The sequence below is a fragment of the Hetaerina americana genome, unplaced genomic scaffold (genome assembly GCF_022747635.1).
Source record: "Hetaerina americana unplaced genomic scaffold, ioHetAmer1.1.p SCAF_10, whole genome shotgun sequence".
Classification (NCBI taxonomy): domain Eukaryota; kingdom Metazoa; phylum Arthropoda; class Insecta; order Odonata; family Calopterygidae; genus Hetaerina; species Hetaerina americana.
In genome coordinates this window covers 69,595,042-69,739,220 of record NW_027286070.1, presented here as the reverse complement: position 1 = coordinate 69,739,220, position 144,179 = coordinate 69,595,042, and the positions used below count along the sequence as shown (strand labels likewise).

The following is a 144,179-nucleotide window of genomic DNA, read 5'->3' as shown; positions in this document are numbered from 1 at the left end:
CTCTCAGCTCTGAGCAGAGACACCTTTGCGCGGGAGATCAAAATGAAACGCGAAAATTCTTTTCCCAATACCGAGTTACATCGGATGCCTTCAACCTTGAGGCATTATATATGAAGCATTATTAAGTTTCGTAATAATAATTCCAAAAAACTTTAACCATCGTTTATTTAATTCAGTACGTAACATTATTAACTGCATGAAAATATTGTTTCAATAAGCATGCATTTTTTAATTCAAAATTATTTTTTGTATCTCAGCATTTTTATCCTTAATCCAGTATTTAAAAGATATTATCATAAAAGGTTAGTTTTATTCCGTAAAATTATACTGACACTGTTGAATATATTTTAATATGCGAGGGGAGGATTAAGATACCAAATCTATTTGAACATTTTGTGCATTTCCGAAAACAGGATGAGCATTAGCACTTATATCAGGGGGTATTTTCAATACCAACGAGAGTAATAGCAAAGGTTGGCGTAAAAGTAGTAAACACAAATAATATTCACAGATTCTCGAGTATTTTTCATTCATTACATTCCAGTGTAGCTATTAAGTAATCATGTATGTCCGGGAGTACTGATTGGATAAAAAAGAATGACAATGTTCAGGACGATAACACATATTATGAAAGGCCAATCTTTTAAAGCAAAAGCATTTCCCCTCATTTTAATGTGCAGACACAAAATTGTGGATGTTTCATTCCACATTCGAACTGTTTATCCTCCTGACGTATCGTTTTACCACCGCTGTTTCTTTTTTTATAGTTTCCTAGGCCTTTTCTATCTCTAAACGAATCTGTAAAAGCAATGCTCCATCCCCCTCCAACCAATGAATGCCCTTGTACTATGGAACGTCAATTTTTTTTGTCTCTCCATTTGTTCCTTTCACCTTGGTCCTTCCTTCAGCCCTTCCCTTTGTTGCCCAATCGTAGCCCCTCATCTCCTGTCCGTTTTTCTCAATCTCTTACAATCTCCTTTCCATTCCGTTCCGACTCTCCGTCTTTATCACATGGTCTGACTTATGTTCAGGTATCCAGTCGTGGGGAGAGGAGATTGATGGAGATGGGAATCGAAGGGCCCATACCTTCTTCGGAGCATCCCCAACCTCTCCCTTGTCTCTCTCCGGGACACAGCGGAGGAATGCGTCAATGGGACTCAGTTTCATGTTGGACGTGGCCGACCGTAGGTGAACCTTTGTGTGGGTTAGTTATCATGGACTTTGCGCGCATAACGCAATACGCAAATGAGTGTTATTGCGAAATTATTAGAGGAAATAAATGCACTGAATAGTGTCTTCGGGAACGACTTTATATAACCTTGTGTCTGCGTCTTTTGCGAGTTGAGAATCGGCTTGGCAATCGGCCAAAATAGAAACGGATTATAATAGTATACACGTTACTGAAATTGTCGTGAATTACAACGCTTTTTACCAGATTTTTAAAACTACCATTACTGGTTTATTTAACGCTTACTGTTTAAAAAATATGACTCAGCAGTGATATGGCGTGATTTCCGCTTTAATCTTCATTTTTTGTTGTAATTTAACTTTCCATGTTTTAGGATATAAAATCAACCTTCGCAGCCAATGAAAGTTGAATTTCATCTACACTTTCTCTGTAAATTGGCTTTATATTACCCTGTGAATATACCCGTATATCTCATTTTACGCTAACGCTATCGAATTTTGGCACAAGTTTCCGTTTCATTATTGTACTTTCGTTAATATCTGTCCTAAAGGTATCGCAAACCGTTGCCTGTTGTACGCAAGAAATAACAAAAACATTTCGATTTTCCACAGGATAGAATTTATTCCTATCAAATAGTTTCGCTACTTTGTAGCATCATCTGGACTATGGCAACAGTAGTTGACAGCAATAAGTTCAATCCTGTGGAAAATCGAAGTTTTTGGACTCTTCTTTGGGCACTTCTATGGAATTCCACTTAGTATCAGCCTCAACTATCCTTCAAAACATTGTCTGCAGATTTAAACCATAAACAAAAATGAAGTACTTAATTGACTAAAAACAAATTTTTCTCATCGATAAACTGTAACAAAATTACATGTATATATATATATATATATATATATATATATATATATATATATGTGGGTCACGGTTGTCCAGGGGGTAGAGCGTTGGACTACTGACCGGAGGGTCCGGGGTTCGATTCCCGAGCAAGTCTCTCTGGGCATCTGCAGCTCCACCCAAGCTGTGATTTTTCGGGAACCAGATCATCCTGGGAAACTCTAACCGGCACAGGGGAAGGAACTGGACCCCCTACCCTGTAGTGTTAATCTCACACACTGTATAGGGCTTAGTACTGGGTGAACTCTATCATCACATATCAAACCGAACTTCGGATTGATTACTGTGTTTATGGTTTCTTTATATACATACATATAAACATATAATTTATGTGCATAACGTGTAATATATTATATATATATATATATATATATATATATATATATATATATATAACATTTCCGATGTTATGTATTTGTTTATATAACATCGAAAACTTCAACACCACCCTCTCACACTTTTGTCAAATCTTAGCTTTACTTTTCTTAATGTTAATAGTTAATGAGGTAGAATGCTTTTTCAGAATTTTTTAAACATTTATCCAATCACTCGAGGGAAAAAGGAGTTCAATCGTTGAAAGGAAGAGCTTCTTTTTGAGAAAAAAATATGAGTTGGGACGGATAAACATTCTTCCTCGTGGCCACGTGTTATTCACGTAACTTTCCACGGGAACTATTCCCCCGAGGTACTCCATTTCAAGTTGACGTACGCACACTCGCCTTCCTGTTTCCTCTCCCCTTCGACACTTCTTTCTTTCCCACGATGTGCGTGGAATAGGGTTCAATTTTTCTAGGAACTGAGGGGCTCATAAATTCGATTTGAAGCACCATATCAGTTATGCATTTTCATCACGTCCGTCTCCCGCTTCCCGCCCCGCGGCCACCTCAAGCGCTCCTTGCCCCGCTGATTGATCGTATCGAGTTGAATAAAGGTGTTCGGGTCGTCGGTAGAGCCTCGCCGCCTCCCCTCGGACATCCACGATGAACAGGGTCTTCTTGGTCAGGGGTTCTCCGATGAAGTCGCATGCAGATCAAAGGCAACACTCGTCGCCAGTAACAACAAGTAATCACGCGTGATTGAGACTCGGCACGGCGAGGTGTTTACTACCAGGTTCAAACACATAATCAACAAAGGCCAGAATATCAAAGTAGAATGTTGAATATGAAAATGTTTCTGAGCTGCGTCAAGGAATTTAAGGTCATTACCTAGTCCGTTTAACTCCGCGAGGTTTTAATAACGAGAAACTATTCATTTTTCTGCCTGAATATGACTGCTACGTACATTAAAATGATATGACATTAATATGGAAGGGACAATGACTGTTGAATCAAAATTCGAAATCTCTATTGATTAAAGGGAAATAGTAGATCGTCATCGCGCAAAACACACACTGTTTCTGAAGAACTTCCTGCCATTTGATTTCTCACTGCAATATGTTAAGAGGTAATATTTTTTACCGGATTGGCAGTGGTTTGGACTATGGCTGCAATTCACTCATTGTATTCCACCCATTTAAAGATAGGCTTTGGGCAATCCCTAACGGTTTCGTACTTCTAAGCATTGTGAGAACTTTCCCTTTTTTTGTCCAGCATCATTTTTTTATTAATTTCTTCGTAAATAATGAGTTCTTTCACGCTCTCTAGGATCCCCACTCTCTTTCTTCCTCTAACCCGCTTATCCGGCCTTCTAAAACTCACTGCCTTTTCATAATTCCTCCATCCATTTTGTCTGCCTCTTCCGGATTTCCTTAGGTGCATTGGTCTCTTCGTCCACCCTAACTAAAACTGCGGCGTTTGTCTTCCTCTCTTTCCAACTTTGCCCCTCCAATCTCCGAAACACACGTAGCTTGAAAGCCTGCGCCCATCCTCTTTCATCAAAGGCCAAGTCTCAAATACAAAGAGGGCTACGCTCCATATATAAGTATTTATGGCTACGATAGTTGGAAAAACTTTTGCATAGATATTATCAATCGTATTTAATGGAAAATGCTGAGAATTAAAGACATATGAGTACAACAATTTACATTTTTGAGAGCCTTTAATACCAATCGTATGACATGCTCTCCACTGATGACTGATGGCTTGAGGGTCAGTTACTGTGAGAAGCATTGATCTAGATTTTGGTACATTACTAAAAATGAGTGGAGGTATTAAGAATGGGAGTAGAAATAGAATATGCTCAGAAAGGGAGAAAGAAGAGGTGATGATGTCAACTTAAACCTCCTCTGAACCAATTGTACCGGAGGACCCAAATTTTTCTCCTATCCGACGGGCGGTGCGATGTATGTGGAGCAGTCAAATGAAACTCGAACACCCGCCATAACACCCAGTCCGCGCGAAAGGTGGAAAACCTGTTGTTACGTATCGATACTGCCATCACTGTGGTAGGAGAACTGCATAGTGACAACTCGCAGGCACTTAGTTGTTGGGATACGTCCTTGTTGGTGCGCGGACTGGTGTCTGGTGTGTTGGTGTAGTAATGGATGAAAGCAAAGAAGAGCAGAGGGGTGTGGTTCGTTTTCTGGTGGCTGAGGGGGCTGAAGCAAGCGAAATTCATCGTCGCATGTCTGTACTATGTCTGTATGGTGAACACCGCATGTCCCTGACGAGTGTGCACGAGTGACATAGGAGATTCCGAGAAGGGCGCACATCACCGCGAGACGATGCGCGCCCAGGACAGGCCCGTCCTCCGGGCGGATGGATGGCGTAATCCGGGAACACTTCAACATCCTTCGTACAGCCAGGATCTTCCACCTCGTGATTTTCACACCTTTGGCGACCTAAAGAAAGACATTCGAGGACGACGGTCTCATTCGGACGAGGAAGTGAGAGAGTTGGTTTTGGTTGTGGATCCTACCAGCGACCAACCTCTTTCTACAAAACTGGCATCGATCGTCTCGTCTCCCAGTGGGATAAATGCTTCATTGCTTTCAGTCATTACATTTGGATAAAACCAATTACACAGTCACGTTGTTACTCGTGTTCGGTTTTCCTTTGACTGACCTTCATAACAAGGTGGGATCCGGGTAGTTTCCCTATGCAAACTTTAAATTGGAAATGAAAATTGATTTAGACATAAATTGAATATTAATCTATTCCGTAACACCGCATAAATGCTTGAGTTGATAATGAGAGATTAGATACGTACTAAATAAATATTATCTTTTGGATGTCTCACTGATGGCTTGTAGACACATCTTGCCAGGGTAGTGAAGGCAGGTACGGTAATAAAATCATGAAAGGTGGAAAAGAGGGTAAATTTATGTCCTCTTGTAGGGAATATATATATTTATGTGTGTGTGTGTGTGTATATATATATATATATACACACACACACACACACATATATATATATATATTATATATATATTTTATATATGTATATATATATATATTATATATATATTTTATATATGTATATATATATATTATATATATATATATATATATATATTATATATATATTTATATTATATATTATATATATATATATATATATATATATATATATATATATATATATATATTCAGAGTTGCGCATACGAGATGGCGATTCAGTAAGGCAGTGGTCCCCTACGGTTTCGCCGGCAGTTTAAGGGGGGGGGGGCTCGGTCGGAAGCTGGTGAGAGGGATTAGTCGGGAAACGGAAGCAGGCAGCATGCAAACTTCCGCCATCGCTTCCAGACTCCTCCGCATCTGACACATGGCGTTGTGGGTTGGGGGCGGAGGCGCCATAGGGTCCGCAAGGGAAGCGAGGGGTCAGTCGGTCTGGCCCTTGCGAACGCCCGCGCACCTCTCCCCCCGTCCCCGTGCTCTTGGAGATGGTCTGCAGACGGGGATGAGGGCAATTTCTCATAGATATCCACCCACACATCTGTCTCGTAAGTCTTCATCCTTCCCTCTTCATATTCCCTTCCCTTTTTCCGTACATCCTGACGGTCACCACGTTCCCACTACGCTTGCCTCCTAAGTTAACACTCGAAATCTTCAAGGCCACATTTCGATGACTTCTAATTAGGTGGTCTCCATCATTTAAACATGACAGTTTCTCAGGGACGTATAAAAAGACTTTATCAGTTCTTACATTTATACATTAACTTTTCCACTTTACGGTGCCAATCTCTCGGCCATAATATTCGCAGTCATTTGGATTTTTTTTCACGGCTACGTTCGTGATACGATAAATGTTCTTATGGGTAGTATATATTACCGACTGCGTGATCGCTCTTCATTGGACAGGTTAATTTTTACTGATAATGAATTATCAAGAAATGATTTTGTTTAAATGGTTAAATTTTATTTATGTAATTAATTACATTTTTACTTATAAGTCTAGTTATGGGGTAGTAATTACTTGGCGACGAATTCATTTGCTGCCTTTCCGGTGTGGCTTTGTATAAGTTGTTGCAGAAAGGTTGTCTTGACTATTTGCATGGCTTCGAGATTTCCCATTAAATCTTTTGTTTTGGAGATTTTTACCTTGGTATCGTTTGCTTCGAGGATGGTTACTTTTCATCCGAGTCGGGCGACACCTTTCACTTAAGTTTGTTTTTTCAGTATTCTGAAATCATTAGATTCTTTATTTTTTTTTGGTCCGCGATGGAAAAAATCTTTCCTACTGTTACGAGAATTGCGTTATGTCACTGCAGTGAAAGTCCAGTGTCGTAACGAATTGGCAGCGCTTCTCATGCGTCAAAGGGCTTACGTCGCGAGCGAGACGCACTTAAGGTGGAAACTCACTGGGTCGTGGCAATCAAGGAAAATCCATAATTGTATTCGTATATATTCCTCGTGATTGCAAAATCCCATTGCAAAGACATGCGTGGTCACCGGAGCGCATTTCCCATGCAGATTTAGAGGCATCTGTGACTGGCAGGGGGAGGGGTGAGAAGGGGATGAGGGAAGCTTCCACTTCGAAGGCATCGGGAGTACCGACGAAAGGTGGCAGGCATCGTCCGAAGAAGTTCTTCAACTTCTCACCACACAACTCCCCCGTCCATCCTTTTCCCGCGGGGTACCTCACCAAACTCCTCCCTCTCCCACCCTCCCTCTCCCACCCTCCCTCCTCCTCTGCCGACCCTCACCCACCACCGTCAACATCCACACCCACCCTCCATCCTCGTCCCCGTAACCACCCTTTTCTCGGTCCATCTCCTTCCCTTTATACATCTTCAGAAGGCCGCCTCGCCCAAAAAGCCCGTGGCGGCCGCAGCCGCCACCACCTCACTGGCACTTTCCTCCGTCCCTCCCCTCGCCCCATCCCCTGCCCGCCTTCGGACCATCCCGTCCGGGCAGCTGTGGAAAAGAAGGAAGGCCTCTGGTTGGTTGAAGGCACGCGTCTTGGTCTTCTCCTCCTTCGCCGTCGTCCTCCGTGCGCTAGCCTTCTCTCTCTCCCCTCCCTCGACTTCCCACCGGCTTTTCCCATCTCCCCCCCCCAAACCCTCTCGTACACCCTCCTAGGGCGACCTCCTCCCACTCTCTCCCTTGGTGGGACCCTCTGCTCCTCAGAATGCCCGTGCGAGGAAGAAGCCGCTCAGGATGGAGACCGATGGGATTTTCTCAGGCCCCCTCTTCCCGCTCTCATCCCTTCTCTCCTCTCCCCTACCCGCCCCCTCCTTCCCCTGTGGGTGAGGGCAGGCATCTGTTGTGGGAGGAGGAGAAGGGGGCTTCTCTTCTCCCCACCTCAAGTTCATGATCCTTCCTTTCCCATCCCTTGGTCGTCGAAAGATCCTGGGGAGAAAATCGTAAACACGGTGGAAGGAGATAAGTCCTTTCAGTTCCACTCCCTACGTCTCTCCTTTACTCCTTACCTCAGTATCTTTTGCCCGAGCTGGCAGTGTTTCTACCTCACAGTCTGCTCCTGCAGTCGACGGTAGCCTTTCCTTTTTTACTTGTCAACAACTTCTTTTCCCTCTTCCACTTCCTTCTCTCGGCTCTAAGAGAGGTCAGAGCATCTGGCTCGACGGAAGTCTTCCTCGGTCGCTGTCATGTTGTTTTGATCGGTCTCTGGAGGAACCGGTGATAGCTCTCTTGGTCTTATTTGCCAGTCTTTGTCACATGACAAAGAATTCTCAAAAATCTACAATTTTCATTACTCCTGGGTTGATTTTGAACAGAAAATCTATTAAACGCGATCATACCTGACACCATTTTCTAGTTAACGCAGTTATTTAGTGATTTTTAGAAGTGCCCCAAGAGGTGACCAATATTTTATTGCAGAATGTTTTTAGTTTTTCTAACAATTGACAGGTCAATAAGCTATTTCATGCCATTGATTAAATTGAGAGAATAATGAAAGCAATTATATTTTCCGCAGAATAGATGGACTATTCGGCGTCCTTTGAGGATATATGAAAGAGTTTTGGCCAGTTAAAGTTTAGAAAAATTATTGCCAAACAAGTTTAAAAACTAAATATCGGAAAATTTATGGACAATCACAGACGGACAAAAAATTTCACTAGAAACCTTATTTGGTAGAATTATTTCCTGCTTACTTTTGGAGGCTCCTGATTAGTTTAATTGGCCGAGTGTGAATAATTATTTGGAAGTATTTCAAGCACAATACTCGTAATAGGCTTAACTCAATGGCTATTCTCAATGACGACGAAAACATTAACTCCGAAAATAGTTGTTCCTAAGTCCATATTCCCGCGAGACCGAGAAAGAAGCAGCTTTTTTTATTTATTTCTAGACAATCAATCAAAGATTAAAAATAAATACAGGGCGTGTCTGTGCCTTATTTGCAGATCCAACTGAGTGAAAGAGACATGTGCATTCGTATAGTTAGTCGAGTGAGAAAAAATTCATGCTTTCGGTTATGGCGTGCTTCGTGATAATTCGCTGGGAATAAAAATGCAAAAGCTCGACCGACGTAAAGGCAGATAGGCTCGCCCTTGTGTGTAATATTAATCTTGGATCTGCCAGCGCCAACCTGTGGAAGGCCCTCGTGCGCTTTCGAGGCAAGTGTATCAGCGTGGCACCCCGCCCAAGCCTCCTGCCGTGCGACACCAATGACCGGGGTGCACGAAAAACTTGCCGCGTGCGTCTCTGCCCACGCCACTTTTCATCAAATGTGTAGAATTACTTTTGCGAAATAATACCAGATAAGGGGTGGGGGGCGAGAGGGAGGGGAAGGGTTGGGGAGAGGGTGGAAGTGGCTGATTCCCGAAACTGCCACGAGCATCGCTGCAGGCGAGCGGGGTCATTCGGCTGGCTCGCGCCACCCGCTTCCCGCCACGCACCGCCGGCCTTCCTTCCGCCCGAGGGAGAAAAGAGGAAAGTTTATAGAAGGGGAAGGAGGGAAATGAGCCGAGGGGGGGTGGAGGTAAGCGAGGAGAAAGAGAGGGGGAGGGAATTGGTGCGAGGAAGACACATTCAATTGGCGCAGGGGAGAGTTTGAGTGGCCTAGGAGAAGAAATCTCAGAAAATCCGCTGTCCTCCTCGACCTCCGAAGGATCGATCCTCTATGTGCTCACCTTCCCCCCCTCTCCTTCAATGTCTACCCCATCCAGGTAGTCATTCTTATACCATTTAGTCGTTAAGTTATGTTCCTTGCTCAAAGAGCTTCTAGACGGCGGTTTACTCGCTCTTCGCAATTCTTTACAGGGGGTTGCCTTTTTTCTATTTTCCTCCTCCGAGTAGTTTTTCCTTGATTTTAATTTACGTCGAAAAATATTTAATTTATCTCTCCAGTCATGCACATTAAACAACGAAAAGGCATAGCATATCTATCTTACATGAAGTTCATGGAAACGTGTGAGCGTAACGTGTTTTGTAGGAAAATTTACATTTCCGTTGTCATGTATATTCGGTATCTGTATTTGTTCCAACTTATAAATTGGCATCCTTTGACTTTACCCACCCCTGGCATTATCATTTCTGTTATCAATGGCCATTATCCACACCCATTATGTGGCTTTTATTATATTTATATATAAATATATTTTATATATTATATATAAAAAAGCCATAAACACAGTAATCAACCCGAAGGTCGGTTTAGTAGGCAGGCCCTGTGCGGCGTGTGAAATTCACAAATGAGGGTAGGGGCCCCTTTCCCTGTGCCGGTTATGGTTTCCCTGGAAGATCTGGTACCCGAAAAATCACATAGCTTGGGTGAAGCTGCAGGTGCCCAGAGTGCCTTGCCCGGGAATCGAACCCGGGACCTTCCGGTCAGTAGTCCAACCCTCTGCCCCCTGGTCTACCGCGTATTTATACATATACATTATATATATATATATATATATATATATATATATATATATATATATATAAATAATGCGTATACGTACAAACATATCTCGTTGTAATTAGGCAACTGTTCTGATTTTACTTGCACACACAAGAAGAATAGAATTGAGACAAAATGCTCTTGCATACAACGACACTTGAAGATTACCAACCACACCTTTACATTAAATTAAACTTAAATTAAATTAAATAAATTAACTTAAATTAAATACAGCGCCTTCCATACTTACTAAGAATCGAGGTAATTTACGCACTTAATGAGAGTAAACATTTTCTGCCAAAGGATTGCGTTACTGCACTATGTTTTCCGCAATGTTGGTCCTATTTGGTTGAAATCATTTCATCTCATCGTGGCCAAAAGCGTGTCCGGTGAACATTTTTGAAATGCGTTCATCAGGGCCCTCCTTCCCATTCATGAGCAACCTCCTGTGCTTCTGAGAGCCATTCATTATCGTGTATTTTCGAGTGATGGCAAAAACGCGCAGCATCCGGACTCGGGGTTTCGCGCTGCTGGTGCGCGCCGTTCCCGTCTCGGGGAGTCGCCGGGAAAAATGCCGCATCCCCCCGCAGTTTCCCCCCCTCTCCCTCCACCCGCCACTCCCCACAGGCACCCCCCCCTCCCCTGTCAGAACACGAATCCTTCCCCGCGGGAAGACGGCACGAGCCGATCCACAATAAGAAATGTCTCTAAAATACCAACATATATGTGTACACGGAGGTACATATACATACGCCGTGGTCACCTCACCGTGACGATCCAGGGTTCGCCCCTTGGGCCCCTTCTCTCCGCGGCGGGGGTGGCAGGACGGGGGCAGGGGGAGCGGAGAGGGAAAGGGGTTGGGGGGGGGCAGAGCACGCGCGCTGCGGGCCGTCCTTCCACTCTTCCTCGCCGGCCACCCCCCTCCCACCTTCGCCCGCAGTTCCGGTGATGTATCCGGTTCGCTCTTTCCTTCTTCGGACGGAAAAAGAGAGAAAGGTGGATTTTTTCCCGCACGTCTCTCCACATGCACGCGTCGAGATGAGACATTCCTGTCGCTCATATTTGCCACGGGGCTGTTGCCATTAAGCTCGCGATCAGCTCACAGGTTTGATTTTCGCCTCAGTGAGTTGCACAGCGCTGAGGCCAATGAGGACTTCACTTTGAACTACATTCTTCCACTTTCCGGAGATTTCGGTTGACGGAATCAGTCCGCCCACCGAAAGGAGACTTATCAGATTGTACCTGGACTGATGGCAAATATTTTACCGAACTCTAATTCCACTTTTCAGTGCCGGCTAAGGGTAGCGATTTATAAGTTTTCTGGTGTTCTCGTCTCATTTGTATTTCATTATCGCATTGGAATTCATGCCCCACAACAATGTAGAACTCTTCGTTGAAACAGTTCGAGCGGATGAACTATATCTGGGTGTTAAGTATTAAAAAAAGTATATCAATTCATATATAAATAATCGAAAGGCTCTTGTTTCTGATAAAATAATCAGAATTTTTTTTGTGAATGTTTCATCACAGACGACCGTGTTAGTTGTATATTTCATCTCAAAATGGATCCAATCGTTTGCAACTGCGCCTTCTATTCTCTCTTCCCGAGACATAAATGACCGAATTGAAGCGAGTTCTTCTTAGCTATCGGAACGGAGAGGAATGGATCCAATGGAAAAGTGCAAACTTATCTGTCGCATCCGTTACGTCAGATCGAACACAATGACGAATATATGTTAGCAACGTTTTTGAACCTTATCGAACCACACGCGGATGTGTATAAAGCTTTCTTTTCATCTACGCATCTAGTATAAATTTAAACAACCTGTCGTCCATCCTTCACGCTACACAGAAACGATTGCGCAAGTTAATTTGCGCGTTTAACCTTGATGTTTATAGGCAATATAGATTCCGGCAATGTTAGCACATATAAATTAATTAATGGAATGAAAATCAGAATATTCTTGCATCTTAAATAATGGTAATGAAATATCTTACCAATTAAAGCCCGTACGACGATTCATGGATGAGCGTCGCGTTTATTCTAATTGCTTTAAAAATAACTCCAATAATAAATGATTTTCTGTAAACCAGTCCGCTATGCATCGTCAAGGTGTTTTGGTGTAAGTGCGCTCAGGTTGGTAGCGTGACGAGCAATTATCGGTCTGGCTTCAAGGTTAATATGTCCGCGAATGCGGAAAATTTTAGGGGTGTGATTTTTTGTTTACGACTCGATGGATTCAACGGAGATTGAATCCCGGCGCATGCGCACCAGCAGGAAAAGAAAAGTAAGCCAGCCTCGTGAAAACTGTTAGATGAAAACGGAAAGATGATTTCCATCGCCAATGCTAGAATACGTATCTGCCGCTAAATCTTCCAATATTTCGAAAATTTGAATTCTAAAAGTGGAGGTGAGTCTGTGATTTCATCAAATGGCTTTCCTAAATGTAGTACCTGTTTATCTATTAAATATAATTCAATAAGAAATGGGGCCTCGAAGAGAAACAATCGCCTCCTAAAACTGGATGTTAGCGAGGAAAAACTACGTATGAAATGATGTAAGCTAACCGAAGATACCGCGACTCTGTTTCAGATCGGCAGAGGAAATTGGATGATTGATTTTAAACTCTGCACTGGATTGCTATTACAAATTATTAGTTTTTGCAAAAGAAAGATTTCGATTGAATCCTCATACGTTCAACACCAAATTATTATTCTGCAGAGGTTATTAGTAGACTGGAAGGATATGAGACTTCTTCGGAAATGTTATCTGTTTCAGACTCCACAGGTCCGGAGGTAACTGCACAGGTAGTGAAGAGAGAAAGGGAATGGGCAGTGCTAGGGAAGAGAGCAAGGTGGGAATTTCCATTATCACCCGGTCTTTTCGGTATACCTTCGGAGGAAAATTTGGGAATGGTTGGGGGCTAGAGTTGAAGTAGAATGTAAACTCTTTAAATCTGTTAGGTTTGCTGATGATCAAGCTTTACTCAGCCAGTAAACCAATGGGCTGCAATGTTTGCTTAGCGTATTTGTAGAATCAGTTTTGTAGGTATGGAATGAGAATCAATCATTAGAAATGTAAAATTAATTTAAGATTCTCAAGAAATGGGGGAGCTAAGCAAATTTGCGGCAGTTCTTGAATGGATTTCATGCTGTTTAATTTAGGTCTAGGCAATCAGGAAATCCCTATTTAGATTATTTCAGGTAAATTATTCTCTTCCACTAATTTTCCCCGACTTGCGAATCTCTCGGTTAGTACGTGTACATTTACTTTGTGACTTTCTCGGTTATTATTCCTTCCACTCGAATTCATTTACTCCTCTCTTGCTTATCCTTATGGTTATAACTTTTATGCATTGGCATAGATATTAGAAGTTTTTACGATTATTTTTCAAGCATTCTTTGCGAAACCGGATTTTATAACATCTAATATTTGCCAAAGGGTAGTTTTCGGCTGCCGAATTCGGAGAATGGTCACTATCGTAAACGCTGAATGGTAAATATAATGTAGTTAATGGTCAAATTATGATAAAATCATTTCAAAAAGTTGCTTCCTTTTCATTTGATTCTATCTTACGTATCTCTATTTCCCAATTAATGCTATCCTTTCTACTCAAAAATAGGAAATGAGTTTCGAAGAAATTCTAATTTGTAATGACCTTTACCGTACGTGAATTCTCGCGCGCTCGTAAACGTCGCGTTCCCTTGAGGTGCCTTATCAACACATTCGTCCGAAGCCGCAAGAGACAAATATCTTTGCTGAATGCTGAAAAGTCCTTCTGTTGAAATATTTACTATTATGCGGGGATTTCGAAGCGACATTCAGTCGATTCCAATCTCAGATGGGGATCAAGTTATCCTTCTTTCGCATACAGTGTTCACTTCGTAGTATATCTCAATTTTTGTGTTTATTGTAAAGAATTTTGAACGAGGTTCCGATGACTGTACCTGATAGACGGGAGGAGGAGGGGGAAAAGAGGAGGAGACATCTCGGTGTGAGAAAAAGACATTGCTAACATCAGCCTCAAATGGATAAAACAGGGAAGACAGTTAAGAAAATGGAATTTAGAAGTATAAACCGAGTCGGAAAGGATGGAATACCAAGGGGAAGTGGAAAAATTGACAATTGAAGTCAGGGAGACGGGCACAGCAGGAGAAAGATGGCAATATATAAGAATATTATTTCGTAAGCCGCGAACGAAAGTGTAGTCACAGTCAATCGGAAAAGAACAAGAAAACCGTGAATTATAAGCAAGATGATTAAAAAGATGAAAGGAAGAAGGGAACGGAACTATTTACGAAATTGTGTAGAAGAAAGCTCAAAGAGTAGAATAACTAATTCATAGTGCGAAATAATAATTAACTCAGAGGGCGAAACAAGCTCTTTGGAGGACGCAGTGGGAGAACTTTCGAGATTTTTCAAAAGAAGGTTAAAATGGATGCCCTGTACAGGAAGGTGACAGCACTATCAGGAAGTACAAAGGGAAAATCCGTGCACAGAATCTGTGCATGTTTCCGATGCGTGTGGCTGATGGAGTGTGGAAATGGGCAGCGCTAGAGCAGGCGGAGCAATTGAGCTATAGTATATTGAGAGTGTTTTGGACCAAGATGGTCAAAATGGCAAAGGCATCAGAAGAAGAACTGGGTTAGGCTCTGGCAAGGAGGAAGGGGATTATAGCAGGGGGGGGTACTACTTATGTTAAGAAATGATAGCTGGAATCATTGATATGGGGGGCCCTTTTGTACGGTAAGAAAACGGGGAATCTAGAGAACATACAAAGACATCCTGAATGTCCTATATGTTTCTCTTATTGGTGATCTCATTACTGCCATGGCATCACGTGTACCTCGCTCTTTCCTGAAACCAAATTGATCATCTCCCAAGCAATTATTTGCCTTCCCCCAAATCCTTTTTATTGATGATGCTCAGTATCACTTTTTCTACTTGTGATACGCGGTAATTAATTTAAAAATTCCAATGGTCCCATTTCAAATGTTTGGTCGAATAGGAGAGAATGCCAAACGAAGAAACTGTCTCAACCTGTTCATCAAATTACGTGCCAATCCATTATTCGTCAAATCACACCGGTATTTTATTTTTATTTAAATGATAAGTTTTCTTTAAAGAACGATGTGAAGGTTACTCTGAAACTTAACGCAGTCATTTAAGTGCAATAAGTCATACATTTGTTAATGTTGCCTCTCTCAAAGTTTATCTATCCTGGAGAAAAGTGGACCTGAGGAAGAGGGAGCTTTGAAGTACTTGGGGCTTCCATGTCCCGTCCTTGTACTAGATCGTAAACAATCATGAAAGAGGGAGAGAGAGAGCGCGAAGTGGACCCTAGGGAGTACTCTGACTGGTAAGAAAGGGGCGAGCGGGAAGGAGAGAGAGAGGGGAAGGGAGGGGGAGGGAAGGAGGTAGTCGCCGTGGATGCGTTAGTGAGCGGGCAGGTGTTGAGAGCGCCCATCCCCTGGGCCACCCCTCCCCCTCCTCGGCCACAATCTTCTTCCTTGGCCAGGGTTTCCGCTTGGTTTGGAAGAGGAGGAGGGAGGAAAGGGACGGAGGAATGGGTAGAGGCGAGGGACGAAAGGCGCCCCTTCCACCGTCCCCTTCCCTCACCTCCTCCCCCTCACACTCAAACAACCCTGCCTCGAAGACTCGGGACGAAAGAGTGAGCCGGCGAAAAGAACGAAAGTAACCGAAAAAAGGGGTGGATTTATTTTTTGAGTGTGAACTCTCTTTTTTGAGTGAGCGAGGGGTGAGTGCGAGGGGTGGGGTGCGAGGTGGGGTGCGCGAAAGGTGGACGGTGGGAGAGGAGCGCAGCGGACGCTTCGGCGGAAGGTCGAGGTGGTGCGGGAGGGAGGTCCACCGGGGTGGGGTGAGCTAACCTACAGAAGATAGGGTGTATGCCACACATATCCACGCACACCCGACCCCTCCTTCCTCCACCCCCCCTTCCTCATCCCCACGCAGATAGAGGGGCTGAGATAAAGGACCTCGTGGGAGCGGGTGGAAGACGCTTGTACGAAGGGAAGGATAAGGCTGTGCACTGTGGGAGCTCACTTGGGGGGTGGAGGTGGGAGGAGAAAAAACCTTAGAACTTTTTAAGGTTTCGGGGCAGGGGTCTTGTTGATGCGTCCTACTTTGCAGCCGCCCTTGCCTCATGGGGCTTTGTTAAGTTCAAGAGCTGAATTCGATGGAAGATTAAGATAGTCATTTTGGCGATAGTATTTTAATCGGCCGCCTCTCTTCCTTCACGAGGGATTCCATTCGACCTTTGGGCGTCCGATATGGTGTAGTGCCACCGCCGTCCTTTTCTGCTATTTTTTTCCCGGCTGAGGTACGATTTTAATGGAAGCACAAAGGCAGGAAGTACTAAAAAAACAGCCAAAGCACGCACAGCAAAAGTTTCAAGAAATTGCCGTTAGATTTCTTCTGGAATCGATAGCATTGCTACAGGCAATCAGTTAGTTTCCGTAGCCTCATGAAATACGCAGCCATGGTGTGATCTGCGTGCATATGTGTGTGAAATTCATATGGCTTTCCCTAATGGCATTTGTATACGCGGCCTTAACATTTTAGCCGTCTTCAAGAACAACCCTTGAGTTCTCAACAGTGACAGCGACAACCAGTGGTAGAGGAAAAAAATGGGGACTGGTCTTACAGATAAATACAGATTTGTAGTGGAAAAACAACCTGGTATATTTCACGCGTTTATCGTAATGGAATGCGAAACATGAAATCGCAGAAGGAAGCATACAAAAATTGTGATAACTTCCCTAGATATAGAGAAGAGGTAAATTAGTAGCTGATCTTTGAGCAAATCTTCGGCTTTTAAACCTTGAAATACTTTTGATAAGGATAATTGTTTTTGAAAATATTTTATATCGGTGTAATCTCATTGTTTATATTTACCCATGTAAATTTATTTCTTACTTTAAGCTGTGTCTCCTTGAGAAATTATGGTTACTTGTTGTTTTAATCAAAGATCTTTATTTTCTTCAAGCGTGGTTATTAGGGAATGCGAAACTAACTAACTAAAATGAAAATAGCAGCTATTTAGAAGTTTAAACAGTTCATCCAAATGTGCGTTTGAAAGCTGCCATGGTGATTTCTGATGTGACATATTCAAGACGATGAATGGGAAATGGCGAACACACATCGCTCTCTCGAAAGGACATGCCCGAGTGTGCTTCGGATCAATCCTCCGCTCTCGGACTTCCCATTCCTATGGTCTTCTCTCCAATCCGCCGTCATCTCCCACGCGTGTGTCACTATTTGTATTGAAAACTAATGTGGTGGTCACCTGCGAAGCGTTCGTGAGTGCTTGCAATTTTAATCAAGATTGCGAATCATTAAATTAAGACTGAGAGAGAAAAAAACCTTACGACCATTCTTCTTCGTGAATAAACATGTCAACCTTAACCCAAAATATTCTCTAAGAAACGAAATCCTTCAGTGGCGGACCGCAAGTTATTTATATTTATTGTTTTCCTCCGTTTCTTCGAAGGTTTAATCTTAAGGGTTGGGAACAACAAATCTAAGGCCTTCAGGGCGAGGTCTCCTGCTATTTTTCTGACCCACTACTTAATACTTGAGAACGAGTGATTGATAATGTGTCTCATTGCTTCCTGCCCATTTTGCCGGTTCTCTTTACGACCATCGAGAATGACTATTGGTCGTAAATAGATTCCCTAAAAATAAACCGTCCTTTCATGGATCCGAACCCGTTGAGTCACCAACAGCAAACCACTGCTGAAACGGATGGCCTCTTGCTGGCGACGGTGATTGGATGAGTTCATTTACCACGTGTGATGATCGTGGCGCGAGGGACCGGAGAGGATTCTGTTCAGGAACGCTTCAGCATCGCGGATAATTATGACTTCCCCTCAATTACACAAGCAAATGGTTGAGTTCCCTGTTTCTCATTGCTTTTGTAGATTGTTAGCAATGCTCATCGGCCTTACGTTAGGTTTTTCCATGTTTCATGATAATATACACTACCGCACTCATTAATCCAAACGAACATGACAACAAATGCCCTTAAAGTCCATGTTGCTTATCAAATTGACTGGTTATTTCACTTTCTACGTATTCAGCCTCCCCTAACCCCATCCAATATGCCTATTATTTCCCTTCCTCCACCACACTCTCTATTCTATATCTCCTATTCTCCCTCTATTCTACATCTACACCTAATGAATACACCGCAAGCCACGGCAAGGACGTGTGGCGGGGGGTGTTATATCATCAACCATACTACATCCAATCCAATTCTACAGCAAACACACGATACCGAGTCATCCACTTTAAGATTGAGTGGAAGGGGCTGACCGGTCATTCATTCTGCATTTGGTACATACATTAAGAATATTATCATGTTTGCAGCCACTCCACGGACTATACTAAGAACATAAATAACGAATTTCCTTAAAAAGGGCGGGTTAGAATGCGACGCAGCCACCAACTATCAGGTAGCATTCCCATTATGCGGGGCGGACCATTCATAAATTAAATAGCTCCGCGAATTTATTTATTAACACGAAACACCACCGGCCGACCCGGGGGCGCGTCGCGGGGGCCGGTGGGACGCCAGCCATTATGTGAATTGAGGGGGACTTAAACTTGAACCCCCCCCCCCCCCCGCCACACACTTTTTTGGTGGATCGAGTGGTATTTATGGAGATAAAGATGAATTATTTTCACCAGTGGCCCCCTTTTAATGTTTCCCCCTTGAGTTACTGTCGCGAATCGTGCGAGGTAAAAACCAATGCTGGAATCCGTGACCGTTCGGCCATTACCGCCTACAGCATACCATTGCGTCTCAGTAAAACATGTAACCACTTGCGATTGGTGTTCTTGAAAGCTATAGGCATATATAGTCATAACTTCTAAATGGCCGATATGTTACGTACACGTGTGGAGTACACTCGAAGAGCCGCTATTATCGAAAGTATTCGCGCTGGTCGTTCGTCCAGTGAAACAGTTTGATTCTTCCGATAGTACCCCAGATCAACTGCGTACGATATTGTGGCTAATTAAAATGCTTTGGAGAAGTCTGGGGAAGGTTTTGCTAACCCGGCGAGGAAACCTCATTCGAGGACACGCGTGTCACGAACTGCGCTGATTTCACAGGACTTGGGGCGATTGCTGAGGAAATTAGCGTCATAATTTAATGTTAGCAAGCGACCAATGAATCGGATGGCAGTGGAGGAGCTACAAGACAAGTCGTTCACAATAAAGATGCAATGCATGCTGTCTGAGGTTGCCAGAACAAAGCGGATTGCTCGCTGCAACCTGCTATTTGTGTTCTCTAAAAAATGAAGCAGCGGGGCGAATCAGATTATTTTCTGATGAAAACATTTTCATTGTTGACGTGAAGATCAACCGGAGAAATGATCGCTGGCTCGCCCACGACCCCGAGGACGTCCCGATTGTTGCTCGAACAAAATTTTCGGCCAATGTTCACGTCCTAGGTGTTATGTCCAGTGAGGGTGATATCATGCCGCTATATTTCTTTGAAAAGGGACAAACTATCACAAAAGAAGTCTGTCTGCAAATTTTGAAGAATGTCGTGAAACCGTGGATGTGTGAAACTGTGGTCTCGGGGAGACAATACGTCTTTCAACAGGGCGGTGAACCAACTCATACGAGTCATTTAGTCCAAAACTGGCTCTCTGAAAACATTGGAATGTTCTGGTCAAAAGAGTTCTGGCCCCAGCATTGCCCGGACGTGAACCCCATCGACTATTATGTTTGCAGCGTAGCCGAAAGAGTTCCCAATAAGATGAAGTACCCGAATGTCGCATCTCTACGCATCGATATCGTAGCAGAATTCGCGAATATGGACAGCACTGTTTTAAAGAGTGCATGCGATCGATTCAGGATAACAAGATTGGAGGCGGTCAACGTAGCTAAATGGGGTAATTACATTGAGTAATCTTACAATGGAGCGAGAGCGAGTGCAAACTGACAAACAAATAGGGCGAATGGTGCATCATATTCACATTGTACTTCTCTGTAAACGTTTCTCACCATAAAATACCTTCCTCTCCTTCTCTTGGTCAGCAGAGGATTGAAGAACTGCAACCTGACAATAGATTTGCATCTTTATAATAAGGTGCAGAAGGGGCACTTGGATATTGGATGGGTATTCAAGAGGTCAACAGATAGGACGTACACTAATTGGGTACCTAAGGTGGGCAATGCGGACGTCACGAACCAAGATTCCACTGCGTGCCACGCTCGTCACTGATGTGTGTCGACTTACAGTTTTGAAGACCGACCTCGTCTGGTTTTTATGATTCTTACTGAGATCGTTTATCAATATTTGATCCAAGTCTGATTCTCATTTGCCGTGAGCAAGACGAATGCTTAGTACAATCGGCGAGGTTAGAGCCTTAACTTTAGAATTGAGAAATTCACACTTTCAGAGTAGGAAACCCAATTCCTTACGCGGTGCCAACCAGTCGCTCAACGGCATATAGTAGATCGAGTGCATGATCGAGCTGATAGACGGATAGCGGCGCACAGATTGTGATTTCCCATACATGACTGGTGACCTACAACCTCCCGCCATATACGCCTACTGCTGCTTGCGGGGCATTATGTGCATCTACATCTACTTAATACCCCGCAAGCCGACGCGAGGGTGTGTGGCGGGGGGTGTTACGGCACGACCCGTAATTTAGAAAAAAATATCGCCCGCAAAAGCCAAAAATTTATACAATCCACAAACAAAATATGGAATGCGTTCACCCAAAAGCCGTAATAACTCACATGCATGCAAGCACTCATACTACACTCTAATATACATTTGCATCTACAAATATATCTAATATCTTTGCAAAGTTTAATTTTGTTTCGACTTGTAAATTAAATGTTATTAACGCTTCTCAAATGATTTCGGTTTCTTACTATAATGGTTCCTGATTGTCCGGGGAAAGAATGAGTGTTTGTATCTATCTGTACTGGAATCTATCTCCCTTATTTTATCTTTGTGCTCTGATCTACCTAAGTAGTGTGGGGCCATTATAATTCCTTTAGTGTCATCGTTAAACTCCTTTAGTCTGGACCTTTCTAAAAGTCTAAGTCCCGCTTCTTCTACGTGTGTCTCAAGTGGCTCCCAGCCTAAATCCCTTAAGAGACCTGTCACATTTGAGTTCTTATTATGAAACATTTTGACAAATCTGGCGGATTTTCTCTGGTCTATCTAATTCTTCTTGTCAAATTTTCTCCCAAGGATTCCAAATGCTTGCGAGATATTCCAAATGAGGTCTAACTAGAGCAAAATAACACCTCTCTTCAACATTCTCATTACATTTCCCCACCAACCGTTTAATGAAGCCAAGTTTCTTTAAAGCGGATCCGCATATTGTTCTGATATGTAGATGTAGATGAGCCTGCCTGCCCTATCAGTCGCGAAAATAGTTTATTATAAACTATCGTACCTAATATCCCGGAAGCCGCCGCAATGGTGGGCAATCATTTATGCATAAAATGCAATATCACATAAACATGAACAGGTATTTTGATTCATGTGTCAATATGTATTCAATCCTGAATTACGAAAAAAATGACGGTCTAAAGCGTCTTGGATAAAAAAGTGTGGCGGTGCTTGACTACGTTCCCGGGTGTGGGCAAGGGAAGGGCGAGTGTCGGAGTTCTTGGGGTCTGTCTCTCATATTCCATGTATCCTATTGGTCCAATCTGCAAACGTAACGCGGGTCCATTACATTACATTTCCTCGGATTCTCAAAGAAATACGAGTGTTCTGTGACTTTTCAAAGTGTATCAGTCTTCCGTGCTCTCCTCGTGTTTCAAGAGACTCCCATCCTGCCTCCTCTAGTATTCGCAACACGCTTACTCTGGCTGCGACAAGGAAAACAGCTACCTCGACAGGACGTCACTCACACCATATCCGCCGATCGTGCTTGGATGCCGTGATTTTCGTCCGTGGGATTGCGGCGGTTCGTCGCGGGGACTCCGTGCAGGGAGCGCAAAGCGAACCCGGGCCACTCGAGTGCGAGGAGGGGTCGGATCGAGGAGTGTGTATGTGTGTGCCCACAGGGTTCGGCAGAATCGAATGGCGTGGATGCCCTGGGTCGAGGGTAGCTCTCTCGTCGGAGGGCCCGCGGCGACGAAGGACACTCGGGAGGTAGGGAGCAGCTCGAACGGAGCGGCATCGGGAGCAAGCGTTGGGGAGGGTGGCGTAGGCAGGGAGGTAGTTTTTCGGCTCCGGAGGGTTTGGGGGGAGGGGGAATGAGGATTTGTAGGGGATTTGGGAGAGGGGGTTGGCTGAGGTCGAGTGGGGAGAGGGGGGGAGGTGTGGGCATGGGGGGTAGCCGGCTGGGCCCTTCGGGATGGCCGAGAGAGAGGGAGGCAGCTGTCTCCCCGATGGGGGAGGAGGAAATCGGTGGGAGGGTGTCATGGGGACCAGCGGCGATGGAAAAGCTGTGGGGGACTCCTTTAAGTGCGATGGTTGTGCTTGCGCTGGTGGCGGTGATTAGTGCCAGGGCACGGCACGGCGCTGAAGGAGAGAAGTGCACGGTGGGTACGAAATGGCGCGGTGGGTGCGTTGTTTCATTTCCGCCTCGCGGTGCGTTCCTAGTGGAATATCGCAAAAACGTCGGCATATTAACATGGAGATTTCAATAATATATCAGGGCGTCCCTTAAACTATATGGCCACGCTAATCGACGCCATTTTATCAGAAGGCATGTGATTTGCAATCCACCCATAAGGGAATCGGGTGCGAATGAATTCGATATTGTTCGACTTGGTCCCTCTTCATCCTCATTGTCTTTGTATTGAAATTCGATAATCGGGGTAGGGTATCGGGCCGCTCATATTCATATTGCTGGATTGATTATGGCAGGTTGTATTGCCATCGTATTGTAAGAAAGGTGACCCTTTTCAGCCAATATATCGGAAGTATCACCTGAAATAACAGTGACTCTCTGTCCTCAGTTTTTGGTCGAAGTTAATTCTAATCTCTGATAGTGAAGCTACAGCTCGTTTCGGTTTGGCACAAAAATTTCTTCTTCTTGTGATCGAGGTGATGTTAGGTAGGGAATCGCCCCGAATCCAAAGAGTCCCACCGCGATTCAACGACAACCAATATAGCTCCATATTTTGCTTTTCAATTTTTCAAACTCCATACCTCTGCTCGTAAAAGAGCGAAGTTACTCCACCGCATTTATTTCCTTGTCCAGACGTACTGAAAGGTGAGCATGTTATTATGGTGATAACTGTCGGGAGGTAAGAGTTTGAAAATCTATTAATTCTAGATCGCATGGTCGAAGATATAAGATCTGACCACCAACTCTCCAGGGTAATATTATTATCCCATCATCCTCATGACACGAACTTAATATTTACGTGAACTAAGGGAATTCAGATAATGCCTATGCGTAGAAAATTTTACTTAACGTGACGTGAATATTTACAAAATCTATGATTCTTCTATCATTAGGTTGAAGTGGGATTATTGTTCTGATAATGGAAAATGTTTTAATCACAATTATTGATTTACAATTTCAGTTCTATTCATCACTGCTACTTACTGACATCGTATCATGTAATACGACAAGAGGCCTCAATTACAGAAAAAATAGAACAAAAAGCAACATTTACAAGCATGATGACCATACTAAAATCAATATTTATTTACGGCCATGGTTTCACCACAGTGCGGTATCATCAGATGATGCCACACAGTATCAAAACCATGGTCTCAATAATTGTGGAATTGCTGTGTTTCTATTATCTATGCAATGGAAAAATTGCACCGGTGACGGCTGAAACAGTGCCAAATGTGATGGCATTTACTGTGTTACGTAAATTTATATCAGCGCTCTTTATTTGTGCTGTAAGACTTTTAGCTCGATGGAAAGGTCTTAATGCATCCCATAGATAACATTATTACAATCATCTACACATCTACTGAGATGGAAATTTTTGGCAAGTACTCTTAAATATGGGCGCTATAATTGTTGAATGCATATCTTTTAAATACTTTCACATTAAATAATTAATAGACGGCCTTGTTCCACTAAGTTTTCACCACTTATAAAAATGTTTCCGTGCAAGCTTACTTTCAAAATGATTTCATGTAGTTGACAGATCAATATATACCTCTCGACATGTTGAAAAAAGATTTTTAAAACTTCGTTTGGAGCTACCCCTATGTTATTTTTTGGAACTGCAAAGCGTTGCGCTAAATTTCCTGGGACATTCTCTCATGGGGGGAGTTGGCAATAGAAAGCAGCGGTAAATATCGTATATTTTATGCTTCATGGCATATCGTCCCAGGTTGCGCGGCATAGTTTGACGGCGTAAAAAGCAAAGCTCACTGAAAAAAAAACTGAAGGTAAAATATAAATTAGGTTGACTCAGTTAAATGAATAGCTTACATAATATCCCTCCCACTTGTTGCCTTCGGTGAACAATATCTTCTCCCCTTTGTTAATTTGGAAAAATGAGTATACGTGTTATATAATATGTTTTTGTGCCCAGTGTACCAATTAACCTTCCATATTTTGTCTACCCTATGAATGTAGTACATTGTGCAATTTCAAAGTGCAATTGTGTTTTGCAGGAAAAGTTCGTATACGAATTCGTCTATTTCAAATATTCTACTGACAAATACTTTCAAAATTTAGTAAATGGCATTTCAGTTCATCTTACAAGTAGAACTGTGGGTGACCTATGGAAGACCTGATATTTTCCGATTGAATCATATTTTAACAACTCTTTCTCAAATGCGGTCACCAGTGAATGATTCAATGCAAATATCAAAATATGCCAAGAACCTGATACTGAGAAATATTTCATATCATACGAAATAAAGCTTCAGCAAATTTTAATTGAAAATTGGCACTATTTTCCACAAAATAACATTTATTAATATAAATATTGAATTTCATTTTGTGGGAAGTATTAAAAAAAATAATGCCAATTTTTAATTTTTAAGTAACTATGATATTCCCCCATATTACGCCCGAGACATCTCTTTTTATGCACTAAGTGTGTCAAATCGAAGTTACAAAAGTGGATATTACGTTTGACAAATCATATCCGTTTTAGTGTGAGCGCAATAATAAATGCGTCCAATCATTAGCGTTAATTTTCACATTTTAAGATAAGCCAAATTTATATGATAGATTAACGATAGTTCGAAGTTACAATTTATAGCAATGGAAACATTTTCCATTTTCAAATTCCCCCGCCATTGAAAATCAAAGTTAAATAAATGTAATGGTTTTCCGAGAGACCGTAGTGCAATTTGGACACACCTAGAAAATCAATACAACACGAACCAACCAATCACCTATTGCCGCTCCGCTTATCCGAGTCGGTCGGCGACGCGGGTGGATGCGATCGTAAAAAAAGCGCGCATTCCACGGCGCCCGACTTCCGATTCTTCCCCCTCCCCGCTGCCGCTTCCTCCCTTCTCGCCCCCGTGTCCACAACCCCGGGCCCCGGGAACCCGGTGCCTGCATTGGGGGGGTGGGGGGCGAGGCTGGGATGCAAGTCCCTCGCTGCCACTCCGATGGTGCTGATGGACGCGACGCCCCTCCCCTCGCGCATTCAACCTCGAGATGCAACCCTATGGGAGAGACATTTCGAGAAGGGCTCTATAGTTGAAGCCTTTGAGGATCGACTCGTATATGGGTTGGAAATTCTTCCGAGGCGAAGAAAAGTAGATCGGTAAAAACGGCAAGGTTATACTTTTCTTGTCCATCCTCTATTTCGCAGGTTCTAGCATCATAACGAAAAATAAGAGAACTATGATCAATTTAAGACATTGAGAGTTTAAATGAAAGAAATACTGCACTGGTGTGGTAACGTAACAATGAACAATGAAAATTGCTGTGAAATTTCCGATGAACAATGCAAGCAAAGATAATTATCTTGTTAAAATCTGGAATAAATGCGGTTTTTGTGAATAGCAAGTTTGCAAGTAAAAATAAGACATGAAGTGGTATCATGAATATAAATTTGCTGCTGCGTATTTTTAAATTGAATGTATTTTTACTTCGGTTCAATTATCCAAGGAACAAGAAGCAGAAGAAACGTGATCGACCACAAGCTCTCCAGTCAATTCTGAACAGCCACCAATGACTTCGAAAAATGACCAATGAGACATAGAAGTTATTTTAATATACAGCAAAATTTCATTTGCAATAGCGTTGCAAAAATTCCTTCATGAGATGTGGGCTAGAAAATCATGTTGGGAAGAATTCCATGTTCGTCGTGCGTTTTTCAGCCTTCGTTAAATGCGCTGAAGCATGTGGTCAGTAAACAATGGAATCGATAGGACATCCAAATAGAGCGACTTCGTCTCTTACTGGCATTGATGACCGTAAAGCAAAGACTCGACGGAGTCGCGTCTCAAGATAAGAAATACTGCATATGCAGGGTACGGCACTTTAATCCGGACAAGCACGCGTTTCCTCGATCCATTTAGTCTCTCTAAAACATAAATATCAGAAAACATTTAATCACAAAATTTGCATTAATGAAATAGGAAGAATGGAAACCATTTGAATGAAAGAACAAATCAGGGGAGACAAAGAGGACAAATAACAAATATTTGTGCCCCATGTGAGCATAGTCCATAAATTAAAGATATTATTTTTACCGCATCATTAGAGCGGCGTATGAAGTCAGATCACTATGATGGTGTAGCGAGTAGAACATTCGAAAGGTTGCGGGCTCGCAAAATCTGTCTGGGCGTTGACTGAGCAACTCCAACTGAAATCAAAGAGGTTCTCTTTTTCTCTGCATATCACGATGGATCTGGATAGCTACGGGTTACCTTGTTGCCACTCAAACTTCACACACTTTGTACGAGACAACCTTTTTACAGTCACCTATCAAAACCTACCCACAGAATGAATGTCGTATCATTGCTTGTGTTTCCGTATTACATTCGGAAATCCACCGAGAAGATTTTACCCAACCGGTAATCTGCATGGCAGGTAATTCGAATGGCGCACTCACCTGCTGCCAGGCAATGGTACTCTTCATATTCAAGTCATTATCCACTTAATCATCTCATCATTCGAGGATTTGATGCAGTATTTGTGGTCTTTGGCACCCTGAGACACGGAGCGTTGCCATAAACGCCGTCGAGGGTGGACCATCCGGCATGGGCAACCAGCAACCACTTCGGCCAGGCGGACCGGCGCAAAGCAACCCGAGAATCCCGAATAAGGCGTCAGGAGGAGGGCATGAACAAGGGAGAAACACGAAGCAGCAGGCATCGAATCTTTGACTCCTTGGAGACGCGAGCGTCTTGTACGGGTTCATCTTGCGGCGTTCGCCTCGATACTCAGCGTGGTGTTAATGATCGAGGGGGGGGGAAGGGGGTCGTGTGTGGAGGGGGGTGGGAGGACGCGAAGGATCGTTGCCACCGATCAGGTGGCGTCGGCATGTGATGATGCGGCGCCAGCGAGGCACCGTCCCAGGACGCGTGCTGCCCCCCCCCCTCCAACCCCCCCATCCGCCCATCCCACTCCCCTCACGGGATTGATTCACTCCGGCGGTAAAAGCGTCAGGTGTAAGCAGAGGGAATCCCAGGTGTTGCCTTATAAACCATCTTGTGTGTCCTCCCGAGGAGATGGTCCCCCCCACCCATCTATCCTCACCCTCCCCGCAGGAGTAGTCATCTCTCCCCTCAGCCTTCAGTGAGTTAGTTTAAGATCCCGCGAGGCGTCGCAGGGGAAAGATGGTGGAAAAAACCAAGCGAAGGGACCGTGCCTCTGAATCGTGGCATTCGTAATTCCCTCTTCTTCCATCTTTCCTACCCGATTGATCAAACAAGAGAGAGATTTAGGTTGTCGGGGAGGAAAGGTGTTCGTGTTTGGCCTGTGAGCGGATTCAATCAAACTTAGGCTTTGGCACAGGTGCTGAGCGACTTGATAGGTTCGGAATAAAATATGGGTTTTTTTTAGTTTACCAGTCGAATTGTTTTTTTCTCCTTATTTTGTGGGCTATATTTTTTGCCTTAAGTGTGCAAGCTGCATCTTAAATGTTTTTGGACGGGAAAAAAACTCGGCTGAAATCGATTGAACCGTCAGAATTGAGGTGAGGCGGCGTTAATTGCACTTTCGGAAACCCGAGAAGTATAAGTAAGATACCGCATCGGTGGATTTTATTGAGTTATATTATAGCTTAAAAAATAACGCCGTTCCCAATTGTGTCACTAATGGGATATCCTTTTGGGTGACATGTCTTTGTTTTTGCCTCCCTTTCTAGGACTTAGGACGCTTGCCCTCGCAAGCTGAGCGCATTCTGTCCGTGTTGACGCTGCTCCTCAAACTCGTTCGCATTGGTGAAAGTGAACGATTTCTTCACTCTGCGGAGAAAAACGCACTGCCCACAGACTTCGTGTCTCTCCTCACCCTTCACAGGACTGGTTATTTAAATAATCAAGACTATGCTCTGATGTTAAAGAATAAAAACAATGATTTTTCCTGTCCAAAGCCCGTCATATTCACGCATAAATTTCTTTAAACTTCTTAAAGTTTATGTAATTTGAAGTGCGAAATTTTACATGTACTCGATATAAATATTAGAATTAGTACCCAAAACTGGAATAAAATTTGCTCCCGCATAAGTAGAGGGCAGGTCCTAAACGGCTAATTATTTTGAAACACCAAGTAAACTTCCTATTCATTTCTTTCAGCGGATATTCTAATTCATAGCTCCAGGTACTTTCCTAATCGTACCAGAATTAATAAAAGTTAATTAATGTGTGTGAAGAGTTAGTCAGTAGTAAACGATAAAGTTTTAGCTTCTCTAAGCAACAAGAATTCCTAACTTGGTTTGCCTGTATATAACAAATATATCTGTTCCAAATGATCTTACCACACATGTTAATGTGGTTGAATGTTAACGTGTTTTCGCTGTAGATATGTCGCCACCAAAAAAGGACTACTGGAGCGCATTTTAATTTTTTTAAATTCCACATTCCGCGACGCAAGCTATACACATGCCCGAGAAACCGTGGAAATTACTTATGCGAAAGTGGACGAACAGTATGGGGAATTCCGGACATTTGCCTCTGGCCCGGAAAAAGAAAGGCGAGACTTCATTGCGTTTATCCGACCACGAGAGGAAGATTTCTCCGCCACTCTCGTAATGCGAAGGCACGGGACGGCGGGCGGGCGGGGGAGAGGGGTGGGGGTTGGACGAAACATATCGGGTGCCATATGCCCGGATGAGAACAGCGCCAACGATATTCATTAGGACGATGATTTCCCAAGGAATTATCCACGCTTTGGGATTTCCGAGCGATCCCAGAGAACGTACGTTCTTCGCCGCAATGGCCTCCGAGCGGACGGGAAAAAAAAGAGCGGGGAGAAAGACGTCGCCGTGCCGCGAACGGCCTTTTCATTTCCACCCCCGGTACAAAACACAACTCCCCCCTGGAGTGACGTCACGGCGGATTGGGGGGCGTTTATATACGTAGGTATAACATCTGCTGACGTACCCATGGAGATCAGGGGGGAGGGGCTTCCCTCCTCCGCCCCAAAACCACCCCCCTCCCTCACGTCCACACACACACACCCCACCCCTCTCATTCGGCGAAGACCCGACAGTCGATTCCCCCGTCATCGGAAATCACCCCAGCTCAGTTATAACTCCAACGCCCCCCCAAAGTAACACAAAAACACCCCTTCCCCCAAGCGGCGGTCTCCCCCACCCCCTTTCCAACCTACACTCCGGCTGCGTTTTCATCCGCCGGCGGCCCGCGTAGGGGCGGGTCGTACATCGGGGACGACGTCACCGCCGTGGACCGTTTAAATGGCCACAATCGGCCATTGGGAGGGAGGGGGGGTTGGAGGTCGGAGAGAATGGTGGGCGGGTGTACCAGGGGGTAGATCCGATGAAGAATAAACGGTTTGCACTCTTCGTTGGGGAGGAGGACGCCGAGAGCACCACTGGTCCACTGGTAGTGGCTCATTCGCTGTGGGCGTCGCGAGGGCGGACGGATGGATTGCCGTCGTGGATAGGATGGCGAGCATATTGTCGTCTCGATAACTGTCACCCCCTCCGATATCGAAGGGCGAGGAGGGATTATTTTCCCTTCGTTAGGTGGACTTCGCTGTGAGTGCTCCGACGGAAAAGAGGACAAGTAATTCCCCGTAGACGCATAATGCACTGTATTTCAGTTTTTCACCTTATTAAAAAGTATTCATTCTTCTCTATGTAGGTCCTCGTGATGGGATATTATTTGTTCGAGCGTAAGGATAATGAAAATTCAACGGTGAAATTTGGCATGTTCGATTTCCTCTTAGATTTCTGTTTTTCATGGAATTTCCTTCCCTTATCCTTCCCTAGGTTAGAGGAAAGTAGAATACGCAGTACATATTCTGCCTCCCTCGAACAAATGAAATATAAATTTATATTACACATTTTTCGCATAAGCAATTTCGCATGAGTTGCATATTTCCAGGATAATGCGTTTCCCCTCATTGAAATGCCAAGTTGCAAGTTTCGGCGATGATGATTTGATATTTTATTCCAAACAAATTCTATTTTCAAAAATATCAACTAAGACGCAAATCCATCTAGTGGGTACCTCCATAGTGAACCCATATGTTATTTTGAACAAAATTTTACTTTGCAAATTCTAATGAGATATAGTTGAGGTGTGTTGACTGGGCTATCACCTTATAGAATTTATACTGTTGGGGCCCATTACTTTTCAAGCTCTTCAGTTGACTACAAGATTTGTATTTTTTAGAAACAAGATGTATAGAATTCAATTTTAATTATGAGCCCAAAATGTTTAAGTGAAGAATTTCATTTTATATCTATATATTAGTACATATTTTATCCACATGTATATTGACTGTAGAGTTTCGATTAATTAATTATATATGCGGAATAATAAACTTTCTTCTATTGCTTAGATGAAAGATTCCTTTACTTTTAGATATCAATTACAGAACAATTTCGCTTAAGGCTCCTGAATTACATCAAAAAATTCCACGATTTGTTTTTCAAATGTTTTCGCTCTCTTGATAACTAAATAAACCAGATCCGCGGATACACACTGTAATCTTTTCACATACTTATCAATGTCTATGTATTTGTTATATACCTCCGCATAGCATATTCATTATACCGGTTAAAGTACGTTTTTGGATGGACACAACTACCTAATAATTATCTGCACAATATATGCTACATCAAGGTAGAAAATGAATGTACGGCTGGAGTCGAGAAGGTGTGCATTTGCACCTCGCTAAAAGTACGAGTATGTATTTTCAGGGTTCTTCGAAGTTCTTAGAGTGAAGTTGCGACCGACTTCAATGCATGGTTTTACGATAAACCAAAGACAGTGTATCTTGCTGGAACAAATCGAATGTCCACTTGCTATTGATGGACGCGAAGCGAGATACGCTCTTCAAAGTCGCGGGAGAGATAAACGCCCCTGAAAAAGGCATCCGTGAATCAGTCGAGGACTCCGCTCCAGGAGGGTGGACCATTCATCACCCTCTCCCGCGCCCCAACAACGAAAGCACCCCATCTCTCCCCCGCCAAGCCCCAACTCACGTTGAGTCCGTCCGTCCCCAGTCGCCCCTTTAAATCCCCCACCCTCCCCCGCCTCCGATCCCAAGCCTCCCGCCCGGCCTTCCAACTCGACTCCCACCTCGCCCACCGCCCGGGGTGCAACTGCCATGCGTCCACTGCCCTGCGTTTCGCCACTGCTCGGCGGGCCGCTTTGGGAAAGCGATGCATCTCGCTGTAGAGCACACGAACAAATCCAAAGCAGCCTCTCCATTAAGCGATGCTCCATTTGGAATTCGTCCCATATCAGGGTAGAGGTCGGATGCAATCGTTAATATCACATGTCGATACGTACTACCCCTATTGACATTTCTGACGTTTTCGTCCTCTGAGCGTGGAAAAGTATTATATGTTCGAGGGAAATGTCCATCGGTTTCCATTCCATTCCGAACAAGGACGAGACGAGCTAAATATTGTCAGGTCGCCAGGTGACCTCTCCGGCATTGTCGTAAACTTAGCTCCAACATTACGTTGGAGTTGCAAAGATCGAAAGAAATTTGCGAAATACAATTTCCGATGCTCGGATGTTCCCAGGGGGAGGAGGGGGGGGATGAGGCGTCAGCCGTGGGAACTGGGCGGGTTCGTTTGTGGTGTGTGTAGGAATGGATGAGGCTCGCAAAAGGTGTTCGTGGTGCACTGCCCATGCGGATGGTGGATGGAGGGTGGCGTGGGAGGGGGAATGGGACCCTTCTCTCTCTCTCGGCCACCGCGTGCATCTGCCCCCGCCTCCCCCTTCCCCCCCTTGTCCCTTCCCTCTCCCAAAAACATCTTCCGGAATATAAAACCACGCAGGAGGCCTCACTCTGCCGCAAGGTGTCTCCCGAGAGAGTTCGAGGGGATAGGCGAGTGAGTGATTCCGCGTGCTCTCCTTGAGCGAGTGCGTGAATGTGCGTGACTCCGGCTTCGCCCCTCGACGCGATCTCCGATCGGAAGGCGCGGAGGCTCCCTCTCTCGTGTGTGTGTGTGTGTGTGTGTGTGTATGTGTGTGCGCCCGCGTGATTCCGGGAGCGGATGTTGACGTTACGTGCTCCCCGAGATTTGCCCCGACTCCTGCGGTGAGGGTGCTCCGGTTCCGTGGGCCGTCGCCGCCGCCTAGCGAAACCAATTCGGAGCGAGCGACCATATGGGATACCGAAGCGATTCATCTGGCGTCGAACCTCGGATAGCAGTTGGATTATAATCGTCGGGCGGAGGTTTTCAACGTGAGTAGTTGTGAAAGGAGGAGGAGGCATCGTTCACACTAGGATGACACCTATACGACTTCTTGTTGCTATGATGTCTGTTTAATTTGCGACGATTCGGTCGGGGAATGCCATTCGTGCTGGATATTTGCCCCAGAGGGCCCGGGTTCAAATCCCGGCGGTGTCGAATATTTTTCAGAGGTATCTCAATTCCTACTTGAGGTGCTTTGTGGAGGGCACTTTGAGTGAGTACGCCGTCCGTCGGATGGGACGTTAAACTGCGGACCCCTTGGCGCCTTTCGTAAAGATTAGGCTAATGCCGACGCCGGGTTTCTCTCCACCCTTCATCCTTTCCTATCCATCCCCTATGGCGCAAATGACCTTAGCTGTCGGTCGCCTCCCCTCAAAAACTATTACTCAATTGCATGCTAAGTACACACCATATAAGGAAATCATGTCTTAATTGTTATCTTGTTGCCGACCTTACGACATTGTTTGAGCCCTTGGCTTCAACAACCCGCACTCCAACCACATGGAGACCTCTCAACGGTACTCCGGTTGTTTACAAGAGAACCCATGCTTGTATGGGCGCAGTGAAAGATGTTAGTACGTAAGAATGAGGAGACAAAAGACTAGTCACGCTATAGGTCAATAAAGGATTAATGTTATTATTAGTAATTCTTAGATAATTTTTTTAATATTTCACTTATTATTATTATGATATGCGATCTCATTACAATCCTTTCACAAATGTTTCAAGTTATTAGCGAATGCGTAGTGGATTAATGTCCTGAGTACAACATAAATCTGCAGAAGTAAGAGTAACGGTTTCCATAATAAGTGGACATGGACACATGTAAAACTTCCTAAGCTTTTACCCACCAATGAAATAAATATTAGAAGTTTGATGTGGTGTATGTTTTCTGTACAAATTGATGACCACGAGTATATTGACTTTAACAAGACATTCATGTTCACGACATTGATATCCGCGGATTCTATGCGAATGAAATAGACCCAGCCTTTCATTTTTCCCGTTATCGCAAAGCTTGCTTACACATAATTATTACATTTAATCACTTCACATGAGTATTTTCCCTGGGTCTTTTTTCATATGCCGCTGGATTGAACCATGAAAACGGTAAAAATTGAATTTTGGATGTATGCTAACGGAGAAAATGAGTAAGGGGAATATGGATAAGCTTCTCGTGCGAAAATGCAGAGAGGACACGAATCTGTTCAGTGCCTTTTGATTGTCTACTTGTCCACATGGGTGATAATGGGTAAAGGTGCAAATGAACTTTTTCATTTTTATGGGAGGAAAACGTTGAGAACGCAGACGCACTCGCGCATTTGAAAATCGCGGCTAATTTCAATGGAGGGTTCAGGATGCAAGACCTGACGACAGTGCACAGAACATTTTTCTAATTTAATTTTTTCTTAAGAATTTATCCAAGAAGTTGATGACAACCCTTTCTCTCTCTCTCTCTCTCGTTGTCCCCCCGGCAGGAGGGAACGGAAGAGGAGGAGGAGGAGGAGGGGGAAGGCAGCCGACGACCCACCCGCCAGCATGCGAAGCACTCTCGTCTGCCAGTGACATCTGTCGGCGCAGCCAGGAGCCAGCCGTGGTAGTACGCGCGGACGCCGCCCAGGCGTCTCTTTGCTCGCGTGTTTTGTATGTGTGCCCCGGGTGAAGGGTGGTGTGGTGGGGTGCGCGCTGCGGGCGGGGGAGGGGGCGGAGAGGCATCTGCGAGGGTTGGCGGGGAGGGGCCGTCGGAGGGGAGGGAAGTAGGGGCGGCAGCCGGAGTGGAGTGGGGGGGGAGGGGAGAGTGGGCACAAGCTTTCGCTGCTCCTTCATTCAGTCGGTGGCCGGCAAACTGGACGCACACGAAATTTCGTGCCGCGTTCCATGAGAGAGAGAGAGAGAGAGATTGAGCCGATTGTCAAAAACCAACGTCTCTTCCCAACCAACATTTTTTTAGCCCGCATCTCTTTGGTGTCTCGCAACCTCGATGGACTTACAACTAGTGTGCTGTGCTCAAGTGATTTTATCCAGTGCTTCTCCCAACACCGGCGGTTGATCATCATCGTTACCTCTCTTTTTTTTATTCGGAACCTGATAAGTACGCTGGGATATTTTGTTCGACGACCCACGGGAATGCGTCTCTTTTGTTTATGCGGCTTTTTCCGCCAATGAGCGCGTGTGTATTTCGCATTTTTTCTCGGGAAGATTAGTTCGCGCGGACCTGGGGATACGTGCAAGCATTTTTTTTTTAGCGCGGAGTGTTTTTCGTTGTTTTAGTCGCCGTGAGTAAGTTTTTTTTCCGCGTCTTTTTCCCAAACTTTTTTTCCGCTCGCATTCCTTCGAGGACTGGCCAAAAAGGGAGGAAGAAGATCCGCCCGCGTGTTTTATCGTTTCCTGGATAAATATTCGCCCCCGTGTCCTCGCCGGGAGAGAGGATCCCTCCGGGGGTGGATGATCGCCGAGGGAGGAGGATAGCACCCGTTCTCCGTGAAACCTCGCCTCTCCGTGTTACCTGTTTTCGCGAGTGCGTCGTCACATTGTGTCGAGTGGTCTCATCGCTTCCCGAGCAGCCGCCTTCCTTCGGTGACCCGAGGGGCAGCTATCCCACTTTGACCCCAAACCAAATCATCGGAAGCAACCCTCTATAACATCCCCCCTTCATCGGGCGGACGCCGTAAAGGTGACCCCGGCCGAGAAAATTTTATCCAGAACACTTCCGTGGACTTCGTCGGCCCTCTTATACCGTGCCGTGTGTTTTTGGTGGAGTTAACCCTGTTACCTGGATTATATCATAGTTCCCCCGTTCCCCTCGTGCCTCGAAGCCGACCCCACCGCCGCCGCTCTTGAGGACGAGAGTACTTTGCTTCCACCTCTTTACTGCCCCCCCCCCCATACGAAGACTTCAAGGACTATTTTCCGTTGCTCTTCTGACTTTTCTGTGTGGCGTGACGGGAGTCGGTGAGCACGCAATGTTGGGCGATGGGCTGCGAGGAGCGGGTTCGGCCGACCTGCAGTTGCTTTGGTGACGGATGAAAATAAAGAGAGGGGAGGGCAAGTAAGTTCGACTCAGAGCCGATCGCTCGCCTACTCGTGTGTGTGTGTGTGTTTTCGATGGACATAGTTGGCGTCGGAGGAGACCGTGGGAACTGAATCCTTGTCATCTTCGACGGAGTATGCCTGTGTCATCAAGTGTCAAAGGTCCAGAGGTTCGACCCCCGTCGACACCCCTAAGTGAGCAAGGAGGCGGCCCAATGGGATACTTAAGTGTCTTCAAGGAGGAAAGTCCGAGGAGCCGAAAGATCTACAAATGATATAAGACCGTGAATTATTTTGGACGAGCTCTCCGACGGCGACATCATATGCATACTCAAAAAATATTGGAACGAAGCCTCCGCTTAACCGGCTACGGGATGAATATCTAAGTGTCTTTATTTTATACGGATGTGTTAGTTCATCGCAGCTTTATTTTTTTCCGTCAAAAAAAGTTTTCGTTTTGTTTCTACGCCACACCTCTTCAATTTTTCTACTCTCGACGGCTTGTTGACGTGAAAAAAGAGGGAATCAAGCAAGAATTCGTTTGTCTGCTACTGATAATCGCAGCCCTGCTTAGAAGGAAACGACGACCAACTTTTTTTTTAACTCTCGTGTTTTCGATTCAACAACCATAAGTGATGATGGGAATATCAAATATCGTGGCCGCGGTAGCCTCCTTCGTCACCTTTGGATTATTCCTACAGGTAAGTGCTTCTTAAGCATACTTTAATCATAAGTTTCGCTTGCATATATATACACATATACATATCCTTTGGTGATCGCGTGCGTGGAATATATTCGGTAAAATTTTTGGATTAATGTAGCATTAGTAATCAAATGAACTGCTCGCATTTTCCCCCATTTAATGCCCCGAAAAGGAGACTCTTAGTGGATTTGAATCAGAATGAGGCTAATTAATAATTGGGTGAATGGAGTGATTAGAGGGACTACGCCAGCCTCGGCTGTGGGAGAGGGTTTGAAAAAACTAACGTTCGCAGTTGGCCCAGTCTTTTTTTTTCTAAGCTTTAACCAGCGAATCTCCTTCGTTGAAATTCATTACACGAACAGCCAGGTCTTCATCGCGTGGTGTTGGCTTCGTATTGAGCGTTTAGGTTCCCGATTGGGAGCGACCGAATCTGTTTCGCGGCCCGGCTTCGGAAATCATCTTTTCCTCGGTGCCAGTTGGGTGCCTCTGGTTTCCCATCGGTCTCGCGGCACGGTCGAACCCGGCCTCTTCGGATCTCGGCCCTCCCTCGACCGGAAGTCCTGAATTAGAGTAGGTGCACGCTCCAGCGTTCGGGGGATCACGTAAATCTGGTGGCTCCGTCGGGGGACTTCCACGAAATCTCGACGGACGATCGGTTGTTCCTCTCTTCGCCTCGCGATCGCGTCCGACCTTCTTTCTTTCTCTCTCTCCTCAGGTAGCGTTGCGGAGGGAGAGATTGTTTATACCGTCCGAGCAAACACTTCTTTTCCGGCCGCGTAAAAGGAGGAAAGGGAAGTGGGGGGGGACCCTAAGTTGGGGACTCGCGGGCAGGAGTGAATGTGTATCGTTTTGTGTCCGAGAATACTTCGGAGAGCGGAGGGAGGGAGAAGAGAGGGTAGCGAGGGAATCGAGTGCAGGCAACGTAGGGACCGCGGCGGCGAAGTTTGTGGCCAAATCAAAGAGGACGCCACCGGCTTCTCTCCACCTCCGCGTACTCTCGAAGGGGTTTTTAACCTGGCGTTCGCACTTGGTTCGACGTCTGCCGAATATCTCTCCCTCTTTCTCTCTGCGCTCCGCTACGCAGAGATGCCTCGCGTACACCTGCCCCTGGATGTGGCCGTGATTATACCGCGAGCAAAATAATTGCCACCGTGAGGATATATCTTCCTGCCCGCCGTCTTTTTAGGCCTCGGCTTATGCTGCGTGAATGCATTGAATCTCTCTCCATTCGTTTCCGAAAGCCTACGACGTGTTACGATAGCAAAGTGATCGTGGACTCGGCCAAATATTTGCCTTACCGCATATCTTAACGTTTCCCCACGTAACAGCGGCCTGTTGGTAATGAGTAAGTTCTCAGCTTGGAAGCGTAGGAATTTTGAGCTTCATTTTAGGCGGAATGTCGAACTCCTGATTGCTTTTGCGTCCCTTGTTGCATATACCCTCGCATATTTCGCAATCATCTCTCTCCTCTTAGTCCGGGGGCCCCTCGGGTCGGTGCCGTGCCGGCGGGCATGTCGCTTTTTGAACCCACGGGGGAGAGATGGATAGGCGTCGAGTAACGGAATCAAATGAGTCCCTGTACTTTCGTGATTTTCCCCTCGGCTATATGGTCTTCCCACCTTGACCACCCTTTTCAAGTATCCCTCACTGGTCTAAACCACTGGGATAAGACCCCGCGAGTTTGGCATTTTCATCGACGAAACGGGGAGGAAATTGATAGCCGTCAGACACCCACCCACACTCAAACGTCCCTCCCTCTCATGTAATTTCTTTTTTCCGGGAATCCCTACTTCCGCGCTCGCGAATCTGCCCATGGGATGAGACGGCTACCCCCCCCCCCCCGGCCGCTATCAGTGGTGTGCGGGGGGCTGCTAGCTTGTGGAGAGCTTGTTTTTTATCATCTATCGCGCGGCCGTTGGAGTGTCCTTGTCGGCAAAAGCGCGTATTTATATCCCGTGGGGGGCCCACTGTGCCCTGGAGTTCACATGAGAGCAAAATCATTTTTTTAAGGTGGGAGGGTTTTTCCCGGCTCTCCCACCAAAGGTGATAGTCGTTGGTTGCTCTTGAATATGTGGCGTTCCAGAATATGCCAAAAAAGTTCCCTAGTTTTCGAATATGTTCGCAATACCTCCCAAGTTTGCACTCCAGGGATTTCTGATCCGATCCAAGAAAATGTCCTGCAAAAGCCACGCGTCCAGGTGCACTTTTCGGATTTACCAGCGGATTTTGGGGGTTCGTCGACTTCCTGCTCTTCGTGAAAGGTTTTGTCGGTGTGGTCAATTGAATCCTTCTTTCCCCTCTCTTGTAACTCACGATTCTCCCAAAGTTCTTTCCCCCTCCCCCGCAAACGACCAACCCTGCGTCTCCTCGCTCGCTCCCTCGGAGTCTAATCTTTTCCTATTGCCCCCCCCCACTCACTCCCCCCCCCCCCCCGGCGGAGAACGGGAGAAGCCCTCCTGTCATTTCCGGCCGCTCTATGCAGCCACGCTAATGGGGTTCTTTTCATGAGAGTCGCGAAAGAGGCTCGCTCATTCATCATCAATTTATCCGCTCACATTCCCGTTCCGCCGTCCTATTTTAAAATGCAGTTTCCGCCGTACGTGTCGGCGAGAGTAAATGCTTCGTAATTTCGCCGTCCTCAGTCAACTGAAAATTCGGCAATCACCCCCGTGAGCGATTTCCGGCCCCTTTCATCCGCGACGTAACCTGGTTCGGCTGCGGACGCCTCCGGTGACTGCTCTCCTCCTCCACAGCCATCACCCCCGAACCGCTCCGCCCCCGGACCCGCGGAGAGCGTTTAATTTTCCATTCCCCAGACGGAGGGGAATGATCGCGGGGACGAACGATGGACGTTGTCCTGCCGGGATAAGAGGAGGAGACGACGACGTAGGACCCAAGGCGCACGCCTTCCTCGCTGGCCAAATTGACTAATTTGGTTCGCATCAGGCGAGAAATACCGCCTGTGCTTCAGCATGAAAATAACCATCCGAATTTCCATGACCTCCCGGCCCCTTCCGCCTTTCCTATTCGTTCGACGTTCAATTATAACATATACCAAAGCGGCTACCGGTTTAAATTAATTTCCCGACACGTAGGCGGGCAGTGAAGGAAGGAAACATCACCTGTGGCTGAATATGTATTCAATACTCACTGGAGCAAATGCTGCTATTCTTTGGCTGCCGGAGGAAGCTAAATGAAAATGGCGTTATCTTACCCTCATGCAATCCCAAGGATCCAACTAAGATGAAAGAACACAATGTTAAAAGCTAGGCTGATGCTCTAATAATAATAATAATTATCATAATAGAGCGTGCTTGTAGTATGTTGCAGCCGTAGTTTAGGCACAAATGCTCACTTTCAAGAAATGGTTTTTTCGGGTAATAAATGTAAGAACGTTGGGATCGCGAATATTTCAGTGATGTCTTATGCTATACGGTATAAATCTTGTATTGCAGTGTAAGTGGTGTAAGATACTAGTAAGATAGAAGATGTTATGACGGAAGGGAATGCATCGTCGGGCGTGCGGGAAGAGGGGGAGTGGTGAGTGAGTACTCTTCGGAACGTGAGGTGGTATATACGAGTATCTCGCAGTATGTCGTGTAGAGTGTCGCTCGTGTTGGCTGCATGGAGACGAGGGAGGAAAGTCGAGATGGTGTTATATGGGTTGCTGGAGGTGGGAAGTTTCATGCGCTGAGGAAAGGCGAGAGAAAGACTTGGGCGTGTATATGTATGCATGTGTGTACCGGTGTGTATATATATATATATATTTATATATATATATATATATATATATATATATATATATATACATATATATATATATGTATGTATATATATACATATATATGTATTTTTATATATATATACATATATATATATATATATATATATATATATATATATATATATATATATATATATATATATATATATGTGTGTGTGTATACACACACACACATGCATAGTATATGTAATGTGTAGGTCGCGGTAGCGCAGGGGAAGAGCGTTGGCCCGGGGTCGATTCCCGGGCAAGCCTCCCTGGGCACTTAAGCTCCACCCGAGCTATGTGATTTTTCGGGTACCAGATCTTCCTGGGAAAACTCAACCGGCACAGGGAAAGGAACTGGCCCCCCATTCCACGATGTGTAAACTTCACCCGCCGTCGGGCTTAGGACTGGGTGAACTCTACCATCACCTACCAAACTGACTTTCGGATTGATTACTGTGTTTATGGTTAATATATATGTAACGTATGTTTAATACGGGGAGTACAGTAATCATGTGTGTAGAGAGTGCGTTTTTTTATTGTGCCCCGAGAAAGGAGAACGGAAAGGTTTTGATGACTCTGATCGTCTTGGGAGGAGGCGTAAAACTGTCGATTCCCCAGCCCCGGGGACATTCAATGCCCCCTTTGGAGGGCGCAGCATCCGGGGGCTGCGGCCCCGTTAGCGGTAGGAATCGTTAATTATTCAGTCAATATATGACGCATTTTGTATCATGCTCTTAATTCGATGCTCGAAGCGTGGGAGCTCGGAAATCCAAGTGCGTACTGCGAATGACCTCGTAATGCCTTCACTACTAGTCCCTCATACGATATGCTGCGCTCATCTTTGCTCTTTTCTGCCACCGTGAGGCAATGCGATAGAATTTCGGTCCTGAGCTCTCGGGTTTGGCTAATGCCTTGGTTTGAGACTCCCCTCGAGGTATTAGCCAAACCCGAGGAAGGTGTTTCACTCGAAGGGCAACGATGGATATTGCCAACTATTCATAAAAAAATATGAGAAAATCGTAGTTTGAAGGAAGCAATGTAGATGATCTAGTTCTCCTTGAGGCAATAGGAAAATGAAATAAATGTTTAATTAATGCGAAATTTCCTCGTTACTTTTTACCAGCGTATCTTTTGTGCTATTGGTGGTCAGAATTAGGCATTTATTCATTTGAAAAATCATTGTGATGCTCAAGATTGGGAATTAAGGGTTTGCATACTCCTTACTTTAATTGTCCACTCAGATGTGACGCTTTTTATTTCCCTTCATGGGCCTTACGTGAAGGTGTTTAAGAATAATGAATGAACTCTTCTTTGATATGTGTGCCACTTCCGCTTGCTTTTAATTGTTTTGCGCGTAGCAAATGTATGTACCGTTGCAACTTAAATGGAAATATTATTCCGTGAATGCAATGTGTTCAACTGTTTCCTGCTGCCGGGGCAATCACGTGTGGGAGGGGGCGCTGGCTTCCTTCCCCGGCACCCATCACCACGAGGGTCCTCCTAGTGATCTGGGCCATCCCCTTGGGGTGCAGTACCCTTCCCCTCGCGCTCGTGGGTGGGCGTTTGGAAGGTGCCTCTCCCCTCCCGTCCACTCCCTCTCTTCGGAGCACGCCGGGTCGCGCGCGCGTCTGTGCATGGGGGAGAGATATCGGCGAGTGGTGGCCCATGGGGGGAGGGAGGGCAACATGTTTGCTCCCTCCCCCGTCGAGGATCGGGTGCGAGGGCGTCTGAGACGGGGGAAGCGCCGCTCGCAAGGGGTGGTGGAGTGGGTGGAGGAGTGATTCTCGGGCGTCTGCTTTGCACCACTGCCCTCGCCCCGTGTGTGTGCGACCTCTTGGGAGAGAGAAAGGGAGAGAACGTATAAGAGCCATGTTTTATGCGGTCGGACTTCTTGGTTGGCGGCATGGAGAAGGGGACGCGGGGGGGCGGGGGGGGAAGCACGTCTCGGGCGCACGGGGGGAGTGCGCGCGCGTGGGATCATTGGACGACGAGGGAACAACGTGGGTTCACTCCCCTTCTCCCGACTCGAATCGACGCTCTCTTTCGTGGGACAGGGTGGCTGTGGATCCTGGGGCGCTGTGGCGTCTCGCGAGAGGATCAATCGAATGGGCGGATATGAATGAGAGTGAGGAGGAAACGTTTGAGATGCTTAAAACTGGAAAAAGAATTCGAAATTTGATCCAAAATGACAGCGCAAAGGGTGGGGCTTTTCATGTATCCCTCTCGCAAATGGTCAATACGAAAGATAAGTTTTGACCTAACATTTGGAGGATGAGGTGAAGGACACTTGTATTCAAGTACGGAGTAGTCGTTCGTATTGGCGAAATTGCAGGGTTGATATCAATGGGATGACCCGTTGCATATAATGAATTCAGATGTTGACATTTCCACTTTTCGAGAACATTTCAATATGGAGCGCGGTAAAGCACTCGACCGGATATTGAGGGATCTGGGTTCGAGTCCCAGTCAAGGCGAATGATTTTTACACTCTGAAATTGTTGCGCGGAAAATCATATTCTATGATTGAAATATTTGTCACTATACGGAAGATTCAAACCAGTGCGATGTTTTTTTTTTGCATCTCGAACGATTTGAAAACAAACTCGTCCTCATTTGTGCGCGAGATTATTGACATTTCTTTATTGATATGCCAAAGGTCGCGATAGTTTGTCATGTTTGCGATGAATTTGGAAAGTCGAGAGAGCAAGAGAACGTGGGTAACCATTCAAAAAAGTCCCATTATGGGCGAGAAAGAAGAAGAGTGAATGTTCGAATGGGTGAGGAAAGATGATGGAAGAACGGGGGCGAGAACAGGAGGGAGGAGATGGAGAGGAAGGAAAGGGGTCCCGCGGCGGGGGGGGGGTGAGGTGTGGGCGGCGGTTCTCTAACCCCTTATGTAGGTGCAGGTCGGGTTAAGGGAGGCCGCCTGGCCAACTTCCCCCCTCGCCGCCGGGATCGTGTGTGTGTGTTGTGGGTGGCGGGTGTTCAGCGGGCGGGTCGGGAGATTAGGTTACAAGAACTCGCCAAAGTGGCACTGGCGTACGTATGTGTGTGTGTGTGAGGGGTTGGTTGTTGGAGAGTGGGAAGGGGAAAGGGCTGCTGCTGTCCTGCTCTGTTGGTGGTGGTGGCGTGGCTGACGGTTTAGCGCGGGACGGGGAGGGGGCGAGAGGAAGCGAAGAGGGTGGGGCAGGAAGGAGGCGAGGGAAGGAGGGTGGTTTGTTGAGCGGGCAGAGTCCGCCCCTCCGCCAGCCACTTAAAGGGAGATATCAATTACCTTCCAGGCGCCGCTTTATTTTTCTTTCGTCAAAAAAAAGCTTTTTTTATTAGCTCGGTGAAATGATGGATATTTTTTTTAAATGGAAAGATGAGCGAAAGAGGTGGGAAGTAGCGCAGTTCGAAATGACTGCGATTCCGACTGCATGTGTATGTTTCCCTGCGTGCCATAAATTGGGTTTAATTCAATATGTTTGCTATATGAATATCATGTAGGTTGAGGAAATATTCGTTTCCAAAGTTTAGGAACTTTACGTATGGAGTAGTATGTACTTGTTTAGCAGGCGTTTGATGAATATAGGGGTAAATGGCAATGTTTCTTGGTGAAGAAGGGCCCGTAAATTCCTCTGGAATTCATAAATGGGCTGGTGGTCCCTGTGCCTCCTCCTCGTCTCCGCCGGAGGCCTCCTCTCACCCCGAATCCGAGCAGACTTCTCCAAGTGTCCCCCTCCACCTTCCTTCCTGCCTCCTCCACACGAACTCTCTCTCTTCGTGAAGGTCCGTTTTCCCATCGGATGGCGTCCCCTTCATGTTCCCTGACCTCAGTCATCCGACAGTGAGTGACGGTGGGTACATGCAAGGGCATCCGAAGCACCCAGCATCGTCTCCCTCTCTCAGCCTGTTTCCTGTCAAACTCATCTCTTCCACGCCGAGGTTCTCCCACCCTCGTCGTCCTACCCGTCCTTCGGAGTGAGTGGACTCTCCCCGGGGGCGAGCCGGGGCAAGGGGGCGGGAGGGGGGCGACCCTTTCGCCGACGAGATGATCTGGTGACGCCGTGCTCACGAGGGCGAGCATATTGCGGAGATACGGGATCGGTTTGGCCGCTATCTCTCCAGGCCCAGGGAGGTGTCAATCCCTTATCATTTCGTTGATCCCACCGGGATCGATTGGATAAATTGTTTTAAAAGGATGGCTAGCATAATCCGCAAAAGAGTCGTCGTACTATAATCGTTGCGTGGCTCTTATAATAGTCTTATCGTTGTGAAATATCTTGTTGCATACTTCGCTTATTTTTGCGTCGTTCAATTTCTCATTTATTACATATTTTTCCAAAATCGTGTGCCATTCCGTAATTGAGACTCGTGTGAAAGTAATGAGTGAGCATTTCATCGAATGCTGCTCCTTTCTTAGATGCTGAAGGAGTTATATCTCCGTGGTTAAATCTACTTTTTGCGTCGTCTCGGTGACCTTGTGGAACACCAAGCATTATTCTTATGGAATGTGGCGTTCTTCCTCGTGTCGTTACGCACAGAATTGTTTCGTCGGAGTTTGTCGCCTCGGGGGACAATCAGGGCACGGCGCGTAGATCCGTGGTTTGTCGGGGAGCCTTCGCCCCACGTTCCACCCCCGAAATGGACTTCCCCGCCCGTGCGCGCTACGTTCGAGCACTACGCCACGGCCTACTTACACCCCATCTCCTATTTGCCTCGCCCGAGCACTTACATTTGCCTTATTTCTTGAAACATTTCGCCTCTTCCCCGTGCACCTCATCCCGTCCCCTTCCACACCCGCACGGTGGTCCGTTCCCTCCCCGAAGGCATTGCCGCGCGCTCCGACCGCCCGTACGTTACTTCCCCATCGGGCCAAAGTGAGAGGGACCTTCTCCGTCCTACTCCTCCTCCCCCCTAATCCGCCCTCTCCCTCCTCAAACGCTCCGGAGGCTCCCGACTATCTGCCCTTCGGCAATGGACCCGCCTAATACTCCTATTCCCAGCAACCCAGCCGCTCACTCCCGGTCGCTCGATACTGTCGGTGCAGCAAAAGCTGCGATGCCATGTAGTGTGTCCGTTATATGTGGTGTCCTTCCTATCTCTTCTCTCCTCTCCCCCACTCCTTCTCACCATCTTCCACACACTCCCTTCCTCCGCCACCCCCACCACCACACCAACCCATCCTTCCACCCTTCGGAATATCCTCCCTCCTCGCTCCGTCTTCCCGGTCGTATCTTCCTCCCTAAAGCTCCTTTCCCCCTTTCCCCACGGCAATATCTGCTCTCCCATCTCCCTCCCTTTCTCACTCCCTTTCAAGAATCGGGAGTTTCATGGGAGGATTAAGAAAAATTTATTCTTTTATTTTCTTTGTCTTTCCCTTTGCATGAGTTCTTTTGTTTCCTTGTGTCACCCTCTCGCTGTTTTTTTTTATTCCCTCCGACTCCCTTGATGATGAATATTTTCATTATTTGTGTCGTCGCCATAGTCGTGAGCGCTCGTTGCTTTTCTTCGGGTAAATGTCTAGGAGGTCTACTGAAAAAATATAATATCCAAGGGGAAAAAATAGGCAAAAGTCTCTCTCATTTGCCTCGGAGATAGCGGATATTTCGACAATAGGCCAGGGAGCATATGTCTACGGAAAATTTTGGTTTTGTCCGCCGGTGTTTCTCACGCTCTCGCGTCCCTGAATCAGTCTTTAACATGGAGTAGCTAGATTGAAACGTAATTCTTTTATTGCTAAATTAGGCACCAGGTAGTCCAACGGGTTCGATTATCTTTATTCGTGGCTGGAAGAGGGATTCGCTTCGTTCTGTCGTGAAATTACTTATCTCATTTTGTGCATCCATTTGATTTCGCAAAGCCTGACTCAATTTTGGGAAACGTGACGGAGATGCGGTAAAGGCGAATTAATAAATGGCACTCCTGACCTTCTCGGCTTGCCGCGGAGTCTCGTGCTCGTCACATTTTTCGTAGGCGAATATATTTCCCACCGAGGGAATCGGAGGGAGGTTGAGACCACCAGGCGAGGGTGGGGGCAGCGACGGGGTCGGGGGATTTGAATTTTCTATCCCCACATTCGAGGCCCGTGGGAGTGCTGTCATAATCCGTCTGAAGGATTTTTTCCCGAGGATAAAACCTTAAGTCTTTTCGATTAAAGTGAGAGTATTCGATTAAAGTGAGAGTATATAGTGAGAGTCGAAACAGTAAAAAGACCGCCCCACTGAAAGGGGTTTGGGGGGGAGACATCTTTTTCGCGGCACGCGTGGGGGGGGGTTCAGAAATAAAAGCGGGTGAGCTCGCTGGGCCATTTTTATTTTATTTTCGTTATCTTTTTCGAATTTGGGTTTTTTTATTTGCTGAAAAGTCATCCTTGTCCCCGGAGGGTAAGGGGAGGAATTTTGATGCAGATTTGTCGTTGGACGAGGCCCGCGGATCCATCTCGGTTTGGTGGGAGGGAGGGCAGCGAAGATTGAAAGGCAATGAAAGAAATCTCTGCGAGAGAGGAGCTCGGGTGGGAGGGAGGTAGAAATTTCGCCAGGATAATAAACTCGTTGAGACCGGGCGGCATCCTTCTGGGGGGCGGGTGTGGAGGAGGGAGGGCTGTGGAGGGAAAAGAAGGTTTGATGATGGTCATGAGAACGAGGTGGAAGAGGAGTCAAGTAGAAGCGGGAGAGGAGGGGGGTAGACCTTCGGGGCAGTTACGGATGACTTTCCCTTTCGCACCACTCATCCTAATAAAACCTCCCCTTGCCCCCCCCCCGGAGCCCTCCCCTCTCCCCCCCGCCTCACTCTCCTTCCTGCCGTAAGATCGACCCAATTGCCGAAGAGATAAGAGGGGAGGAATGGAGCGGCGGGAGGGGGGGGCGTGCAGGATCGTGCGAGAGCGGTGGTGGGGGAAGCTCTGACCGTGGTCCACGAGTGAAGGAAGAGGCCTTGGAGGGTGGGGAGGGAGGAGGAGGATGGGATTAAAGAAGCCTACGGGAGATCATTGCGAAATGTTAAGCTTCCATCTCGATTCTCCCGTCTCTCCCTCTCGACCCCGATCAACCCCTCCACCCGTCCCTCGCAGCCGAGGAAAATCCTCGGGCTCACCCACGCGGACGGAGGTGCAGGCAGGGTCGGGGTCGGGTGGAGACGGGGTGGCCCGCTCTATCTCTCCGGCGCGCGCGCGCGCCTCTCGGAGATGGGCAGAATGAAGAGGAGGGTGTCGTCATCTCCAAATGAATGCCTTTAAGTCGATTACTTCTCGAGATTTCCGTTTTCATTAGCCTTCCATCTATCCCCACCCCACTCCCTCCCTCTCTCCCCCCTCCGTTAAAGGGAATCCTGCGTCTCACCCCTCACAATCGTGCCCCCCCCCCTTTCCGTCGAGACGGGGAGGGGGGTCTTGATCCCCCACCTCCCTCGTGGTGTTACCCCTTCGACGAACGGACCCGGGCGAGTGCAAGTTGTGAGGTCTCGCGGGGGAGTTTTATGTAATATCCTCATCCTCACCCCGATGCGCCCCCTTCCATTTCACCCTTTCCGCCCCTCCGCCTTGCGGGGAAGGTGTGGAGGGGGCGCCGGGGGGGCGGGGGGTCGATGATTAATGCAAGGACACGCGTCGTTTATGGGAAAGCAGCGACTTCGCCGAGCGGGGAAGCTCCGCGGAAAGAGACACCCTTTCCTTCATTTAATTATACTTGGGGAAATAATAAAATCTGCACCGCTTTTGTCCCCTGTGGTGATTTAATTTCTTGAGCAAATTTTTTCCCCATACGTTGAGCGGGTTATCTCTATCCTTCTTTAATGGACAATTTCAGACATTTTCCTTCCTTTCTGAAATGGTCAAAGAACTTACAAATGTTTGTGTACTTAAAATAATGTTATTATTTCCTGAATATATTCCATGCACAAGTCTCTGATAACTTTTGTTAATATCGTTATTATTATTGTTATTAAAACTGGATCAGTCCTAAGAATGAAAAGTGGCCTTTCTTCTCCCATATCCAAATAAATTTCAGATTCCTTGAGAGGTAAAAATTTGCATGTTTTAATAAGGCACTTCTCCTTATCGTCTGATTACATTGTCTGTGAAACGCGTGCAAAAATTCGAGCCTCATTGTATGCTTGTACCTACTATTTGAATGAGTTCCTAAGTGTATGCCACTTCAAATTTAATTGTAATAAAATTCATTTTATAATATAATGTGTGTGCATATTTGTTCAGTAGTTGAACTTACCTTAATTCGCGTTCTAATTGTGTGCATCTCTTTTCATCAGGCATCCGCGTCCGGAGTATTTGAGCTCCAGCTTTCTTCCTTCTCAGCCGACAGCATGAGGTGCTGCAAATCTGTTCCAACGGCTCCGGAGTGTGATTGCACGGCGAGGTTCCGCGTCTGCCTCAAGCATTACCAAGCGAGGATAGACAATTCTTCTCCGTGCATCTTCGGCTCCTTCCTCACGCCGCCGGTCGACCTCTCCGCTGCGAACATTAACGGCGACGGGGGGATCCTTGAGGAGCCTATCATGTTCCGCTTCGAATTTGCGTGGCCGGTAAGTACCCGCTCATTTTTATTCATTCACGATTGATGAAGTGTGCCATGGAGGATTCTTGAGGAAATTCCAATAGCGAGCGATATTTATTTCAATATTGTACCAGAGTGTCGTTTTGAGAAAATATCCCATTCTGAATGCTTGCCTCAGTGAAAGTATGCCCTACTTATCTTTGCTCTTTAATTAATCCCTAGAGTAATATTATATTAATCTCATTCTTAAAAGACCCGAAAAACTATGAAAGGTTAATATAATTTTCCTTTGATGGTTCGCAAATCATGTTCTGAAATCATTTCATCAGAGAAACACGATATGCCTTATGCGTGACGACGTGTTGTGTCTAGTTCCCGAAGCCAATAGCTCGGGTACGGCTTCCCTTTCCCTCTTCCTTCTATCCTTGCTCGGGAAGAGGCGGAGTTCGGCATATCATAGCGTTGGAAAAGTCGACGCAATTAGGCCATGAGAGGACTTGCGAGGACATTCATTGATATGAAAGAAGATTATGCTGTGGTGTACCGCTCTCATTTTACTCATGTGCTGTGGCGTGGGAAAGTGGATGTGAAGTGCTGGTGGAATACCATAGCTGTGGGGTATAGAACACGGTACGAAGACACGCACGTACTGTCCGTCCCATGAGGGCGACACGCGTCCCTGGCGGGCGCGTGCTATACCCCTGCCCCGGAGTGTGCCTCTCGTTTTCAAGTAGATGTTTGGACAAGGCATGCAACACTGGCTGGTGGTTCCCGTGGGAGTTTTACTCTATCGACTGGTTAGTCTTTGATGACGACATCGTATATTCTCTAAGCGTAGTAGTCCTCAGTTCACCGTCTCTTCATCAAGTTGGGTTACTCCCCGAATGACATGGAGACGAGAGAGAGTTAAATGATCCACTTGGTAGTTATGATGTTCGATCCAATCCAAGTATAGGCTTCGATTAATTGCCACAATGATTCCATTTCTCACTCTTACGTTGACGCTAGTGGTTATGAAATCTGTTAAATTTGAGCAATTCTCAAAATGCTCACACCACAATCATAGTGCTTTTGCAACTTTTAGAAAATTTCATACGTTTTTGCAAATAATCCGAATGCTTAAGAGTGTATAGGGCTGGCTGGCCAAGATAGACAATTCCATATCTAACCGGTATCTAACCACGTATTTTAAGCTATTATTTTGGTCTACGTTCGCGCTTATACCAAGTATAAAGCCCTATCATAAAGTTATAAACTTTTGCTTGATTCAGTTGGCATTAATGGATGATAAAATGTGAGGATAGTTGTCACAGGACTCGAAATAGACAAGGGGGATAACCATTCACTTCGGAAGGAGGAATCGCAGTGATAATTCGTCATGAATTTTGCATGCTTGAATTTTTGCATCGGTAATCATTCGTTGGAGGGCACCAATGGTGATCGAATCATCTGTGGCGAGCCCTTTAAACGGCTTGGTCGCGCAGGACCATCTGGGAGACCTACCAAGCTCTCTCATTGTTACTAACCGGTGGATAAAAAGAAAACGCTCCCAATTTTTTCCACTTGGGGTGTCGTTTGGGAGGAAGGTGGTGGAGGGGACATATCTCGCATTGTGAAGCTTTACCTTCGCCCGAGGCGACGGTAGGAAGTTGCGGAGGGGGAGCGGGAGAAGAGCGCAACTCCGCTCTGTGCTCGAGAGCCTTCCGAGTCGCCGTGCTCAAAAGCAAGGGTTGTTTCGTCGGTTTTTAGCTGTGGGATGTGAACGGCACAATGGCTGAAGACCCCAGAAGAGGGAAATGGCCTTTATCTCTCTCTCTCTCTCCTCCTCCTCCTTCCTTCCCACCCCACTCTTCCCTGCTCCCCCTTTTCTCTATAGATCGGCTTCAAAGACTGCATTTCCCGCCCTCGAGAGGTTTTTCAAGGGGCGTAGGGTAGGGGGGAGGAGGAGGAATGGCGGAGGGGGAGGAGACGGCAGGGGCCGGACCATCTGTCCCGGATGTAGACGGTGGTGCGCGTGCATTGAAGAACTTGTCGTGCAAATGGAGTTCGCGAATGCGTTGTAATCGGCGGCGGTGGTGCCAACCTTTGGGCGGTCGCCTCTGGGAGCCGTTCCCCGTGGCGGCCAGAGGAAGAGGAGACGCTGGTCGTCTAGTGCGTGACGTCCGTGGGCACGCTTTTTTGTTTCCGGGATCGAGTCCTCGACTTCTCCTCTCGAATTGCCGAAGTGAATGCTTTCCTCCCCATTTTGCGTACTCGGGCTTTGAGGGGATGGCAATTCATGGGGAAAGGGTGACTTGTATCGCTGTCATATATCTTCCATTTCGTGCTTGCGATTTGAACGCAACGCTCCTCATGCCCAAACGACCTTTACTCGACCGGATTACTGGGAGCTTGCCTCCAACTGGTATATTTTCGTTCATTACGCTTCTTTCGTAACACCGTCCGAACCCTATTTATATCGAGTATGGCGTATGACGCTCTGACACCAAGAGTCATATTCTTCGGAGACCTTAACGCCTGCAAAATGCGGAGATATGTCATGGTGGCGTTGGTATCTTTGTATTCTTCCGACTCGCCTTAGTAGTCGCCTTGGGGCAGCCAACTTGATAACAATGAGTGGAAAAACCGTTAAAAAACGAGGCTGGGGCGTGTGGGGGGGAGAGGGAATAGAGTGGATGGAGGGAGGATTTAAAAATGAGGGTGCACATGGCCCCGTGAAGGGGGGGGGCGAGTTTAGGCGAGGGAAGGGGAGTAGGGGATTTAAATCACGTGACCGCCCATGGAAGGTTATTGAGGAAAGGTATGAATTGCTCGTAATAGTTATGGATGCTCGTATTGCATTTGCTCAGCGCTGGCGATACTTAGCGACGGCCATTTAATTCCTGCATGAAGGCCTATAACTCCCACTTGATCGGCAACGATCTTCCAGTCTCCCTTGTTGGAGGAAGACCGTTATGGATTTACCATTGGGAACTTTCGGTTGGTGTAACCTTGCTTTACCAGACAGACTGCTACAAGTTTTGTAGTGTAGCATATGCGCCGCGTCTATTTTGACGGTTGTTTGTGGAAATAAATTTGAACTAGATTTGTTTGCACAGGTTGTTAACGTGTTCGTTTCCATTCCGTTTCCATTCCGTTTCCCTCAGTTTTCCAACGCATTCTCTGCATTTTGCGTGCGAAGCCTCAAGGCGTCGTTACCGTCTGCGGCACAAAATTCATCGCTCGCCACGTGCGTTTTCCCCGGCCGCCGAAGGACATTTTCCTCTCGCACGGGGATGCTTTTATCATATTTAGGCATTTAAAAGTCGGGAAGATCCTTGGGCCGGTGAGAATAATGGGTATTCAGGCGAGGGGGGAGAAATGCATTCCCGAGCGTAATGAATTCGTTGGCCCAGCTACTCCATTTTTAAAGGAGACGCCGGGCGAGCCTCGACGCGTGACGTAGACGTCCGAATGTGTCTGAGCGATATTTGAATTTGAATCGCGTTCCCTTCCTCTCAACCCCCTCCATTCCCTTTGCCGCCCTCCCCCCTCCAGGGAGACTTCCCGACGAACGCCCGTTGCTCAACTAACTCACCCCCTCTCGCTTCCCCCACCACCAGGGCCCACCTCTCATCCCCTTCCTGCATTTCCTTGAATTCACTCTCTCCCTCCACCCTCTCCCATTCACCCCCCCCCCCAACAACGTCTATTCCCCCACCCCCACCTGATATACATTACCCCTCCCCCTTCGTATCCACACCCACCGATTGCCTCTTCCAACCCCCCCCCCTGGCTTCCTTTCGCTTCACGAAAAAGAAACTTTTTTCGCGCTGGGTCCTTTTACCGCTCGACGAGTCCCAATGTGAATATGGTGAATACGGGTTCCAGTCGAGGCTTCTTTCGTAGGTGGCGAGAAATGGGGTGGATGAGAGCAGGGTTTGTTGCGGGAGGATTTGGATGAGCGAGGGGAGAGAGGTCATCCGGACACCCTATTTGGGTGCGGGTGTTTGGTAATCGGATGGTTTGGTGGGGGGAGTTGCGGGTTGTATTCCCGGTGACTCTTCTACATGGAATAAGGCGACCGTGTGTTTGTGCATTTCTGTCTCAACGAGTTGAACCCACGCACGTTTAATAAAGTCTATTCTATGTTTTGATCCCATATCTCGATATTTTCCTCACATAGTCTTATTTAGGGGCAGAGAGTTGAGCTTGATAGGAACAGGCTACATTATGCTTTCACTGCTCAACTCTGTCTTTCTTTTGTCCTCGCTTCACGAGGTAGCTGAACGAATTTATCGTTCTCCATCTGGGAGAATGGTTCTTGCTTACCTAGTCGGGTGTGTTCTGTTTCTGGAAGTTATCATATTCGAAATTAAACTGAAAAATATTTTGGAGACCCGGTGCTTCCGTTTGCGTATTCACCTTCATTCATATAGAATTGAACAATGTCATCCAAGGACGCATTACCAAAGATTGATCGCTGGTACTCAGCTAGTCTTTCACAGCTATATCTTCGGTTCTTGGGTTTTCACAGAAATATGAACAGCATTGGTTTTTATTTAGCCTTTCGCCCTATGCGTGGCGTGACATTTTTAAGATTCTCGTTTATTGTAAACGCGGCAGCGGTTTGGTTCTCGTCATTTTGAGGAGAAAGCGGTTATGTTTCTACTTGATCATTTCCTGAAGAGTGGTGGCTCAAGCGTCATGTTTGGATATCTCCGTCTGACAAAAGCTCTTCTCATTAGGGTCGGGAATAACCCTTGGGTCGCCGTTGCCTTTCCAACGGTGGAGCGCAGCGATCCGGTTTAGATTCTAAAACGCCGAGTGGAGCGTTCACCTTGGCGGAACCCGACCTTATTGGTCGGCGGCTGCAGAAGGGCGAGCCAGTCAGTCATGTATGCATGCATCCGTTATGCAATGATTCCTCTACCGGTCGACCGAACTCGATATCATACCGCCCAGAGTTTACCCTTTGTGTCACGAAAAAGACGTTACGGAATAAATGCCTCTCGCGCTTTGTGGTAGTTAGGCTGAGTTCCTAGATACGAGCGCTGGGATACCAAAACCTTTTCATCATTCACTAAAGTAATCGTTGAACAGTTAAAGTGAACTTTAACAAGTTGGTGGATGTATTGATGTTGTGTGAAGTAAATTAATTTCCTCAAACGCATTTGCTCGGGATAGTGTCCTGATCACTCGGAACGACACTGGCGATGATAAGTATGTTGAATCACAAGAGAGACTGTTTAATTTTTCTGTGTGTTAAATAATGCTTTCATTGATCTTTCACATCCTAAGATTTGTGTGGCAAATTATTGTGCACACGTTCACTTCTTGACAGCATGCCCTTTGGCCATTTCTCCTCGTTCGAGCAGAATGAGCGAGGCACCCATTCGCGCTTCCTTTATCCATCTCCATTCTCTCTCCCCCTCCCTCTCACATCTTCTCCTCGCCACCCCCCACCCCCCCGGAGTCGCCCCTTACTCGGCCATTTCCTCCCCATGGAATATGTAATTCACAGCTTCCGGCCAACCAAGGCGTTAGGCGGCTCCATTCCGTAAATGCCCGCAAGGGATTGTGGGACGGGTGTATTGTTGGATGAGGAAGGTCGCCGCGAAGATGGGAGTGAGGTGGTAGGGGAGGTGATGAGGGCGCCCACACTGGATGCTGTGGAGGAGTCGGCGGAGGGGAGGGTGGGAGTCTTCCAACTGCAACCCCTTCGCTGGACGTGACTGGGCGATTGGGGTGGGAATCGGCGGCGAAGTAAAATGTCTAGACCACGCGGCCTTTGTCCTATAGCGTGAAAGTCGTTATCTAGCGTGGATTTAGCACGGATTCTGTTCCTGAAAATCCAAGGCGTGGGAACGGGAGTGACTCTTACGTGTACCGTGCTGTTGCTTTCACGCGGTGAATGGTAATCCCCATTACAAACTCGGCCGACCAATGCGATAATTGAATATCACATGTGCCGTTTGGTGTTCCTCCGTGTCCACATAAAAATATAATTTGAGTGTTATGATAGTTCTATTGGCAAATTCATATTCACAATCTCTCTTTCTTTCTCCGATGAAGAATCAAGTTCAAGGTTGACAGTTTTCCATTGACTGTGAATGGCAGATGGAAAATTATACCGACGGTTTAATGTTTTAGATATCCATTCGACTCCATTAATTGTGGCTTATTCCTTCACTTCCGAGAGCCACGGATCTATGCATATACATGATGTCGTATTTCATATGTCTGGGTTCAATGTATGAGACGGTATGCCGCCGTTGTGTACTCCTACGCAAAGTAATGAAGTGTAATGGGCACAGAAGTACACATAAGCGAATACTTTCTCTTTAATAGCGGCAGTTCATATTGTACAGTCCGTGATTGTCGGATAAAATGTACCTTTCTTCCTTTCACTGCTGCCAGACCAAAAAGATCTTCGCTCATGTATAGAAACTCCTTCCTACCTCTTTTGAACTGTTTCGTCAAACCACACTCGAGCAGTTATAGGATAAACGCTGTTTAAAAAGTGGGCAGAGAGAGAGAGGGACGGAAAAATTGGTCATCCACTCCAACCCCAGCATATTAGTGCCTAATTCAGCAGGATGCCCACCCCCTAGAGCCTGGTTGGTATTTACACAAAATGTCATCCTGACAACCCGAAGGTCTGTCCTTCGAATCTGGCCTCTTACTGGAGTTTTATTTGTGGCCCTAGATGGATATAGCCAAGAAGATCTGGGAGAAGTGTGAACTTAAGGTGAAATGTCAATTAGAAAAGTACTTTAAGCTGAATCATGTCGCTACTCGAGAACGATTGCAGTTCGATCATATCGTGCGTACCAGACATGACACGACGATGTCTGCCAGCCCTCCAAGGTAACTGTTCTCCGTTTTCGTCATGCTGATGACTCACGGCGTGCTCGGATTAAACATATTCACTGCCCGTGCGACATACACTGATTGTGACGGCACAAGGGATCCTCACTCTTTGTCGTAGACTTTTAATGACTTGTTTCATTCGGTGTCTCTCTCTCTCTCTCCTCGCACCTTCAGAATTCTAAGAGCAGGAAAAGTAACTGAAAGAAATTTCGTCCTCGAGGCCTTTTCTCGATCTCGCCCCCGTTTAAATGTCATCCACGAATGCCATCTCGGGAGTCTTTGATGTCACTCGCGATTCAAAATCGGTGCGCACATAGTTGTCTAATTTTTCTAGATGAGCCATATCGTTCTTCGGGTGACGACGGCGGACGGAGCGAAAGTCGTCTTCACTCATGCAACTCGAAGGAGGGAGGAAAAAAAGAAACCGCCACCCACCCACCCTCCCTCTAAACCTCTCCATTTCATCGGGCATTCACCATTCTCCCCCCTCCGCCATTCCTTCGCACTCCCTTGCAGTTTTCGGAGAGCACCGCGAGAGGGCTCGCTGCTTCCCGTTAAAAGAGGCTAGACGTTCCCACGTTCGGGTGGCGGCCGAACGCCACCGCCTTCTTTTTTAAAAGGCCGTCTCGTTCCGATTGGATCCGCCTCGCCCCGAGTGTGGTGCGGAGGCGGAGATGGCGGGGTGGCGGACGGGGGAGGAGGTGGGTGTGGGAAAAATAAGCGAGCGCCCCTTTCGGTTCGATTCCTGGAGAGAGATATTACGTTTTCCTGAGTCGACGCCCGTTGCCGGCTCTCCCTCCCTCCCTTTCTCCCTCGCCACCCACCCTCACCCCGATACACGTATTCTAGTCAATATTCGTTGTTTTGGCACGGCGAGGCAGCGAGAGTGCCTCAGGAGGGAAAAGTCGTATTAGGCCTCTTCATCGCGGTTTTTTTACTCTCGTGGAGAGGTAGCATATGTATGCGAGGTCATTCAACCTCTCTCATATTTGCCATTCCTACTATTAAGGACGATGCAGTCATGTTTCCCAGTGTCGGCTTCGCATTTTCGTTCTTCATATCCCAAGTTTTAGCCGATCCCCCCCCCCCCATTGTTTTCCATCGTTGGCATGTTGTTTGGGATATGATAATCTCCGATATCTCCTCTAATTTAAAAAAAATGTGGTTACAGTAAGATTCGTTGGCGGAATTTGATTTTGGGGTTTTGGTGATGCTTTAGCCGAAGTAACTTACGCCCTGTAGCGGTCCAAAGGTGAAGTATTTTTTTAGTCCCTTGCAAGTCTTGCATATGTTCGCGTGGTTAAACGTGATCTTAATATGTTTTATTAATTTTTAGACCTGCGCTCTTTGATTGATATCATCCCGTATTAGTTTCTGAATGAACCCGAACTATTGACCATTGGCATAGGTATGATTTCCTCCGATCAAATGTGTATAGTGTCCAACTCAACTTAACCAAATTATAATTTTCTTGCAAGAATTTTGCAATCGGCTCCAGTGTCTGATAAAGTAAAGTAGCGTATTGCATTTTTTCCCAACGTGCCGTTAACGTTTTGAGTAATTGATTTGCGGGGTATAGCCAAAACTTTCACTACGCCGTCTCACCGGACGAAGTTCAGGCAGTGAGAGGAGGGAGGGGGGGCCGGCGGGAAGTGGTTTAGGATAGGGCGAGGAAAGTATGCAATGGGAAAGGAAGAGGACGTCGTCGTGCTTGGTACAAATTCAGTCAACCCCCATCAATCACCCCTAACCCTCTCCCACCCCACGCACTCTCTCTCCCCCATCCCTCCCTCCGCCGACTGCCACCGTCCACTCCACTCATCCCTCGCACCCCGTGAGGCTTTTTTTTCTATGCTTTGAATAAGCCTATGGCTCTTCCCCAGATTCTCTTTTGCCTCTTTGTCATTTTACACTAAAAAAAGGCGCTAAATTATGTCCCCTGTTCTCATTAATACTACGGAAGCAACGTGCAAAATACAATTAATTTCCCGGTTTCGCGATTGGGTTTCCGCGAGTCAACGTTGACGTCATTTCATCGCCAAATGGTGTGATGACGTCCCTCCAATGTCATTTTCCGACTTCATTTATAATCCTTTTATATTTTGGAACATGGCAGTATTATGATGATCATATTTCACTTTCCCCGATTATTTCAAGGCAAATCGCAGTATAGATAATGTTTTTGTCTCTATTTTTGTCTTATTGTACAGTACTGTGCCTGGCACATATCTTACGCCCGTTATATGAATCGAGAATTCCCACGGAAAGCTAATCGATTCGGTGCAAAACTTTTGAAGGATTCGTCGTGGGAGTAAGTAATTCACTGAGCCTTACGAGAATGCATATTTGATTTTCGCATTCCGAAAATCAATCACACCCGTCAAAGTTGCTGCGTTCGACCGAGAGCTCTCCTGCCCAACCCCCTTCCCCTCGCTTTCATCCCCGTGGTCATTGTTCCTCTTCGCCCGCGAGAGTGGGTGTGAGGGAAGGAAGGAGAGGGCCCAAGGCTATGTACGACTCGGAGGAGTCCTTAAAAAGCTGTTGCTACGGGCGACCCGACCGTTCCTCGGGACCTCACCCCTGCACTCTCAGGCGCACGCATACTCACCTTTGAGGGCGCGGGCGGACCTCGTGTTTAAAGAGCAGAGGAGCGACCGCGGCGTGGAACCCTCCAACTTCCTCTGCATCATCGCATCGCCATCATCTTCGCCCCTTCCGTCCCCCTTTACGTCTGGCCGGCTCCCCTCCTCCCCCCCCCCATCCGTTAGCCCGTCCCGGGCCCCCTCCCCCCCTCACACCGCTCTTTCTGTCCCACCCCTCCCTTCCCCGCGGCCTCCCAATCCACCCTTCCCCCATTCCGACTGCTCCCCTCCGTGGACCGGATGGAACCACTTTCGTTTTTGTTTCTTCTTCGATCTTCTTTTGTCCGCGAAACCATATATATACACACACACATTAGTATATATATATATATATATATATATGTATATATATAAATCATTTTCGCTGCAGGACTACAGTATCCTTGCGTTGTAACTGCCTCTAACCTATTCGAGCAATGCGATCCTCTCCCGTGTTCTCCCCTAAGCCTGCTCTCTTCTTTTCGCTCCCGCCGTCGTATTTGCGATACTATTAGGTGATGATCATGTATTTTAGTCGCTGTCCAATCTCGCTGTTTCCCATCGAAACTCACTCTCCAAGGCCTGGAGGCAAAATGCATAGAAAGTGTCCTACAATTCGTTTAATATGGGCGCAACTCTAGCTTTGAAATCTATTAAAACGAATACTTCTCTGCCACTCTGCCTGTAACTGGGGAGCAGCGGTGTGATTCACGCAGTGAATTACTGAGTTTACTTCCGTGCTTTGCGAGAAATGGAAATGAGAACGTGGTACGGGCACAAAGCCCTGGTGCGGTGGTGATGGTGTTTGGGGAGAATCCTCCTCCTTCCCTGTATGCTCAATGGTTGTCCAACCATCGTGTATATAAAAAAAATGAGAATTCAATGGAAAAATCGTCAACTATTGAGGACGGAACGATGTAATTTCAAATGTGACCGTAGAACTTTCCGGTCACCATAGATACGTGAAGGTCGACAGCCCACTGGCATTCGTCCCCACTTGATTGGATTGACTAAGAAGTTTACTTGAGATTAAAACGTACGATTCTCGGTTCGTGAATAGAGTGGGCGCAGTCTCATTGCCCAGTTTCCTTCGCTTCCTCGTCCCGACTCTTATGCCTCCAAATGTTACCGAAGAACCGAACGTAATTGCCGGCGAGTGAGAAGTGCGTTCATTGGCGCGCATGGTTATCGGGAATCTCTCTCCCCATAACCGTCGTCGCGGAATAAAAGAAAGAGAAGATGGCCGTGGGGGTTGGAAGTAGTAAAATGGGGCGCAACTCCAGTGTACGAGCGGTCGAATGCGTCGAGTGCTTTTGCGAACGGACGCGCCGCCGCCACTGCCATCGCTTAAGAGGAAGAGGAAGGAAGGGGGGGGGGGAGGGAGAGAGAGAGAAAAATGAGAGATCTCGAGAAAATAAAAAAGATTAAGACGTGTCTTAAACTTCTCTCTCGAGTCATTTCCCATGCGTCCTTCTCCCTCACACTCGCCAAGCCACTCTCTTCATCGCTTGCCACCCTCTCTCGTCATTCCTCCTTTTATTGCTTCCCTCCCTCCTAGGTGAAGGAAACCTTTCGTTCCCCACTCCCCTCCTACGCACTAGTGGGCGTTCTCCCTTCCTTCGACTCTCTCCCAAGTTTTATTAGGCGACGGGGGGGTATCGCGAGTGCTTAAGTAAAATTTCCATCTAATCATTGTGTTTGTCTTGCTTTCGGGACGTCTATGATTGGCAAATCGTCGTATTGTGTTCAAAATTTTTCAAGTCTGCTAAACCATCCAACGTTTCACACGTCCGCTATGCCCCTGGTGGGACTCAAACCAGCGGCCTTAATTATAGCTAATGAGCGCATTGCTCGTCAAATTTTACCCGTCAATAATTAATTATGCGTTGCAAACGCCGACGAAAGATGTTAGTTTTTGTGTGCATCATGCTTCCAGAGATGTACGAATATATGCTGCTGAATCTTTTGAACGAATATTACTTTTAAACATTTAGCTCAACATACTTTGCCGTCTGACCGAGGAGCCAATAATTCATCTCATCCTCTACTGCAATCTGATTTTGTAGGATAACATTCGTTAGCGATACTCTTTGTTTTATTTTCGCGATCAGCGTAGCGTGTCAATGCGGAGAGAACTTCTCTATCGTGTATTATAAATTAGGTCCATTTTCCGAATCATTCGTTCCCATCGTACCTCTGTCGTTTTTGCTTGCATCACTCCCTCGTCTCATCTCGTTCTTCCTAATGCACTCACCCTCATACTCCCTTCTTGCAGTCCCTCCACGAGAGCGAAACGTTTTGTGATATCATCGTTTTGATAGCATCGGCAGTTTAATGTTAGGTCATGATCAAATTTATGCCCTATAAATCACAGGCGTCCATGGAAAGGTCGTTGTGGGGAAGTTTCGTCACCGTGGATGCTTTTTAATCGATCTGCAGGGTCGTATGAAATGGTCGATATCACCGCCAAATTAGTGGTATAAAGGTAGAGTGGCAGTGACTTAAAAGACTGAGAAATATTCGAAATGGTCTCTTCAGTGTTCAGTGTTCTCTAAAGCCATATACCTTTTCTCCATTTTATTCAGTAATCTTACAGTCACTGGCCTCTCTGTCCGATTTCTTGGTGGCAATGATTCAATGTGGATAAATATCGGAATATTTTCAAATACCATAGTCTATATAGCCAATTCCATGTCCTATAATATTCCCTTCGAAGTTCCGATCGAAAATTCGACTTGATTTAAGCTGGGTTCGTAAAATTGGAAGTATTTCAATCGTGGTAATTGTCCAATATTATCACCAATCAGTGGTCGAGTCTGTATTCAGGCCAGATGATAATTTTATTTCATTCATGAGAGGTGTGCAGTTTTATGAGATTAAGTCAGTTGACTTTAAATAAGTCCAAGTTTTAGTTTAAAAGAAGTCCTGGGCAGCATTCGTGCGGCAATTGGAAAGGTTCGTTGTTCCCGGGAGAGGTGAGCATTTTGTTACTTCATATGTGCGTTTAATTGGGCACATTTTATGAATTTTTTGTAGGATACCACTTTCGCATTCGGGTTGTATTAGACTATTTAATTAATTATGTAAGTCGGCATCGTTGAGCTATATGTCAATAGTGTACGCGCAGAGTTAGCATTGAATTATGAATCTGGAGAGATATTTAACGCAGCGGAAGGGGCTACGTACGTAATTCGTGGGCCTTCCCATAACCGCCCTTTTCATCATCCCATCCTTCTCCTCTTCGCCCTGCATCATTCGTCTCGTCTCCTCCATGTTCGATATTTAAAGGGAGGCTGGATGACATTGGTGGCCAGATAGTGAGGGAGGGAGGGGGGAGGGTTAAGAGCGGACGGGTGGGGGGAGGCTGACAGTCGTGAGAGAGACTCGTAAACAGGCTTCCAAAGGGACAGCGATGAGAAAGAGGGAGAGAGGGAGTTTGCTTAGCGGCCGTGGTGGTGGCAGAGGATGGAAAGGGAGGGGGGATGAGATGGGGTGATTAGGGAGGGGGCGTATGGGAGAGGGAGAAGAGAGGTAGGGAAATAGTTAAGGAACGGGAGGGGAGAGAGAGAGAGAGGGATAGAGAATCGAGAGAGAGAGAAGGCATAAAAATTGTCGAGACCGAATGCTGCACGTAAAGGAATTTCACTCGAAGGACGAGAGATATATAGACTCGTTAAGACTTCGGATGTGGAATGGGTGGGTGGGGTGGGGAGGTGGAAGAAAAGACCGAGAGAAAAGTAAAAAGGACATGCCGTACATGATCGGTGCTTAAAAAGGTAGGGAACACGTTATCAAGGCGTTCGGTTGTATCCTGCGAGTTCGGTGAAAATTTTTCGAACCTAATGTTTTAGAGGCATTCTCTCTTTCGTCCCGTTTGAAGTTGTTTTTTTTTGTGTATCTCTGCTCCCATCTGTCTTTTATCTCTTCCTCCGTGCTTGACGGCGTCAATAAATTACGTCTCTTGTTTGGAGGGATGCAGGCAGAATTTTTATGCATTCCTCTTCTGAAGGTGCTCAGTGAAAACTATCGGGACCTACTTATGCCTTGGGAGCGGACACTGCTATATCTACTGTCAAAAAATAGGTGCGCTTTCTTGCCGCGTGGTCTCCATTTCAAACTGATTACATCATCGAATAAGACGATAATTGATGAATAATTTGGAAGCATGGAATGTCTCATGCTGCAATGTCTCCTCGTTATTTCATACTGCTTATGGGATAATTTGATACGTCTATTACAAGAACATTTATAGGCAATAAAAATAACGCTCTCGGCAATTCCGGTTTGTACCGTTAGGAGAACTACTGGACGTATTAAAATATGCATCTGACCAGTGTCTGAATGTTAATGCCCGTGTGTGTTTGTATTTGTATGTATGTATGTATGTCTGTCTGTATACATGGTGCGGCAGCATAATTAACTGATTTGAATTGGTCCGGCCCCTCAAATCAGCAACTTATCCTGCCGCACCCTGCATTACTTACGCAGAGAGGTGGGGAAGCACTTTCATCCCACAAATGTAGCGATTCGCGGGATGAGCTATTGAATTACATTTTACGCTCCATTTGACAAATTTTTCTGATCGTCCTTTTGAAATGAAAGAAGTGTTTGTCGCCGCTCCTCCCTCGGTTAAGACGGACAGACGTCTGCCGATTCGATCCATCCGATTTGGTAAAAAAACGGATGCTGCTCGAGTGTGGGCGGCGGCATGGTGATCGCCTCCGCCAAAACTGCCCATCTTCTCGCGGAATACTTGCACCCCCGTCGCGAGCGAGGCCCTGCACGCCCTCCTTCCACCCGTTGGACGGCCATTTCACTCTCTCCCGACTTGTTTAGTGGCTGAGGGGATTTCAAATGGAATCCGAGGCGAGGGTTGAGTGTGTTTGATGTATAGCCTTGATGCATCCCTCTCCGTCCTTCTCCCTTAAGTTGTGCACCTTTAAATCTGGGCCAGGGCCAATGTCTTCCTTCTGCTCCGGTATCAGAGGCTCATCTCCTCCCCGTCCCTTCGTGGGCGCTACGGGAGGGGGAGCACGAGTGGGGGTGGGCGTCCTGAGGGGCCTCCCGAGGACAATGGCTGCTTATTCTTCATAAAGAGGAGAGATGCCTATTGTCATGGTAATGAAGCGGACAACATCCCCTATAGATTTTCTGCAACTTAGGAATTTCGTCTGGATCCTCTCTCTCTCTCTCGAGGGTCGTCGGGCTATCTTTCTCATGGCTGTCCTATCTCTTCTCTCGGACGATTATCATCATTTCGTCGAGGGGTGTGAAATTCACGGGAGGCAAATTAGCATATCTTGCAAAGGCTTAACGGGTGTGTTTACGCTGGAGTATATTCGGAAAAGAGCATTACAGGGACGAGCAAGAAAGTACAAGGAAAGTCTTTTCGTACGATTTCCTCGTGCTTATGACATAACCGAGTCGATTTTCTTTCTTTCGACCCACGGCCACCTATGATATATTAGTGGCGAATTGACGTGTACCTGCGTGGCCAAAATAAAATCCAAATTGAATCTACGTTGTTTATATAGATAAGCACAGAAGCACTCGCATATAAAGGTGTGGGCAACGCACTTTCCGATTCTATTTCGTGTGTGCCACGTAAAGTGGTGGGCGTTCTGTATTGCGTTCAGCCATCTGATGTACTTTGCTTGGAGCGTGATTTTCGTCATACATGATATTCGAATCCTTTCTCGACTCCGTCCTCGTTCGACTCCGAGGTCCGGAGTCGCATGTGCGGCAGCCCATCCAGTCCGAGAGAGGTATCCCATTGATTCATACCCCTCAGGGATCGCAGCCACGTCCTGAGCGGTAGCTCGGCCAGATTCCGAACGCCCGACTACCTACCCTCGGTACCCTTCTCACCCTTCCGATTAACGTGCTCTCGCATCCCCCAAACTTCCCTCCCCCCGGTGAAACACCCCCTCCCATCGCCTACACCCTCGAACCGTCGCATTTCTTTCCCTCCTTCCCCGTCCGTCTGTCACTCTTCAACCCCAATCCCCCCGCCCCCCCGTGCTTCCCGCCGCCCTCTCTCCCTTTGGACCTCTCATGGACCGCCATCCGTCCACCCCTCAACTACCCACCGATCGTCCCCGTATAACAAGAGACATCCCTCCTACCACCACATCCGACGTTGCCAGATCTCCCCATCTCTTTAAAAATCTCATATTCCCTCGCGCACGCACGCCAGCGAACGCGGAGCGAATGATCTCTTTGGCCACTCAACCCTTAAAAATTTCACCTTTCACCCTTTGCCTACCTTCCGTGTGAATGTGGCGAGACTTGTTTTCATGAATGAATCTTCCGTTTCCTTTTGTCGAATCCATTGATTGGTTTCGCCGCGCTCTCGTTATCAATTCATTCTCTTGTTGACTAGGGATTGATTGGAAGAACTTCCATTATTCACGCCTTGATATCTTGCTAAAAGTTACTCTCCATGATGATTGATGGGAAGAATTTTATTTTATTCCGTCACCATTGGTTTCCAAAATAATTATGTGTGCCGGCAGATATTAACGAAATTTTGGTGAGTGACGGGTTAAGCGAAATATTCTCCGATCTTTAGCAATCGATGTAGATTCATTGAGCGATCTCATTGTGACCGAGAAGCTCATCTTGAGACGGAATATGTGTGGAAGACACAATTATTAACTGTATAATAGTAGGAATCAAATATTGCTAATAATCTCCGGCAGTTGTACGTTCAGCATTTATCTTTGCGCCTGCATATAAATCGACTCTTTGTAGATTTTCCGCTCGGCGAAACGCATACACTAGACCTACGTCGGGCATATAGCATCGGCTTTAAAAAGATTTCGCAATATTTTTCGTGCAGTTAGAAGCGTGGGAGTATCCTGTCCGGTTGTGCCGCAGGCCTATTGCTCAACTCACGGAAAATTCAGGAGCGGTCAATTTCCTCTGGCGCTCTTCAAAATAAAACAGCGTGAGCAGCAATGGACGCGTTTAATTGATGAGAAGGCGGTGTTTGCGGTTGGTCAATCCCCTCCGCTCTACGTGGGTGCTAAAGCGTGTTTTTAACTACTGGTAAATCACGTGTTTTGGTTGGAAACGTTTAAGTCAAACCCGCCTTGGGCCATTTTTCAATTGTAATTGTATCAAAATGTCGAATCCGGGTCCACTTATAAATTTAATACTCCTCTTTCGCGATTCTTTTTCATATGACGTTGAAAATTTTAGTGATTACACGTGAAAATTTTTGAATTAAACAAACAAGTGTTGGCGAACAGTTCTGCTCAAAATTTTTCGCACATTATTCCTTTGTCAGTTCTCGTATTTCGTCATTGTGTTGTGTTTATTGTCAGTTGCTATTTCGGAGTAAACAATGGCCATCGTTGGCTCCTTTGCATATGTTATCTCAGAGTTCAGTAACGAAAGCGGGCTAGCACAGGATGCGGATATTGTGATTTCCACTGACAAGCCATTTCGATCCTCGCCGCGTTAACTTGGGCCCTCCCGCGGCATTCTGTTTATTGCAGCCTTGTCACAGCGGACAGACCGCTTGGCCAGGCACTGGACACTGCCAGGGAAGGGCATAAAGGACAGGGAGAGCTGCCGAGGGGTGTGTTAGTCTTGGAAACACCTCTCGGGGGAAATGGTTAGGTTATGCCTCCCGTGTCGTCCACTCGCAGCAGCGTCCGCTCCCGGACGATTTGTCTCGGCCATCGGCTCGCGGGCGGGAAGGTTGTAAAAGGCCCTCCGAAAGAATGGGTGCCGAGGGAGAGAAGAAAGCCAGGAGGAATTTCGGGGAGAGTCGAATGTCCTTCGATACGGTGAGCGCAGAAGAAGCTCTCGGGTGTCACCTATTTATTTCACCGGAGGGAATACTAGGTGTTTCCCGGAATTTTGGGAGAACTGTTTTTGGGAGAGTTGTTCTTCTCTTTCCGGTTCGCAGTCATCTGGAAAGATTTTGCGTGGGAATCTCCGCGTTCGAGAGCGTCCTGTGCCACCAACAATACGTGTCGTCTCACCGGAGGAGGACGAAAAGTCAACCTTTTGATTGTAAAACCTTTTTTTTTTAATGTCGTGGAGGCCGAGAAGTTTGGAATGTTAGCTGGGTAACTTCTAATTGTGGGACTATGGTTTTGGGAAGGGGGAGGAGGCCGAATGAAGAGGTGCTCTATCAGTCGAGCTGGGTTACTTAATAATCGGTGGAGGTCGTTGGCGGTAAAGGGCGTGCGAGAGGGGGGAAAGGCTCTAGAAGGACTTCTGTGTCTCCTCCGCTATTTTGCCTACCTCCGAAGCAAGGCAGGGAAATGAGACCTGTTATTTTGCCTCATCCGACTTCATCAATGCACGGGGATAGTGCAAATGTGACGGTTTCGGTGACTTTCAACCGTTGGGGCATGATAATGGTAACTTTCCAACGGTTGAAAGTCACCGTCGTCAACCCCTCCCTAATTCGTGCATCAGGGTTCTTGGAATCCTGCCTGCTCTGCACAATTGAGCGCACCCTAGGAATAATTAAAGGGAGGTATTGTGGTGTCGGAGAGAGAGTGCGGGGGTGGGGTCAGCGTCACGTGCGGTAGCCGAGGGACCCCACCCTATATTGCACCCGACATACGCCCACCGTTTCGCTTTTGTCAACCCCTTGACTGGGCCTCTGCCGGACGGCCCTCCCAGTTAGCCCCGAGCTCATTGAGTGGGAATTGAAAGTTTCTCTGCTTGTCTCTTTAATTTGGGTTTACGACCGTGAAAATTCCTCCCATAATTCACATGACACGAGGCAAGCTAGCTCTTGACTTGACTGCACCCGCACATTGTGTGGGATGGTGGAAAAGTTTTAGTAGCCGAGTATGTTGAACTTCCTCTCCGGTGCAATAAAAGTTTTTAAAGTGAGTTAAATGGAGAGGAAATTATGTCGGACGTTGAACTCGGGATTTTCTTTCCTGCGAGGGTCGTAAAAAGTATTTTCACCGTAAGATTTTGAGCGAGAATATAGGTGGGAGGTTGCTTCATGCGCTCTCAACTTTGGACGCGTTTTAGTTTTTTAGTTGTCGACTGTGTCACAAAATGAAACTTTGGTCCCTTTCGATGAAATGGGGTCACCGACGCAGTATCAGTCAGCATCACGCTATGCTGCCATCACTCACTGCTTACCTTTTACCAGCTCGTGCGTGGGATGTTAATTTGAAGAACTCATAAAAAAAGCATCGGAACTGTCGTTTCCCCGCTATTGACAACATATTATCTCGACATCTCGGCACCTTTTTAACCTGAATGATGCATGAGAGGGTTTAGTCTATTTTTGCATGCGGGATGGTCGTAAAATACTGTTCTAGGTGAGGCGGTCGATGGCCATTCGCGAAGTGGTGAGATTGGGTCGTAGTTGAGCAAAAGCCGTGATCTTTTAATGCGTGTTCATCCCAACTCTTTTTACGACTGCCGTTGCTTTATGCACCGACTCCGTTCGAACGCGACCGGAAGCTCATGAAAATCGTTCCTCAATGGGGGAAAAGTGGGAAAAATCTTGAATGCCGGGGATCAAGCTTTGGTTCAGATAGTGAATGCCCTCTCCCATCCTGCCTCTCCACTTAAATTTAAAAAAAAAACCACTCCCCGACTCCAACAGCCACCGCCCCGACCACCTTCCCCTCCCGCGCGTGATAAAGACTGTTGGAGTTGAGGCGGGCGGGTGTGGGTAGCAGTAGGTGGGCAGGGAGGGGAGGAGCACCCCGTGGTGTCGATGGGAGTTCGCTCGATCGTCTTCCACGCTTCATCGCGGACATCATCCTCTCATCATCATCATCCTCCGCTTCCCTCCCGCCTTACTCGCCCATCCCCCGACGCCACACAACCCTTCTTTGCATTTAATCCGTGACCTTTTCCGCGTCCGTTTGTGTTCTCAGCTTCGGAGTCGCGGGCGCAAGGGTAGTTCCCCGCGGGACGGCGAGGCTTTGCGTTCTCGGGCTCCCTCTCGCCTCTGAAAGGGCAAAAGGGGGAACCGGGCGTCTGGTCCAGTGTGTCATTCTCGCTCCAGCAGACACTTCCCATCCTCTTCCTTTAGATTTCCACCTTTGACGCTGTCGTAGGAATTTTCCCGGTTTTTGTCTCGTTTGAATGAGACGTTTATTAAGAACAGGGATTAATTTCCGTTTTCTAAAAATATGAATTCCCTGTTATGATGTATGCTAGAGACTTCAGGATTTTGGTCCGCATATTTAGATAGCCCAGAGAATTCCCTTTGTGGCCTTGTGACTATTTCCCTTTGTGGTTGCTGCTTACGTTTAGTCGTCATGCACTAAGGGGAGATCGTAGGTAACACGGGCATACGGCGTTCTTTTGTCCTGTTGGAGGTTGTGCGTGATTTGGCCTCGACTTGGTTATTATCACATCATCTTAAGAGATATCATTGCAGGAGAGGTTATGGGTCTCAAATCATCGATTATAAGCTATTACTCTGAACTAGTCAATGGCCGTCCACATTTGTTTGTTTTTAAAATATCTCGTGTTGTAGTTTCTCTCAGTGTGTAAATCTTGTTAGGGCTTCATCCTGGTTCGGTAGAGGGACAATGTTGCCCGGAGGTGTTGGTACCGGCGCGCCACCGATGGGGGGGATTCATCCGCCTCCGTGTTCCCAAATCCCCGCGGCCTCTTCCCCGCCCCTCCACCACTCCGCCCGCCTGTCAACTTACTTTCCTTCTCCCGCCTCTCACATTTCCTCTCGCCCCTCCCACTAGAAATCACCCCTCTTTGAGTTTTTCATTTCCTCCTCTGAAAGAATCCGCTGCTATTTTCATCTCCCAAGCCTTCCACCCCTACACGCTTCCGAACAACGTTAACTCGGAACCTGTTAGAATGTTTTCCACATCGTGCCTCCGTAACCTCAACCTTTCCCGTATCTAATCTTACCGTTTGTTACTTTTAATTTTTTACCTCTCTCCGTTTGTTTGCTGGTGCCAACACAATCCTCTTACTTTCGGTCCGTCCATTGCATTTTCACATCCCTAAACTCTTTTAGGACTCGCTTTGTCCGCAGGGATTAAAAGGAGTAAAAACCTCGGAACCTTGAACTTGAGACCTGACGTGATTTTTCCTCACCAATCGGCCTTGACCCTTATTCACTTTGTTTCGCAACGTTCGGCTTTAGATCGACGAATAATTTTGTTACGTTGTCAATTAGTAATCTTTTAATTCCGTGCATAAGAAATGCAGTAATTACTTGCTTACACTCCCTATCAACCCCCGTCCATCATGCGATCAATCCTCTCATCTCCTGTACCCCGAGGAGAATTGTGAATAAAACAGCGTCGGCGATTATGACTTACATGAAGTTCAGAGCCAGAGTTTCAGCGCACTCACTTTGATGCCATTTCCTTAATCCAATTCATATTCCAGTGATTAAAGGACGAAGTTAACGATTCTCGTTAAGAAGAACTCGCGATTCAAAGTTAACCCAGCCTCCCACGACTTTTAATCCCCGGGCTTTTTTTATGACTGGTGTGGGATCAGCACTGGGTGATAATCCGGGGCAACCTTTTACGTAATTGACCCGTCCTTATGATAATAACAATAATCACAACCTCCTCATCCTCCTTATCTCTCTCTCGTTCCCTTCGACCGAAATTTTCCATCGTCACAGGACGTCTTTTCCCCTCCTCCACTTGGCTCCTCCTTAAAGGTCTTATATTATGTGCCTTTGGCCCCGAGGGAAAGCCCGCTTCTTAGCGTGTGTGTACGGAAGCTTGGACCGGTTTCCTACCTCCATCCCACGTCGCACTCCCCTTCCTCCGGGCGAGCCTCCTCCCACACCACACCCCCACCCCCTTCCGCCCTCCCCTCACGGCTGCCGCGGGGAGGGGCGGATAGAAGGTCGCTTCTTTTAATTTTTTCTCCCTCTTTCCACCCTCTCCGTCCGACCCTCCTCCCCCTCTTCTCCCCACCGCGCCCTCCTTCCATCATACTTCCAAGCGCCCCTCCCCCCACACCTACCCTCTCTCTCTCTCTCTTCCTAAACCCTAAAACTCCTCCCGAAACTCCCGTCTCAACCTCAACTCCCACAATCTCTCCCTTTCCTCCCCCTTCCCTCACCTTTACTCCTTCCCTCCTCTTTCCTCCTCCTCTTCCTCCTCCTCCGCCACCGCCGCTTCGTTTTTGTTTTTGGGTCCGACGTTTTCCTTTTCCTCCTGCCTCCCCCTCCACTCCCCTCCCCCTCGCTACCCCCAACCTTCGAGTCTTCGGAGCGAGCTGCCTGGCGTGGGAAAGTCGGAAAGGTGTGTAAAACAGGAGAAAAAAATAGTCGGGGGGCGAGCTTATCGTTAATTGGCTTCATGGTAGGGGGTGGAAGGGACGGGGGTGGTTGGACTTGAGGGGTGGGGACGGATAGGGGGGAGTGAGGGTAGGTTTGCTTTTTTTTCCCTCGTGGATCGGAGGAGAGGCGTGTACGTGGAGTGTGTGTGCGTGAGTGTGAGATGAGGCCGTGCGCTCTGTGTATGTGAGGGGGGAGTAGCTCGGTCGGTTGGTTGCTTGGTTACCGGCCGGATGGACCGACTTGGAAGGGCCCGTAAGAAATTAGTGCGTCGCTGGAGATTTTGGACACGTAGAGCAGGGGAGGATTGTGGGTAGCCGAGTGCTCTGTTGCCCTCTCCCCCGTCAACGGATGGGATCGGTGTGGGAGGGAGGGGAGAGTGGGTACGGTCAGATTTTCGAGGTTGATGCTTTATTTTTCATTTATTTCCCCGTATTTTTTCTGTTCCCCGGGATAGAAGGAGTCGAGGGGAAGGTGATGGGGTTTGGGAGGTCCGCTCGGATGAAATATATGTCGGGGCAGGGGGAAGGGGTTTTTGTGCCCCCAACGGTTGATTTTGGATATTTATCGCGGGGGCGGCGGGGGCGGATGGCCGTGGTGGCGGCGCTGCGGAGGCGGGCTCGGGACGAGGTGCGGGAGAGGGGTGTGTGCGTGGGTTGCTATGGTCGTTTTCATCTTCCCTTACGGTGAAATAAATTTTTGCTCCCTTCCCGGAGATAGGGCGACGGCGAGATATCTCCGGCACGAGACGCGCGGGGAGACCCCGTGCCATTCGCCGAGGGCATTTGTTCTTTGTTGCGGAAGATTGGGTCGTCGCGATGCAAAGACATTGATTTTTGCATCGCCCCGAGCTTCGATATCGACTATTTCTCCCGCTGGGGGATCTTCAGAAAGGCAGGGAAATTGGGTTGGCGGCACGTGGGGTTGATGTGAGTCCGGTATTTTTATTATTTCGACGGTCGACGGATGTGTTAGTTAATCTTGCCGCTCGCGAGACGTGGGCTTAATTTTCATTTCAAGCGTGTAAACGACGGACACTTATTTCCACCGAAGCTTCTCTCGGTTTGGACCAGCGTCAAACCCGACGGGGTTATTGTTTGAGAAATGTCTTTCTCACTAACGATAGCCACTCCTCCGCTCACCTCGGCTCGCTGCCTCTAATTTGTATCCCAACCTTTCTCTCATTTCCGGAATGCGTTTATTCGTCTTAGTCCACTCCTTTTCTCTGTCATGCTTTTAATAATCCCGACAGTGTGGCGGCGACAGGTTTCGGAAACAGGTGAACAATGGAAAGCGCCGACGCACGTCGATCTAGTCTCCCTCCCATTCCCCTCCCTTTTTCCCCCGGTCCGGGACACAAACGACATGATTGCCGAGTGAGATGATGATGTGACTAGACGGAGACGAAAAGAAAGAGCTGTATGGACGAAAAGAGTGCGTGAAGATATATATATATATATTGATTTATTTATTTATAATATACATTGTATGTTTATTCTCTATATGTATTATGTATATGTATAATGTATATTATTTATATGTATATATATGTATTATATATATATATATATATATATATATATATATATATATATATAATATTTGTGTTTGTGTGTGTGCGTTTACATATTTGAATCAGTGCGTACACGTATTGGCATAGGATGTGTGTGTGGACGTCGCTGGAGCATGCGTGATAATAAAACCAAATGGATGGCATTCGCGTCCTGTGGATGCGTGCGGGTAAGAGAGGAACGCGCGCACTCACACGGGCATGATTGTGAGGTTGGGGGGAGTGGGGAATGGTGCAGTGGACGGATGTGATTCCCGGGGGGGGGGTGACGGGGAGGAAGAGGTGAAGAGAGGAGGAGAGAAGATGGATGTTGAAAGAAGCTTCAGAGCGTGGAACGGAGTGAAAGGAAGGCACTAGTTAAAGCTGGCTGCCACCGCGCCACCCCCCCGCCCCCCCACTTACTTTCCCGACCTCCCTCCTCCTCCCTCTCCACCCTTCCTCCGCCGATTGTCCCTCCTTTTTTCTCCCCCCCCCTTCCCCTCTCCGTCCGTCCCATCTTCTCCCACTTACCCCCCTTTCCCTTCCTTTATTGCTCCATTTCTCAGTAACTTCGCCAGTTCTCCCTTCCTGTCTTCTTTCAGTGTGCTGATTTCTTGTCTTCTCTTCTCTCCTTCGTCGAAAAAAAATCAGGCGTGGAGTAAACAACTCTTGTCCATCGGCTCTTCATGGCTACGAGTCCCCAGCAATTGTCGAATCGTCGCACTAAACACTAAAACTGCTCTTCCGCCAAGGCGATAGGATTAGCCGAGTTTATTTTTCCCCTCTCCACTTTCATTTTAGATATTATTTTACGTCTGTTTGCTCGTTTATTTTCGAATATTGATTTTCTTTTCGGTTCTCTCTCGTCACTCTGTCGATTAACTATGCGAGTCATGAATTAGTGTTTACATATTTATTGAGGGATTACTCTTAACTATCCATTATCATCAAACATATCTTCCCGCATTCCCTCTTCGCCATGGCGATCGTCTTAATTTGATTCATAAATGTTTCCATGATTTCTCTCATTCCGGCCTGCGGTTGGTACTCGTCACTCTCGCGCCCTCTTTGGGGTCCCTCGAACCAACTCTCCCCCCCCGCCTCCCGCGTCAAATGCCAGCCGCATCATTCACCAAGGCCGCACTCCTGTCCTTATCAATGTCACGGCTTGACTAAAGTGTCGACCGCGATCCGACGGTCCATCACGGGTGTGCTCAATAGGAAATGCTTCCCTCGTTGTCGAACCCGCGAGATGTCAATTGAGGAATTTTGTAGCCCGAAAGCTCGCTCGATGGTATGCTGCTGTTAGAATTTTCCTGTGCAAGATTCATTTCTTCAGTTCCAACCCTTGATAAATCATATGCAATAAGTATTGAGAAATTTTGAACGCAGTTTTCTCTCCGGTTCATCTCATCTTTGTATTCCACTCTTCAATCTATTATTTTTCCATTCTTAGCACGGCTCCAGCTTAATTTTCCTAAACATGTATAAATTTGAATATATTTTTTGTTTTGCTTATTTAATTCTGTGGTGAGACGAAGAGAAATATTAACATGGAAATTAATGGTAGTAAATTTAATAAATAACGCAAAATATTATCCCTTGGTTTCGATATTCCACCATTTGCACGCTGTTTATAGGTTTAATTTTGCAATCAATTCACCGTCGTGATATTCATCTCAATAGGAATGTGTTCGAAGCACCGCCTGGAATCGTAATTCTTTGGTAGAAATTATCTTTTGAAATGTATGCCTTCCTCTCTCGCATGACATCTGCAGCCCCAACCATTTTTGCCCCTTCTCATGCAACAACCATCGTCCATTCTTTTCGCTTTCCTTGCTCACTCTCTCAAATCCCCTCTTTAAATTTTCCCTTAAAAAACTGCTGGCAGGGTTGTTCTATTCCGCGCGCGCGGACAAACCCCTCCCCCCCACCCGTCCATTCAATTAACCAGTCCTCGCAACCCCCTCCTCCATCGTGTCAACCCTTCCTTCCTCTATAGGTCCTCCTTTCGCTTCTTCCCCGGAAGTGCCGCTGTCTAAACCGGTTGCTAAGCAACTGAACCCCGAGGACTCCCAGCCTACGGTGGGCTTTCGGTGCGGGTGTCGGTTATTTTCCGTGGCTAGGCTCCGTGGAGGGTTAGCATAGCAAAAGATATGCCGCTCCATTTCATCGACTTTCTTCTGATGATCACTATCGCGTTTTTTCGGCTTACTCGGATATCATCTCTAATGGTCAAAGTAAACCCTCCTCCCCTTACCTCCTCGAAAATCTATACTTGAAGAATAAACATCGCAACACTTTCTTAGGTATTGAGTGAAATAGGTTGGATGGTTTTCCGTGTAAATTATTCTTCTGTGGCATCTTTCTCCATTAGCGTTTTCCGCGGCGTCTACGCCTGCCCCGATGCGGCATTGGAGCACCCCCGATGCACCCCTGCGCGCTTTCCCTCTTGATGAAGCCATCCCGCACCGTGTGCAGTCGGCGAGGACAGTGTCCGCGTGGGTGGATATATTTTGCGTTGGCCAAGACCGAGGGGGGGGGGTCGTCTCCAGGACTTCCCCTCCCCATCCCCGGCATCGTTTCCTTCTCGGCTCCCCCTTCCCGTGGTGCTCTCGGCCCCTTCCTCCGGGTCACTCGTGTGAATTCAAAAGGCCCGTGATGTTAATACTGGTAGGCAAATGAAACCTTCCCCACCCCACCCCCCCAATTTACCCTCCCGGGCCCGAATACTTGTTCTGCTCGAGGGAATGCCAGATTTTGGGAAACCATGGGGGAACCAGTCTCCAGCAGTTTGTTTTATTTTATTACGCAAGCGTGGTTGTTTGACCTTCCGGCATTTCTAATTGCCTTTGGAGTGACATCGACCTGCGTAAGGTGGGATCAATGCCGTCTTACCGTGATCTACGTCCCGCTAAGACATCGTTATCAGTGCGTCTGGCTTCCGAAATCAAGAGCACACGAGGCATGTCTTTGCTGCCCCAGTTTATAGTCGGCACTTGTTATTTGGTCGCGCTATTGGTTTCTTAAGCAAAGAACATTGAATGATGGAGTTACCTCATTGACCGCTAGTCATTTCCCTCTAGGCATTTCATCAACTTATGTTTAGCACTTAGCCTAAGGGCATTTAGTCCCCATCTCACCCGTTGTCGTGGAACTAGGAAGTGTTGTCGGAGGCATACGGTGCGCTCCCGGACAGTGAGAGGTGGTTAGGGAACATCAAGATCGAGGCCTGTTGGGAACCTGCCACAGGGAAGAGTGGCAGCGAGATAAATGGATGGGAGATTCCCTTTAAAAGAGGCGGCCAATGAGAACTCCCCGGCGAGCAGCCGTGCATGTGTGCGTGCGTGTGGCCTTTTATTTTCCCCGCGTGGGATATTTCGTCGGGGATCGGAGGAATTGCCCGTTTCCTTCCTCGTCTCGAGACCCGCTCCTTCTCTTCTTCTCTCTCTCTATCTCCCTTCCTCTCTCTCTCTCTCTCTCCATCTCTCCAGCACTTCCAGAGCGAAGGAGAGGCCGTGAGTGTGGCGCGTGCGTGTGAGCGAGTGCGTGCCTAACAGTTGCGTCGATACGATTTGTTGGTTCCGAATCACGACTTTGCACTCCCAGAAAAAACGTCCAATCGACGTGCTCTCAGCAATGCATAGCTATTTGTTTTGGTAAAAGCATCTTGTGATTGCTTTGTTGAGGATTGGAAGTCTTCTTCGCCAATTTAGTGAGTTAAAATTAGATGACCTAATATTGTGTACTCTCATATTGGCGTGTGTGTGTATGTGTATATATATATGTATGTGTGTGTGTGTGTGTACTGGTCTCGAGTGTACCCCTGTACTAATCCTTTTTTCCTCTCTCTCTCTTTACAGGGAACATACTCGCTCATCGTGGAGGCTCTCAATGGGTCGGCGTCTGACAATAGTGAGTACATACATTTTCGCTAATTTTTCCTGGCGTAATAATGAACTAACGTGCATTAAAAAAGCAATGTGCTTCCTGTTTCGTTCACTTGCACCGATATGAATCGCGTCGATGGAGCGCGGAAGTTATTTTGTTAGGTGTGCGCTCACGGCGCCTTTTCATTTTATTTTTTCTTCAACCCGTGTGAGGCGTGTGGTAACGATTATGACAGCGATTCCTTAATTATCGTATCCCGTTCCTTTCCGCCCCCGTCTCATCGTTCTTCCGATCTGCCACCACGGAACCGAGGAGCCAGTGAAGAATCCGTACGCGTATACGCGTGGAACCGTATACGCGTACGCCTGTCGCCCTTCATTTTTTTCCCCTCACCCCCCCTCCCCTGTCTCTTCTCCCCATTCCGCACCTTCCAGCACACGAACCGTCTCCCGCCACTTCCCTCCCCACCCACCCACTGCCCATGCCGGTCCCCTCCACACCTCTTGGCGTCTCTTTTGAACGCGCCCGACTTCCACCCACCCGGCGGGCCGAGCTGCGGGCCATCGCACTTGGAGGAGGGAGTGTCGGAAGACCCTCCCCTTATGGACTACACGCACCTTCCGCAAATACTCCACCGTCCCCTGCCTGCCTAGCCGTTTCTTCGGTTATTTGTGCCTCGGCGATGATCCTCCACTTTTGTCGCCTACGAAGCTTTTGACCAACCCTTTTTAAGGCTGCCCGTCATAAAAAAAGGCTTTCTTCTTTTTCCCCATAAATCCCCTGGAACATTTCCTGTGTTTGCAGGTATGCTTTGAGGAATTGCCTCTCTCGTTCACGAGCATTATCCTTGTACTCAGCTCTCCTGGATCGTTGACCATTAACTTAGTCTCTTTCTTGTTTTCGAAGTGATAATTATTAACATGAGTTCTTAAGTGGGTTTTGTGTATGGTGGAACTTCGAATTTTAAGAGTTCCATCATCCAACTGATTCCATTCCTCGATTTGTTTATCGGCTTACCCACTGTTCTACCAGTACTTTCGAGGTGGGTAATGAGCAAAATATCGGCACCAGTGTCCCTCAGCAGTCCCTCTGGTATTGCATTTCAATCCCTCCAGGTTTCTCTCGTCCTAACTTCCTATTTCTTCGGGGGGCACTTCCAGGCGTCACCTCTCCGCCTGTCTTCCCATCCCAAGCCCTCAACCCACCCACTAGGTCGCCCTTGCATTCGCCATGTGCTAAACAGCTGGCCCGAGTGGGGAAGGAGACCTGAGATCGCATGGCCTACCTCTGTAACTTCCTCCTTCCCACCGTTATACTAATCTTGGTCCCTTCTGCCACACGCCTCCTTGCCTTTTACGATCATGTCTCCACACATTGCCATGTCATCTCCCTCTTCCTCCACCTAGCACTCCCGTGCTTTCTAGTTTGTTTGCTAGCTGTGGAGACTCACGAACCCTTACGTTGAGGGGTTTTCAATTTTTTTGACGAGAGTAAGATCTTTGTTCTGCACGATGTAATCGTGACGACTCTTGGCGGTTTTGTTGGCTGACAATCCTGAATTCAACACTTCACGATTGCAAATGTAGCAATATAGGTGCCTTACGCCTGAACGGAAGACATATTTATCATTCATTACCGCTCAAAGTTCGTCACAACTTATTTTTGCGATATAAAATGTTTCCGTCGCAAAGCCGAAAAATGTCCGATGATTATTTTTATCTGTGCATTAATGATAGTGGATTATTTTATCTAGAATGATTAAGGATAGGTTCATGCTCTCAAGTACAGTGGTGGATTATTGTACTTGCACGCATGCATTGAGAGAGAGAGAGAGATAGGCATGAATGAACTAGCCATGTTTCCCCCCTATACGCATGAGAAATTTTTTCTTAATCGTCTCCAGTGGGCTGCACCGTGGCGCCTGTTCGAAAAAAAAGCGCTTCCTCTCCATGAAAACATAACCCACCTCCATCTCCATTTCCATCCACTTCCCTCTTCTTCTCTCACACTCTCGTCTTTCACTTCCTGCAACGAAAATCCGAAAGATGCAACACTTTCTTTCCCCTTTTACGAGACCAAGACACGCAGCCCCCGACTTAAAGTTTACACTTGATATATTATACCCCTTAAAACGCGAGGGGTCTCTCGCTCTCCCCTTTGAAAGCTGTCGTAACTCTTGGCGTTATTTTCCAAGCCATACTCCTTTCCGCAACCCCTCGCCGCTGCTTTCGGGTGATCAAGGGTCTCACATTTTCGGTCCTTTGGACTCGAATGACCCTTGCTTCTTATATGGAGCGATCGATGGGAGTATATAAGTGAGACGGGAACTTTTTTTTTCTTTCTTCTCCATTCTATTGTTTTTCCTCGATAGGAAAAAATGCCGGTCGTAATGCACATGCTCCCATCGCTGCGAATTCAACTAAAAGAAAACGCTTTCTTGGGTATATTTTAATGGCTTACCCCGATATTTATTGCCCATTCCCCTTTGAAGACTGAAGTGATACGAGAGACAAACCTGATTTCACTCTTTCGTCATCATTGAATCAAGAAACTGACAGCATATTCGGAAGGGTCAAAATTACGAATTCTTCTGAGTAATGTGATTGCGTTATGAAATTTTCTTTGAAAACTCTTTACAAATTTAAGGCTTGAATTGTTATTTCACGCACAGTCATTCGTTAGTTATTACTTTCCATTGCCAACTTTTGATATCGAGAGGAGCGGAATTGATAAAATGAGGACAGCGATGCCCATTTCCTGATTGCTCCTACAGGAGTGAAGAAATTTTGAAAATTCCCTCATGAGAAACAACAGGACTTGCTGTAGCCTCCTCTCTGGCTGCCGATTCTCTATACTCCCCTGTGCATTTCCTCGCTACTTGCAAACAGGCCCGACGCTATCTCGCTCGCTCTCTATCCTCTCGGCCACCCTATTTGGATGGGGGGAGGAAATCTCGTGGGTCGGCATTTAGGAAGTCTTCGTCTCCTCTTCCGTGTTGTCGGTCAGGGGATGCATTTTTTTGACCCCGGAGAGGTGGTGGAAGAGGCAGTGGTGTTCGAATTTATCCTCACCCCACCTAGGGTTGGTGGCTGGCGGAAGAAAAGGAGCGGAAGGATGCGGCGAGAGACAATGAGGACCCTTCCCCTTCGTCCGACTGCCTCTTCGGGAAGTCCCAGCTTCCTTCGGCGTGGACCGGTGTCTCGTATCGCGGAGTGAGGCGCTCCCTTGAGGGACGGATGGGAACTGAGGGGGGGGGGAGCCTTCTTCTCTAGTGGGTGGCGTTTATTTTTTCTTCGGTCTTTTTTTTTCGGTTGTTTTTGACGGAGCGGGGTCGGTGGTGGTTGGGGAGGTTTTTTCGGGGAGGGAGTGAGAGGGTTTAAGTTAAAGGGAGAATGATGGAGGGAGGGGGTAGAAGGAGCCAAGTTTCTGGAGACGTCGAGAGGTGAGACGGGTGGTTTGGTCGTTGTTATGGGGTTCGGGAGGGATGGATATTCGATTGGGTTCTGGTTTAATGGAGGGGAAGGCTTTGAGGGAAAGTTTCTCGCGACCCGAATGGTGGTAGCAGTTGAAGCATCCTTACGGTTGGTTGCCTCTGTGATGTTTATCGTTTTCCTATGACTCTCCTGATGATTCTCCAGAATATCTCACGGAGTTTCGCTGGCTTCTTTAGTTTTATACGCATCTGCCCCTTTCCGCTTCCTCAGACTCCGTAGAGTCCCTTTGGATGGCTTTGGCTGCAGTCATGACGACGTATACATTAATGGTGAAACTGCCTCTAACACATTTAATCAAGGAAGTGAAGGAGTTTTGTATTTTGATTTCGGTTGCCAGGATTTACTATAAATTCCTCAGCATTGGTCTTTTTAGGTTTTAATAAATAGTTTTAGTTCAGCAGACGTCCCACGCTCTTTTTTTATTGAGAGGAATCTTTAATGGTTCCGGAAAAAAGTGTCATTTATGAATTGTCCTGCATATATTATCATGCGAATTCAATGTTGAAGCGTTCGATGTAACGGATTTCAAAATGATGGGATTAAGGAAATTCATTTAAAGTTTTTGCCCCGATGGGGTCAGTGGTGCGTTACTGCTTAATGTTTCATGTTATCCGCTACCATAGCTGAAAAAAAACAATCGCCATTTAATGTACCGTGCTTTTCCGGTTTGAATCTTCTAGTCTGCATTAATGGTGGTAAACAGCAATGATTTCCTCACGGGTGGTCGGAATATAAATTGCCCGCCCATAAAAAAAAGAAAATACGGGCTATCGAGTACTATTTGATATGCTAAGGTGTGTCGTCCCTCAGTACTGCATTTAAACTCGATTTTCTACCTTTGCCTCTGCGAAAGCAATGCTTGCATGCGTTTCCTTTTTGTTCATCCTGAAATGCTTAACCCTTTAGTCACCTTCCCTCGAACGTTATCAGCTCCAGAAGTACTGAGCGTTGTATTTGCAAAAAATTTACCTCATGAAATTTCAAGTTTTGTCAAAACGTCCATGCAATACGGCCGAAGTCATAACATTTTGAACGGGAATGTGGAAGGCAAATTGTAACAGACTTGAAGAGCGAATTGGATAACAGATGGAATGAGGAGGGTAGTAACGGCATGGTGGGATTTTATTTCGTGTGGCTGTTCCCTTGTGATGGAAAGAATATATAGTCTGGTGCTTTTCTTTCCGTCGGCCACTTCCCTGGGAAAGGAACTACTGCAGCCCCGTGGTGTTTTTTTTGGGGGAGTCCGGAGTGAAGAAGCCACCTCGGGAACGTCTCCAGCCACCCACGCCTTATCCTTCCGCCCGATCTACCGGCATTTCTTCCACCCCATCTCGTCCCCCCGCCCCCCCCCCCCCTCATCCCGCCCTTCTTTTTGTCTTCTTCTTCTTAACGCTTCTCTTCATCGCTCCCTTGGCCCCCGTTCCGCCGAAATGCTCTCTTATGGCCCCAATTTCGGCCTCCCCCTCTAGCCACCTCCCCCTGCCGAAGAAGTCCGACGTACGCGCACCGCCCTCCACCCCAGTCCACCGCCCTTCCCTTCCTCGCCCCGCCATCTTCCCATTCTCGAAAATCATCCCTTCATCTTTCGCCCTCCCCTTACACACCCATCCCTCCCTCCTATCTTTCTTACCCATTTTACGGATTTTTTCCTTCCCGTTTTCGGGGAATTCTCCCATTTTTTTCCTCTCCCCGTCCGTTCCCCACAGCCGCGCATGGGTTTACCGTTTCCATCTCCACGTGCACACCCGCTGGAATATGGCCGACTCTCGGGTACCACCACAGTGCACGGATGTGCGAATGCGAAATTTAAAAATCAAATTTGGTTAGCCTTTCGGAACTCGCTGTATGTACTTTCACGGGTTGTAACACACACACACACAGTTATCAGTTTGGCTCCTTCGTGATGAGGGTAAAGAAAGAAACTTCACACTCTTATGAAGATTTAATATTTCACGACCATGGTTTCGATGATGCGCAGCATCGAAACCATGGTCGTGTGAAGCATTAAATCTTTGCGTGGAAGTTTAAAGTTGCTTTCTTTACCCTCATCGTTAAGGAATATCGCGAAGTTACACCTGAAACTATTATGTTTATAGTTTCTTCGTAACTTAAGTGATAATTATTATGCTTAGCATCCCCTTGACGGAAGAGTGTCTAAATCATAATGAATAACGTGAATCGCAGACACAAAGTATAGTCGAAGTCGATTGGAATTGTACTAGATCTAGTGTTTTTTTTAATGACGCAGGTTTTTTCCCCGAACATAATACTTATTTCGGAGTCCTCTTCAGAGCCTTTTAAATACTGCACCTAAAATTTAAGGTTAAATACATACTGGCTAAAACCTAAAACATGGAAACGCATTGAGCAATTAGCGGCCATACAGAATTATCGACGGAGCTGGCAATTTTATGTTGGGTTGAATTTGTAATCAATGCCTGTCGGGTAGAAATTCCTCTTTGAAGGATTTTGCCAAGAACAAAAGCGCACCGAAAATGCCAATATCCCACCGTGAAAATTACAGGGGAAATTGTAACACCTCCGGAGTCTCCGTTGGAAATAAGTGTGGGTTTGGACTATTGGCCATTCTTCTTGCATCTCCGTGGAAGGAATCGCCTGAGGTCCCCGCTAAGGTTTGCTCCGACGTTGTGTCCGCGGAGTGATAATTAGCGACTTGGGGCTAACCCACCTCCTCCCGGTGCGCGGAATCCGGCCTGGGGAAAACAGCGCTTTGCTCTCGTTTTAATTGTGGGGGTTTGCGGGTTAAAAGAGGCCGTTTCGAAAGCGTTTAACAAGTTCTGCCCCGTGGACGGTCTCATTGTTATTATCACCGTCATCCTGGGTTCTCTCCCGCGGCATGCGGCTGGTCGCCATCCGTCTTATTCGACTCGTGTGCCAGCGCGCGTCCCCGCCTTCGTGCCCCCAAAGACGGCCGCCTCCCACCCGCCAACACGCCGGCAGAAGGCGGGCTAGGTCGCTGCGTTTGTTCTGGGAGAAAGAATTTTTAAAATTGCTCCTCTTTTCTGGGTCTACTCTAAACGAAATAATAGTGGAAACAATCGGCATACAAAGAGGAAAGAGGTGCTCCTTTGTTAATACGTGGCAAAGGCAATAAAGAGAATGATAAATTACTCCTGAATATTCAGGAAATGGCGTTTAATTTACATTGTGATCAAATATTCGTAAATTCACCATATGCTGATCAAGCCTATGTTATCGTTATTCCGACAAAATTTTCTTTTACCAATTGCGCCGAAATAGGTGTGTCATTCAGAGGGTTCGAAAATAGCGTTTAGTGTTGCGGTCACTATGTAACGACTTCCCCTTTTGAAGTGCACCTATTCTGTAAAAGAAAGGAGATGATATTATTGCACTGTGCTGAGCGTAGGAGTCGAGAGAGACGACTTCAAAGGGCTCATTGGGGTGTATTGGGTAGGAGGGAATGGTTAGCAGAGGGTGAGGGGGGGGAGGGGTTAAAGCTTTCCATTTTTGAGGGCCGGAGAAAATTATGTAATGATATGGTGCTTTGTGGCGAATGGGTCATCGCTTTCGCCAAGCGCCACTTTTCTCCCCACGAACCCTCCTCCCTTGTCCCTTGCCAGCGTGTGGATGACAGAGGGTGTCGTGAGAAAGCCATAATTAAGAGTCACCCGTTTTCAAAAGAAATCAAAGCGATCTCTTTTCTTCTCGTCCCAAAAGGAGTGGTCGCCATTCTGGGAGGTCAGTGTGTTGTTGGACGCGAGAATTTCCTGAAATTATTGCTACGAATTCATTTTGGGAGCAAACCAGGATTAAGTTATTATAAATTAATATTCATGCTTCCACTTCACAAACATCAAATGTTGCTAAGGTTATGCAGGTCGCAATGTATGAAGTCACGAGCAGCGCGCGCATGCGCCAATGGGATGTGACATGCCTGCGTTAGGCAAGGGTGATTTGCGAGTCTTGGAGCTAGGGAATCACAAATGTCAAGGTCTCCTGTCTGTCATTAAAGTGCTTCCACTGCAAATCTCTTGTAATGCGCAAAAGTTCACATTTCGATGGAAGTTTGTGGAAAATATTGGTCCGAATGCGAGCGTGAGCAAAGTAAAGCGCACTATTTCGAGACCACCATTGAGGAGGAACACTCACAACAAATACGTTTTGCAAGCGCAGGGAAGAGAAGTGAAACATGAAGAATTAACTGTATGACTAATCAAAATCGACCATTCCCTAAGTATTTTATTTTTGGGTGGCGTTTCACTTCGTGTCAAAATTTGATGCCTTGACACGTTAAATTTCCTCCTGGTGTAATTGTAATGCTAGTATCTTCTTGAGTGCCTATCCAATACCTTCTAAGGATGAGTTCTTATCAGAAATGACACTCTTGAGTACGAAGTATCTCTTCCCATGTCTTTCTTTGCTTTCTTCTCCGTCGTCTCTCTCTTTTAATTTTCTTGTTCCGCTGTGACTTTAGAGAGGGTTGGTCGGTTGGTTTCTGAGGTCGGGAGTTGGGAGGGAAAGATTGAGGGAGACTGTAATTGGGTTGCGAAGAACCGAGGGGGTGGGTGGGCGATTTTATTCCCCTCGCCTTTGAGGTGGGTGAATACTCGTCGTAAAGGGTGGGATGCGGCTCAAAAAACCTGGGAACATTAAATTACGACCGCTAACGTTTATTATTGCTCCCACGTCGTCCTCCCGGTCCTCCTCCCATCTACTGCACTTTTTCGACCGACTGCGTCTCTCTCCCTTCCTCCTCGTCCCCTCCCCCTCCCTCACCCAGTCCTCCTCGCCCCCCTCCTCACACCCTCAATTAACGTACTTGCGCTCAAGTTTGCTATTCTCTTGGGGGGTTTGTTGGGCAAGTGACTTCCCGCGTTCGCTTTTCCTTCGGTTACCTCGAGTGATTTTCGCTTTTTTCGTTGCTTTGTTTCCATTTGTGGGATTCCACTTTCCATCTCCTTTCGCCGACTCGCTCTTACCCCGCCCTTACTTTGTTTTTATGTCTTAACTCCACCGTCCATGATTTTTACCTCATCTTTTTACTTTTTGCCGTCGCTAGTGAAAGAATTTCTTTTTTTTTCCGTGGTTCTCGCTCCCCTCAAAGGCGCCTCATAACAGCCGGCCTTTGGCTTGGTCGAGAATACCGTATTCTTTCACTGCTAGAGGTGCGATCCTAAACATTTAAAAAATCGTGCAATTCTTTCAATTTTAATTATGTATTTAGATATGCGCTTGTATTTTCTTCATACAGTGGAACCATGACGTTTTCATTTGTAATGTCGTATGATGCTATTTCTAGGAAATCACGTAATCTTCCTCTAACGAAGGCTATTTGAAATAATGGGGATGATATACCTACGGAGATATAATGAAAACTCTTCGAGACCTATGATGGGAACTGATGGGTTAAATGCCTTCTATTGTTTTCAGTTTTCTCCATAACTAATCTTCTTGTGCTCTGAAAAAATGCACTCGTGTCCTCGCCGTTATTATCCTCTCTCAAGGTTTCTATCCGTCCTCATTTAATTCTCACTAGTTTCCCCACTTTCCAAATAACACTTCATGAAACCCTCTTACTGGGTCCTGCTATATTTCAGGGAACCCCTCCATTCGCCGCAATACTCTTCGTAATGATCAGTTTAGTATAGTCTTTTCATATCCATCAATCTATTCTCCTTCCCACACCACCCATCCTCCAGTGCCACAACAATTTCGACCGGGAGTTTTTATTATCTTCTTTTACCTTTTTCTATTCTCCTCTGAAGGAGGAAGGAGGTCCCTTCACCAAGACCCTACCTCTCATCCTACCGCAATCCCCTTACCTGACCTCTAATATCCCCCTCAGCAATTATGAGTGACCCTCGGCCTCTTCAGAGGTCTTTCCTCCTACCAATCGGGTGTAGTCCGGACGAGGGTTGGAATTAAAGCGGTCTCGACGGTTCCAATGGCTTGGTCGTTTGGTGTGAGGGCGGCGAGACGTGTAATGGCCGAGGTCGAAGGGCGGGCGGGCGGGTGGGGGGAGTGGCTGGCTGTGGGAGAGCGTGGGTGACCACCCATGGGGGCGGGGGAACGGGAGACGGATATTCTTTGCGTTCCTCACGAAGTACCATCCATCGTCTCGCAGCACCCGCGTCTCCCGGCACCTCTCCGGGGACTTCCCACTCTGGAGGGATGGGGAGGGAGTGTGGATGATGTTTCTCTTCCCTGGGAGGGAACGTACGTGACGGGAGAGCGAGGTGCGGGCGGCCGGGGTGGGTCGGCGCGAAGGGGTTTGGCATGTGACGGGACATCAGTAAAATTCACGGGAGAGAAGGATCGGTCCCCTCGTCACTTTTTACATATATTGTCCGTCGTTTTCCCTTCCCGATGGGCTGCTCTCTCTTCGCTAAATGTCCTCGTCAAAAGATATGGCGGTCCCAAGTGATACGCGTGTTACGCTCTGCCTTTGTCCGCTTCCGCTCAGAATGCCGCTTTTCCTCGAGGCTTAGTGATTGTTCGTGAGTGGGGCAATTAGGTTTGGGCGACTTTTTCCCCGGAGGTTTCTGAGCCGATCATGCCTTTTACGACAAACAATTCCCCACCGGGGCGGGAGGGAGGAATGGTGTGGATATTACTCGTCGCCCTCGGCGGGAGGTCAGTGCCTCCTGCCGCGCGGTATTTTGCCTGTACGCGCTCTCGTCTGTTGAAAACGGAATGTGTTTATGTCTCTTCCTGAAAAAGCGTCGTGTGTTCAACCGCCACCCGTTACTTCTTTCCTTTTCATAGCTCCCCTGCGCGTAGTTTAACGTCTCCTGTGGACTACTTCTTACTACTTACTACGCCTTTTTCTGCCAAAATAGTTTGCTATTATTCCTCGCTAAATTATTTGTGACCGCGCATTGACGCCACTGGCTTGGGTGGTAGTATTTGAGAACTTTTTATTCATTTTGATGTCCAGTGGCGTTGTATGTTTTAAATTAGTTTAAGCAAAAGAATATAAAGAAGCGTATTCGACGGGAAACTTAGCAATTTTCAAAAACTCAACTTCCGTATAATTAGTGGTGTGCATGCACATTACTAAGAGCATATGGAAGGCCCCGCATAATGCAATCATTGCAAACGTTGCGGCTTTAGAATTAAAACATATGCTTTGGGAGGAATTAAGCAATTTACTTGGTGAGCCAAGTGTAAAGAATAAGTACTACCTGCGCAATCTATAATGCGTGGATCGACGTTTCCTTTTGTCCTCCCTTAGCAATCATCCCTACTCGGTGGAGTCGTTCCGCCGCATTCAGAGCCCCGTTTTAAGTTTGTTCTCAGAATTATGCCGTTTCACTGACTTTCCAGGAGCTCCTCCAAATGGCGTGAGGTTATATATATTGAGCGGTTTTGTCTCCCGAAGAATGGAAAAAAAGAGAAAAGGGAGGGGGGTGAGACAAAGCATAGACGTGGAGGCAAAATTTTTCGGTAGCCCCAAAAAAGGTTTTCAAATGTTTTAATGGGAAGACGTCTCCAGAGACTCCTCGAAGCGTTTCGTCGCCAGTCATTTGTCAATTTGTTTCTTCCCACTCCAGTGGCTCCCCAGAGAGTGCGTGCATATGGGGGGGGGGGGAGGTTTACTAGAAAGGTTTTGCCACCCTCGTGTCCGCGACGGGGGTGCGGCTTATGTGTGGTGGCGGAGGATAGAAGGACACGGGGAGTTAGAGGCAATGGCCGTCACTTCCTTGAATTCCGGGGGCGTGGAAAAGTATATATTTTTTTGTAAATCCTCGGGAGTTACGGGGCTACCTTAACGAGGGGTTGATGGACAGCTCGTAAGGCAGGCGAATGGGGACAGCGGGTGTAAAACCCCCTCACTCCCCGGGACGATCTCTTCTTGACTTTTGACGGCACTTAGTAAATGACTCTCTTTCACCCCTCACCCGCTTTCGTTCTCCACTTCCCACCACGGGGGTACCAGTGATCTATCCGACCTTAAAGTATATGGATGATGTAGTGCAGTTTTTTTTTCGAAATGATTTGTCCGTGCCACGATTATCACTCCACCGATGGTTGACACGCCCTAGAAGAATGTGGGAAAATGCCTCCTCTTCACGGTACGTTCGTCATCCCCTCTCCTTTCTTCACCTCATCCTCACAGACCTTGACCTAATCAATGACTGATTATTTACGACTTACGTCGTGCCTTTTCAAGTTCCAATGGATGTAGGTGGTTGCCCTAAATTCTTCCCTCCCATAACTTTTTAGCTTAAATTTTTCCCAGCGATCGTTATTTGCGACATTATTTGCTATTGCTTATTTGTTACACTCAGGTGAGTCAGGTTTAAGTACGGTATTACAGCGAGTAGATTTTATTCTATTGACTTCGAAGTTTAGTGAAAGTACGTGGAGTATTACGCAAAACCTACCGTCCGTCCCGTTGGCTATGATACAATAGGGTTGATGGGAAATGGCTTGTTGACTTTGAGTCACCTGTGTAATCATTACTTAGACAAAATTTCCCTGCCTACGTCAATTAGTCTACCTTATGTAAAAGTAAAATCGAAATTCCGATACTTGTTCATGGAAAAGCAATAATCAGTAGCTCCATGAGTAGCAACGTTTTCTTTTCCGTCAGTAACCAGTCTACCTTCAGTCAATACTGTCTGTTTGTTAAACCTGACTGAAAATATCTATTCTAAATTTCGACTGATATATTCATGCATGAACCGCTGATTACGCGAAATATGTGAACATTATTCGGATGAAAGTTTCTATGGTGCTCTAAAATATTGTAACGGGAGTGAACTGTTAAAATTTGACGTATAGATATTATTTTGTTAGTTTTTATATCTGAGTACGTCAACAAACTGTGAGATATCGCTCTCTAGGGTCTCGATGCCCTAAAGAGTTGGCCGTGCATGCTTGAATATATCCTCGACCGTGAGCCTTCAACCTCCTCCGTCTCTCCTGGGAAGGAGAGGAGGGTTGACTAATGAGCTCAATTAAAGAGCAAGCTTGGGAATGGAGAGGCGGAGGAGGGAGAAGTATTGCAATGCGAGGGTGGAGTGGGAGGGGAGAAGGCTGAGGGCGAGGGGCATGGGTTACAAGACTTGCCGCGCTTTATGTAGGATTGGTGGGCGTTTTGTGAGGCGGAATAAACGTGGCGGTGGGCGTGAAAAAGATAAAAAGACAGAGGCCCAAGAACAAGTACTTGTGGTACCGGCGCCGTTTGGGGAACAGCACAAGAGGGGAAAGGGAGGGAAAGATTAATGTAAAAAAAAGTTTGAGCGCAGCGAGGGAAAAAAGGAAGGTCAAGAGGAGGAGGCATGTACGAGTGCGTGCGTGCGCATGCGTGTGTGTGTGCGGGCATGTATGGGAGCGCCATGTAGAATTCGTAAGTCCTTAGCTCACGACCACCCTCTCCTCTTATGCCCCTACTTACCCAATCCAAATTTTTACATTTTTTTCTCTCTTCTTTTACCTTTGCCCCGGACTCTTCCTCCTCCTTGTCCCCCAACTCGAGGGAGTGTGGTGGAAGTGGGTGTGGGAGGAGGCGAAGAGGAGTCTTGGTGAGAGAGATTTGGTGGAAGGAACTTTGCCTCCGAGTAAGAAAATGGCCGCAGGTTGAAGAACTGGATTGGGCTCCCTCTTCTTCCTCCCACTCCCTCTCTCTCCCTCCTCCTCCACCTCCGCTCCTTCCTAACTTACGGGCTCTCGACCTGAGAGCGAAGGAGAGGAAGAAGGAGGCCCTCGGGCCTTGCTCTTCACCTCTCTTTGGAGATCTTAAAAATCCCTTCTGGGAAGGCTAATGGCGGTCTCTGCCCCGAAGCGCCTTTGCCCAAGGGTAGAAAGAAATTTACCTCGAGGCGGGCCTAATCGGTCCACTTGGTGGATTGCAAGGTAGGGAAGAAGAAAAAGACAAGGATAAGTGAGAAGAGTTTTGTTCATAAGGGCTTTTGATCCAGTGAAGGTCGTCTGCCTACATGTGACGGCCAATATGTCTTGGACCAAGTTGTACTCCCTACATGTGTGTGCTTTTCATGTTGCCTTTGTCTCGTTGAGTCATCGTCTGGTCACGATTTTTACCCACGCACCTTATGCAATTTCTTTCTGCGAGAGTATTAAAAAATTACTGGAGAGTTGCTTATCATGACTCTTCAAAACATTTTCCTTTGTCTCATATTAACTGCAGGGCTTCACAAACACGCCCTTTAGATATCTGACTGTAAATTATTTAACCTATCTGTCTCTCTCTTTTTTATTTTGGTCCGTTTAAGCGTATTTCATTTGCTCGATGGGATGGTCTTTATCCGACTGATAATGTGCATATTTCTTTATTCCGCTAGTCATATTGCCTCGGTTGAATTAGATTCTACTCAACTAACATTTATATTAAACTTAGCGTATCAGGTGGATTTATTGAATTTGCAACTTTTAATCTTATTTCTCGACCTCGACACGTTTTTTTCTGAAGAAAACGGGAAGAATTTGGAGAATTATCTAAATTGGAGACGTATAGTTTTTGCGGCTGGCCTGAACCTCTTTTCAGGAACATCGACCGCTTCTCTTGAGAACCTTTCCAGCTCGCCATGGACAACATTTAGTAAAAAGAAACGAAAAAGTCAGACTTTGGAGATAAAAACTCTCCTTTTTGTTCCAAAAGCCATTATAATTGCTTTTCTGTCTGCTTGGAAACTACTGGGATCACAAAAAACTATGGAATTGGGAAATTGCTAACCTTTTGCTGCTGCTGTGGACGGAAGAGGTATTAAAAATTTCCGTGAGGGAACTATGGTCACTTGAGGTCGCACAAAAACACTAAAACCGAAAATTCGAACGTTGGCGCGATAAAAGTAAACCGAAATGTTTTTCGGGAGCGGCCTCTGTTGTAGCACACTTATTATTATTGTAATTACGTTCCTCCAGTAAATACGTCCCTGCTTGTTACTCTACTGTTCAGATCAAGTTTCTTTAAGTCTTCCGCAGAAGGACCTGTCCGGTGTTGGATAATTGCATTCCCACGGGTCCATTTCTTTCCCACTTGCCCTCCTTTCCCGTTTTTTCCGGTTTTTTGCCTTCATCTTCTTCACCTCAAATACGCTTCGTTATCCTATTATCACGTTGTACGACCCCTCGTTACGGTATTATTCTTATCTAATAATCCAGTCTCTTCCTATTTCTATTTCTTTCTCAGGGGCAGCTAAGGGCATTCCTCAACTATGACGTTGGATCGCTAAGTATTTTAATTAAATGTACAGGGAACGTAGTTTGTCACTTTTCGTCGCAGGAAGAATATTGTCTGGCTAGACGACTTCTTCACCTTTGCTTTTATTTCTATTTGATCCTGTTAGCGAGATGTGATTGATTGATTGATGTGGTTAATGTAATTGCTTTCGGTTTCATTTGTACTTTAACGCCTTTTCCCCTTTATGCGTCCCCACTTTTCATTTCCCCGAGCTGATTTGAACTGGCAAATTTAATTTCGTGAGTAGGTACTATTTACGGCCGGAAGTGTTCACTTAATATTGGAGACTTCAACGCCCGTGCAAATTTTGTCTGGTAAATTGAATTTCTGCTTCGGCGAGTTTCCTGTGCTACGACTTTTCGAAGGCCAAGTGTATTCATTGTCACTGTTTCTTCCCCATTACAGATACCAACCAGACGCCCCTGGCGAGACTGACGACCCAGGGCCACCTTGAGGTGGGAGCGGCGTGGTCTCGTGTCGACGCCAGATCCAACGGCGAGGGAACGCTTCCTTCTGGCGATATCCTTCCGGGGGGTAAAGCTAGTCTTCGCTTCGGAGCCCGTGTGACATGCAACGCTCATTACTACGGCCCGGGGTGTGCCAATTTGTGTCGTCCACGCGACGACAATTTCGGTCACTACACCTGCTCCGCGGCTGGGGACCGAGTGTGCCTTCCCGGGTGGGAAGGAGACTACTGCAGCACTCGTAAGTATTTGTGTCTCTATTATGCCTGTCATGAAGAAATCGTAAAAAGTGCCCCTCTTGTTCCATTGTCTTTGAGCGCATATTATTTTTAAGTGTCAGTGAAAGTGCGCTCCTTCAACTCCTTCAAGGAAAACGAGTCTCGCGGTGGAGAGGGACTAGTGGGGGCGTGCATCTCCATGCAAGTAGTTGCCAACTGTTAAAGTCAACAAGGATGTTTTTCTCTTTTTTGTTCCTCGGAAGTAGCCGTTGCAAAACTTTTAAAAACGAATGTTATTGAAATTTTGTCCTCGTGGCAGCACTCCCGCTTTTAATATCTCTATCTTGAAATGAGAGAATTACATATTTCCTGCGCGACCCTCCCCTTGCCTCTCATAGTCCATGTACTGGACTCTACAGCCGCTTAGTAGGCCACACAGAACAAGCGACGCACGAGTGGCGTTGATGGAAGTGTTGCGATGCCTCGTTTCCTCAGAAGAGACTTTGTTGCCGACTAGGAAACAATTTTTCTTCCTGCCTACTTTGCCCCCGACCCTCCTCACCCATCCAGAATCAAAGGATTGAATACTGATGACTCATTCGTGCCTTTTCGGAACCGACTAGGATCCTTACCCAAGCAAGTCACAGACGCATACCCACTGTGCCTGCCATCGACCACTTCACCTCCTCCACTTATCCTTCTTTTCTCCCCATTTCATTTTCTCATTCCAGCACGTCGTTCCACTTTTCCACCCGTCTCCCTCTCTCTCCTTTCGTACCAACACACATCCCTTCCCTTTCCCGGACTGAGACCTGGAAATTCTCTCTTACGTGTCCCAACGTGTCGTTTCTCTTCCCCTCCTTTCCTTTCGTTTTCACTCTTTTCTCCCTGATCCCCTTTCTCAATCCGCCGCATTCCCCTCCCACACTCTCCACTCTCCCACTCCGGCTTCGCATTTTTTTCCTCTGGCCTCACCCAAACTGCCCCGCCACTATTTCACTGTCTCCACAGTTCAAGGTTGGGAGACCCGGCTTCGTGACACCGAATTCTAACCGATCCGTGACATGGTTTAACAAGTTTTTTTGAATATGTTTCCAACATTGCTCACAATATTCCGCTGAATGCTGCTCCTCTCCACTTTAAGATTGAGAGACCAGAGACCTGCCGTGTTCTTTGTTAAGGATTTCCTTTTGATTCTTTTTAATGGGAGTGAACAGTTTTGTTTTCACATTTCTCAAGTAGATTCCTGCAAGGGACTGGTCGAAGAAATTGTGGGCGAATCCGGATTGGAATTTTTATCTCTTTCCTACGTAATCCTTTTTGCCTCTTCTGGCTGCCCAGATTCACTTGGGCATCCTCAGAGAATCAGTCGAACACGCCTTTTCACGCCACGTTAGCTTCATTCACCCCATTATTCACATTTCCTCTCGAAAGGGGAATAAGATAAGAGCCTTCTCGTGATATCCCAAAGCCTCCACCTCACGAAATTCGATCCACTTGAATGTTTTTCTGCAAACATTCTCTCGTCCCCCCTCTCTCCTTCCCCCCTCCTCCCCATCTCTCCTTCCCTCTTCCCCCCTCCTCCCCCCTCTCTCCTTCCCTCTTCACCCCTCTTCCTTGAAAGAAACTATTAAGACCTATGATATTTTAAATCTTTTGTTTCACATTGCATTCCAATGAATCATGCTTAGCCTCCTTGGTACTATAGTCCGCAAGAGATGAGTGTTTTCAACCCTTGGAAAGCGAAAAAATATTCAAATGAGCGAGTGATCATTCTCCTTGCCATCCAAAAAGTATTATTTAGTTTCAAAGTTGAGCTAATATATAACTCTTCAAGCAATCGGGGGTTGATTTTTTATTCCTCTTGTAATTACTACTACGGTGTTCTTTTATCTGTTTTCACATAAACACGTTCCGGCACAATATATTCTATTCTTTTCCACAGTGCGTGCCATCTCGAAATTTTCTTTTCCTTTCCTCACAGTAAAGAACCCTTTCCCGTCTCTTCCCTATCCTCCTTCCACCGCCTCCTCGAGTCTCAATCCCATCATCTTCCCCCCATCCAATGCCCCTTCCCGCCTCTACCCCTCAATTTCCCCTCCGGGTTCCCATGCCCCTGGGATACCTTCTTGCCTCGAGGGTCGAAGAATGAGAGGCTTTTTATTATGGTCTGGATGCAGCCGCTAAGGTAGCAGGTATAAAAGGTGGAAAGGGACGGTGGGTGGGAGTGAGGGGGACGAAACCTCTGCAGCACCATCTTCAAGCTCCGAGAGATAGCCGCCCCCTTCCCCAACCCTCTCTTTTTGCCCCGCCTACCCCACGAAGCGCTCTCAGCCCATCCCACACCACCCTCCCTCTCCCCCCGCTCTCCTCCCCTCGCCGATCATCATCATCCTCAGTCGTCTTCCCGCTCCCCCCTCCCGCCCCGCTGCCTCACTTTATCATCATCCCGTTCTTCCCCTTGATCCCGTCTCCCACCGATACCTCTCGACCATTCATCCCCCGCCCCCGTCTCGAACGAAAAGGTGCTTCTCCAGCGCTTCCATTTCCTCGCCGCAACTCTCCTCCACCATCTTCTCCTCCTGGTTTACAATTCCTCTTCAAGCCCCCCATTGCACCGTCCTGGCCCTCCTCTTGCGTCCTCCGTAAAGAAAGAAGCTTAAGTTTTTAAAGTTTAAAAAAATGTTTTTGATTTCACCACTATCCTTGCATTTTGAAGGGCGACTCTCGCTCTCGTTTCACTTTCGCTCTCTCACTTCCTTTCTTTTTTGGTGGACGGGTTTTGAATATGCAATTCCCACGTTCATCATCAAGTTTTATTGGTTGCGCCGCCATTATCGAACGCAATATAATGTTTCATGATGCAATTTTGATATCCTCCGCAATATATTTTTTCCCTTTAATTACATTTCCGGTCAGTTGCGTTGTTTAGTGGGGCTTAAGAGTGCCAATATGAGATGAAAGCAATCAGCAGTGTGTTTTGTGACTGGCACTTTACAGGCGCTATACTTATCGAGTGTTTTTCATTCATAATCCGTCGTTATTTTTGGAATCACCTTTCAATTACGTGCCAGAACGGTTTTCATCCCTTACCTATCAAGGAGTCAAAGAACGTTAGGGATGTAAAGCTAGGCATATTTTTGTTAAAAACCGAATGTAAATATTGATCGGACGGTGTCTTAGTACGCACCGGTGAGTCTTAGTTTGTGCGATTACGATAAGCTAGGCGACCACCTTGATACCTGCCGTGGAGATGAGGAACGGGAACGGCGCACGCTTTTGGTTAACGCGTGGCTTTGTTGATCAATGTTGGCATTTTATGTTATCCCTACCTTTTTTGTCCCATCGTGTTGCAGTGCCGTCCGAGTCGAAAAGGGGTTCGCCTTTTTATTCGTGGTCAGAAGAAAAAGAGACGTACAAGGATTGTAAAGGGGCGAGAGGGAAGAATTTTCCCTCCCATTCCATAAAAAAATCGCGTCGTGATACTTGCACAAGACGGCGTGACCAGGATCTGAACCTGTGACCTTAAACCATCGGAGGCCTATCCTATTCTCTTCCTCTGGAATGTTCCCTGATTGGCCTGGCCATTGCGCGTGTTTTTTTTCGTCTGGCGTAAGGAATAAAAAAAAGTTCGTCCCAGGTAGAGCAATCTTTAGACTTAATGTGAAAGTGCGCCTTCCTTCGATCGGACGGTCGGTCTATTTTCAAATACCTATGGACACGCGTGACTGAAAGCTTTTTCATTTAATGCTATTTATTTGCACTTTAATTCATTGTAAATATACCTAGAAATGTGCTGGTGTATATTAGCCATACTGTATATGATATTATTTGCACTTTTTAATTATACGAAGACAGTGTGCTATGCTACGCCCGGAAACGCGAATGAGCTATGCTAAAACCACTTTTAAAAGCCCGTGACTTAATTCGCTTAATTTTGTTTAGTCAAATGTACCAATTTTTTGTACTCGCTTCAATCTATGCCGAAGTTTCTCTTTCCGTTGGTTTTATATTTTATGTTGGACGTAAGTGATGCATTACGGACATTTGAATGCTCAGAGAGTTGATTCGCAGTCAATTATTTCATGCATTAAAAAGCAAGATTAGTATTAGGACGTTTATCATGTACCATTTGCGATAAACTTTAACTATATAGCTTATGGTGAATGTATCTTTGTTTGACCTCCGCATCGCCTTATTCGCGCTTGAAGACCCATTCTCAATCCTCGCCTCAACCCTTCTTCGCCCCTTTTTTCCGCTCTTCTCTCTCTCTCTCTCCATATCTTTGGTGATCTTCCTTGGCACTCCCAACCACCCCCCTCCACATCCACCTCCCACTACGGTTTCCGCTGCAACCCTTCCCCCGCCCCCTGCACCTATACTCCCACCCTCCCACCCACCCTCGCCTCCCCACCACCACCACCCGCTCCCATCCCTCCATCTCCATTCCAACTTTTCCCAGGCTTTGTAAGAGTAGCCACCAGACTGAGTTCCCTTCTTCCCACGCCTTCTTCTGTGCGCTGCTGCCTCCCCTACCCACCCCCACGCCCCTCTCCCTCCCTCCAGCGCCCTCCTCCGCCCCCACTCCCCTCACAGCACCCCTCCCAACCCCCAATCTCCACCCTCGGAAACCCTCCCTCCCGTGCTTTCTCAGACTCGGGCACCAAACATCTCTTTTCCTCTCTCTCTCTCTCTATCCCCCTCCCCCCATTCGCCCCCCCAACTCTCTCTCTCCCCTCCTTAACCCCTTCTCAATCTTCTTCTCTCTCCCTCCCTTCTCTCTTCCTTTCGCACCCCTCCCCCCACATCAGTCACTATCACTCCCCCACTCTGTACACATTTCTCCTACAGTCTCGTTCACGGGCGGCGGCGTGCTCCGAGTGAGGGCCCCTTAGCGAGGATATGGTTGCATCCTCACACACGCACGCACACGCTCAAACTCGCTCTCTCACACTCGCTCGCGCACGGACAAACTCACGGACAAGTGACTCCCACCCACCCACACTTCACCTGCCTTGCCCACCTTCTCCCAGCAACCTTTTATATCAAAGCGGTAGCTTAGTGATTTCAGGGCGCATAAAACCACCTTCGGCTCGACTCGGCTGCCGCGGAGGTCGTAGTTGGTGCGGGTGAGGTAGGACGAGATGGAAGAGGGGCACGGTGTGTGACCCCTCCCTCGCCAATTCTCTCTCCTCTCCCACCATCCTCTTTCTCTTCTTCCGTCCCGTCTCCTCTTCGTCTTTCCCACTCTCCCCTCACCCTCCCCGCGATAAGTAGCCTCCTTCCCTGTGACTTTAATCTTGGTAGTCTAGATGGGAATACGCTCGGAGGTAGAATGCCCTGGGAAGATTTGGTCTCGGTGAGAATGGTTATATAGGCTGCGGGAGCGTTAGTGATTCCTCCACATCTAATGAGACTTCCGTCCGATTAATTTCTTTCCTCGTTTAAAAATCCTCACGTTGCATTTAAAAAAAAATATCGTGGTGGAAACGGAGGCAGGAAGTTAGGGGAACTTATCGAAGAGTGGTGACCGATGCCTTGTTGGAAGTTTTCACGGGTAACTACGATAGTCATTTGCCATTAAGGTGCCACGATTAGAGTCGTCTTCCTTGGATTTCATGCGTAACGAACGCGAAGAGACCACCTCAGGAGTAATTAAACATTAATAACTTGTTCCTTCCTCCGCGCTGCGGAACCTTCAGTTCAGGCAGTTTCACTCGCGTGGGCCATTATCTGCGTACGGATAGGGAATGTTTGCACTGCGCCATCTGTCTGGGGGAGCATAGATTTGAGTGGAGTGATGGTGACTGTAGCGCCTTGGACAAAAATAACGAATATCGATCTTTTTTTATGTCTGACGCATAACAGCGCAAACTCCTCCTCCCCCTCACATCTTTCACTTCGATGTTCGACAGACCACGAGTCCTCGCCGCTATAACTGTCCCACTTTTGAGCACTGAGATATTCGAACCCTTCTGTCTCTTGCGTAAATAGTAGACGCGCGGCTCTCTTTCTCTCACTCGTCGGGTCCGAACGACCGTTATGTCTTTCCTGATGCGCGCCCCCGCTCTCGTCGCATGATGCGCTCCCTCTCTATTAGAGGCAGCGGCGCAAACATTTCCCAGCGTCGTGCCGACCTTGTTCCTCTTTTTCGGATGCCCATTGTCTCAGGACGTTTGATGGAAATTGGAAACGAAGAATCCCCATCTTCTCACCTTTTCCCATCTTAGTACATGTCACAAGTTCGGTAAAAAATCATCTGATTCAACCTTCAAGGATTTCGCAAGTATTGATTTGCCAATAATCCTTGCATGGGATTACTTTGCGTCGAGGTGTATTTTTTTTATTTAAAGATCTATGCTTAGGAATGCCTTGGACTAATTCTCAAGTACTCACCACTTAACTTCTATGATTAGAGTTTATTCCTCCGGTCAGTCAGCGTGTCAAACCCTCGAGGCCTTGAAAAACACTCAAATTAGCAAGACCATCATGTCTTTCCCCATTTCTAGATGAAAATGTCCACTTGTATGAGGGCAGGCTCTTTTAAGTTCAGATTCCATGCGTCAAATTTCATGTACATACCTGTCTTGTTCACTTTTTATGATCTGTATGCTACAGGAAGAGCTACTTTTCTTCGTTAAATGACGTTGGAAGTTATGGATTAATCTGATAACCTGTGTGTTATGATTTTATACCGATCGCTGAAATTGGTGAAATAGTTAGTCGCGAGTTTTCCCATTATCTTGTATGGTATTGAAATGTAATGAAATAATTGACTTTGTAATTCCACACACTTTTGTGTGTGGAATTACAAAGTCAATTATTTCATTACATTTCAATATGTTATGCAAATTCCACAAAGTTACGCCTGAGACAACAAATCTTGTATGGTTTTTACCAGAATAGAATTATCTAGTCTGAGAGAAATCCTAGGGATTGTGGGTCCCTAATCACTGTTGGTCGCATGAGCGGAATCGGGAGGTTCCCACCTGATTCTGCCCGCCTCGAATCCGGCCGGCCGCTCACTCCAGCCGCCTTGTCCTTGGGACGCCTCGAGACTCGTTTGCATCTTTGCCCCATCTGGAGCAGGTGTGATTCACGGGCGGACGGGGGGGAGGGGAGGGAGGGAGGAACGCCCTGCTCGGACCAAAGACATCTGCAAGTGTGTGTGAGAAAATGTATGAGGAGAGGAGCCAGGAGAACCGTTCGTTTTGATCGTTCGCCGCTGCGAAAAAAGGCGGAAAAGCGTCTGTTCGCACGGACGAAGACCTACTTCGCAAAAGGAACAAGTTTACCCATTTTAATGATTTTGATGAGTTACGAGCCGAGGTAAGAAGTTCTTCGGGAAACTTGAGTTCAAACCCTGCTCGCGGTTTCTCTGAGAAATTTTAAGCATCCGCAAAACATTCGACGTTTTTCAGAATGATATCGACTTGATATTTTCCACGACGCCTATTTTTTTGTCGAATCCGTTCGTAGATCATTGCTCCGCACTAGTCAAACGATTGTGAAGAAGTAAAATCGAACCTGAGGAAAACTGTGTTTATTTCGGAAACGTTGCCATCTACATGCTGCATTCATCGTTACATCGATCTGATTCAACGGATTCTGTGCAAAAATGCTTGTTCACGCGAACATTTACAATAAAAATTAGGCGCTTATGTCTTGCTCAATTTTAAAAATACATTTAATTACAACAGATTACCATTCAGTCCGTAAAATTGGTAGAGAATAAGACGTATTAGTATGGTGACATTTTCCCGATGAAGATGTTCGACCAGAAATTCTCGCTGCTGTGAAGACCGTGGCAGGGTTATGTACACTATACTTAAGACGGGGACCACTGCGAACCCGGAAAGATTTCTCTGGTCAGGATCTCATCCCGCCCCTATCCAGTCGAGTCTGACTGACCACTCTGTCGTCGACCCCTCTGTCCCACACTCGCTTTGCCTTACTCCCCCCCCTCTCCCCTCCTGTCTTCAGTTGCGCCTTTCGTTTTAGCGCACCCGGCCTCCCTAAGCTTCCTCGCTCTCGTCCTACACCTGCCTTCCTGCATCTTCTCTAAAATCCCCTCTCTCTCTCTCTTTCTTCCTTCTACACACCCTCTCCCCCCTTCCCCCTGGCTCCTCCCCCTCCCCCATTCTTCTTCCCAGGAACTCTGGCTCCACAAACATCATCCTCCTCTGCTCCCATTTCCACCGCTGTACAGCCCCCAAAGAGCAGAGATAACTTGTTTACTCTCCGCGTCATCTTCGAAGCAAAATCCGCCTCGTTTGACGCACCACTTGCTTCTCAAATCCTCCCCCCTCCCCCCGCCTATGACTGAAGCCCTGACATAGTCGTTCATTCCACATTCGTCATTCGAAGACATTACCTGCAGATAACCTACAAGTAATGTCTTAATTATAATTGCTGTAAGTTTCAATGAGTTTTAGGGATGAATCATGGGTAAAGTAAGGATATTCACATAAAACTTAAACTCAAGTTATACATATACACCTCTTTTTTAAATGTAAATTGATACATGCTTTTATTCATAATCGACCAAATATGTGTGCATGTATGCGATTCATTATTTGCATGTTGCGTCCGAAGAAAACCTTATATTCCATGCTTTCACTTAAACTGTACTGTAACTCCCTGTTGAGTTGATTTCGTATTAATATGCAGGCAGTCTGAGCCTACATCATTATCGTGACTGGATGTTTTGGGCAAAGACGGTCATTTAACTTTACAATTGGCTTTTAGGTAGCGAAGGATCGCGTTAATTCCGGCTAATCTGACTTTAATTTGGTGTTGAATTTTTAATTAACCACTATTCTTTTCGATCGTGTCGTAAACGATTTTTTTATGTTTGGATCGTTTCCCATGGTCGTGGAGGAGATGCATGGAAGTCGTCAAAGGACCCAGTTTACTCATTGAATAAATCCATGCGAGTCACTCACTCTCCGCGGTCTAATTTCCCATTTCTACATTAAAACTTACACCCATAGCGTTTCGTCATAAGTAACGTCAAGAATATGCGAGCAAGCGACGAGAATTGAAAGGGTCACATACCTACGAAATATAAAAAGAATATACCCTGCATATACGCTGCGGCATACATGCCCTCGCTTTTAATGCCCCCCTCCACCTCCTCCCCCCAAATTTCCCCGACTCACTCACCCCTCCTTCCCATTCAATCCTGCCTGCGACCTTGCATTGCCTCCCTTCCCCGAGCAACCACCCCCTTCTCAAGCACCCCCCCCCCCCACACACACTCCCACCTCCTCATAACTCCGACCCGTCCCCTCGGCGAACGCGTACGTGCTCCTCCTCGTAGCCAGCCATACCCCCGGCCGCCCCCTCACGCTCCTACTCATTCCACTGTTACCGCGGCGGCGTGGAAGGCGGAGGAAGGGCCGGACGGCCGCCTCCAGGCCGATCCCTCCCCCACTCTGCGTCCCTCCTCGCACACCCCACCCCCTCCCATCTATCTATCTCTCTCCCTCTCTCTTCCATCCTCCCTCTTCCTCTTAGTTCCACTTACCCTCTTCCTTCTTCACACCGCCTCATCCGTCCTGCCTCTCCTTCCCAACCCGCCTTCTCCCTCGCAATCTCTCTCTTTCTCTCTCCCCTGCGTCGCCGCACCCGGGGTCCGCCTCCACACCCTCCTCCTCCCAGCCCTTTAACCCCGTTCCGCCCCCGTACTCATGAACCCCAATCTCCCTGAGCCCCTTCTCCCCAGCCCGCCCGCAGTGCCCCCGACCCACCGCACGAAATGCTGCTCCTCTGCCGCCGGTCCCACCTCATCTCATCTCTCCTCCCTTGCACAGCCCCCGACCCGACCCGCCCTCCCCACCCCCCCAGAATGGGAGCCCGTGAAAGACGGGATTTTTCTTTTAATTCCGCCCCTTTCTCCTCACTCTCCCTTCACGGATTTCCATGGCTCCCATTCCCATGTCCGCAAGGGGGAGGGTAGGATTGGACCAAATCGGCTTCGATGGGGGTCCTGTTAAGTCGTGACAATGACAAGATTCGCCGCTCTTTTTGCCATGATTGGCTTCGGATTGTTGAATCAGGGATGATATTTTGTTGCGGGGGATGGTCATATGTGTGAATGCGGAGATATTAAAACGAAAATGACTTCATTTTCATCATGAAAAACCTCGGCTATTTAATGGTTACTGATTTCTTCTGGGTGGGAGATCATGGAACATGATTTGAATCAACGACACCACATCGCAAAATGAAGTAGGAATAATAATTTAATTTTATATACCTTGAGAGCATTATAGCCTTGTCTCAACTATCAGCTTTAGACCCTCACAATTGAGAGTAGTCAATTTTTTAAATCATCCTAAACATGTTTTTTTTGTGCCATTGACATATATTTTAATATGGAAACCAAAGTTAAGCCTGTTTCATGAAGACCTTTGTGGCACCCCAGTTATTTCTTTGCCGGCTAGTGCACTTAAGTCTTGTATCAACTGGTCACAGTGCAAAAGTATATCTCTGCAACTCTGGAGGGGAAAGGCATTTCACTTTCTGCCAAGAGCAATTAATCACCGCGGAAACATGCATTTTTCCGTGCTTGTGCCTTGTTATGTGTACCCTCGTGTTCACCCTTGAAGGAGGCTGACTTTTTTCTCTTCTCTCTTCCAACAGCGCGCTGCCTGCCAGGATGCCACGCAGAACATGGTCACTGCAACAAGCCCAACGAGTGCCTGTGAGTACAAATTCATGTTAATTATTGCCCCGTTCGTCCTACGCCCTTCCCCTATTCCTTCCCTTCTCCCCCTATTCCTTCCCTTCTTCCCCCTACTCCATGCCCCGCATGCCGTCATCATTTTTTCCATCCCTTAAACCCATATTTATATCATAACCTCGCACTTTACACTTATCAAGAAGGTTACACTATCATGGATGATCTCCAGTGCTGGAATATTTTTCAAATTAACGAATGATTATTTGAATTATTAATGAATTTTGCAGTTATTTTTCGCGCCGATTGTGCCTAAACTTTTATATTTTGATGGGAACCAAGCAGTGGGGGCTAGTGTGTTGCCTAATTATTATATGTGAGTTCGCTATGAAAATTCGTGGCAGTCAGAGTTAAGCATGACCTGACCTTATTTCTTTTTTACCCTACTAATCGTGCGGTGGTGATATTTTGATGTCTGTCGTAGACGGCTGAAATAAAAACCCCTCATTTAATGCATACAGTCTCCGGACATCGCCTTGACGGATGAAGCCGTGTATAAAAAGAGCGGAGTATCACGAGAATTAACCCAAGAGGAAGGGAGGGATTCTACGCCCTTAACCGACCGCTCGCCTTCTCCGAAATCTTTCTCCGCCAGATTTTCCCAGCTATTGTTTTCAGTCCATCCCTCTCCTCCTCCGCGCCCCTCGCTGTTTGTCCGGCATTCTTTCCAAGGAAGGGCCGCCGCGGTGGCGAGGATTTTGATGCGGCGTCAAATAAAAATATAAAAAGAGGCAAACAAAGAACAAGCACTGCATGCGCCTGTGTCGCCTCCCCACGGCGGCGTGGGCGTAGGGAGGCGAGGATAAATGCCTCTGTGTGAGGACGACAATTGAAGTGCGGAAATGCGTGTGTCGAGGGCTCGCCTCCGATGCGTGAGCGTGCTAGGCGTTCTCACGTCTCTTGGTCACTAGCACTGCGGCAAAGTGGGGTGGAGGAGGAACGGGGTGGGGTGGGGGGTGCTTTGGGATGGGGAGGAAGGGGTGGATGGAGTGCGGGGAGGGTTGGGTTGGTGGCTATTAGGTTCTGACGCCATGAGGGTGAAGGCTGTTGGTAGAAACGTTTTGTGCGCGAAGGGGAAAGGGCGACCCTGTTTATGTAGAAATTCATAGTGAGAGCGAATTTTTTTGTCGTGATCAGGAGTTTATCCCGTGCTTTAATATGAAAACCAGATTACTGAGGTCGGCAATGTTGAAAAAAGCCGCGTGATACGTTTGAATTCCTGCGGGAATCCGGAAAATTGGAAGAATGTATTTCCTCTGATATGCTTAAGAAAGAAAGAAAGAATGGCGTGTATGTTTTGAGTCATTGATCGTTCCTTGCGTTGCCTTTATGTCTTTTGTAAATCATCATCTTCGACCGAGAATAAGAGCCGAAGTAATTACTAATAAATTATGGCTCCTTTCCGCCGAGATTTCTCACACGACGCGACCATTCTGATGCCCAGTGTCTTCGAATGTAACAAATGCCGATACTAACTTCCACCTTGTCATGAATAATTGCTCTATTTTCTTTCAAACTCACGGTGGGTTGACCACCGTTTCGTTAGAGGGTTGAACACACGCCTCGCCCGTAAAGGTTCATTTTTTTCCTTTGTGCCTTCCAAACGAGAATTTAAAAACCACACCTGATGGGATTATCACCGAGGCATCGCTGCTCTTTTGGGGGGGGGGAAGGAGATGATCGAGAGAGCCGCGGGATTTGGAAGGATGGGGACGACGAAGAATTTTGCATCACTCTCCACAAAAAGAGTCCGGTATAGTTTATTGAGATGATTAAGGGGAAAGCTTCATCTTAAGGAAGATAAAAATTACCCAACGACGACTGGCTCGGATCCGCCTACCCATATAAATGTGTGTGTGTGCTTGCGTGGTAGTCACTCTGCGGCGAATTGGATGAGAACTCGTGCGGAGGAGATGGAGGAAATAGGAAAGTGTAGGTGGGGGAGGGTGTGAGGGAGAATGGGGAAGGGAGGAGGGAGAGAGAGAGAGAGAAGGAAAGAGGGAGGGAGGGGAGGAAGGAAGGAGTGAGAGAAACAGACGAGGCGTCCTCCTCCACTCAAGTGCAAGGCTCTGGTGTGGTTAAATGAAGTGTTGTCGGGGGATAGGGGAAAGAGGAGAGGGAATGGGTTGGTGGAGGGAGGGAGTAGGTGTGTGGGAAGGAGGCAGTCGAATCGAAGGAGGAGGCAGTGGAGACTTGGAGATGTCTTTATTAAATGCGGAGATCGGGGAGGGTAGGCGGAAAGGGGTGGAAGGGGGCTGGAAGATGGGAATGGCTGTAGAGAGAGAGAGAACGGGATATTGTCGGGAAGGATGCTGGGAAGGACTGTTTCGTGTCTGTGGGTGGGCTTGGGCAAGTAGGGTTGAGAGATCTCGCGAAGACTTTGGAGGGGAGGTGGAAGGGTGTTATGGGGGAGGTTTTGTTATGGTTTTTAAGACTGAGGGATCGGGGACGGGTGGATGTAATTCACGTTCTTCTATCCCTCCCCTTCCCACCTCAACCCGCCTCCAACCCGTCCCACCCACACCTCCCACACGCACATTTGCGGTTGGCTTGTGTGTGACTGAACGTCTGTTGCTTGTGTGAGTGTGTGTGTGATACAGGCTGGGCGTGTTAGTTGGTCATTGCCCGTTCCCATGCAGTGGGCGGGCAAGCGCTCTCCCCCACCCCCTTTTCCGCGCGTTCCCGCGCACACACACACACACTCACACCGCTTCTGCCCGCGCTTCCATTGCCCGCCTTGTCTCATCCCGATCTGTTTTTATCCTTCCCACCCTGACTGCCAGTCTTCATCGCCACCGCTCCCCCTTCCGCCCCCCTCCTCTTTACTTTGACGGAGTGGCTGTGCCCAATTTGCCCGGCGATGATCCCATTCGTCGCTTCCCCGGAGAGGGGCGAGGAAGCGGATGCAAATGAAAAAAAAAATCTTCCAGGACTCTTCCCGGAATTTGTCTGCGGGATCGATCGAGAAAATTTTTGCGGGCAACGGATCTCATTCGAGGGCGTTTAGTAGCACCTTGAAATGCTATAGTGGAATTTGGAAGCGTCTCAGTGTTGATGTGGTGTAAGCGGAAGTGGCGCTGTGTATCAATCGTGAGTGGCGTACGCACGCGAAAGGTTTTTCTCTCGATGAAATGGTGGATGGAAGAAATGTATCGTCGATTATCCGTCCACACCTGTGGATATGTTCGAATCGAGCGACGGGGCGTCGATCGGCCGGCGCCCCCTGCGCGATGGCCGCGCTCCTCTCGCCAACGTCATCCCCGCCCCCACCCCCCTCATCACCGCACCGCGGCGTCTCCTCCGACTCGAGTCCCCTCCCTCCTCCCCACCGTCGTCTTCCTCCTCCTCGAGCCTTGTCCCTCCTCCCCTCGGGGCACTGCCCACACAACCTTCGTCGGAATCCTCTCAACCCGTTGCGTGTTGGGCGAAACGAAAGGGAATCCAGTGATCAAGTATGATGTGTTATTTTTTTAAGTGCAAACGCGTAAGGGGGGTGTGTTTGCAATTGCATCCGTTTCCTCTTTGTTTAATTCGTCCCCTCGTGCTTAGGTTAGAGAAATAAGTAGATGGTCTCAGTGCAAAATTTGACACCGAAAAATATTTTGTGTTCTTCCGCAGTCTATCTTGCTGCCATGATGTGATTTGCATTATCTAGTAAATACCTCCTTGTTTTTAATGCGTTTGAAAAAAGGGATGCTCATTAGAATTGTTCCAAATCAAGTTAGAATTAAGATTGAATATGGTACCACACTCATTTGAAAGCATATTGTTTCATTTTTAGTTAATTTACTCATCTTGAATTGAGTTATTGTCTCTTCCAGGGAAACATCTAATTTCTGTCAATGTTGCTATATTGGCGGGATTTGAACGTTGATGAAAAATCAAGTTCTTTTTCCCCATCGCCACTCCTTGCCTAATGGCCCGTACCCTATCCGAACTCATGGAATAGCAGTAACTATTTTTTATGACACGACTTTAAAATACCCCTTATTGCTTCCTCGACAGAATTTCTTGCGATCTTTGAACTCTTTGTACTCACAATCCTGAATGATTTCTTTCAAGGCATTCCGGAAAAACTTCTTGCAAAGTCGTCTTTCAGGGAGCCTCGCACGTCAAGGAATTTTGTATCACTGATACACGTACAGATGGTAATTCGAAGAATTTCTCTTCTTATTAGCGCCGCTACATCTTTAACGTGGATTTTACTTTCGTATAAAATGTAATGAAGTGTTTCCAGCCGTTAATACTTTCGAGCTATATCATCTGTTCGGCACATTTTCTAATGCCACTTCTTGCCTTACTCAATGGAGCCAGTTGGAAATTAAAAATTACCCATTCATTTCTTATTTCAAAATACTTAGCAAAGTTTATAATAATAAGGGATGTTTTCCTTGCTGTAAAAATTATTTTAAACTAACTACAGGCGATAATTCATTTTAACGACTATGGCGAAGATGGCATACCATTTAATTGCATAAAGACCATAATCTGTAAATGTCGATGTTTGAGATTGTTGTTTAAGATGAGGAAGTAATGATTGCTTTATCTTTTACATATTATTGTTCATCCCATACTTAGTTCACATATTTTTAATAAGAAATATTTACACGATGCACCGGCATATTTTTTATGTAATATTTGTCTATTAATATGTGGTCTAATGAATTACCACGACCAGGCCGCACGTATACGGACGCGGTTCGAAGCCGTCTGACAAACCTTACAAATATTTAGCGCAATTATTTGTCCATCACTTTATCACTCATAATTAGATATGGCTGAGGGGGGTGTTTTAGCCGATTAAGTTCCTTAAACAATGAACCTACCGCCTTGGACGATTTGGATTTTCCATCATGATAGCCGTGAGCCAAGAAGTTGCCCATAGAAATACGAATGTTTCGATACGGTGATTTAATTCTCATTCCCGCGCGCAAGTGGCGCCGCTCACTTTGTTGGAAAGCTTTTCTCTAACCCATACCTCAAGCAAAACGGCGGTCGACGACTTGAAAGTACATATTCGAGACGAGCGTCGCCTCACTATCCATTCCCCCCATACCTTCATTACGACTTCTCATATGACCTCCTTCCAACCACCATAATCACGTCTCGCTCCCTTCCCGTGCCCGGTCCTTTCCTCCCTCCCGAACAACCATTTCCTTCGAGAAGAAGAAGTCTCCCTCCGTGTATGTATGTGTGTTTATTTATGTACGTGCGTGTATATATATATATATATATATATATATATATATATATATATGTATGTATTTATACATAAAGAGAGGCGGTCGTCTCATCTCAACCGTCGCGAGCACAGAGTGGCCGGCTCGCCACCTACCTCACCTTGCCCCCTCCCGTCCTGCCTGCCCTCCCGCCTCTTTCTTCTCCTTCCTCATTCTGTGACCCATCCCCTCCTTTCCTCTCACTCCCGCAACTTTTCCCGCGGGGATGGAGTGTGTTTGCCGTGTGCCCCCACTCCACCTGTCCGTGTGGTCTCATGTGGTCTTGTGACTCTTAGCGAGTAGTACGAGGCATTGGCATTCACGACAGGCCATCTCCTCCTCCGGCCCCACCTCCCCCACTCCTCGCCACGTTTTGCCGCTCCCCACCGCTTTCTCCCTCTCTCCGCTCCCTCTTCCTTTCGTCGCCCTTCCTCCTCTCGCACTCCTTGCCTTCCTTCGCCTCTTTCCCCTGATTGCTTGCCACCGATTCTTCTCCTAAACCGCCGTGCACACAGCCGCCAGAGTACTGGATGTCCAGCCTATTCCTCCTGCTCTTCCTTTCAGTCTTTTCCTCCGTTTTTCCATTCGTCGACCTGAAGAAAGACCTCGGCGTTTCGTGCGCGGAGTTCTGTTACAAAGACTGCGTGATGTATTTTTATAAGTTACTTGGTATTACGGCTACTATTGATACGGAAGCTTTACTTACTTTTGAAGCAAAAAATCTTCATAAATGAATGCTCGTTGGGAAGGATATGGATTTTATCAATGGTTTTGGTGAAGCGAAGATGAACGCTTTTGGAATTAATCCTGTGCATTTATGATCAGTATTATGTTGTTTGCCTTCGAGAGAAATTTAATGCTTTAATTTCCTTGCCCTGTATTATGAGTTGAATATAGAAAAAATAGTAAAAGGTGCTTTCTTTACTTTACTATACTATCGTGGTAACTTGGCGATCAATAAAGTTTAATTGGCTTAACGTAAGGCTATTAGCAGTTTTAAGAACGAGCTTTTCAACTGCCATTATCCATCCCTATAATTTGCATCACAAGACGAAGGTGTTAAGATCTACATTCTTAGATTGGCACAGTGCTGCATTTCCTGGAAACAAATAAAAAACCACGATTAAATTCTTGATCACCTCTTCCGCTTTACTCGCTCTTCTTGTAGAACCCGATGAGAAATCCGTCTGTTCTTTAGCTTCTCCTGTTTTTCATCTTTCTACTTCACTATTATAATAACGTCTCCACAATTAAAATAATTCGTCCCGTAGTACATGTGATTCACGCGCGAATACACTCTTACACGGTAATTCTCTATTTCTCTTTTTGTTCCTGTGGTGGTATTCTTGATGGGTGTAATGAGATGACGATTCGCGACCAGCCACGGGTAGGCGGAAGGAAAAAGAGTAGACTTGCTGTAAATTACTTTAAAGCTGTGAGAAAATGTGTGTAGGAAATGAGGAGGTATGAACGAGGCGGAGGGAGCAAGGAAAACGTGAGCTGGGGAAGAGAGAGGGGTTTTTGGTGAATGCTTCTTCGCTTGTGTGTGTGTGTGTGTGTCATGCGCGTGTTAGTAACGTGTGTGGTTTCTGCCCCTCTTAGTATGTGTGCGTGCGCGTGGAAAGCAGTCATTGACTTAGATTCATTGATAGTGGGGATGCGAAGTCCATCCTTTGTGCGTGATGTGTCCCGAGTGCTGGAGGTGAAGACAGTACGTGTCGAGGGTTTTATAGTGCACGGCCTGCCGAAAAATCTATTCTTCGCGGAGGAAAATCCCTCGACTACCTCGGTATTCTCCGATCCGGGTTTCTTTATTTTTGGACATCCCGAGGTCGTCGCTCGTCTTTTTTTCTCCGTTTCGTTCCAGAAGGGAATGCGTCCATTGTGTCGTGAATTTTGAGGCTCTGGTGCCCGGTGGCGATGGAGCGCGGTAATCACCACGCCCCTGAGGGGTTATCGCGTGACTAATGTCGAGATGGCGTCTCTCGTTATCCGTGTGAGGAACTCGGGATGTGCGCGTGCTTCCAACTGGTGTTCTCTTGCGATCTCTTTAATTTTTAGTTACACCCTTGTTTTTCTCTGGTAGACTGCGGCTTTGTGACGTATTTCCCTCCAGGTGCGAAAGTCAAGACGATCAGTTTTAATCATCACGTGGCCCCTTCACCTCGGACATCTCGGCGAATTTTATATTCTTCCTTTACCCTCTTTTCTACACCGGCCATCGGACCCGTGCCTATTACACTTCTGAGCCACGTCCTCCGGAGATGGGGGGGGGGGGGGTCTTTCAACGTGCAGTTTCGATTGGAATCCGTCCCTTTTCTGTTCCCTTGACTTACTTTTTTCCGCGAACCATTTTTTGCACTCCTGACGAAGCGAGCTGCGAATCTTTTTCCCTATTCGCGTGTCATTTTTTTCCCGTCCCCTTTTCTCCCCTCCGGCCCCGCGGTGAGCGGTCGGCACGCATCCTTGTACATCATCCGTGACGTCATGCTTCCATGGAGCCCCTTGCACCTCTAAATGTAAGCCTCGTGCGTCCTCCGCGAACCTCCCCCCTCCAACGCTCAACCGAATGTCCTTCCCTTCCTTCCCCCTCTCCGCCCTCCCTCCCCCCTTTCGAATCCCCCCTCATCCCCCAGTCCTCGGCCTGCCGGTGCCTCACCTGCATATAGGAGTGTCATACCGTGGGAACTCGAGAGACGAGAGAAAGAGATGGAGGGAGAAAGGGTGGAGAGTGAGAGAGAAATGGGCGTGGTGTCTTTTGTAATCCCCCTTCCTCCGCCGCCGGATTCTCCCCCATCTCCCCTCCCTTCCTCAATCAATCCCACCTTTCTGCTTCTGCCCACCCCCCTCTCCCTCAACCCCGTACACCTACCTGTCGCCTCCCCCCCTCCCCGTCTGCTCCCTCGCGCCTCCCCCTCCCCGATTGCATACCTCTCTGCCCTCCTACGCCCTTCCCTCCCCCCACACTCCTTCCCTCTCCTCCTCCCGTAAGTTTCCCCATTCCACCACTCCAATACCGTTCCTCCGTGGGCATGGCTTCTGCAACTCAATGAGACATTGTCTTACATTACCCCTCTCACCCTCTGTCTTCCCACTTTTTCTCTCCATCCTATCTCTTTTATCTTCCTTTCTTTCCAGCTACTCTATTCCCTCTTTATCTTCCCATCTCTTTTATCTTACCCCCTCCCCCTTCTTTCTTTCGCTTTTAAGTAATGCTTTCGTTAGGTTCCCACCTGTTTTTACCGGCCGTTCGTATTCTCCCTTCGGTTCCGTCGAATCGCATAACTCTGTCACTTCTCCGCGATTTTCTCTCTTGGCGTTTTCCCGTGGTGAATTTCGAAATTTTCTCGTGCTCCAACGAGACGAGAGCTTGACTTACTGCGATATTTTTTCCCGGACGCCACCAGGACATTTCCCGTTTAATCGCTCTCCTGCGTTCCTCTTGCCCATTGAATTTTTACCATCGCCCTCTTTCCCATCCTCTTGGGCGCCACCTTCCTTTTACTCCCCCTCTTTTCTTCCATACCCCTTTTGTTAAAATCAAGTGTCAACAACCTTCTATGGAACTCCATGGAAGGCGAAGCACTTTACTGTGCCACCTGTTTTGCGAAAATCCTCTGCGAGAATCTATTCACCATAATTTAGTTGTACATGTCTTTTAGGCAATGAGAGAGTTTTGGGTGATGATTTGTTTTTGCTCTTTATTTTGAAGATATGTAAATTATTATGTTGAAACTTTTGAACATTTCTGAAACATCGTTGTCATTAACGACATGTTTTCCTCCATTGCAGGTGTCACAGTGGCTGGAAAGGTCCCCTGTGCGATCAGTGCGAGCGATACCCTGGTTGCCTTAATGGCGGATGTGTGGAGCCTTGGAACTGCATTTGTGATGAAGGGTGGGGAGGTCTCTTCTGCAACCAGGACCTCAATTACTGCACCAATCATCGGTGAGTGAAGTTATCCACGTAATAGTTATGAGGACTATCTTTTTTATTTTTGGGATGGTAGTCTTTTCATTCTTGCGTTGAAGTCTCCCAAGTCCTACCGATGCGAGGTTTTCCGTTTCGATCATTCAAATCACCTGTCTTTTAATTACTTTTTATCAATGAAAGCTATCATTATAAGCATTTGTATTTTACCTCGGCTCTTTCTGTAGTATCTGTCATTTGGAGTAATATTCATTCGAAAAATTTCTTTGCAGCCCTTGTAAATCCGGAGGCACGTGCTTCAACACTGGCCAGGGTTCATACACTTGCTCCTGCCCCCCTGGATTTGGTGGCAATGACTGTGAGAAACGTGTGGATCCATCGCCTCCGGCAGCTCCCTCAACCACCGCATCCACGCCACCTTGCGGCGGAGGACCGGGCTCAGGACACCTTCACCCGTGCCTGAATGGGGCCACTTGTCGAGTAAGTTTCCAATTCTTTTCGTCGTGTTGTTATATTTGAGTTACTTAGAGTACGAAGAGGCAGTTAATTACAAGCAGCAGAGATCCAACCTTCCCATGATCCATGCCCCTCTAATGCCCCATCTCTGTACCTTTCAGGCGAATGGCCCCAGCTCTTACGTCTGTGAGTGCGCCAAAGGTTGGCGAGGTGATCACTGCGAGACTCCGGAGACGAGGACCTGCGCGGACTCCCCGTGTCGCCACGGTGCCACGTGTCTCGACAGAGATCTTTCGTCTCCCTCGCCGTCGACGGGAGGCCCCGGAAGGGGGAAAATTTCGGATGTCATCCTCCGCGGATACATTTGCAAGTGTCCCCCCGGCTATGGAGGAGACCACTGTGAGAGGAGAATGGATCCGTGCGCTGAGAGGCCGTGCCTAAATGGTGAGTAACCACGAAGATGCTCCCTTCGTCGTACGTGCATACTTGGAAATGAATGAATTTATCATCCATCAAACTCTTCACTAGGATTTGGCATTTAGAAAAAAATAATGCAACAGTCGCTTTCTTGTGAGACGTATTGACATTTTTGAAGAAACTCATAAAATATTCCTAAATTTTCTGCTTGCAATGTGCATCTGTGAGAATTTTGGTTTACTTTTATTTCATACATCCTGTTCATTCTGGCTTCGAAGCTTTGCTAAAATTTTCTCTTATTTTCCCTTACTTCAGGTGGCACGTGCTTATCAAGGGCGAATGGCACCGGGGTCATTTTCGACTGCCGCTGCGCCGTCGGGTTCTCTGGGCCAACCTGCTCAATAGGCAGCGCACCCACCGTTCCGCGGGCTCCCTGCGATGATGAAGCTGCCGCCAACTGCTTCAACGGTGCTACCTGCGTAGTGGACAACAGTAGACGCGGATTCCATTGCGCTTGCGTGCCGGGTTACGCAGGGGCGTCGTGCGAGAGTCCGGTGGATTATTGCGCTGCAGCGAGACCCTGCGCCAACGGGGGAAGGTGTTTCAGGTTGCTGAATGACTACGAGTGCAGATGCCGGCCGGGGTTCACCGGGAAGCTCTGTTCCATCAGGATGCCACCCCCTGAGAACGGGGAGTGGGCGACGGGGAACGCTTCCCGCCAAGTCGCCGGCGAGGGCGAAGAGGAAACTGTGGGCGTCGGAGTGGCCCCCGCCGACCTCGGGGCCACCTCCCAACTGGGAGCAGAGGACGCCCCCTTGTCCACCGGGCACGTCGTGGTCATCGCCACGCTCTCGACGGCCGTGCCCGCGGCTGCGCTGGCGGCTGCGGCAGTCGTGGCCTTGGCGAAGCGGAGGAGAAAGAGGGAGAGGAGGAGAGCGGACGAGGAGGCGAGGATGCAGAACGAGAGGAACGCCGGGGTGTTCGGGGCAGAGAAGCGGCAGAAGCAGCACCCACCGGGCACGCCGCCCCCACCGCCTCCTGCGAGCGGAGGGTCCCTCTTGAGAGACGCGCACATGATACGCAACACTTGGGGGTTCCCGGAAGACGGGTCTGCCAAGAACAGGCATAAGTGCGTCAATAGCGTGATTGTGGTGGAGGAGGTAGCGCCTCCTCCCGCGGACGTCAGTGCGAACGCGAGTGTTGTGTCTAGTGTAAGTGATTTGTGCTACGCCCTCCAGAGGGCGGCGGCCGTCGCCCAGCAGCAGAGCACTGGGCACAAACAGTTGAACACAGAAGCTGCGTACCGCGCGGGGCTCTCGCAGGGCTTGGGCGGGAGTAGTGTGGTGGGTGGTGGCTGTGGGGGGAAGTTGGTTGAGAAGGACTTCGATAACCTCAGGAGGGCGTCCATGGTTTCTGGATGCATCGACAAGAGGATATCAGTTCTCTCGGTGGATTCGCTCGTGTCTCCTGTGGGGATCTGTAACACGAGGTGAGCATCCATCCATCATTCTTTATTTTCTAGTCAACATCATCAATGCCAAAAGTAATTACTTAAGTTTAATTCGTTAAATCTTTGACACCCATTAAATTTTTAATGGGTAAATCCTTGAATATTATTCTTGGGCTTTCAAATGTTGAACTCAAATAATCGATTCTCAAATTGTATATAAACTCTCTCTATGTTTTCATGATTGAAAGTACTTCTCACTGTTGCTCCCAAAGAAATCTTTAATTTTTAAATGGAACCAATTTTGGGGAATACTTGGAGCGTTCCATTGAAAATGGTGTAATTAAGAATGATGCTGACAACCCATCAAATTAAAAGCACCTGTTAGGTGTCTTGTTAAATTTAATCCTTTAACAATGTGTCCCTCTTTTCTCCTTCAGTGATTCCTCGATGACCAAGAGGTCCCTAGAGAAGGAGGTATCATGTACTTCGCCTTCGAATGGTGGTGGCCCCGTGTACGTCATAGGGGAGCACTTGCAAGAGGAAGGGGGTGGTGTGGTGGGCAGCGGCATGCTGGCCACGGAGGTCTGAGCCAACCGAGTGAGCCCCCTGACCTGGAGGGTGCTTCCTCCGTGCATATGTGTGCTTCTTGTGCCGTGCGTGTGAACGTGTGCGACGTGGTGGTTGTCGCACCAAAAACTGATGAGACAATGGACGGGGCTGGGTCCCCATAATGCCTCCTGCTTCTGATAGTGATTGCGAGACCCAAGCGTATATCTCCAGGAAGCCCATCCATTTGCGTGCTTTGCTCTTTAGGAGCAAAGGGAAAAAATATATTCCTCCAGTGTGTCCTCGGTGGTTAAGAGACGTGAGCCTATTGATTTAACGCACTCCAGCGGAAGGACTCAAGAGTGGACCACTGTCGGCATAGTTTTTATCTTGGGCTGCGGATTAAACTTGGGCTCGCTACCAGCCAAATTGTACGTCTGTGTAAAAATCCCGTGTTCATTCATTGTGATCTGTGAGTGTTTGTGTGCTTGTGAGAGAAAAAGTATTGATTGCAGCCTGACTACGAAGATCTCCCCCTTAGGAAAGAAAGACGCCACAGAAATGGGAATCGAGTGAGCCGTTAGGTTGCATGCAATAAGTGTTAATAATTATTAATATTATTGTTTGTGCGTGTGCTGTCGTAATTGGAGATGTTTGTTGAAAATATATAAATATATTTTTTTTGAAACAAGAAAAAAAAAACGCTGGACTCTAGTCTCTAAACCCACAGTCGTTCCCTTCTGATTGGCCAAATGGAAGTAATTCTGCATGAAGATTTTTTTTTGGGGATCAGGAATTGGTCAGCGGCAGCCTTCTCGAGAATTTTGAAGCTCCTGGACGCCTTTTATTTGGAATGATGGGTCCGAGACAGTGAAATGTATTTAATGAAAAAAAACATGAGGAGGAGTTGAAACCGTTTATAAAGGAGATGAAAGCACAAAACCCTGTACAGTTCTTAATTTATTTATACTTTGTGGACTCCCATTGCGGAGGATATCAACTGTGCTGGAATCTCATATACCTACCAATTTTCTCTCACTCTAGATATATCTATTTCTCTCTCTATCTCTCAGTCTCTATCATGGAAATTTGTAATTAGTGGAACTATGTACTGAAGAGTATTAGAAGGAATGAATGATTTGCAATGAATGTAGAGTTTTGATTGTATGCAATGAATACTTCCATGAACTTCCAAACATGAAACGCAAATCATTTCTCTCTCACCTCTACTATGTTCCATCACAACCACTGGGGAGGTGACAATTTGCAGTGCTTGTGTTAATTATAATCGAGGGACAAACCTTTGTTTTTATCTATGTCCTGTCAGCCATTTTGTATGCGCACAAAAATTAGTCATCTAGGCCTAAATTTGTTCATGGGTCATTCATAAAAAAATTAGGTGGTACATAACATTTAGAATAAAACATTCATCTTTGACTGCATGCAAAGACGAAGGGATGGAGTTTGATGAGAAATGAAAACTCCATTGGTTTCAATAAAATTTTTCTATAAATTCAAAGATGGCTCTGTAACAAACAACGCTCAAATGTTGTCATAACCTCTGTGTAAAAAAAGTGAGTGAAAATTCTAATTAGTGTTCTAATAATATTGTGATTTCCCATATATTCCCCCATCTTCTCTGATCCCAATCTCCTCCAATTAATGATGAAAAAATCTTTCACTTCCCCTATCCCTCCCCCCCCCCCCCCGCAATCAATTTTGAAGCTAAGTCACAAGAATATAGATAATATTTAAATTATGAGAGTGTAATAAAGATTGAAGTGGAAAAAGTATTTCAAATAAAGGAAGGATATGTGTTCCTAGGGGTGGCTTCTTCTTAATATTATTGACTGATCAAAGAGAAAAAATGTAAAAGTTTTGAAAAAAATCATGTTCATACATTTGATGCGACATTTTTGAGTAACATTTTTTGGTGTGAGAAAATTTTTTCATAAAAAAAGAGGCTATGCATAAGGTGTAGTACGAAATTTGCATTAGAATTTGAAAATATATCCGGGTATGAAAATTTTAAATTAAAAAATAAAACCATTTATTGGTTGAACTGTTGTGGTTTATTTTACCTTGCCACGTGTACCATGTTTCTTTATCGTGGCAAAGGTTCTTTCACTGTAGTTAAAATAATATTTTTCCAATGTTGAGTGGGAGCTGGTATTTGTAACGCTCTCTCTCCCTGTTTCGTTAGTAATTATTATTATTGAAAAATTGTTTACTTTTTTATCAAAGCTATGAAGATGTTCCTGTTGAAATGAAAAATAACTAAAAACTAAGTCATTTTTTTCCATGAATATTGAAGGGGATGGCAACCCCTTTATACCCACCCCTATTAAAGAAGTAGTTTTGTCAATTGTTGTAATTTGTACTTACTGTTTTTTTGGACAAGTTAAAAATACATAAAAAAATTAATTAAAAAAATGAAGTGTTGAAATGAATTTGTAAAATACTGTATATTTAAAAGTGAGAAACGGTGTAATATCATGTAAATAGATAAAAATTTGTCAATATCATTGTTCACTTAGCCTTCAATAAATAAAAGTCATCTTTTGACTATTTTTTCAAGCATACTTGATGTTTTTATTATCTGTCAACAAGTGGATTATTCAAATAATAGTTAAACCAGATTGCATAATTATAAGTTATTGGCAAACAAATGAAAGATTAATAAGGAGTCTTTGGATTTTAGAGACGCCAAACTGAAACTTTCGAGCAAACCTTCAAAAAATATATTAGGTGTTTCTGATTAATTAAGGCACACATTTTAATTTGAAGATGAGTTAAAAAAATACGGGATTCAAAATGGGAATGTTCATTGAATTCGTTGTCACAGAAGAGATTGTTTAATTATACTAATTCACATTATGATATATTGATTCGATGTTTGCAATTCATTAGAAAACTTCAAATTTACTCGAGAATTTCTGTAAATGTTCCGTTTATCATTTTCTTGTTCAACTCTAATAAAATTATATGATTACTTCAAATTTGAGGGCAATGTCAAATCGATTCCCATCAGAAATCTCATATTTTTAATGTTTTTGTATAAACAATGCTAGGAAAACACTTACATAAAAGTAATGCAATTGAGAAAGGAATAAATTGCATTATTTACGATTGAATTCTTTGTCATATATATTGCTACATACGCAAACACTCTCTCTCTCGAGAACATCAAACGTTTAAATATGAGGGAAGCATCTGTATCGAAGCATGAAATTCATTTATAAGGCAACATTGTGGAGAAAATACTCATGAAAAGACTAAAAAATGCCGGCATTCAAATTAGCTGTTACCATTATCTACTTCTTTGAACTTATTATTCACTATAGTAACTGCAAGCTCTATTAATTCTTCCAATACTTGGTAAAGAAAGATTTAAAAAAATATTCCTCAAGTCATCCACTTTCATTAACATTATACTTATTACTTTTTATTGTTGGTTAGCGTGAATAGTTCATACTGCTGTGTAAAAAAAGTCTGATAACATATTTTCAAAATTTTACGAAGCACAATTTTTTTTTAATTTCTCACCAAGAAAGTAATTGGGCATTTCATTGCGTTTTACTTCGAGTCAAAAATCTATTTATAGCATATTCTAATGGATCGCAGTCATCAGGACTCACGTCCATGCATTTGGGACGCATTTCACTCCTATCGCAAACGGCTTTCATCGAAACTAGGGACCTCTTGGAGTTCATAAAGTCTTCTGCCAGCTCCTCTTAGTTGTAAACGCCTGTTGGAATAAGTGCAGCACATTACACAGTTCGAAGTGGACGTCCCAGAGGGTAAAACGTGTTGATTCGGACTTAGTAGTGATATCTGTAGACAATGAAAAAAACTCTGTAAGAAGGTAAGGGTGCTAAGAAACTCGACACGTGTGATCAAAATATTTTGATATAACAAGAAATGTGCCGGCCTTCCCTGGATGGTATTCATGTCGAAATTCATCACGACTTCTGATCGCGCAGTGGTAAGTAAACTCGTTATTCCATTTGCAAAAGTAATGCTTCATTTCATTGCATATCCGTGATGGGAGACACGTATTCGATTCACGGAATAATTGAAATTTGGATTAGCCCTGTTCAAAAATGGGGCAGGTTTGGCTTAGATGTCAAATGAAGACCAAAGTCTTGGCCCAGTTTCCAAGTTTTCCCCCAAAAATCTCACCCTCTTACTGAGTTAAAACTATAAAGCTTGCATATGAAATAGAGAAGAGTCTTTTGAAAAATATTGAATGTTATGCGTTGTCCTCAAACATTGGTGAACTCGTAAAAGCCATTGGAGTTAAATCGGAACTATGCCAAACTCGTGCGATATGGCACAGAAATTAAAACTGTTGCCCTTCAAGGGAAACGTTCACGGAGGTTTACCGTCCCAGGAGTTCCGCTGTTATCTCTGCAGCGAGGCTTATCTTTCTCAGATTCGAGCATTCGAAGGGTTTGTTTTGCCGGCCGTGCAAACTGGCGATCCAAGTGTGACGGAAATGTTTGCGTGTTTATTTCAAAGGCTCGCGCGACCGATCCAACAACTGCGTTGATTTCTAGGATGAGTGGGAGGTTTTCGGGAAAAGCGGTTAAGGGGCGGGGGAAGGACTCTCACTTCGGTGCCCGCGAGTAAACGGGCGATTCGGAATCGAGTGAGGCGAAGTAAATGGAGCGGCGGTGTGCCTTCTTGCTCATTTGTCTTGAAGTTTCGATTCGCTCGACACGCTACTCTCAGAGCGGCGGGCAAGTATCATTGGCTCAACGATTATCGAGAAACCGCCCGTTCTAGTAGTTTTTGAGGAATCGGAGTCGACGGAGTTCAGTCAAATGATATATTAGTTTACTTCATTGAAAAATAGAGCGAAACATCCATCCTCCGCAAAAGTAATTTTTATCTGTAGTGTAGGAATTTGAGGTACTACTAGCTGGAACTATGCATCGGCATAACTCCCTAAACACCTCCCCAGATTTTTCTTGTGCAGAAAGTTGTTTCAGTATCCGGGAAAAAATATTAATTGATTTATGTCCTGATAATCTTCATTCAGGGAAGACAGGAAGGCAAAAACTAGAGCAGGTAGAACAGTTTACGTATCTCGGTAGTGTTTTGGACCAACACGGTCAAAGTAGTAGGGACCTAAGGAGAAGAATTGCGCTAGGCAAAGAGGCTTTCACAAGGAAGAGGGAATTGATGAGAGGGACTTTGAGTAAGGATATTAAGACAAGACTCGTAAATACTTTGATATGGAGCGTAGCTATGTACGGCGCGGAAACGTGGTCATTGAAGCAGCAGGATAGACGCAGATTGGAGGCTTTTGAAATGTGGGTATGGGGAAGGTGAAATGGACAGAGAGGAAAACAAATGAGGAAGTACTTGGTACGGTGGGCGAAGAGAGGGGTTTGTTGGGAGAAATCGTATGGAGGCAGGAAAAGTGGATGAAGGGGGTATTGACCGGCAGTGGGATGTTGAAGACTGTGATAGAGGGGAGAATGTTAGGTAAACGAGGAAAGGGAAGGAACAGGATAGAGATGTTGGACGGGATGAAGGGAGGAAGGAAGTACTGAGAGATGAAAAGGGACCTGATATAAAATAGGATGCTGGATGGTGTTTTGTTTTGTTAGGAGTCACAAAATATTTATTTGGTAGTTGTGTCCATCCAAAACCCTACCTTAACCGGTAGATTGCCTAATAATAACCATCATTCAACGTCGTGATCGATCAATACTCTTTGAATATAAGGAAATTGAGTAAATAATGTCCTAGCTTGCTAAACATGAGACTGGTGTATCCGACATCCACTAACATTATCCGAAGTGAATTTTATCTGCTGAGGACTAAAAATATTAGGGTTTCCGATCAAACTCACGAAGTCAATTAAAATATTAGTTTCTTCAGTCTAATTAATATTTGGATACCAAAAACATTTTTATTCCTCTACTCTAGCTCCCCATACCTACTAGGAATTAGTTTTATTTTCTCCTATTGAGAATATTTACATTATTTTGCTCACCAGCAGTGTAATCGGAGGATAGCTCCATTTAGGACATTGAAGATAAATCTCCATCCTATGCACATGGCGGCTATCTCCTTCATCACACCTAATTTACCAAAGCGAGCAAAAGGAATTGATACCTTTGGTCACATGAGCGTCAGCATCCGGTGAACGGTCTTCGTATTTCCAAACCATAAACACTTTAACCGTACGTCCACTTTTCCCTTTTCATTTTTCCGTTTATAATACTTAATCTCGCGCCTTGTATATACACACACACGCATGCATGTATCTCCATTCTCGGTCGCCTTCCATCTCATCCACGCCACGGAGACAGCTGCTGCTTGCCTCGGCTCGCCGCAAGATTATCGCTCGAATGACAACGGAGGTGTCGGTCGGTGGTTGGTGGACAATGCGTTGTTTCCTAGGCCTGTATCTCGGGGTGTGCTCGCGTGAGTGTGTTTGGGTTTCAGTCGCCCCTTCCACCCAGTGGCGGCTGACAGGAGATTATCCCTCTCTCCTCCCCCAAACACTGTCTTAGAACGGCCGCCCTACCACCCGACCCACCCTCCATCTCACGGATTCATTCCGAACCACTCCGATGAAATACTATCCGCGCGCTCGCGCTCTTATAAAGTGCGCTCCCCGAGTGTCAATCTTGCTTTTATGTGGTCGCCGTTCTTCTCTCCCATGGCTGAGTTAAAATAACGATGGTAGCCTTCCCGGTGTAGCGGTGGCGTTTGTTCCTTATCTCGTGAAATTATAGATTAACCATAAACGTTGACGTGTGTGTATATATGTATACTATATATTATGTATATATATATATATATATATATATATATATATATATATATATATATATATATACATCTGTATATATGTGTGTGTGTGTGTATGCAGGTCGCGTCAGTCCATGGGCATAGCATTGGACTACTGACCGGAGAGTCCGTGCTCGATACCCGGGCAAGTCCCTCTGGGTACTCTAAGCTCCTCCCAAGCTGTATGATTTTTCGGTTACCAGATTTTCCTGAGAAACCGTAGCCGCCACAGAGAAAAGAAATAAATAAATATATATTATGTGTATATATGTATATATGTATATATACTACCTTGATCAAAAAGTTCCCGGAATAACCACCGTGTGGCGCTCCCATCGTTCCGATTTGAGTTCTGTTTTTTTTTGTCAAATTGGTACATCTGTTGTTGATATTCCCTTTAAATCTTAGTGTCTTAACTTGACATTTGCAGAAGTTACGTAGCCAAGAGTACATCTATCTCTGTGTGTGTTGGTGATTTTTTACAATTTCAGAAATGGATTTAAATTTGCAACAACGAACTTGTATTAAATTTTGCGTAAAAAACGGATTTAGTGGCGCACGGACGTTGGAAATGTTGGAAAAGTGTTTCGGCAACGATTCTCTAAAAAAACGGTCGTTTACCAGTGGCACGAGCGGTTCAGAAGTGGTCGTGAGTCAATCGAAGATGATGAACGCAGTGGCAGACCATCGACATCGAAAGTCGGTGAAAAAATTGATAAAGTAAAAGAAATGTTGGTCAATAACCGCAAATTAACCATCAGAGAAATAGCGGAGGACTTGAACATTGCCTATGGATCCGCCCAAGACATTGTGGTTAATGATTTGGGTTTCCGTCGTGTAGCAGCAAAGTTGGTGCCGAAAGACCTCAATTTCATGCAAAAAAGAGACCGTGTTGACGTCGCAAAAGACATGATTTGCGAGGCTGAATCCGATCCCACATTCATCAAAAGGATCATTACTGGAGACGAGACGTGGGTTTATGAGTACGACACGCAATCCAGACATCAGGCAAGTGAATGGCGTTCACCAAATGAGCCGAGACCAAAAAAACCACGTCGTTTTCAGTCAAAAAAGAAGGCAATGCTGACGGTTTTCATGGATTACAACGGTGTAGTGCATCATGAATTTTTGCCAGAAGGCCAGACAGTAAACAAAGAGTATTATTTGGGCGTTATGAGACGTTTGCGTGAGGCAATTCGCCGAAAGAGACCAGAAATGTGGGCAGAAAACTCGTGGATTTTGCACCATGATAACGCACCGTCGCACAGTGCTATCATTATTCGTAATTTTTTGACGAAAAATGCAACAAATACCATCCAACAGCCACCGAATTCACCTGATTTGGCTCCCTGTGACTTCTTTCTGTTCAATCGAGTTAAAAAACCATTACGGGGAACGCGTTTTAGCAGCCGAGAGGAAGTAATGGAAAAATCGCAGGAAGCACTGATGGACATACCGAAAACCGACCGTAACTTTTGCAAATGTCAAGTTATGACACTAAGATTTAAAGGAACTTTTTGATCAAGGTAGTATATATATATGCCAATTTATGTGTGTTCGCCATGTGGCAGGTTTTCATATTTGAATACGTATATATATATGTGTATATATATGTGTATATATATATATATATATATATATATATATATATAAATATATAAAAACACAGATGTAGATTTTTAGAATATAGAGACACAAAGAAAGGACACTCACAATTTGTTATTTGACGTTTCGACAGCTTGGCTGTCGTCTTCAGAATGATTCTGAGTCTTATTGTTGTGTATTTTAAATTCCAAGAGATCCGTGATGGAAGCTTTACTCTCTTAAATAATTTTTTCAGCGGGTTTATTTGTAGGCTCCTACAACAGTAAAAAAAGTGTAGGCTTTAAGTGCTTAATCCATTGATTGTGTCTACGTTTATGTAATGGACCCCGAGCAATATTTTTCCTTTTCACCTTTCATTTTAGGGGTTCAAGTTTCGAATTACAATTTGTGCATGCGTGCGTGGCTTGTGCTCGAATACTCGCCGTCAGGCGCCCTTTGGGTGGATTGCTCGGTGCAGTTGTGGTTATTTTGCCTCTTACTGAATCATCAGGATGATGGATTGAGAATGAGCGGTCGGCTATCGTTCATTCATATTAGAATTACGCAGGATCTTTTGGGGTCAGTCGGACGGTTCTGATTGGTAGAATACTCCTCCTCCTCATCCGAATGAGTAAAGCAAATCAAACAATCAGAGCGGGAACACACACACTCACAAGGCGTCGCGCCTGGAAATTCAAATCTCAGATGTGTTCGTTTTGAATTACGTCGGATATTCAACCGTGAGGTGATGATGTAACGGTAAGAAAATAATTGCTGTGCAGTCATGCAATTTATATCAACATTGTTAGAAATGCTAAAATAACTGTTATAAATTACCTCTGATAAACAATATCGCCGTGGTTGCCCGACTGGCAAAATATGCCCTGTATAATCAAGGCCACTGGGTTAATTTTTACGTTAAAAACATATCAACCGAAAACTAACATTCTTTCACGCTGATAACGAAAAAAACTCATGCAAAGAGCGTATCTTAAGTAATGTTTAATTAAGTATTCGGAAATATTTTTTCTCACTGTGCGCTCAATTATTGGGCGTATGCTGTTATGCCATTCAAACATTTTAATGTTGCTAGGTAAAAAAATGCGAACAATTCAAAAGAAAGCGAAAGAAAAATATAAGCCAAAATATAAAATGGAATAATACAAGGATGCAACCTCTTGCCAACACTATTCAACGTGTATCTAGAAGAGGCAATGAAGGAAGTTCAAGAATTGGGCATGAAAGGAGTCGAGGTGAATGACGAAGAAATAAACATGCTGAGGTTCGCAGACGACATCGCAGTAGTAGCAGAGGCGCGAGGGAATCTGCAAGGAAACCTGAATACTATGGAACAAGCACTGGGGGAGTAAAATATGAGCATCAAAAAGAATAAAATGAAAATCCTAGGGCGTGGAAGAGAGAGGCTGAATACAGATATCACAATTCGAGAAGTGAAACCAGAGCAAGTGGAATCCTTCGTCTTCTTGGGCAGCAGCATGACTTGGGATGGAAGAGGCTCAACCGACATCTAGCAAAGAATAGCCCAAGCCAACGAGGAATTCATTGAGAGTAGGCGACTGCTATATTCAAGGAACATGATATCGCAAACAAGGAAGCAGTTTGTCAAAACATTCGTGTGGAGTATGGCACTCTACGGATCGGAGACATGGAATGTTGGAAAAGTGGACCAACGAAGAATAGAAGCATCCTTTGAAACATGGTTCTGGAGGAGATTGCTGAAGATTAAATGGGCAGATAAATTGAGGAACGATGAAGTATATAGAAGAGCAGAAGAGGGTAGGACCATATGGAGAGCTCTACGGCAAAGAAGAAATAGATGGATTGGACACACATTGAGGCACAATGGATTAGTTATAAATGTAATAGAAGTAAAAGTTGAAGGAAAGATCCCGCGAGGAAGACCAAGAGACAAGTACATAGAGCAAATTAAGAAGGACGTAAAACAGGGAACCTATCAGGGGGTGAGGGAAAAATGGAGGGCTGCAGTAAACCAATCTTAGGATTGAAATACTGATAATGATGAGGTAAAAATTTAAAATAATCTTTTTCTTATGGGGACTCCATTTAAAGAAAATGCCATACTACTAATCTCACTTAGGGCACCCCAACGCAATATATAAATTTGCGTGGCATATTCGCACTTCACTGGCTAAAGTAGAGTCCTCAGAGTACGAGGAATACGTAAAATGGAGCCCTCGTAATTGGCTGAAAACAAAAAAGTTTTTATGCTTCGGTTTTACGCTAATATTACACGGTCGTCATGAAAAACTTGTGTCTTGAGTGTTTAGCTGCCTACCATAGGCTAGTGAGATACCATGCAGTCCCATAGACTAGAATAATATACGTTTATTTGCCGACGGGACGGTGCATTGGTTCACCGTGATATCCGTGATCCTGAGGAGATAACCGCTTTATCAGATGACCTTAATTCTAAACAACGTTGGCGCGACACTTGGCCATTAGAATTAAACTTAATGTAGTACGTAGTGATACATTTTTGAAAAAAAGGAATTTCCTCCCGAGCGCCTACTGCTACAGAAACGCCGAAATGGAATGTGTAGACTCGATTAAATACCAAGGCGTTACCCTCACTCACGACATCTCCTGGGTGAAACACATACGGAGAATATGTGGCCAAGCTAACAAACACTTAGGATTTATTAGAAGAGGAATGGATAATTGTGATGAAAAGGTTAAAGAGAAATGTTATATTTCGCTGGTTTGGCCTCATTTAGAAAATGCTGCAAGTTTATGGGATCCTCACGAAGTTGGAGTAATTGTCGAATTGGATCGCCTGCAGCGTGGATAGGAGTTAGATTTGTAAACCGTTGTTATAATAAACTAAGTAGCGTATCCGAAATATTAGAAGAGATAGGTTGGGAATCACTCATGGGGCGAAGGTTACATTACAGATTTGAAACTCATGCATAAATTGCAAGGGCGACTCTTAAGCAGTGATGTTGTAAATGTATTATTACCCCTATCGTACTACGCTAGGAGAGATCATATCTATAACATTATAGAGATCAAGCGTAGAACAGATAGATTTAAGGTGTAATTTTTTCCGTGAACAATAAAGGATCAGAATAACACTGTCAGACCGCGGTAGGGTGATATTCGGGTAAAAATAAGTCGGTTGTATATTCACACCCTAGTGGTGGCTTACAGGGTACTAAAATAAATAAATTTAAAAAATGAATAGACTCCATGGTGGTCTGGAATATTTTCCTGGGCGCTTCCGCCTGAATTCCAAACAGTAATACTAGTTATCTACATATACTATGCATAATACCCCGCAAGCCACCGCATGGGCGTGTGGCGGGGGGTGTTTTGTCACCACCCGTAAAAAGGAACAGAACCACATGCAAAATCAAAACATACATGCAACACTATACCCACCGTGGCGTATACATTCATGCAAAATCCCTTTATTCTACACGACTGCAAATTCATATACTATCATCTAACAAATCATGTTACCTTAGGATGCAGTTAGAAATTTATTTAATAATGTGCAAATAGTTATTAGGGGCAGCGACCGATACCTGAGTTAATTCGCATCATTCGGGATAGGTGGCTAGTTTGGTTGAGATAGGATGTCCAGGGAATGGGGGAAGAAGAATGGACAAAAACCCGGCGTCGACATCAGACTACTCTTTAAGAAATACACGAAGGGGTTTCACCCTTCGGACTGCGAACTCACTCGAAATGCTCAACATATAGGACTGGAATTTAGGGATCAGGAATTCTGTGATTTTCGCTTATCAGAACTTTTCGGGAAACCTCAGACGGAACAGGAAAGGACACGACACTCTCCACCCCCCTGACCAGAGTAAAAGGATTCCATATGCCGTAATGGCTCAGGTAGTAAATGATCCTTATCCTCACTTGATGAATTAACCGCCGCGCAGTCGTAGTGCATGTATTGTTTTTTTTCGCAATCGGAAAAGTGTATTTTCTGGTGCTATGGTTCTGTATGCTGATGTCAACCGTCCGAGGCTAAAAATGAGAGGCCGCACCCATCCCTTTCTCACGATCCCTACCTTTCACCGACTGCGCGACAATTGATCCCAAACGCACGCGGGTACGTTCATGTAATTGAAGTTGCTGTGGTCGAAGGAGTGTGAGGAAGGGGGGGAAGGGGGAGTCGTCTTTTCATGACCGTCGGTGGAGCGCGATCGTTCGACGCCCCCTCTTCCCTCTCCGCCCCAAGGCCGAAGGCGGGCGGCCGCCTCCGCGGTCGGTGCACCGCCGCGGCCCTCGTCCTCCACCACGCCCGCCCCTCGGGGCCGCCCACCGGCGGGGACGGGGGTTTGCCCCACCTCCACCAGCTCAAGACCCGCCGCCGGCCCACGGTTTGCGAGGAGCCCGCGGTGTTCCCGTCGCATCGAGCCATCCTGCACCGGCGCCGGGTGAGGAAGCCATCGGGTGGGAAGTGTTACGTGCCGATCAGAGATCCCAAGCGATTCAACTGCCTATTTAACCATACCAATCGAGTGGTAGGCGATTGCTAGTAATAGACTTGTGCAATAATGTACGAGGGTCATCCGGAAAGTAGTACCCGTTCGTGAAATAAAGACACAAAAGTAAATATTAACAAACATAAAAAAATTTATTTGAAAAAGGATACTTTAAACTACTTCTCAACATAATCTCCAAGCAAATTAAGGCATTTGTCATAACGTGTGACAAGTTTCTGTATTCCTGCTGCATAGTCCTTCGCCGCCAGCTCATTGAGATACGCGAGGGACCCATCTTGCACAAATTTTTGCATAATGCAGATGGTGTTTAACAATTTCATGAACAATTGTTCGAGAAACATTGGGAAAATGCTCACAGATGTCATCAATTGTGACGCGCCGATCGTTCCTCACGAATTCGTCAACTGAGCTCACCAGTTGGTCTGTAATGACAGACGGTCTCTCCGAACGCTCATCGTCGTGTGTGTTCCCCCTCCCCATGTTGAAGTTGCGACACCACCGCCGAACAGACGACTCGTCCATTACATTGTCTCCATACACCTCCTTTAATTGGCGATGAATATCACATGGGCGAACGTTTCTTGCATTGAGGAATTTAATCACTGCCCTCACTTCACAACTGGCGGCGTTCTCAATTTTTTTAAACATTGTAAACAATCACAGAAACAACACAGGCAATGCTAGCGTCACGCAACTTGGCTCAGAGAAGGCAGACAAGCCACTGAAGCTATCTGACCTCGTCCAGCGGCTACTCGCGTCGTCAGCACTTCATGCGGCACGAACGGGTACTACTTTCCGGATGACCCTCGTAGTTTCGACTAGTGCTACCACTTTGTGTCACGATAGGAAGGATAATTAATTGAAGAGATAAAATGTAGAACTGACAGGCATAATTTACAATTAATTAACATAATTCACACAATTAATAACGAACCAAAATAAATGTCAACGCATTCGCCTTTCAGTTGATGTTCGCGGCTAAGTAGTATAGATTGTGACTGTTGTTCTCTTTATAATTTTTTGGTATTTTAGCTGCTACTGCACTGTCCCATATACTTAAATTAAGAATTATTTTTATATTTAGAGCTGTATTTGATCGTATAACTCTTTAATTATTCGGTTACGTACATTGTATTATTTATATGACTGTTCCATTAATTTTACCATATTTGAACGACACGCAAATTTGTTCCTGTACCCTTTGGGTTATCTCACCCAAAGGGCACAGGAGCTTTGGGTGGGGAAACACAGGACAGACTTATTGTAAGACGACAGAGCACCTAAGGCGTTATTTCCACCTCAATAGACTCAGCTCTCAACCTGCGAGTCTAACAAGGCTTAAATTAGAATATGTTGACACTCCAGGGTCGAATAATGGGTGTGGGTGCTAGGGAAATCAATTTGAGAGCTTCCTCAGCCTGAGCTCACAAGAAATAGACATTTAAGATGCTCGTCTACAGTGCGCCGCCATCTTCCAATCGGGCTCAATTTAACTCTCAATAAATTCAAGTTGATGTGATTGATTTTCCGCGATTAATTGAAGCGATACACACATCTGCGCCAATCATTTTCGTTTCTGATTGGCTGAGACCATCAAACCGCCTTTCACTGATTGGCACGCGCAGTCAAGTCCCACTGATACGGGTGCTTACGAGTGCTTCCCCATTTCTTCGACGAAACGAAAGACGAGAGAGGACCAATTTGCGCAGGGAAGAAAAGGAGAGGTCCACCACGTTGCTAGCTCGAAATCAAAAGATTATTCATTTTTTCGAGACACGCAATGTAAAATACAGGATACGGGTCAAGGGACGATCTGGCGAAACCACTGGGCTCTCGTCGGCTCGGGCGCGCCCCACCAATGGTTCGCGAGATACGATATTTGGCGGTACCAAGTAAGACACACCTCCTGGAAGCTAGCGAAGAGAGCATATTCATAGAAAGATGAGGGGACTTATAGCCAATGGCTCACGAGAGAGTTGAATAGGTTTGTCAATATGCACTACTATTAAACTAGGCTCTTGAGAAAAGCGCATGACGAATGTGGAAATATTTGAGATGTGGAGAGTTTTGGAGAGGAATGGAAAAAAACTCGTGTAGAGAGGAAGATGAAAGAAGTGTTAAACGATTTAGGGATGGAGCAGAGAGGAAGTTGGTGGAGGCAAGAGAAAAAGTGATCCCCAGAGACATTGAGAGAGGGAGAGAGAAAGAGAGCGGAGAGTTGAAGGCTCTCCCAGAGACGAAAGAATGGGCGAGTGGGAAACGGAGAAGAAAATTGAAGCGTGCATGGTCTTTGGATGCTATTGGATGAAATAGGAATCAGAGAGGATGACGGCTCGGATTCATCCAAAAGGCGCGAAAGGAATTTGACTGAAATGCATACAAGTCCGCCTGGATTTAAGGAAAACATCTTAAATCGGCCGTCTAACACCAAACTCCTCCAAACGGTCCTTTGGCGAACTAAGCAAATAGTGATGGAATCAGGAAGGGATAAGGAAGATGTGACGAGGGGAGTATTCGATGGGAAGATCATCATCGGATGGGGGCGGCGGAAGGTTGGTTGCATGAAGGGGGGGGGGTGCATGAGCGAAGAGGGGGATTGCTCCTGGGTGCTCCCCTCTTCTCCCATCCCACGTCTGGATCCCCCCTCCCTGCTCGCTTCACTTCATCCCATTTCCTCCCTTCATCTTTCCCACGGCGATGTGCCGCGCTCTTATTTTATTATTTTTGTTCAAAAAACTCTTTTCCTCCCCCCACCCTGCGTGCTTCCGCGGGGGGGAGGGTGGGAGCCCACAGATGCACCAGCGCCGGTGAGACGGGGGTGAGAGCGGCGGCGGCGGGGGGAGGGGTGGATTGTGGGCCGTGGGTGGGGGCGGGGTGGCGAGGGGTACACGGCCTCTGGTGGAAGGATTGCAGCCGGGTCCCCGGGTCGATGGGTGGCGAGCCTCGGGGCGGGGGCACTGTCGAGGAGGCCACGCTCAGCGGCCGTGGGGAGAATTTGGCGAATGGGTTTTGTTAAGGATGAATTAGATAAAATTCAGGGAATATCCTCCGTACATTTCGAATATTTCAGTGGGTGGAGAGTGAATATTTTTAGTGTTAACAGGGATATGGTGCGGAAAATTGAACGTTGAGTCAAGGGAAAAAGTGTAGTTCGGTGGTTGGAGATGCGGATGTGGGGAGTAATAAAAAAATGAAATGGACGGAAAGGAAAACAATCGCTTAAGTGCTTCTAATGGTGGGGGAGGAGAGAAGGTTGTTGGTAGAATTAATAGAAGATAGAAAAAGTGGAATCGGAGCACATTTGGTGGCATTGGAATATGAAAGACTGATAGAGAGGTGGGTTTATTATATAGGCAAGTTAGGCAGAGGAATGAAAAGAAAAAGTATTATGGACGAAATGAGAGGTGGAAGCAGGTATTCGGAGTTTAAAACGGGTTTCGTGTGGATTTTCATGGCGTTTAGTGCCTTGTTAACCGAGACAATGAGAATCTGTGGGGTCCTTGGTTCTGCCCCAAACTTAACTTAACTGGTAGAATACTACTAATTTTTCATAAAATAGGGTAACGAACTAACAAAACTTGCGAAAAAATCTAGTTAGACTTGAATTTGTTACCTTCACTTATCATTCTCGGAGAGTAAGGAAGAAAGTGAGCTATTTTTTAAAGAAGTTGAGCTTTCTGGACGATATTTAAGGATTCATCTTGTACATAGACTGAGCATCTGATCATCAAATCAATTGGACAATTTTATCACTTAAGGCTTTATAAGAGCAAGGTAGAGTAATGGTGAATTACTCGTAAAAGGAAAAATACCAATGAATCATACGGGTAAAAGTCCGTTCCAATAGTTAATTTAAGTACCCTCATTACTTATCATGAATCCATATTCAAGGATATTCGTTTGTAAATAATTTTTAAAGAGTTACAAAGATAGTCAAATGCAACGTTAGAAGCAATCACAAGAGCGTTCGCAGTGGCGATCGAATCCCATTCTTCTCTCGGATTCGCAATGGTTCCCAGCATTGCGTATTATTGTCACAGGCAAGGAATTAAAAAATAAATGGCAAGAAAACGGAGTAATCAAAGACCTTAAAGTAATTACAACTGAAGACGCAGGCGCTATTTCTCTGAGAGCAAAGTAATATAAAACAGTAAACATATTAGTATTTTGAAAATTCTGTTTATGGTGGTAAATATTTTAATATTTATTTAATACCCTTTTACACAAAGGTTTTTCGACAGAACTATCCTTCGGTAGTTCTGTCGAAACGCTTTTATGCAGTACAAATTGCGTTCTACCCTTACATCCTTCAAATTCCTCTTTGGGTTCGTCACCTAAACAGAAAATTTGACAATTGGCGAAATGCATTTCATTTTTAGAATGAAAAAAAATGGAAAAAAACATTCCATCAAGAATTAAATGAGACATAAAAAGAAAAAAAAAACAAAAATTGGAATCTGAAATTGGTTTGGTTTACATCAAAATTCAAAACTTACCGCAAAAAATTACTCTTTTTTTCTCAGTGAGATGGAAAACTTGCCAGTCGTAGTTTTACCAGTGTGAGTCATGTCTGGATGTTTTGTTTACAGGTAACGAAGGACTCTGGATGGACAAAAAAAGCAATAAGATACCATTGTCTAGTTTCACGTTACCTTAGTAGCAACTAAAATGGAAGTAAATGCATTCCCATGAATGAAAACACAATGATTATGTTAAAGCCTTCATTTACTGCAGTCAAAATACTACAGGAGGTTATCATAAAAAATACTTAAAATGGGAAACATATAAAACCTAACCTCAGGAGAATGTCAACTGTTTGAAATGATAAAAAAATTGAAAAATGAGGTTAAAAGGTAACAAAAAATCCATATAAAGGAATGAAATTCGTATTGAAAAAACATGAAGAGGCAAGAGAATTAAAATAAACGTCAAAGATATATTTTTCCAGTCTACAAATCCTGTCTATTCTTTAATTTATGAATGAAAATTATCGCAAATGTCTCGTATGTTTGTCTGTTTCATTGTAGGAAATGCAACTTGAAGATGTAAGTTTCCGGCGGAGCAAAAACTCGAGTTTTCATTAAAAATATGTCCCTGAGCGGATGAAAGAAGTATTCTTTGGTTCCTGGATATTCAAGGGGAATTTATAAATCAAAAGCATTTGGTCGGTTGCCATCCAGTTAAAAAGCTTTCATGTGTGAACGAAATTGAATTCCGGCAGAAGGCATTTTCGTCTATAGTTCCACCAATTTACGACCATACCTAGTGTTTTCGCAAGAACTGAATCGTGTCGCTAGAAGCACTTCTACAGTTAGGTCTTCAAAAGTTAATGTAGTTCGAACAATTTTACCAAGTGTTTGATGCGATGCCGAGTACAATCTTTCTTCGTGTAAAATAGCACAAAAAGTAAAATGAGACCCGATTATTAATTTAAATTCTTCTTATTGTTTTTTCCCTCAACAGGTACATTTGAAAAATCCACTTCAATCTGATTTTTTTATCAGCAGTTAAAATGAATGTGTAAAAACGGAATTACTTGGCAGGATTCGGCATAAACCTAGCTTCAATTTCGCCATTGTAAATAGAAATAATGAATGTCTCATTTCTCTAACCCGCTATCATCTCTTAGCTAAGTAGTACTTGAATAACTTTGGATAATCAACAGGGCAACTCAAGTAGCATCTGAAACCTGAGTTCGCTTTGGAGAATCCAATCCGCAGATGATCCCATCTTTTTTCTGACATTTTTACTAACTTTGTGAATCCCTTCGTATCTGAATCGTATTCCAACCTCTGTGAGTGCTTGGCGTAGTCTTATAAATTTACTTTTCTGTATTTCACGTGCAGTTAGAAAAATGTTCGAAACAGTTTTAAAACGATCCTCCTTAGCGTATATTTTAGGCATTTTTTGCCACATAAATATATACAACACTGCCATAAAATTTGCTCTCGCCATTATTTCTCACTGTATTCCGTTACATTGAATATCCCAATGTCATTTGATAATTTATCTGGCATGAAAACTTTGCATTACCTCTACCGTAAGGGTAAACGGAACGGAAATGCGTGATCACAAGTCTTGTTGAAATGTTAAACAGTGGTCCTTGCGATGCGTTGCAAAAAGGAAGCGAAGTTCAAAAAATAACCGCAGAGATTTCATCATCCACCACCGACTCTGAGCCCCGCTCCCCCCCCCCTCCCCAACCCTCCCTCCTCCGGGAGCTATCAACAGGGCCAGGCTGCTTCCAAAACCATATCGCGAGAAGAAAGCTCGGTCGTGCCCTCTTTCTATCTCAACTGGCACACTTCTCACCAGAGCTGCAGAAGATTCGCCGCTTTTTCCTTTTCCAGCAATTCAAGGTCCATTCTTTCATAATTCATTCACGAGGGAAATTTAGCGAATGGAAGCAGTAGAGAATCCACGTTTTATAAATAAAGAAAACAAAATCTCGATAAATAATTCGGAACTTTGTCTTGATGCTATTCATTAATAGGATTTTTTTTCGTTTCGCTGAAAAATACTGTGGATTACATCAATGCATTTTGAAAGCATACTCGTATGTTGCCAATTATTAGCCGCGAAGAAATGAAATTCTAAATGCAAAATTAAATCGTCGTTGTAAAGGTTTTTTATTTGGACATTTCCGTTTCGATTTCTCAAGTGCACCTCACTGAGTAGTAAGTAATTGCATTAATAAGGTGTTAAGGTGATTGAGATTAATCATACCGATTCATTCTTTAATCAACTCACAATATCTTTGCATGCAAATCTTGACTTTGCCTGTTTTTCATCTTTATCGAGGGGCATTACAATTTTTTGAAAGAAATTATTCCCAGATAAATCCATTGAAAAATGAATATCATTGACGCCGATTTCGATGTAAATTACATTGTAGGAAGATATACAAAATTTAGATCGTTGTGGATATTATGTGAGTCACTGATGGTTCATCAAAACTTCAGCATCGATGGCACTAAACTTCAGAGAAATGAACAGTATATGAAATCTTAAGAATAAAAGTACACAAGTAAAAATTATAATTGGTAATAATAGGGGCAGTGAGTATTTAGAAGTTTAGAATGGTGCCTAAATTAATTCGATCTAAACGCCCATGTCTCTTTCTGGGCCTGTTGAAATTTCTTCAATGAAGTGGGTCAATGAGATAATTTAGCCGGAAGTAAGATGTTATTATCAACATTTTCAGCAAAAATGATCCTTATTTGCATAAGTTAGCCGCATTAAGACATAAGTTAGTCGTATTTCAGGAGGTTTCATCGATAGTAAAGACTCGTAGATACATACTTACACATACTGGTAATATTCTTTCACCGGAATTGTAAGCTTTTACCAGTCTTGTCCTCATATTTTTATCTCCGGTTTACGAGAATAACAATTTCTTTGAATAAACTAATTCCACAAGGAAATTTATTGAAAATAATAGTATACAATTTTACTTTCAGATATGAATTCGTCAAGCCACATCGAGTATATCAATTGGCACCTTATTTATCGGTTATTCTATGCAAATATTTAGCAATTATTTTCTTCCAGCAAGACCACCTAACGCAATTTCAAGAACCCTTAGCAAAGTGATGCAGCGGAATATTTTAATTATCGAAGGAAAGAAATCATCATTTCGCTTCGAATTCGTTTACAAACTGATTATGACGCAATGTCTACAATGAGTCAGGTCATTTAATGTTGCAAATGACATAATATACCGGACGTATTTGAAAATGATGTTGCAGGATAAAGTCGGGCCTTGAGTAAAGAAACTTATTTAATGATTTCGGTAGATGTATGCAGTACCATTTCGATGGTGTGCTTGAGAAATGGCAGAGAAATTCGAGGTGTTCTCTCCGGAGGGTTCTAGGAAACGGAAAGCGGATTCAGACGCCCTCGACGACGGCACTGTTCAAGTTTTTCGAGCTCTCGTAAAAAATGGCTCGCTGTATGATACGCGCGCGTTTCTCACGCCCGAAACCTCTCCTTCGCCTCCCCCCCCTCCCAACCTCGCGTCCCCCGCCCCCACACAACCCTCCTTCCGCACTCGAGCACCACCACAATCTCCAACTCCCACCCGCCTCATCATCCCACCCCCCCACGCAACGGAGCAGGCTCCGCGTCCGATTCCCACGGACCCCCTCGCGGGACATGTCCCAACACGCGTGGCAGAAGATACCGCACCCCAGTTGGAATGAGAGTTGCGTGTCCTCTCCACCCTGCCGCCCGCGAGGGCCTCCTTAGCGGGAAGGGCCCCAGGAGGACGCCGCTCCATTCATTTCGCCTCGCAAGGAAGGGTCGGGATGACTCATCTTGCCGCTCAGCCCCCCGTCCCTCCCGAAGGCTTTCCCTCTCGACCCTCCCCGCCCTCGGAAGAGATGAGAGCGCCCCTCTGCCGACCGCATCGAGGCGAGCGGTCCAAGGCGGTCGGTCTCTCGGCGGCGGCGATGACGGGGCGGGAGGATGGGGCGAGGGGATTTTGAAGAGGGCCGGCCGGGTTTGAGCATCGCAGTGCGGTATAAATTGAACATCGTGTGAGCGACCACCGTCTATCGACACATCGCGATGCAAGTGGATCCCACGTCACAATGCTCTGCGACGCCCCCACCCCCCCAACCGCTCTCCTCCCTATGCGGATTCGATCGATTTTGACCCCCATATTGTCCATCGACAGGCAAGTTTTTATCACCCCGCTTTATTTCATAGCGAGGTTGAATATTTTTCAATCGCGACACCGGACGATCCAAATTAATGTCGCACAATGGCGGAATTCACATGGATGTGTGGCACTGATTGGCTCAGCATTACGATGCGATATCGAATGTGAACAATTCCAAAGCACAATAGATGCATCGCAATACCTCTGAGTGAGTTGCTGGCGAAGTTTTTGTGATGTCACCTAATAACGCTCGTCACTCGGAGGTGAACTGACCTCATGGCACATTTTTAATCTTTTCTCCACGGTGCGGTATTATTCCCACTGCAGTTTCATAAATAAGGCTTAACCGTGGTGCTCTCAAAAACCTGGGAAGACTAGTTGAATTAGATTTGAAAAGCTGCGGCGGCTCCTCACTTCACACTGCAAATGGATCATCCGGTAAAATCACTCCCTGACAGCACAGCGCATTCTGGAAGGAATCGCCGGTTTGCACATAACCCACCAAGTTCGTCTCAACGGTTAGCCAAGCCTAGTTCATACCTAAGAATGAGTCTATGGGAATCAAGTAATTAAAGCAGACTCCTAGTCGGAAGAGTTTTTATCTATTTTAATTATCTTTCTTGTGCCGCTCTCCCTCTTTTGGCATTATTTTAAGAGACTACAGAAGGCAGCAAGAGAATGGGTGGGAAGATACATGCGACTGGAATAGAACGCAGCAATTGGATAGTGGGAATTAAAAATGTAGAGATTTGATTAAGGAATGAAAAGGCTAGCCGAGAGGAAGGCGGAAAGGAGTGGTTTAGGTAATGGAGGATCCTTGGAATGATAACAGCTAATTAAAAGACTTCCTAAATTCTTTAAACACATCCCTCATTGTAAACCTAGATCGTAAAAAGTTTCTGCATTGATATATGTCATTGAATTAGCAGAAAATAATTACTCATTATTTCTGTGAGTTTTAGTACCGTGCGAATATCAATGTACACTAGAATGCAGTTAAACATGTGTGTAGAGCTTGCTGAAACACCAAGAGGCAATGCGGACGTAGCCGCCAGCATTGCCTCTTGCTTGCTCCTTTTATGCCACTCAGCTACTCTGCACAGTAAGTAAACAACGCATCAATGGGGCCTTGAAAGCGTTTTGGGCAATGGTGGGCGGACGGAGGTTGAGGGAAAATCTTTCATCAGGGTAGCAACTCCGCCTCATATTGCACACCCTCCAACATTTTATGTACATTAAGTTACTGAGGAAGTCAATGGGATGAATTTCGGTACGCGTTCATTTGCCATAGAGAACAAAATTTAACTATAATTTGAAAGGCTAAAATCGAAATCTATGTAGCTTTTTTTGTGAAAAAGGAAGCATCACCCGTAGAACTACATTACCTACCTCGTATCTTTTTTTGCATTTTCTCATTCGGTTAAACATGTTTTAATTGGAATACCTCTCATTTTTTTCAAATGCCTCTTCCGTTCAAGTATCTTCATCCGAACTTGCCATTGAAACAAAAATTATTTTGTCGCCAAGGAGGGCATCGTATATTAATGATCAGTGAAATATTAAAGCGAGAAAATAAGGTTCTGGGTAATCACAAATAAATTTATTATTGTTCGTCTTTATCATTGTCTTCTCATAATTTTCTGTAGATCATACTTTTATCGAAGGAATATTCAATATCGATAATATATAAAAAAAGAGCTTGAAAACAAATTTTCGTAATAAGTAAATAGGTCGCACCCTCTTGTTGTCAGCATGAAAACTACCATGTCGTAAGTAAATGTTACACCCATGATTATTGAGCCAAAAATTAAGAAATGTCAACATCACTGACAAAAATTATTCTGTGATCGTTCTCGTGATCAATGGTAAAAATTCTATAATCTGCATATTATTATTAAGTTTCTATATTCATCGCGCGAATCAGATTCTTATTATATTTTTATTAGATAGTACTCTGCAAGCCACCACCGGGGCGCATGGCAGGGGGTGTTCACACAGGACTACTTTTGACCCAAAATAGTTTCCGCCACTTATTGCAGTCGAACAATGATATTCTGACCACTTGTCGTTCGTAGGGAAACGGACATTTTAAATCTATGTGTTCTACGTTTAATCTTTCTGACTTTATTGGCATGATATCTCCTACCTTAGTACAGAATCATTACGAAGCAGTTGAGAAATATTTGGCTATTTCCTTGGAAAGAAAATATGACGAGAACACTTTCCATTTTATGCGGATGAATTCGAGATGACTAATGCTATGCATGCCAATGACAGAAGTAGTCATTGGGAAGTGGGTGAATCCAGCGAGAGGGGACGAAACGTCCCAAAAGACACGGAAGGTCGTCGGTTGATTGCCCAGGAGGGAGGGACAGGCACGTCTGCGTTCAGGACTCGTCCCGACCAACCCCTTTTCAGGGCCTCCTTCACTTGGTGTCCTAAACGAGCACCTGTTCATCCCTCTCTCCCATTCCAAGGCAGCAGCACCCACACACCCTAAGGACCTGTCCAAATCCATCTTCCACTTAAGACTTAATAAAATCTTTCCCATGACATTTTGGCGCGAAAAAATTATGCAGCCCTTCCGAAGGGGGGATTTGTTTGTGCTGCCGAGCGCCGCTGCGAGGAGCTCTTCCTTCGAGGCTCTTCCACTCCCCTCCCCCGACCACCCACCCCCGTCCTTCCCTCCCTCTCCCGACCGCGGGTTGACAGGAGGAATTATTGTTGTGCCTCAAGGAGGGTGAGAGCGGCAGCGCATATTGGGAAGCGGGTTTCGACCTGCCTTTGTGTTTTATCTGCCCTTAGCCGTCTGTCCCTTGTTTCGTCGGGTGCGGAAGTGGATCGCATTGATGTGATCGGTAAGCAAGCCCGGTTCCCATGATGAGCCCCGGCGCACGTTTCTTCCTTGGCGTCACGGAGATTAGAGAAGAGAGCGTTACTCGGTCGGGGAGACGGTGGTGAGAAAGAGAGAAACAAGCGGGGAAATAGATTAACCCATTTTTTCTCTTGTTCTGCCGGTGAGTTAGTTTATCCGTTCATTCAATCCTCATTTCATAGGCTCTCTTAGGTCCTCTTTCCCATTACTACGCACCTTTATTTCACCCAACTGTGTCTCACGAATAAATATTGAATATAAATTTGCATGCCTGATGAAATTGCATTAAATATTGAATTAAATTGATTATTAACAGGGATAAGTCAATGCTGTGGGACACGATATTCTTTTAGTAACGCTTGGTGAATGAAGTCTATTTTTGGGCAACTTGGTTTACTTCATGTGTGCCTTCATTTTGAATATGCTTGCTTTCGTCTTCCGGGCCTTCAATCTAAGTACGAGTCAATGGAAATTTTTCCCAAATTATGGATTCTTTTTTCTTGTTTTGCCGTTTAGGTGTATATTGTTACTAATAGTATATTTTTATTTATGTTAAATCAGAGCTTATATTAAAATATGCATTTTAGAGATATTTTCTATGAATATGCATTTTCTGTTTTCCTTGAGTGATTTTAAATAAAAATGATTTACTCCGTCAAAAGTTATCGGCAAAGAGTCTTATATGTGTATACAAGGATATTATGATTAATATATTTCCTAGGATTATTTTTTCCCAAATTAATTGTTTTTGAAAGTAATTTTAATTGTGATTTTAAACAACCATAAACGGATGATGAATTAAAAATTACATTGAAATTCATTGGAGTTACGTGTAACGAAATTTAATTTTCTTTAAATTCATACCGTAGCGTTTAATTAATAATTTAAAAATTAACCCAAAAAGAGCCAAATTGGCTTTTACAGTGGATTATTAATTACGTGATCACTTAGTAAGAAATAATAAATAATTACAAAATAAATGACAAGAACAGAATGTGATTAAATGTTATTTACATTATGGGTAACATGAATTAATAAACATGGAATTACTCAATACTTTTACGGAAAACGCCAATTATGTCACTTATCACGCACATTATTATTATTTGACATATATTATGATACATTCTTAAGGTATCTGTCTATTTGTATCCCTGGAAGACCTATAGATTTATATTGTCTGATGAATGATTTAACATTTTTTAAATTATTTCGTTGACATTCAAGACTGTCATAATTATGGACGTATTTTTTTACATCGTAATTTTATACTCCAGTTGCCAATGCTCAAGACAGAAATGATATGAATCGTTATCTGAGACATCAGGATACGAATATTTTTACATAATCTAAAACATGAGAACCTTGCGCGGAGGAATTCTAACCATTGTGTTATAATGATTCGTCCATTGAAGCACACGAGGAGGCATTGTCAATTTTTAATCATTACTAAAAACTAATCGGGAAAGACACTTAATTTTTATTTGATACTCTAAAGACATCTCAACATAGTCACAATCCGGGATCATATATTTCTCCCAGCGTTTCTTGATCTTTAGATGGCCGGAATTTTGTAGAACTTGGAAGATTTCATCGAAAAATACTGTTCCACCTCCTGAATAATTCCATGTGTGTTGTCAATTCTCCCACCCCTTAATGATTTTTTGAGTTCTGAGAATAAGAAAGAGTCGCTTGGGGCGAAATCGGCAGAATAGGGCTGCTGTGGCAAAATTTCAAATACCCATCGCTAGGACTCTTCAACACGTTATTATTAGCCCCATCGCACTACGGTAGGAGAGATCATGCCGATAAAATTAGAAATATTAAGTGTAGAACAGATAGATTTAAGATCTCATTTTTTCCACAAACGGTAAGGGATCAGAATAACATCGTTCGACCGCGGTAGGGTCATATTCGGGTCAAAATTAGTCTGGTGTGTATTTACCCCCCTGCCATACACCATGGCGGTGGCTTGCAGGGTAATATATAAAAACACATAAGTTCGGCTCTCAATGTCGTACCCCCTTATCTATCTTAAGTGCGCTAGAAAAAAATTTGCGACGCTTCCCATTCGGGGGCGCGGGAGTCACTGCGCCGCATGAGGGCCGGCGAGGGTTTTAATCGCATCTTGGCGCCGTGGTCGTGTTGGAGAGACGCTCTAGAGGCGGAAGGGGTCCGCCACCGATTGGTGAGCGAGCGAGAGGATTGGAATAATGGAAGTGCAGGGTCGTTTTTGCTGTGACGGGGAGAGGAAGTGTGATTCCTCGGCAGGAAGAAATACATGCCTTTCCTTTTTTTTATTAATTTTGCACTACTTTGGATTCAAGTGGGGACGAGGCGAGAAGTTTGCGTGGACGGTTACTCTTTCTGCTTAAAATTGAACGTCAACTTGAATAATCCCTCTCCCCGCCCTCCCTCCCTCCCTCTTTCCCCATTTCCCCTCCCCTTTCCTCGAAACTTCGATTTCTATCCCCCCCCACTGTGTAATGTGACAGTATCTCGGAGGTATTACGGTATCCGGAAACCCTCCTCATCTTGATGTATATTTTCAGAGTTTGTGTGAATCGACAGGCGATCAATATGGTGTCTAGGTACCCAACACGATGGTATGCAAGATATTTCCGATATGCGAAAGGCTCTACTTGAAAGAAAAATATCGTTCAACGATTTGGACTGCGGAGGTATATTTTCAGCAAGTGACGATCGCCATGCTGAATTGACGTCATCTCATTTCTTATTTTTTTTAAGACAATACGGAATATTGGTATTAAAAATCGAATATTACAAAACTTTACCCCTCATACATTCCGTGAATTCCCAAACTGTAACATAATAAATACGAAGATAATGCATGGATGGAGAATTGTTCATAGATGGAGGATGTGTTAGTAGATTTGGTGCTGCATCCTGGGGTGCAGGTTTTTGTTGGTTCGTGGTATATGTGTTTGCATGAGTGTTGGATGAAGGGATTTTTGCATGCTGCTGTGGGTGTAATTTTCCATGTTGTTGCTTTGCATGTGGTATTGTTCCTTTTCACGGTTGGTAACCTAACACCCCCCGCCACACGCCCTTGCGGCGGCTCGCGAGGTATTATGTAGATGTAGATTTAGGGTAGGTGGCCGACAGGTGGGATCATTTGCGTCATTAGGGATCGATGGGAATGGAGGAAGGGTGGAGTAAATGGAGGAAAGGTAACCCGGCTTCGGCATTGACCTACTCTTAACGAAAGGCACAAAGGGGTTCGCATATTAGCGTCCCATCCTACGGACGGCGTATTCAACCAAGACTAAATCTCCTCAAATCACCTCAAGGAGGGATCAGGATACCACTGAAAAAGATCTGCCATCTCCAGGATTAGAACCCGGGCCCTTATGGGTGGTAAGCTGAGAAGGCTCTGATGGGTGGCCCAGACACAAGCCTCCTCAGCATCACGATCCCCAGAATTGCTCGAAGGAGTGTTTATATATATATATACATATATATATATATATAATATATATATATATATATATATATAATATATATATATATCATTTATATATATATATAAATATATTTATCATATATATATATATCATTTATATATATATATAAATATATTTATCATATATATATATATATATATATATATATATATATATACACACACAAACACACACAATGTAACCCAATATTGAATTTAAATGAGGATAGTCATCAAAAAGGTTTAATTCCTCACAAAGCAGCACAAAGAACACTAACAGAAAAATCACTTAGTAACCAACTAGTGCAAACAACTCATTCCTATATTTTGAGTAGCCATTACTCTCAAGTCTAATGGGAGTTCGTTTTTCTCACGTCTTTCACGAGCTGACAGTTGATGTGCAAAGGCGCGCCTTTGGAAACTAACCGTCGAGTGCATTTCCTCCCTGTCACATTAGTCGGATGCCACGATTTGCATATTTCTTTTATGGAATATTAAATCAAGTGCAATTTACTAGAAAAAAATACTGTGAAAGACATTCTTTACTGGTACTAGCTAATCATAAAAGATAGCCAATGGAAGTAATTTGAAAGATTCTTGCAAGAAATGAATTAAGTGCCATTATAAAAATATTCCATAGGCTTACGACTGATGAACTACTTTAATAAGATCAACGAAAATGTATAATGAAAGGCATGCGCGGTTCTGTTTCAATGTTAAACCTCATGGAGTGCGTCTAATTTGTGCTCACTGAATTAAATTCGTATTATTATTTTCATTGCTCACTAATTTAAAGAGACGTCTTTATGTATACTGCTTGAGAAAGAGTCAGTTGATGGGAACCAGTTTTTGAGGCCAGGAAGTTTCACATTATATTTGATTTATTAAATATGTGTTTAATATTTTCCTCACAAAAACTGTTTCATATTGCCAAAAATGGTTAATTATTTCGTAAAAGGTCCGAGGTAACCAGATACTGAAGATTCTGAATTAAAAATTTGTCCAGTTCTACTGTGACGTCGGACGTTTAAATAATTTTTTTAGGCAAGCCTTTGCAACCAGGAAACGCCAGGAAAAACTTCGGGTCATTTTTGAGTGCAATGAATCACTTGTTCCTCCATTTATTTTTCAAAAGTTGAAAAAGTCGATCGTGGAGAGTGTCTTCTGTGTTTGCGTACTGTAGCTGCCTCTTATATCGTCACATCTTTTATACAGTTGTGGAAGTCCCCTCCATCACAATATTTCCATCGTCTCATAATGAGCCTCTATTCATTCCTCATTACTCTGCTCGCATTGACAAGGTTCTTTGGACTATCAGTGGTTTGTCATCGGCTTTGTATCTCTCGTGTCATCTGCGAACGAAGTCATCCCCCATTTCATTCCCCATTTAAACAGAATTCATAAGGCAGCCGTGGTGTTGTGGCGTCTGGAATTCACGCCGTGTTCAACGTGAGAGCTTTGGCCCGGCGCTGAATAGGCTTATTAAACACTTCCTATTGTTCACTGGAAAGGATGAATGGAACGGATCGCGTTTGATATTGGGAGGGATTTCGAAAATATCTCCTACACAATAGACTTAGCTTTGAACACAGTGCAAGGTTTGCAAAGTTGCTCGGCGTCTCTCTTTTCACCCCTTTTGTCTTGGGTGACAAGTTCTCCCTTGGGTGAAGGATGACGCTTGACAGTGCGAGGCATCGGTGGATGCCGTTTCTATGTCCACCGCATTCACCAATAGGCGGAAAGGATTCGCACCGAGTTCCCTGGCAACTGCCAATTCACCCGATTCGCCTGCCGACGTCCATCGTTTCATTCATTCCACTTAGGTTGATTGTGCCGTCAATAAAATTCGGATAAGTTTCC

At 45.7% G+C, this 144,179-nt stretch overlaps 1 protein-coding gene across 1 annotated transcript; it reads left to right on the top strand.

The window, feature by feature from the left end:
* The first annotated feature begins 34,987 nt into the window (after positions 1-34,987).
* Positions 34,988-117,003, top strand: Delta (neurogenic locus protein delta). Its single transcript, XM_071598813.1, has 10 exons — positions 34,988-36,850; positions 48,869-49,141; positions 76,270-76,321; positions 91,385-91,684; positions 102,309-102,369; positions 111,417-111,572; positions 111,827-112,034; positions 112,172-112,454; positions 112,743-113,916; positions 114,315-117,003. The coding sequence occupies exons 1-10, from the start codon at positions 36,785-36,787 to the stop codon at positions 114,463-114,465; spliced, it is 2,724 nt and encodes a 907-aa protein (XP_071454914.1). The 5' UTR covers positions 34,988-36,784; the 3' UTR covers positions 114,466-117,003.
* The last annotated feature ends 27,176 nt before the right edge of the window (positions 117,004-144,179 follow it).

What these genes read in the sequence shown, in the direction of transcription:
- Delta (XM_071598813.1), top strand. Translation starts at nt 36,785, where the DNA reads ATGATGGGAATATCAAATATCGTGGCCGCGGTAGCCTCCTTCGTCACC. An exon ending in GCTTCGAATTTGCGTGGCCG is followed by an intron (nt 49,142 to 76,269) that starts GTAAGTACCCGC and finishes CTCTCTTTACAG; the next exon opens with GGAACATACTCGCTCATCGT. An exon ending in TGGGTCGGCGTCTGACAATA is followed by an intron (nt 76,322 to 91,384) that starts GTGAGTACATAC and finishes TCCCCATTACAG; the next exon opens with ATACCAACCAGACGCCCCTG.